The following is a 123,144-nucleotide window of genomic DNA, read 5'->3' as shown; positions in this document are numbered from 1 at the left end:
GTACCTGAGGCACAGAAAAGTTAAGTGACTTGCCCACAGTCACACAGCTGACAAGTGGCAGAGCTGGGATTCGAACCCATGACCTTTGACTCCCAAGCCCGGGCTCTTTCCACTGAGCCATGCTGCTTCTCTTCACTTATCAGCTGTGTGACTTTGGGCAAGTCACTTAACTTCTCTGTGCCTCAGTTACCTCATTTGTAAAATGGGGATTAAGACTGTGAGCCCCACGTGGGACAACCTGATTACCTTGTAGCTATCCCAGCGCTTAGAACAGTGCTTGGCATATAGTAAGCACTTCACATGTACCATAATAATAATAATAATTATTTCCTATTCATTTTCCTCAACTTGGGTAGGTGGACTACAGAAGGGTCTTTGGTTTTTTAGTTGGTTTTTGTTTTTAGTTTGGAATTTCTTGACAAAGGTATTCATGATTCGTCACTTATATGGCAACATTTTTATGTTAATCCTGTCTATACTGTCTTTCACATGCAGGGCCACACCCCTGCCTGGAGTCTGATCCCAGTTTTTCCTTCAGGATTTATAATCTGGAAGTACTTTATTTCCATGTACCCTAAATCTCAGTGATGCCTTTCCTTATGGATCAGTGTGGCCCTGGTCAGAGACCCCCAGACCAGTTAATTTAGTAGTCCAGGATGGGAGAAGTTAACTCTAGGCAGCAACCTTCCTTCTAATTCATAAAACACTCACCCCAACTGAGTCTGGGGATTCTTTATACCCCACTAGGCAGAGAAGCAGCAAAGATAGAGCACAGGCCTGGGAGTCAGAAGGACCTGGGTTCTTGTCTGCTGTGGGACCTTGGGCAAGTCACTTCACTGCTCTGTGCCTCAGTTATTTCATCTATAAAATGGGGAGTAAGACTGTGAGCCCCATGTGGGATATGGACTGTGTCCAGTAGCTACCCCATCTTGTATCTTGTAGCTATCCCAGTGCTTAATACAGTTCCTGGTAATGTTGGTATTTGTATTTGTTTGTATTTGTTAAGCGCTTACTATGTGCAGAGCACTGTTCTAAGCGCTGGGGTAGATACAGGTAATCAGGTTGTCCCACGTGAGGCTCACAGTCTTCATCCCCATTTTACAGGTGAGCTAACTGAGACACAGAGAAGTGAAGTGACTTGCCCACAGTCACACAGCTGACAAGTGGCAGAGCCGGGATTCAAACCCATGACCTCTGACTCCCCAGCCCATGCTCTTTCCACTGAGCCACACTGCTTCCCTAAGCACTACTTATTAAGTGCTTTGCAATTACCATTAAAAAAAGAAATAGGCACTTGGATACTCACCCCACCTCCACAGCACTTATGTACATAACCTTATACTTTGTTGTTTCCCTTACCTGTAATTTATTTTGATATCTATCTCCCTTACTAGATTGTAAACTCCTTGAGGGCAGGGATCTTGTCTACCAACTCTATTGTATTGTCCCCCCCCAAGTACTTAGCACACAGTAAGCACTCATTAAATACCACTGATTGACTGATCTCCACATTACAATGTGGCCACTTCTGAGATGTAGTCAAACTGATGGCTTAATGGGGAGGGGAAGGTTTTGCTTTGGTTTGGTGCTCTGAAGGATTCCGGGAAGAATGAGATTTCCCAGCCTGGCAGGCACAAGGGCAAGGATCTCAAGAGAGGGACCAAGGCAAGTCATTTCTCTGTTCCTGCTTCCTTATCTGTAAAATGGAGATTCATTCATTCATTCAATCGTATTTATTAAAAGCTTACTGTGTGAAGAGCACTGTACTAAGCGCCTGGGAAAGTACAGTACAACAATAAACAGTGACATTCTCTGCCCACAACCAGCTCACAATCTAGAGGCAGGGAGACAGACATCAGTACAAATAAATAAAATTGCAGATATGTACGTAAGTGCTGTGGGGTTGTGGCAGGGCATGGGGGTGTGGGGAGAGCAAAGGGAGCAAGTTGGGGAGATGCAGAAGAGAGTAGGAGATGAGGAAAAGTGGGACTTAGTTTCGGAAGGCCTCTTGGAGGAGACGTGTCTTCAATAAGGCTTCGAAGAGGGGGAGAGTAACTGTCTGGAGGATTTGAGGAGGGAGGGTATTCCAGGCCAGAGGCAGGATGTGGGCCAGGGATCAGGGCCAAGGATCAGCGGTGAGACAGTCGGGATGGAGGCACAGCGAGAAGGCTAGCGCCAGAGGAGTGAAGTATGCAGCCTGGATTGTAAAAGGAGAAAAGCGAGGGGACAAGGTGATGGAGTGCTTTAAAGCCAATGGTGGGGAGTTTTTGTTTGATGCGGAGGTGGAGCGGCAACCACTGGAGAGTTTTGAGGAGTGGGGTGACATGCCCTGAACGTTTCTGTAGAAAGATGATCCGGGCAGCAGAGTGAAGTATGTACCAGAGTGGAGAGAGCCAGGATGCTGGGAGGTCGGCAAGGAGACTGATGCAGTAATACTGGCGGGATAAGATGACTGATTGTATTAACGTGGTAGCGGTTTGGATAGAGAAGAAAGGGTAGATTTTAGTGATGCTGTGAAGGTGGGACCAACAGGATTTGGTGACGGATTGAATGTGTGGCTTGAATGAGAGAGAGAGAGAGAGAGAGAGAGAGAGAGAGAGAGAGAGGAGTCAAGGAAAAGCCCCAAGATTACGGGCTTGTGAGACGGGAAGGAAGGTGGTGCCGTCTACAGTGAGGGGAAAATCAGGGAGAGGACAGGGTTTGGGTGGGAAGGAGCTCTGTTTCAACACCTGTTCTCCCTCCTACTTAGACTGTGAGCCCGGTTTGGGACAGGAACTGTGTCCGACCTGATTATTTTGTGTCTGCCCCAACACTTAGTACAGTCCTTGGAACCTAGTAAGTGTTTAACAGATATTCATTCATTCATTCATTCAATAGTATTTATTGAGCTCTTACTATGTGCAGAACACTGTACTGAGCGCTTGGAATGTTCAATTCGGCAACAGAGACAATCCCTGCCCAATGATGGGCCCGGATACTATCGTTACCGTTCAGGGTTTTCACTTCTGACTTTTTAGAGCTGAAGGCATCTGTCCAGTGTCCTGGCCTTAGCTGCCTGGCCTGGCCAAGTTGGAGGACGTGGCACTACAGGGGAGAGGGCCTGGGCAATCCTTTTAAACCGACAGAGGAGGTGAAGGCAAAAGCCAACTCCATCGGACTGTCCCAAGCGCTTAGTGCAGTGCTCTGCACACAGTAAGTGCTCAGTAGATACCGCCGATTAATTGATAGGTGAGGTGAGGCGGGAGGATTCCAAGATCCTATCTGTGCTTCTTCTCCCTACCTCTCCCCCTCATCCCATCCCTTCCCCGTCTTCGTTTGTATTTTTTTAATGGTATCTGTGAAGTACTTACTCCTTGCCGGGCCCCGTACTAAGCGCTGAGGTAGATTCAGGCCAACGAGGTTGGACTGGACATGTCCCACGTGGAGCTCGCAGTCTCCATCCCCATTTTACAGATGAGGACACCAAGGCCCAGAGGAGTGAAGTGACTGGTCCGAGGTCACCTGGCAGACCGGTGGCGGAGCCGGGATCGGAACCCAGGTCTTCCAACCGCTGGGCCCGCGCTCTCTCTTTCATTCAATAGTATTTATTGAGCGCTTACTATGTGCAGAGCACTGTACTAAGCGCTTGAAATGTACAAATCGGCAACAGATAGAGACGGTCCCTGCCCATTGACGGGCTTACAGTCTAATCTTTCGGGCAGGCCATGCCGCTTCCCGCTCCCCCCTTCTCCATGGCCCCTTCCCGCCCTCTCTAGCGCGGGCCTGGGAGTCAGAAGGACCTGGGTTCCGATCCCGGCCCCGCCACCCTCCTGCTGCGAGACCTCGGGCTAGTCCCTTCGCTTCTCTGGGCCTCGGCTACCTCGTCCGTCAAAGGGGGATTGAGATTGTGAGCCCCACTTGGGGACGGGGACCGGTGTCCAAGCTGATGAACTCGTCTCTCCCCCAGCGCTTAGTACAGTGCTCGACACGTAGTAACGGATCCCATCATCGTGATTCTCATTATCTGCCACTTGGCAGCCATGTGACCCTGGGCAAGTCACTTCACTTCTCTGTGCCTCAGTCACCTCAACTGGAAAATGGGGATGAAGACTGTGAGCCTCGTGTGGGACGACCTGATGACCCTGTGTCTACCCCGGCGCTTAGAACAGTGCTCTGCACATAGTAAGCGCCTAACAGATACCAACATTATTATTATCTCTGGCGGCCCCCGCGCCAACCACCAGCACGGTGTTCGACCGTGGCCCGAGGCCGGCCCGTCGTGAGCCGCCGGCCGACCTCCGTCCCCCTCTCTCCCTCCTCCCTGGGCGGTCCCGGGCGGAGGAAGTGAGCGCACGGGGGAGGAATGCGGGCGGGGCCGGGCCGGGCCGGGCCGAGCCGAGCCGAGCCGAGCCGAGCGGGGTTGGCTAGGGGCAACCGGGGCCGGGCCGGGCCGGGTCAGGAGCGGGGTGGCCGCTATGCCGCACTTCACGGTGGTGCCGGTGGAGGCTCCGCGCCGGGGGGACTATGACAACTTGGAGGGGCTGAGCTGGGTGGATTACCGGGACCCCAGCCACGGCGGCGACGAAGACCCCTACGACTCGCTGGGCTCGGACGGTGAGGGCGCGACCCCGGGCCCCGCGGGGCCCTCCCGAGAGGCTCCAGTTCTGCCGCCGCCGCTGCCGAGTCTTCCTCCTCCTCTCCCCAAACTTTCGCCAACTCTCCGGCGGGCGGGCGGGCGGGCGGGCACGGGGATGAGGCGGATCGCTCGGCCCTCTTCCCTCTTTCTCCTCCTCCTCCTCCCCCGGACCGGGGCTCCGGCAGGGTGGGGACAGCGATGAGAACAGGCTGGGGCTGCAGACGTGGCCTGGGTGGGGCGGGGCGGGCCGCTGCCCCCCGCCTCTCTCGCCCAGCGGCGCGGAAACTCCGCGGTGGAAGTTCGATGTCTGTGGTCCCCGGCCGGGAGGCGGGAGCTCGTGGAGCGGCTCCCTCGCCGGCCAGCCAGGGGTTGATCTCCTCGCTCCCTCACCCACCCCCTCCTTCCTCCTCCTCCTCCTCCCTCCGCGGAATAGATCGGCCCCGGGGCTCGTTCCTGCGGGGAGCCTGGTTCCCCCTTTCGCCCCCTCCCCGTCCCCCTCAACCACCTCTCTCCTCTCGTCTCCGGCCGCGCCGTACGGCTGGAGCCCTAAAGGGTGGGAACGCGCAGGGTCGTTAACCTAAATCTCCCGGGCCTCCCCGCTAACGGGGCACACGTCTCGCCGGCAGCTACAGTTCTCGCCCGGGAGAGGACCGACCCGCTGCTTGGCCGGGAAGGGCAGATCAGCTCGATGATTCATGTAGCCGCACGCCTCGATACCTCTAGGGAAACCCAGGGATGGAGAGTAAGCCGTCAGTCGGCCCTGAGAGCCAGGAGCTGAGGAGAACCCATCTGGGTAGGTCCTGCCCGCAGAGCGACTGAGTTCCACGCGATCGCCCGACTCCAATTAGTAAGCCAGAGTCAAGTCTATGATCAGAGCAGAGAAGGCCAAGGAGGAGAAACGTGAATCGGAACAGGAGCCTCACCCCCGTGGCTCCACTGGGCTTTGGCTCCTCAGATCCACCAATGGCGTTTCTGGAGCCTTGACTGGGTGCAGGGCCCTGGAATGAAACAAGCGCTGGAGAGAGTGCCCTAGATTTGGTTAGCGCAATCCCTGCCCTCAGGGAGCTTACAATCATCTGCCCATCATTTGAGGCGAAAGATCAAGCAGCTATTCTTGTTGATCTGCAGCAGAGAGTTGTTCACCCTAGTTGGGAGCCAAGAATTCAGAAGAGGGACACACGCCTTGTAATCTCTCTGTCCACAGCTCCGCTGAGACCCTTTCCATCATGCGGACAGGGTACGGCCACTTGTCAGGGGGTCTACACCTGAATATATTGTTCAGGCCAAGGTGTATGTGTTTGTGTGTGTGTGTTGGGGTGGAGGGGGAGTGGTTCTGGGAATCTGGGGCTGGCTGTATCCAAGTAAGTGGAAGAAAATACAGAGAGATGGAAATGAGGCTCTGAGCTCACCTGGAGGAGGAAGACTAATAGTATTAAGTGCTTACTATGTGCAGAGCACTGTGCTGAGCGCTGGGAAAGAACACAAGTGAGAATTAGACACCATCCCTATCCACGGAGTGTGTGTGGGGGGTAGGTGGGGGAGACTCACAATCAGAAAAAAAGCTCAACTGGCCCTCTGGTCCTTGATGCTGAGCTTCCAGGAAGCACGTTTGGGTGGCCAGGGGCAGGAGGCATCTTAAGGGTACCATAATAATATTAATAATGTTGGTATTTGTTAAGTGCTTACTATGTGCAGAGCACTGTTCTAAGTGCTGGGGTAGATATAGGGTAATCAGGTTGTCCCACGTGAGGCTCACAGTCTTCATCCCCATTTTACAGATGAGGTAATTGAGGCACAGAGAAGTGAAGTGACTTGCCCACAGTCACACAGCTGACCAGTGGCAGATCCGGGATTTGAACCCATGACCTCTGACTCCCCAGCCCGGGCTCTTTCCACTGAGCCACGCTGCTTCCGCAGCTACCATTCGACATCTATGTATCTCTTGGGGGCAGGTGAGCAGCCTCTGGGCATAGGGCAAATCCTTCACCTCCTGTCCCTTCCAGCTGCCACGTTATACACCCCCACTAGGAAGATCCTGTTGTGACAGGACTGTCTGCTAGTGAAATGTCCCCCCTGCTTAGATGTCTCCCCCGATTAGACTGTGAGCCCGTCAGTGGGCAGAGATTGTCTCTATCTGTTGCTGAATTGTACATCCCAAGCACTTAGGACAGTGCTCTGCACATAGTAAGCACTCAATAAATACTATTGAATGAATGAATGAAATAGAGTGGTGATAGTGTACTGCTTCCCCAGGGTTGGTGGGAGAGATGAAGGGAGAAGGGGGAGAGTAGGAGATCAGTGTGGCCAGGGATTGTCTCTCTTTATTGCTGAATTGTACTTTCCAAGCGCTTAGTACAGTGCTCTGCACCCAGTAAGCACTCAATACATATGATTGAATGAATGAGAAAGCAGTCTTGGACTTGGGTCTTTTTGTCAATTAGCTCAGACTGCACTCCCTGGCTTCTTGTCCCTGTGGCAAGAAGTCTGTCATCTTCCTCTTCTCCCCAGGTGAAATTCTCTCCCTCCCTCTCCCCCCATTATGGAGGGAGGGACGTTTATTCTGATCACGTGCAGTTTTATGCACAACTGGGTGGTTGGCTGGCCGCTGGGCAGAGAACTCTTCATGGCTTCCACTACCGCCCTTATACCTGCAAGGAGAGAGGCTAAGACTTCCAGGGGTTAGAGCAGTGATCTGGAAGGCAGGAGGCTTGATCCTGTCCTTGGGTAACCAAAGTTAGGCCCTATGCATGTCCATTTCTTTGTGTGTTGTCTGAGGAGGGGATTATTAGTTTCTGTTGCCTACAGGTTGCAGATCATAGCCACAGGGAAGAGAACCAGGAAGGGGAGCTGAGGTGCCTCAATTGCAGATTGGAGAAAGTTGTTGATTCTCTTGTCTTATGCCGTCGAGTCGAGTCATAAGACCTGTAGCGGCACCATGGACACATCTCTCCCAGAATGCCCCACTCTCCACCTGTAATCATTCTGGTGGTGGATCCATAGAGTTTTCTTGGTAAAAATACAGAAGTGGTTTACCATTGCCACCTTCCGTGCAGTAAACTCGAGTCTCCGCCCTCGACTCTCTCCCGTGTCGCTGCTGCCCAGCACGGGTGAGTTTTGACTTGTAGCAGATTGCCTTGCACTCGCTAGCCACTGCCCAAGCTAGGAGTGGAATGGGTAGGCCTCTGCTTGACTCTCCCTCCCGTAGCCAAGACTGGTAGAGTACTGGAAACTCTCCAGGTGTGACCCTGAGAGGGGTGTTGATTCTCTAGGTACAGAAAAAAGGAAACTATCAATTCTTGGAGCACAGCAACTTGCTCCTGCATTTTGGAGCAACAAGTGTCCTGAGGTAGACAATCCTAGATCCTGAGTCTTAATATCATCATCCTGGCTGTACTTCCACCATTTAAAACAGGCCCCATATGAACCAAACCACATTGCTCAAACCAAGTCACAATGTTGAATGGGAAGAGTGGAAGGAGCACGAGCCTGGGAGTAGGAGGAACTGCTTTCTAAACCAGCTCTGCCACTTGCCTGCCGTGAGACCTAGGGCAAGTCCCTTAACTTCTCTGTGCCTCAATTTCCTCATCTGTAAAATGGGAATGCAATACCTGTTCTCTCTCTTATTTAGACTGTGAGCTCCCTGCGAGACAGGGACTGTGTCCAGCCTGATAATTTTGTATCTACCACAGTGCTTGGCACTTAATAAGTGTTTAACAGATGCCACAATTTTTATTGGCACATCTCCATTCCTCCATGGGAGAAGATAAACTCAAGAAGGCGAGCGCCATCCATGTCTGATTTCTTTTTTTTTCAGTTGTCTATTTTGTGAAGTTGCACTTTAAAAGTTAAATCTGAGCAAGCCTGGATATGCTGTGTTGTGGACAGAGATGTCTGGCCATGGGAATTGTATGGAACATTTTCAACAGCACTTATTGATCAATTACTGTGTGCAGACCACTGCATTAAGCTCTTGGAATGGTACAATATAATAGGGTAGGTAGGCACAGTCCCTGCAAACAAGGGACAAAAAGACTAGAGGGGGAGACAGACATTAAAATAAATTACAGATGGGTATGCGGTGGGATGAAAGTCGAAGTGCTTTCAATTTTGACCTTTTGCTTTCTGCCATGACTTCTCTGTCCTGTTTTTATTCCTTCCTGCATCACTAGCAATTGGTAGAGTGCTCTACACAGAGTAAGTGCTCAGTAAATACCATTGATTGATTGATAAAGGGACAAGACTAATTGCCAGGTTACTTACAGCTTCCCTCTGTTTTTGAGTCACATCTGGGGAAGGTTGCGGGCGTGAGGTCCACATCAGCCCTCGTCTCTTCTCTGTTCTCTTTCCCTCACATTCACCTTCAGCCCCCCCCCCCCCCCCAGTCTCTCAGCTTCTCCTTCCTCTGCTCCACCCTCTTCCTGCTTCCAAAGGAGACTTCATTCAGAGTTTTCTTCTCCTTTGTTGCTTTCCCCGCCTCATTCTCTTTCCACAGCATTCCAGAGAGCTACTACAACTTCTCTTCAAGGTCTCTTCTCCGACCCATCTGAAACCAAACCTCAGCCTCAGCCTGGGAGTCTGACTGCCTTGCTGCCAATCCAGACCTGGCCTATTCTTTCTTTCCTGTAAGGGTCCTCATGTCAAAGGGGAGCCCTTCTTTTCCAGGTTCTGGTGCCCACAATCAAGGAAGCTGTATGATTATTACTCCATGATCCGCTTAAATTCAGCACTCAGAAAAGCCTCATGCTAAGTAGAGATTAAAACACTTCACAGCCTGATTGGCCAGGAACGAGCAATCGGGCATTAAAACCATCCACCCAAGGCAGAAGTCAAAGTTGTTCTTAATTTATTTTTAAACACTTCTGCGAGCAGGATGGGGGACGCACAGGGTGCTGGCGATCTGAAGAGTCTTGTTGGTGAGTGGCTTTTCATCTGCTTTTCTTTCTTTAGAACAGCTGCTCCTAAATCACTGAGGAAGACAAAGTTGTAACGATCTAGCATAGGTCTTTAAGGAAGATAAAGTGACAGCTTAACTTGTCCCCTGCTGAACACACTTTGTACTTTCTCGGTTTGTTGAAGAGGGCCAGGCCTTATCTCATGACATCCCTGAAATGTATTCTTAGCTAGAAAGCTATTGGTTCCAAGATTATTTCTTATGTCAGACTGGTTTCCTTTCACATTTTCCTTCTGAAACTGAAAGGAGATTCTGCCTTCAGGATTTCTTTGGGATTGGTGCCTGTCCTCAGGAGCAAGGCCGTTTAAATAGACAGTCACTGTTTCCAGATAGTGAGCACAGGGCACATTTTCCTTCAACTGGCGGTGTGAACAGAGGGATGGGGCAGGGGAGGTTGGGGACAAGTTTGTCTCCCACATGGGCTGTGGCTCTTGAGTAGCTTTTCATTCTTGGCATTGATGACAGTGGTAGTTGCCACCATGGCTGACTCCTATCTATGTTCAGGGCAGACACGTGGTCAATTAATCATAAAGCTACTTATTTTCAGTAGGCCAGGGTGTAACCAACCTCCTAACTAAATTTGCCCTCCATTTTATTTACATCTGTAGAGACTTTCTAAATATGAATCAAAGTCTTGTAGTCGGGTGAAAGTTGAAAGTGATGATTGTTTGTGGAGTGAGCTGGGGTTTACCGAGAGTTTGTTGTTTGACCAGTATGGTTATGCTGAAGTTTATGTCCTTGGACTAACTACTGGGGGTCACTTCAGGAAGCCAATGACCTTTTGCTCAGTTAATTTGAAATCCCGTTCTCCTTTGCAGTCGCTTTCTGAGTTAAAATGTTCTAAACACGGTGTTCCCATGACTGAGCTGGACCTGAAAGTGCTGCCTAGCTGACCTGCCCGGCCACTCTTAGCAGGGCTGGGAATGGGATGTTGTTACTGTGTGCAGGTGCAATTGTAGGTATTACAGATGGATTCATTACTTGGGAATGTCAATTTGGAAGGATATGGGATTTGACAGTAACCTTTTTCCCACTTGCCTCCTGAGACCTTTATTAGGTTTATGATTGTCCAAGCAATGCTGCCCTGAATTGATGTGTCTTTCTAGAGCTGGAGGAAAATATTCTCATTTCTTCTTCTTTTTGGCTTCCTTTTAGTGCTCAGGAAAGGGCTCAGTTTAAGGGCCAGGGGTTTGAGGGTGAGGGCAACTTAGTGGGTTCTGTAGTCACCTCCAGAATTCATGCAAAGCAAAATGTATTGTCCGGCCAGCCAGGGGAGACATCAAACTGCACCTGGAGTTGTCCGGAATTTGATTATTATGTTTCATTGGCTTTCCAGGCAGTTCAAGCACGTAATCCCGGTTGTTATGGTAATACGTTACAGAGGAAAAACAGCAGGACAAACAAAAGCGGCAGTGATTTAAAGGTGGCAAACTCAGACTCTGGAGCCTGCGCTGCCCTTTGGTTCCATGATTCCCTGTTGCAAATATTCTGTCTCCGCCGGAAGCCCATTGGGCAGTGACGGAATGGTGGTAAACCTAGCAATTAGGTAGCCGGTGGGAACATAGGCCCTTCCAAAGAAGGGGGCAGGAGTTTTACAGGAGACTCTGGAGGGGCAGGGCACAGTGAGGTGAGTGGGATTTGGGGTGCGCTGAAAAGACAGACATTCCCACCCACACATTCTGACTCTCCTTTCAGGTGCAGTCTGAGAACTGCATTTTCAGTGGAAAAGTTCAAGACTCTAGGAAGGGTTGCTGGGGCTCAGATAGCATGTGTCTTCAGAAAACACAGTGTTCAGGAGTTCGAACTTGTTGGGGACCTGCTCACCCCTCCTGTAGCTGAATGACTGGTCTAGGATGGGGAGGGGTGAAGCATGCTCACTTTGGAAAGTGCCCGATATGCTGAGCCTGCTTGGCCTTGTAATCAGTCAATCAGTCAATCCATCGATGATGTTTATCGAGTGCTTATGGTGTGCAGAGCACTGTACTAAACTCTTGGGAGAGTGCAACAAAGTCGGGTAGACACGTGCCCTGCACACAAGGAGCTTACAGTCTAGAGCGGGAGACAGACGTTAATATGAATACATTATGGATATGTACGTAAGTGCTGTGGGGCTGAAGATGGGGCGAATATCAAGTAGTTTTTAAAGGGTACAGAGCCAAGTAAATCAGCAAAATTTCATTCTGCTTTCAGGCCTCAAAGAGCCATGTCGGTGAGCCCAGCCCCTGGACCTGAAACGAATGAAGCAGGGTTTACAAGATATCAGGCTAGGGGCAAATAAGAAAAGATCCCTGGCACTAAATCTGTCCTCCTAGAAGCTGTAGATGCTTCTGTTCCAGGTGGACTTGACTGCCCAGACACAACACACAGGAGCTTCCTCTGGAGGACCCTGCCTTTGGCCCCGGCTAATGGTGGCCATTTTCTTCCTTCTTTGAACCTGTCTGCATACGTATCCATACCCTGCACCCATCCACCCATTCCCTTTGTGCTGTGTCTCTCAGTGATATAGGAGGTGCAGACTAGTAGCTGAGGCACCAGATTTGGAGTCAAAGATCCTGGGTTCTATTCCTGTGCCTGTGCATGGCTCCCTGTGGGACCTGAGACAAGCCAAATCTCTCTGAGCCTCACTCTCCCCAACTATACAATGGGCAAAACTCTGTATGTAGGTGGCGTGGGGCAGTGAAGCCGAGATTGAGTTCACTGACCAGCCAGCTGAACCCCAGAATTGTCAGTTACTGCCTGTTCACCCCATTTCATTTCCACAACACAAGTGGGTTGGGGGGTGGCGGGGGAGGCCGGGCATCTAAGCCCTGTTATACGCACTTTGTTTCATGCTGCTCAGGAAGAGTGCTGGGAAGTATGGGACATGTTGGGACATGCTGGAACATTTTTCAAATTGTTGGTGACTGTGGATCGAGCCAGGATCTGCGTTCTGGGACAGAAAATTCAGTGGGAGCCAGGGCCTGGAGCGAGGAGAGGGGAGCTTCATAAGCTATCACTCAATCAGTCAAAGAGCCAGGGTTTGGCTTCAATTTTCTGGATTTTTCAAGGGAATTGACAGGTGGAGGGCGGGGCTGCTGAAAAAGAGGGAGGTAATTGAGGCCAAAGTGTATCTTTAGGCTTCAGTGATATGGATCGTTCTTGTGTGTAGACCCAGGCGGTGGCACTAGCCACTTGCACACCTATACTGAGAGCAGGCAGTGTACCCAGCTGCCCACCCTTTCTTGTTTTGGATCCTCCTCTGTAACAGCCTCACCGCATCACTGATTTCTATAAAAAGGATCATAATGTCAGCCTTGGGTAAGGTGTCCAGGAGGGAAAATCTGATCCCAAGAACAGCTGATCTGGCCGCTCTGATCTCAATCTCCCCTCCAAATCGATCCTGAGAGGAGTCTAAAGGTCGCCTCTGATCCGAACCTCTGACCAGAAGAGAAGGGAACTGGAGGGAGTGAGCAGGGACTTTGGGAGGAACTTAAAGGGGCTTTCAGGAACTGGCCCTGTGGGTGAGAGGAAGGAAGCCCATGGCTCCATACACAACTTCTGAGTTGCTCATGGTGGAGAGGTACTGTATGCTGTCCTGATCCTCCTGTTCTTTTCCCAATGGAGTCAAGTAAATTGATCTCCAGACCCTTTTCCTCCTCCCTCCTTGGGCATCCTGTCCTTCATTTCCTCCTCCCCTGAGAGTCTTCCCCTCCCTCCCCCACACCCCCTCCCTCTGAGGCAGCTGCTTGGGTGACAGAGTCAGTCCCCTGCAAGTGCAGCTCTTGGTCGTGGGATGTTCAATGTCTCATCCAGAAGTGTGTGGTCTGTTTTGTCCATTGAGCAAGGAGAATGATGGGAAACCAAGTCCTGGACCCAGGGAAAGCAGTCGAGAGGAGAGGTGAGCCAGAACAGAGGGGCCAGAACAAAGACCCAAGGGCTTCCGGAGGGTGAGCAAGGGAGAGAGACACTTGTCGAGTTCTCCGGCAGAGGATGTGTTCATATCGTGTGCTGCTGTGTTTGACAATCGCTCTTTGATTTTAATGGACCTAATGGGATATGTGTGTAGGGCTTCAGAGCTTGATCTAGAAGGTGGCACACAGGTTGACAGCCTAAATGATCTCCAAATAGGAAATGTATTTTGAAATCTCAGAATGCACTGTAGCACTCTGGAAGCAGTCCTGGGAGCTCTGGTGCAACGGTTAACCGGGTGCTGATTCTGAAATATGATTGATTGAACAGCACGGCCAAACTTTGCCCCGTTTTGGTTTAAGGTCTCAATTATTCAAAATTTCTGATTAGCGGGTTTAATCCATGAAGCACAAACATCTGGTACCTCAGCAGAATCAAGGTTTGGCCTTGAAAAGGGTGGTGATTGAAACGGGGGCTAAATGCCCCTCTCCCCGCAGTTAAAATGAATTTTTCTGTGCTAAGCAGCAGATTGCTAAATTACATGCTGTATGTGTGCTAAACTATAGTGGCTGGGATCTAGTAGTGAGACTGGACAATAGGCAAGAATTGGGGTCCTCGGGGTCTTGTTACCATGAAAATCCAGAGTTTCGATCTCTCTCTTCTGCCTATTTTGGGGGTGATAATTTAGTCCTCTTCATAGATTCCTGGCTGCAAGATTTTAAAAACTGAATTGCAGAAACAAATTAGAGAAACCTCACAGACTTCATCTGGTGATCTGTCATGTTTAAATGCTTACTGTTGAATTGTGATAGTATTAGAAAAAGTTGAATCAGCACCCATGTAAAACTGTGGCATACAGTTTGAGGAGTCTCTTGCACACAGAGAGGTTGGAGAAAGTACAGTAGGGTCAATTTTGAGTTGACGTGCTCTGTGCTTATTTTTGAAAATAAAATGCCTTGACACTAATTTAATTATTGATTAAAATTGGTTTTAAGCCCCACTCCCCTTACATTTCTTTCATCCTGCCCTGGCTTATGAAGTAAAATACCTATATAGTCCAGCTGTTTACAACACCCAGACTTTCCTGTCTCTCAAACCAGATGGTTATATTTATAGAAGCTGCTCTGTAATAAAGTTCTCTGGGAAATCATTGTAACAAAGGTTTTATCACTTTTAGAACTTTAGATAATTGAATTATATCTATTTATTCTCCTTTTATAAGCAGCTTAAATGTAGTAAAGGAGAAACGAAAAAATTGGCAGTTGGTTTGAAGTCTTGCGGTCAGGAAAATTGGGAATCTCTGAAAAAAACCTCTATGCTCCGACGAAGCATTAGTGGTTTGACATAGTACATGAGCAGATTCTATTGCGATTTGAAAGCGGAGGCATTTAAATTCAGCCTTTTACATGACAAATCTTTCCTGTGAGCCCCTCCAGGGATACAGCCTGTGTCTAATTCCCAGCTGTTGTACTTTTTCCCCGGTGCTAATTCTCACCTGTTGTACTCTTTCCCGATGCTTAATACAGTGCTGTGCACACAGTAAGTGCTTAGTAAATATTATTACTACTACATCATTATATAACCAAGATAGTAATAATAATAATTCGTAATGATTAGGGCATTTTTAAGCACTTGGGTAATAATAATGATGGTATTTGTTAAGGCCTTATTATGTGCAAAGCTCTGCTCTAAGCGCTGGGGGGGGATACAAGGTGATCAGGTTGTCCCACGTAGGGCTCACAGTCTTAATCCCCATTTTACAGGTGAGGTAACTGAGGCACAGAGAAGTTAAGTGACTTGCCCAAAGTGACACAGCCGACAAGAGGAGGAGCCGGAATTAGAACCCATGACCTCTGATTCCCAAGCCCGTGCTCATTCCACTGAGCCATGCTGCTCCATCCCACCAGGTCTCACAATTTGTCTCATTCCTATTTTGGAGAAGCAGCGTGGCTCAGTGTATCTACCTGTATCTACCCCAGCGCTTAGAACAGTGCTCTGCACATAGTAGGCGCTTAACAAATACCAACATTATTATTACTGATGAGGAAACTGAGTCCCAGAGAGGTCAAGTGGCTCACCCAAGGTCACACAGCAGGCCAGTGGTGTAGCTGGGACTCAAACGTGGGTCTCCTGACTCCCGGTCTAGTGCTCTTTCAGTTATACCGTGATAGTTACCAAGAAAACTAATAAGGGAGCAGAGCAGAGAGCCTGGCGTCGATCAGTCAGAGGTATTTACTGAACACTTACTGTGTGCAGAGCACTGTATTAAGTGCTTGGGAGAGTGCACTACAACAGAGTTGGTATCAATCAAGCAATCAATCAACCATTGGTATTTACTGAGCACTTACCGCGTGCAGAGTACTATACTAAGTGCTTGGGAATGTACAGGGCAACAGAGTTGGTAGACGCATTCTCTGTGCTCCATGAACTTACAGCCTCTGGGGGTAGGGGGACGATCATTAAAATAAAATAGAGGTGGGGAACAGTAGAGTATAAGGATATGAATATAAGTGGTGTGGGGCTGGGGTGGGGTGAATAACAAAGTGTTTAAGGGGTACAGATCCAAGTGCATAGATGATGCAGAAGGGAGGGTGACTAGGGTGGGGAAATGGGGATAGTCAGGGAAGGCCTCTTGGAGGAGATGTGATTTTAATAAGGTTTCTAAGTGGGAGAGCGGTGGTCCGTCAGATATGAGGGAGAAGGGAGGCAGGCAGGCAGGAGGGACGAAGGGCGTGATCGAGGGCTTAGCAGCGGGAGACCTGAGAATGAAGCAGAGTAAGTAGGTTGGCTTTAGAGGAGTGAAGTGTCCAGACTGGGTTGGAGTGGGAGAGCTGATTGAGGGCCTCCATATTATGATTATGGTTGAGTACATAAGCAGAGGTGTTGCAAGAGGTGGATGACGTGAGTGATCCCTCTGAAAGTAAAAAAAAAACAAAAAACCAGAAAGGTTCCAGGTTCCTGTGGTTTTGCAGAATGCAGGGCCTGGGGTTCTCTGGCCTGTCACCAGAATGGGTGGGGCAGCAACATTTGTCTTTGAGTCCTGCAGAGGTAGAATGTTAACTCGGGTGGATGGGACTGACTGATGCCAAAGGTTACTCCTGTCCAGACTGAGGATCAGGAGGGTGACAGATTGAGCCTGATTCTGGTGTCTTTAGATGAAGGTGAATCTGATCAAATGGGAGTTGCATTCTGGGCTGGTTCCTACCACTTGGTCAATCACAGGTTGAGTAGGCACACCAGGGAAGCAGCGTGATCTAGTGGAAAGAGCACAGGCCTAGGAGTCAGAGGACCTGGGTTCTAATTCTGGTTCTGCCACTTGTCTGCTGTGGGACCTTGGGCAAGTCTTTTGACATCTCTGGGCCTCAGATGCCTCATCTGCAAAAAGGGGATTAAATCCTACTTCATCCTACTTGGACTGTGAGCCCCACGTGGACAGGGACTGTTTACAACCTGTTTATCTTGTATCTACCTCAGCGCTTAATACTGTGCCTGGCACCAAGAAAGCTCTTAACAAGTACTACAAAAAAATTATAAGAATAAGATATGGTCCCTGGCCTTGAGGAATTTGCAATCTAATGGTAGAGATGGGAAAGACAGGATACAGTTTTACTTAAAATTAAAATATTCAATTAGATAAAAATCCATCGATCATATTTATTGAGCACTTACTGTGTACAGAGCACTGTACTAAGTGCTTGGGAGAATACAATTATAAGAGAGTTGATAGACACGATCTCTGCCCACAGGAAGTGTACAGTCTAGAGGGGGGAGACAGACATGAATGTAAATAAATAACTAATATGTCCATAAGTGCTGCGGGGTTGAGGGAGGATGAATAAAGGGTACAAATCCAAGTACAGGTGCCTTAAAAAGTGCAAGTGTCTGGGCATAAAAAAACTTTATTTAAAAAAATTAAAAGAAAAATTTAAAAAAAACTTTAACTCTATTTTAATATCCGTCTCCCCCTGTAGACAGAAAGCTCCTTTTGGGCAGGGATCACATCTACTAACTCTGTACTGGACTTTCCCAGGCGCTAAGTATAGCTCTCTGTGCACAGTAGGTGCTCAATAAATACCATTGCTTGATTGCTTGATTAAGAAATATACCTAGGAAAAATATTCATAAGGACTGGGGTAGCTATGGCCACTTACTCAATTTTACTTTCCCAAGTGCTTAGTAGAGTGCTGACAATAAATATCATTGATAGATGACCAGGCTCAAGATGGGGTTAATTTCCAAAGGCTTCTTAGAGGACATTTAATTGACCTTTAATAGAAGTTGGGAATGTGAATTGGCCTAGAGGCAGAGGGAAGGCATCCTACGTGGGGGGAATGGCCTGTGCAATATATTTTTTTTTATGTTCTTTGTTAGGTCCTTACTACATGCCAGACACTATATTAAGCGCTGTAGTAGAATCTAGATCACTGGGTTGGATACTGTCCCTTTCCCATTTAGGACTCAATCTTAATCCCCATTTTGGATGAGGTAACTGAGGCATCGAGAAGTGAAGTGACTTGCCCAAAGTCACACAGCAGACAAGTGGCGGAGCAAGGATTAGAACCCAGGTCCTCTGACTTCCGGGACCACGCGTGGTTTTCGCTTGGGCAATTTAGAGGTGAGCAAGTTTGCTTGGGCAAAAATTAAAGAATGAACTGGGCTAGAGCAGGAGAAAAAGGCAGCTAGGAAGGTGGAAACCATTTGCTGGAGAGCCTTGAAGCCAATGAGAAGAGATTCTTCTGGCGATGATGGGAAATTTAGGAAGACATGAGGGTGCAGGAGGGATGATGAGGAACTCAGCAATCCTCACAGAGTATAGGGGATGGATCAGTCAATCAATCAAAGGTGTTTCTTGAGCATTTACTGTGTGCAGAGTTCTGTACTAAGCACTTGGGAGAGTCCTATACAATAGAGTTGGTAGATGTGATCTCCGCCCTCAAGGGCTTTACAGTTTCACCTGGAGTCTTGGCAGCAGACTAATCCAAGCATTGATGGGGGCTGAGGTGGGCAGCCTTACAATGAAACACAGAAGTTCAAGCTTAAATTTTTAAAAAACAGTCTCCAGAATCTAGGAAAAAGGGCAGAGCAGCAGTATGGGGGATGGGAAGAGATTGGACCAAACTATTCATCAATTTTACTTAAATAGGGTACGGATGGAAGGTCTCTCTTTCGTAGACAGAGGCAAGACCAAGAGAAGTGTGCAGGTCATCTTTCGGATTTCAGAGGAGTAACTGAAAGTTTCCTGTGATGATAAATCACCTAGGAAAGTCATTTTATTTCCCTGCCCTCTGCCTGCCAGAAGTCTTTTTCATCCTTTCAACCACCCGTAGGCTACCTTTTTATAAAAATTTCCAGAGAGGGAGGCTCCAAAGCCTTCCCTACCGTTATGAACCTTTCTTTTCAAGAAGACCTTTAAAATTCTCACCTAAATCCTTCTTTCTGCCATTTAAGCCTTGTTAATTCCCTGTTGTGCCCTGTTCTGGAAACAGAAAAACAGCTACTCACTCCCTCCCATTTAATGGCACTTCATATATTAAATCCCGCCTCAGTCTTCTCTTCTTTGAGCTAAATGAACCACAATTCCTTAGGCCCACTTTGCAATCCATTAATGAATTTCTTTGGCCTTGGAGCCTCTTATTCTCCACACCCCTCTTCAATTGTGTGTTCCAAAGTGGACATAGTACTGTAACAAAGGCCCAACACTCAGAACAGTGGCAGGATAAGGAAAGGATAATTTATTTATTCGATTTGTGTTGTAAAGAAGGTAATGAGAAAGGCGAAGGCACCTGCTTCCTAAAGAGCTCTGGTCAATTTACTGAAAACTGCGTATTTAGCACAACGAACGCCGAAGGCCATTGAAGCTGGGAAGAGAGGCAAATAGTAACAATAAAAATAATAACTGGTATTTGTTTGGCACTTACTATATATCAAGAACTGTACTAAGCTCAGGGGTAGGTAGAAAATAATCAGGTCAGACACAGTCTCTGTCCCACACGGGGCTCACAGTCTATGGGAAAACATGACTATGTTAATTTTTAATTGTTGAATATTAAAACTTGGGCTAGCTCTGCCCCAGGCCTCATGCTAATTAGATCCTCGAAGGCCTTCGATTGGTCGCCACTTTGCTTGTTCTATGATGCGTAGTTGGATTATGAGAGACTGTTGCCTAGGAACCAGCCCCAGGTCTGAACTGGTCTTTAGGGGCCTCGTGCCCCCAAGGGGTCACCACTCACTGGCCATGGCTAGCAACCCTCTTCATGAAGATTTGCCCCTGAGCAATATGGATCTACCTGGAAACAGAAAAGTTATTTCGAAAAGTGATCTTGAACTCCAGATGGCCCAGATTATGGGTAGGTTACATAGATACTTTTATCTCGACTAATGCACAACCCTCCTTGCTGACTTCTCTCCTTCCTTAGATCTCTCCTCTCTCCAGTCCATAACTCTCTCTGCTTCCTGGATCATTTCCCTAAAATATTCTGCATTTGTTTTTCCACTCCAAAAACCTCCAATGATTGCTCATTCTGCTCCACATCAAGTAGACACTCTTGACTTGTGACTTTAAGGCTCTTTCCCTCCTACATCACCCAGTCCGCACACTCCATTCCACTAATGCCCAACTACTCTCGGTACTTCAATCTCAATCGTGCTTTTTCCCCTCTCTCCACCCCAGCTCTCACTTTTCGCTTTTCTCATCCTAATCTACTCACCCTGCCTCGTTCTCATCTCTCCCACAGGTGACCTCTTACTCCCAACCTCCTTCCTGCCTGGAGCTCTCTCCTCCTTCGTTCAATTCGTTCAATCATATTTATTGAACACTTACTGTGTGTTCTCCCTTTCTTCAAAGCCCTTCTGAAATCATGTCACCTCAGAAGGTCTTCCCCAATTAATCTCTCATCTCCCCCCAACTGCTATTTCACAACTTCCATGTCCCCCTTCCTCCCCAGCAGCATTTAAGTACATACCTTACTTGCTCTCTTCTTTCTGAAAATTATTTTATCGTTTGTCTCCCTCACTTGATTGTAATCTCCTTTAAGGTAGTACGGACCATGTCTACTAATTTTATTGTACTCCCCCAAGGACTTTGTACAGGGCTCTGCACCCCATAGGTGCTCAGTAAATACTGTTGATTGATGAGTAGATCAAGTTCAGCATGTGGCTTCTCATCACCTCAGGTTAACCTCTGGGGCAGAATGCCTGGAGCTTTATTGGCAATGTCTATCACATTGTCAAGTTTTGTAGCACTTAACTTCTCTATGCCTCAGTTTCCTCATCTGTCAAATGGGGATTAAATTCTATTCCCTCTTACTTAGAGTGGGAGCCCTGTGTGGGACAGAGATTGACTCTGAACCTGATTGATTATCTTGTATCTACCCCAGTGCTTAGACTAGTGCTAGACACATAGTAAACACTTAATGAGCACCAATGTGATTAGTGATTATTCCTAACAGAGTTTGAGAGTACTAGAGCTCTGCAGGATGAGCTGCATTCAGTGACAGTGAAAATAGTTCATTCCTTCCCTCCAGACCTCAGAATGTGGATGGTTAGAGGACTCGAATAGAACAGCGTCCTCTTTCTAGGCCAGAACGGGACGAAGAAGGGGAACAAGGTAGAAACGCACAGGAAATGTCAAGTAAATGTTAGACTGTAAGCTTGTTTTGGGCAGGGAACATGTCTACCAACTTGGTTATGTTGTACTCTCCCAAGCACTTGGTACAGTGCTCTGAACACAGTAAGCACTCAATCAGTACAATCGATTTTTATTATTAATAGGCAGGAGCGATCAATAGAATGTCCAGATTCCCGCCTGGGGCCCATGGGTAAATACCTTGGACTCAGTGCCTGAAAGAGAGCCAGGAACGTCAAGAAGCAGAGCAAAGTGAAAAGAGACAACAGATGGGGGTGGAAGCGACCTGGCCCGGGATTGAGTCGGCCATCTCAGCAAAACCTCTGAGTCATCTTAGTCCTGAAAGGCCTCTGCTTCCACCAGCTGCCTCCCTGGAGCTTTCAGAACCACTGTATTAGTACCACCTTCTACCCTGGCCCCACCCTCCCTTTGCCTCGTGATCATCTCTCCCTCTAATAGTACTAATAATGGAATTTGTTAAGAGCCTACTATGTGCCAGGAGCTGTTTTAAGCGCTGGTTGCTTATCAACCTCCGCACGAAACAAAAGCTTCTCACTGTGGGCTTCAAGGCTCTCCATCACCTTGCCCCCTCCTACCTCTCCTCCCTTCTCTCTTTCTACTGCCCACCCTGCACGCTCCACTCCTCTGCCGCTCACCTCCTCACCGTCCCCCGTTCACACCTATCCCGCCGTCGACCTCTGGCCCACGTCCTACCGCTGTCCTAGAATGCCCTCCCTCCTCACGTCCGCCAAACTAACCCTCTTCCCCTCTTCAAAGCCCTACTGAGAGCTCACCTCCTCCAGGAGGCCTTCCCAGATTGAGCTTCCCCTTTTCCCTCTGCTCCCTCTCTGCTCCTCCCCCCCCGCCCTCTGCTCGCTCCCCCTTCCCCCCTTCCCCCCCGTCAGCTAAGCCCCCTTTCCCTCTGCTCCTCCCCTTCTCCCTTCCCCTCCCCTCAGCACTGTGCTCATTTGTATATATTTTTATTACCCTATTTATTTTGTTAATGAGGTGTACATCCCCTTGATTCTATTTATTGTGATTATGTTGTCTTGTTTTTGTCCGTCTCTCTCCCCTGATTAGAATGTAAGCCCGTCATTGGGCAAGGATTGTCTCTATCTGTTGCCGAATTGTATATTCCAAGCGCTTAGTACAGTGCTCTGCACATAGTAAGTGCTCAATAAATACTATTGAATGAGTGAATGAATGACTGTAAGATAATCAGGCTAGATAGGGTCCCCGTCCCACATGGGGCCCCCGGTCTCTGCTCCACAAGAAAGGGCTCTTGCCTAACTCCACTCTGATTTTCTAAACCATAGGCAATTCCTGGCATTTTGTAAACAGCTTTCTCACAACCGATTCTGAGCCAAGTTTTCTTTCTGGACCTGACAGATCAGGAAGTCCTCACTTCCTCAGTTCTGTGTTTCCACTTGATCGGATCAGCATGGCTCAATGGAAAGAGCACGGGCTTGGGAGTCCAAAGTCATGGGTTCTACTCCCGGCTCTGCCACTGTCAGCTGGTGTGACTTTGAGCAAGTCACATGACTTCTGTGCCTCAGTTCCCTTATCTGTAAAATGGGGATGAAGACTGTGAGCCCCACGTGGGACAACCTGATTACCTTGTTACCACCCCACCCAGTGCTTGGAACAGTGCTTGGCACATAGTAAGCACTTAACAAATACCACCACCATCCCAATCTTGGTTAAAATCTTAGATACATTAAGTAGTTCTAGTTCGACAGGGTGAGACAGGGCAGGACAGGGGGCTTTTGGGCTGTCGTCTTGAAGCTTTAAAGATCGAATTGTACTTCCCAAGTGCTTAGTATAGTGCTCTGCACACAGTAAGCACTCAATAAATACGACTGAATGAATGAATGACACATCAACAGGTTGCCCCCAGAGGTGAACACAGGAAAAAAGCGATTTTGTCAATGAGTCAATCAAACATCAGTTTTCATTGCTTACCGTGGGCAGAGCATGGTACTAAGTGCCTGGAAAAGTATAATATAATAGAGTTGGTAGACGTGAGCCCTGCCCACAAGGAGTTTACAGTCTCCGGGGGGCAGACATTAAAATAAATGGCAGATAGGAGAAATAGTAGAGTGTAAATCCACAAGTGCTGTGGGGCTGGGGTGGGTATTGCAGTGCTTAAGGGTTTCCAAACAAGTGCATTGTCAACAAAGGGGACCACTGGCAAGGGAAATAAGGGCTTAGTTGGGCAAGGCCTCTTGGAGGAGATGTGATTTTAGGAAGGTTTTGAAGGTGGGGAGAGTGGTGGACTGCAATTCGGCTCGAATCCTTTCCTCTGGAGAGGGTGATTTTCTCCCCAGTCATCCTAAAAGTCGTTTTAGGAGGTCTGTGTGTAGTCTCTACCTAGTTGATTTCTTCCTTTCTTTCTAGCCAGAGTTCAATCTAGGGCTACACCCAACCATTTAGTGCAGCGCTCGATGCACCGGTGGTGCTCAATAAATATGATTGATTGATTGACTGAAGGAAATCTGGCCTGAGTCTGCCCTGTCCCCAGAAGACCTAGTCCAGATTGACAGGGCTCAAATATTGGCAGATGGGTTTCCATTTTGTAAAAAACCCAGGCTCTGGGTGAGAGAGGAAGCTTCTGAGAAAATGTTTTATTTCTTTGGCTCGCTCTTCCTTGGTTTAGTATTCATCCACTCCAACTAGCGTGTGAACAATACCCAGCTTTTTTCACTCGGGGTACTCTGGTTATAATCGTATGAAATTGCTACTCAAAATCTAAAGCCAGCCAGATTGAACCCTAAAGTGACTACCGACTGGGCCACTTCTTTGGGTTGAAATGAACCTCCCCCAACAGGCAGGCAGTTGGCTTTGTTTCAGTCATTTTGCACTCCCAATAGACACGGCCTGCACACACAAAGCCATCTATTTAGGGAGACCCTTTAGCCACAGTTGTGCTCAGGAGTTTAGTTTGCTGCTCTTCAGTGTGCTCTCAGAATTGCTGAACTAACAGATCTCTTCTATATAGTTCCTGAAATCACCCAGATCTGAAATGGTGTGAAATTCATGCTGGTCAAAGAGGGAAATTCAGAAGCTAACCAGCTCTCTTCCTGGGGTTTTCTTCCGTGTGAAAATGACTCTAACCCCAAGCACATCATAAACATTATTTCTCTTCTCAAATCATCTCTGTGAGGCCCATATTGGGTAGCGTGGCTAAGTCCTGTTTTTACAAAATGGGGAAACTGTTCTACAGAAAGCTGTGACAATTTACCTAGAATTGCTAAACCACTGGGATTAGTACCCAGGTTCACTGCCTTCCAGCTCACATTCTGTTCCAAGGGCTTGCTTCTCAGCCAGATCACTCAATCAGCGATGTTTATTAGCAGTGTTTACTGAGCGCTTACTGTGTGCCGTGCACTCTATTAAGTGCCTGGGAGAGTACAATACAAAAGAGTTGGTAGACACATTCCCTGCCCACAGTGAGCTTATGGTCAGAGGGGAAGACAGACAATATAAATATAACCAGTGAAGACGATCAGAAGGTCTTTGCAAAAATAGAATGCTATGTAATTGCTTAATAAGGTGATGATTATCTCTTACGCTGTATAACCGGATGGATATCTGCCTGCATAATCAACTTTCTCATTTAGTTAATTGTCACTAATCGCTTGAGACGGTACCCTGGCACAGAAAGTGCCCGTTCTTTTGGATTTGTTTTTCAGTTTTGCTCCATGCCAGTCAGACTCGATCCAGGCTCCGGGCTGACAATTCAGCATCCTTTCCAACACCCTTTCCCTAGTAATCATTGACTCCTGCCCTTCTGCACTTAGGAAGGGAAGGACCTTATGTGCATTACATATACATGGAGAAATAGGAGAATATTTTACCACCGACTGTTTCTGTTACTCCCCTTACTTAAATCATTCAAGTAGGAATTAAGTCATTTAAATAAGATGCAGCTTGGCCTAGTAGAACGGGCAGGACGGGGAATCATGAGACCTGGTTTCTAATCATGGCTCCCCCACTTGCCTGCTGTGTGACCTTGGGCAAGGCTTTATACCTCAGTTCCCTCATCTGTAGAAGAGGATCCAATACCTATTGTCTCTCCCTCTTGGACTGCGAGCCCCATGTGGAAGTAAAGACTGTGTCTAATTGAATCTATTCTACTCTAGTGCTCATACGGTGCTTTGCACATAGTAAACACTTTACGAATACCATTGTTATTTAAAGAAATGGACTCTGAGTTCATTAATAGACATTTTCTGAGAACTCTTAACTGTTTTTGTTAAATCATTTACATACTGTTGAAACCAAAAGTGCCCAAATGGAGCTTTCTTCCCTCCCTCTTCCTCTAGTTCCTCCATTGCCTATATAGCTTTTCTTTTAATAACCAATGTAGAGGTAAATTATCTTGCATATATACTTGAACTCAGTCCTGGACATATCTTATGTGGCTTCTTTTTATTTCTGCAGGTCATTGTAATCACAAAGAAAGCAGTCCCTTCCTCAGCCTCTCTGAAGCAGCCAAAGGAAGTGATCACCATGATAGAAACTTGGCTTTATTTGAGGTAAAAATGCAGATTTTGTTTGGGGATTATGACTTGAGTCTCTTAGGAATCAATTGGGTTTGAGTGTGGCCTAGGGGAAAACACCTGGAGCTGGGAGTCAGGGGACCGTGGTTAATAATAATAATAATAATGGTAACAATTATGGTATTTGTTAAGCACTTACTATGTGCTAAGCACTGTTCTAAGCCCTGGGGTAGATACAGGGTAATCAGGTTGTCCCAAGTGGGGCTCACACTTTTAATCCCCATCTTACAGATGAAGTAACTGAGGCACAGAGAAGTTATGACTTGCCCAAGGTCACCCAGCAGACAAATGGCGGAGGCAGGATTAGAACCCACGTCCTCTGACTCCCAAGGCTGTGCTCTTTCCACTAAGCCAGAGGTTCTCTGGTTCTAGTCCCTTGGTTCCTTGGTTCTAGTCCCAACTCTGCCATTGGCCTGCTCAGTGACCTTGGGAAAATCACGTAACCTCTCTGGGCCTCAGTTTCCTGAATAACAACAACAACAACAACAATAATAGTAATTAAGTGCTTATTATGTGCCAGGCACTGTGTTAAGCACTGGGGTAGATACAGGATAATCATGTCCCATATGGGGCTCACCATGTAAGTAGGAGGGGGAACAGTTATTGAATTCCCATTTTGCAGATGAGGGAACTGAGGCACAGAAAAGTCAAATGACTTGCCTGTGGTCACACAGCAGGTAAGTGGCAGATCAGAATCAGAACCCAGGCCCTCTGACTCCAACGTTTGTGCTCTTTCCACTAGATCACACTGCCTCTCTAAAATGAGGATGCTAATATCTGCCTCTTCCTACCTCAGAGGAATGTTGGGAGGATAAAATGAGATCATTCAAGTGAAAGCACTTTGGAGAGAAACTGGCATTATACAATTCCAAGGTATTATTACTAGAGAAGCAGTGTGGCCTAATGGAAAAAGCCTGGGCGTCAGAGGACTTGGGTTCTAATCCTGGTTCTGCCACTTGTCTGCTCTGTGACCTAGAGTAAGTCACTTAACTTCTTTGTGCCTCAGTTACCTCCTCTGTACAATGGGGATGAAGACTGTGAGCCCCATGTGGGACCTGGACTGTGTCCAACCTGATTATCTCCTTTCTACCCATTTCCTAGTACAGTGCCTGGCACACAGTAAGCCCTTAGCAAATACCATTTAAAAAAAAATGCGGGGGGTGGGGGAAAGAACCATTCTTAACGAGAGTCAATTTCAGTGGGAAGCAAGGTGATATTACTGTCAGTGCCTCTGTCTAAGGTGCTTAAAGAGATCCCATGATACCCATGTTTGGGGCAGTCCTGGTATTAGAAAGCACTTCTGACCTGTAGCCTACTATTCATTTTGTACTCTTGTGGTTAATGGAATGAGTTTCAGGGTGGGTTTTTTTTCCCCCATTTTGACAACATTCCTTCAGTTCATCCAAAGGACTGGTTCTGGCATTAGAAAAGTCGAGGAACTGTAGATCCCGTCTAACCCGATTCAGTGGGATTAAAACAGCTGGGGATGAGGCAGCTTTAAACTGCCCTGGCAGCCACTCAGCAGCGTGTGCCAACAAGGAAGTGTGCAGCCTCGCTTTTTGTCTCAACTGCCTGAGGGGCTATGGGGGTTGTGGTTCATCAGATCTAAATTATAATAATTTATTTGTAAGAATTACGATGGACTAGTCATGGGGATAGTCCCAGCCTGCAGGCATGAAAGGAAGGGAACCTCCCCCTAATTTTGTGTGGGCCTTAGGTCCTGTACCTCGTGGATTCTCTAATTGCTGTGATGCTGGGGTGCCCAGATAACTCCGCTGCAGTGCAAGGAATCAATCAGTGGCATTTTTGAGCCATTACTGTGTGTAGAGAACTGTCCTAGACGCTTGGGAGATCACGGTGGAGTTGGTAATAATGTTGGTATTTGTTAAGCGCTTACTATGTGCAGAGCACTGTTCTAAGTGCTGGGGTGGAATCAGGGTGATCAGGTTGTCCCACGTGGGGCTCACAGTTTTAATCCCCATTTTCCAGATGAGGTACCTGAGGCACAGAGAAGTTAAGTGACTTGCCCACAGTCACACAGCTGACAAGTGGCAGAGCTGGGATTCAAACCCATGACCTCTGACTCCCAAGCCCATGCTCTTTTCCACTGAGCCACGCTGCTTCTCGAGCCACGCTAGGTATGAGGCCTACCCTCAAAGGGCTTACAAGAAAAGGGAGTGGGAAATGAACATTTGAACCCTTGAGAAAGCATTTTTCCAACCAGACCTTGGCAGGGGAGGTCTCAGATGGACTCTGGTGCTTTCATGGATGGTCAGGTCTCGCTTCATAAATTGATTTTAACAATAAAATAAGGAGTCTTTCAAAATTGTCTCAGACTACTTCATCCCAGGGTCTTCCCAGTTGAATTTTAACATGAGTGTGAGATTGGCTCAGATCCTTGGGTAACCTTAAGGTAGCCATTAGTCAGGTTTCATACCAGACCGTCCAGTTTTCATCTGGTCTGTCCCCTGTCCGAGACAGCTATGTCCCTGGCCAGCCTTTATGTCTGGGATTTTTATTTTCAGCACCCAGCCTCCCTCCAACTCAGCTGCCAACCAAATTCTATGGTTCAGAAGCGACATCCGAATTCACAGGAACATGGGAAGGGAACACAAAGATTCTGGGGCAAGTTGGGGGGCATTACGGTTAAACACCTCCCCGTCCGTCCCCCCAAGAGAAACACTCTGGGTTCGAATGGTCTCAGTCAGGCTTCCACAAATTACATTCTGCTGCCTGCTTGGCATAATGCATCAATCAGTGGTATTTATTGAGTGTTTACTGTGGGAAAAGCACTGTACTAAGTGCTTGGGAGAATACACCGGAGTTGGTAGATACACATTTATCTGTGTGACATCTTGTGCCTCTGCAGGGTCCAGTAATTTTGAGAGTCAGCAGCGACCACCGTAGCTAACCAATGTCCATAGATTCTTATGATATTCCCGGGTAGCCTGGCCCCTTCCTATCAGAAAACAATCCAATTTCACAGTTTTGTTCTGTTGCAGGAGGAGTTGGATACTCGACCAAAGGTGTCATCACTCCTTGGAAAGCTCGTCAGTTACACAAACCTCACCCAAGGAGCAAAGGAGCATGAAGAAGCAGATATCATGGAAGGTTCAAAGAGGAAAGTACCAAAAGTAAGTGGGGCCACTGTCAAGAACCAGCTTGCTACTGACATTTGTAATTGATTGCCACACCTTTGGATAACTAATCATCCCCCAAAATTAGTCTGTCTTTCTAATGAGGAGTGTTTTCAGACATGATCTCATACTGGTTTGGAGGACAGAGCACTAGCCAAGGAACCTGAGTCCTGCTACCAGTCCTGTCACCAAATTAGTCATTTGTGAGCTTCTTAATCTCTCCTGGCTCAGTGAGCTTTGAAGACGTGACCTTGGCACAGTACCGTGAACTCCATGGAGTGGGGTTTGGACCAAATCACTATGATCTCCAGGGCAGGAGCATAACAGAACCCAAAAACCTCTTAAGCTCTTTCAGAGGAAAGGGAAGAAGAAGTGCAGAATAGTGTTGCTGAAGGGTACAAGATCACTCTAATGGCAAGGAGGGATTCTTCAAAACGGATCCCAGATTTACAGGGGAAAGCCAGGAGGAAAGAGTTCCACTGAGGGAGTATGATCACTCTAATGGCAAGGAGGGATTCTTCAAAAGGGATCCCAGATTTACAGGGGAAAGCCAGGAGGAAAGAGTTCCAATGAGGGAGTATGATCACTCTAATGGCAAGGAGGGATTCTTCAAAAGGGATCCCAGATTTACAGGGGAAAGCCAGGAGGAAAGAGTTCCACTGAGGGAGTAAGGGGAGTCCCGAGCCTCAAGATAGGCTGCTTTCTCTCCCTCTCACCAACCCCAGAGGTCTGCTGCCTGTTCTCGGGAGCCCGGGGATAGGCAGACTCCTGTCCAAACCAGGAAAATTGGACTCACTTAGATGTGAAGAGTAAACACGCTGGTTTGAGGTCTAGGACACACCCGATTCCCCAAACAATAGCTAGAGATAAGTGAAAACAGAGAAAAGGGCTGTCTGGTAATTTATCTGCCTCAGACCCCAAGGCTGTCTGGAGGACAGAGCATAAGGACATTCATGTACAGAAGCTGATTTACTCCGGGTCCTTGGATAGGTCTGGCACATTTGGTGATTTGGAGGGATTGTGCCTTTTACAGTATTTATTCCTTAATTGGTTGTATCCCTTCAGTTATGTGGAGCTGTCCATTACCTTTTCCAAGTGTCAGTCAGGGATGTCACAGCCTTCCCATGTATTATTATTATTATCATTACTATTACTGCTACCAACTGTGGTATTTGTTAAGCACTAACTATGTGCCAGGCACTTTACTAAGCACAGGGGTGGATACAAGAAGCAGCGTGGCGCAGTGGAAAGAGCCCGGGCTTCGGAGTCAGAGACCATGGGTTTGAATCCCGGCTCTGCCACTGTCAGCTGTGTGACCTTGGGCAAGCCACTTAACTTCTCTGTGCCTCAGTTCCCTCATCTGTAAAATGGGGATGAAGACTGTGAACCCCATGTGGGACAACCTGATGACCCTGTATCTACCCCAGCGCTTAGAACAGTGCTCTGCACATAGTAAGCCCTTAACAAATACCAACATTATTATTATTATTACAAGCAAATCAGGTTGGGCACAGTCCCTGTCCCATATGGGGCTCACAGTCTTAATCCCCATTTTACAGATAAGGTAACTGAGTCCCAGAGAAATGAAGTGACTTGCCCAAGGACACACAGCAGACAAGTGGCAGAGCCGGGATTAGAACCCAGGTCCTTCTGACTCCCAGGCCCTGGGCACCATCCACTAGCCTATGCTCCTTCCCCCAGATGTTTAATCCAGGCCAGGTGAGTGAGCAGTGACTTTCCATGACCTGGGGGTCTGAGCCCAACAGGCACTGGTTCCTAGAGCACCATAGCTTTGCTCAGGAGGGGAAGGGCATGGGTCAGAGGTGAAGCACTTTCTGTGCCCTGTCCACAGTAAGTACTCAATAAATATGATTGAATGAATGAATGAAATGAAAATGTCAGGAGCCACTTAGGTGGCTTGCCCTGTTAAGGATTGGCCTGGGCATCAGGGTGTGCAGCTGAGCGGGCGGTAGGCAGTAGTTAGAGTTAGCAGTTAGAGGCATCAGAAAGAGGCCTCTATTGGTAACTCCAAAGTCTCTCGGCCTTGCCAGAAAGTGCCCCAATACAGTCTTGCAGGCCAGCCTGGTCTATGCTGAGTTCTCTGTTTAGATTTTAGAGTTCTGAGATGAGCAGCATTGCCTGGCTATGGGACCTGGACTGGCTGCTGATCTCTGTGCTCTGTTCCCTCCTCTGTAAAGTGTAATGGGAGTTGGGTAAGGTATTGATTTGATTGGTCAGAAACATATATATAATATGGCTAAAAAGTGAGGATATTTGATTTTGTCCTATCCTGAGTACCCCAAATTTTGCAGCCTCTGGGGTTGAGGCCAGGGAGTGCAGACACTCTCTGGACTGTCTGGAGATCTCTTTCTAGCTTTCCTCTTCTCTTTTCTCCAGCTCACTCTCCCTTCTGCATCTGCATTGTCCATAGACTCCAGTCTGTGACCTTTGAACATTTGATATTCACCCCACCCTCAACTCCACAGCACTTATGTACATATCTTTAAATTATATATTATAAATTACTCATTTATTCATATTGTTGGTCTCCCCCTCTAGACTGTAAATTCATCATGGGCAGGGAATGTGACTGCTAACTCTGTTGTATTCCACTCTCCCAAGTGCTTAGTACAGTGCTCTACACATAGTAAACTCTCAATAAATATGATTGATTGATTCATTGATTTTGAAACCAGTGGAAGGGGAGGGGAGAGGAGATGAAAAATTGCTCTTGATCTCTCTAGAAGAGAGAAGCAGCGTGGCTTAGTGGAAAGAGCATGGGCTTGGGAGTCAGAGGTTGCGGGTTCTAATCCCGGTTCTACCACTTCTCAGCTGTGTGACTTTGGGCAAGTCACTTAACTTCTCTGTGCCTCAGTTCCCTCATCTGTAAAATGGGGATTAAGACTGTGAGCCCCACGTGGGACAATCTGATAACCTTGTATCTCTCCCGGCACTTAGAACAGTGCTTGGCACATAGTAAGTGCTTAACAAATACCATCATCATCATTATTATTATTAGAAGCTGGTCTGCGCTCGCCATAGTCAATCTTGGAGCTCTTCATCATTCATCCATTCAATTGGTTCATTCAGTTGTATTTACCGAGCACTTACTGTGTGCAGAACATTGTACTGAGCGCTTGGGAGAGTACAATATAACAATAAACAGATACATTCCCTTCCCACAACGAGCTTACAGTCTAGCTCGTGGGGCTAGCTCGTGGGGCTGGGAGTGGGGGATGAATAAAGGGAGCAAGTCAGGGCGATGCAGAGGAAGGGAGGTCGTAGTCAGGGAAGACCTCTTGGAGGAGATGTGCCTTCAATAAGGCTCTGAAGGGTGGGAGAGTACAGGACTGGGTTGCAGGGAAAGGTGCCTTTTAGAACAAGGGTAATACAGTAGTAGTAGTAGTAGTAGTAATAGTATATATTAAATGCTTACTTTATGCAGAGCCCTGCACTAAGCACTGGGAAAGACATGGGTGGGAATTTGAAAATGAACCCTGTGACTATTCTGTGATTATATGTTGGGGGAGAGGGCTGGAGGCAGACACATTGGGAGCAGTTAAACAATAAAAAATTAAAACAGTATGAAAGACGAGGACAAATACATAATACACAAAATAAAAACAAAAGTCATTAGGGAGCCACGGTTGGAAGAACAGAATTTCAGGCTCCTCGTGGTTCTGAGTCCAAGGCACACCTGTAGCCACAGAAACGGTTATCGTGGCCACCAGCCTTCCCGAGGTTTCACAGAGGTCGGGGAGGGAGAGTACACGGGAAGGCTGCGACTTTCCTGACCTGACACTCTGGGAAAGGTAATGGACAGCTCCATGTAACTGGAGGGATACGACCAATAAGGAAACAAATGCTGCAGGTGCTGTTTTCTTTCCTGCTAGGTGGACTGCAGGACGGGGTGGGGCCTCCTCGATGGTGCGGCGGGAGCCGGAGCTGGTTCCCAGGGAGGTAGCAAGAGCGGCACACAGAGCATGTCGGGCTCTGAATGAGGGAGAGGGAAGACCATTCGCCCAGTCACGGTAGAGAGGCACGACACTGCAATAATCACATATTTTGCTCAGCCGCAATGGATGAACTGGACTGAAGCTACCCAGGGAGGGTTTTGTCTAGGCAAACAACCCCTGGAGGCTAATGTCATCTACTCCCAAACACATTCTATTAGCAAACGAGCTGGAAATCCCGATGCTCGTAATTCTTCCATCCATTTGTTCTCTGAGGTCTCGGTTTGTAGCATTCCACCCCGGGAGATGAAGGATACTATTAATTTCTTAGTTTCCTGCAAACAGTCAGCCTCTCATCTCTCCTAAAATAAGAAGAACAGTATTTATTAAGTCCCTGTATGATTTTATTGTTTGTCCTGGTCATTGTACAGATAAATTTAAAAGATACAGTCCCTGTCTTCGAGGAGCTCCTAAGACGATACCAACCTGAACATCCACAAAGAAAGGCCAACAAAAATTAAAATATATTAGAAACAAAACAACAAACCAAGCGGGCACAGAAACATAGGGACAAGCCCAAGAATAAATTCAGGTTAATCATGTGAATCTAGAAAAGATCAGTACCAAGCCCTTTCACAATTAACATATTTTTCTGGACATGTGGAATTTACTTCTAGAGTGACTTGGGTAACCAAGCCCCTTTCCCAGTCTGCCTGTGCTGGCCTCTCAGGCGAGTCAGGGTCAGGATGCACTCCTCCTGGCCCATGATACGACTGCTCTGGAGGGGCAGGTGGTGGCCACCATTTTCTGCTGGATAGAAGGGTTACTTCTGGATATTCTGGATTAATTTGTATTTATATTTTGTTCAGAGTTGAGTGTTTGTGGATTTTTCTGCCAGGGAGGGTGACTAAGATAAAGGGGTGAAAATTACCACTTCACATTTCCTCATTCTGGTAAGACTATATATATGCACATCTATTCATTCTGGATGGAGGAAGTGAGAGGAAGGAGAAAGAGAGGGCTTGATGAAGCTCAAGGAGGAGTGAATTCTAAGCGTTGGAAGCCTCACTGTCATTAGTATTTGGGGACCTGCTGTGTGCAGAGTACTGTGCTAGGTGCTTAGGAGCAGACAACAGAAGTGACAAGGTCTTACTCTGGGGGGCTTACAGGAAGTGAGAGGAGTTTACAGTGGGGGCATTTACAGGCAGTAAGAGGGTCCGGGAGTTTGCATTTGGGTAAAGGAGCAGTACGGAGATTAGCGTGTTTAGAGTAAAGGGAGCGAGCGGGCAGAGCCAGCCGGAGGGGTGAGAGATGCTAGGTTGTGTGCAGCGAACTTGCAGCAGAGGGTCAAGAACTCCATCTCCCCCTGGAGCAGGGTAGTAGCCATGGCATGACTCCGAGGAGAAGGGAGACATGAACGCAGTTGCTGCAGCAAGCAGACTGATGGCAGTGCAGCAGTATGGATGGCAAGGAGGCCAGTGAGGAGTTTACAGTAGACTGAACTGGAGAGGATCAGGGTGTCAATTACAAATCTGATTATGGTAGTGGGGGATGGGGAGTAGGTGATGTGGAAGTGGCAGGGTTTGTCCACAAACTGGGTATGTTTGGGGAGGGAAGTGGAAGAGGCAGGATCATTCCATGGGTTCTTGCTTGGGTATTTGCTAAGCGCTTACTATGTGCCAAGCATTGTACTAAGCACTGGGGTAGATACAAGATAATCAGGTTGGATACAGCCTGTCCCTGTCCCATGTAGGGCTCACAATCTAAATCAGGGGAAGTAGGATTTAATCTCTATTTTGCAGATGAGGGAACTGAGGCCTAGAGAAGTCAAGGGACTTGCCCAGGGTCACACAGCAGACACAAGTCAGGATTAAAACCCAGGTTCTCTGACTCCCAGGCCTTTGCTCTTCCCCTTAAGCTATGCTGCCTCCCCTAACTTGAGAGTTGGGTTAGAGAATGGCATCACCCCCCAACTGCGAGGTTGGGCCACAGCAGAGTTTCAGAAGGAATCGAAGGACCTCTGACAGACTATAAAATGTCATTATCCCTTCCCTTTGATCTGTAAATCATGCTTAAATTCTAGGCACACTGGGGCCTCTGACTCATCCAGTGGGGGGAGTCCGGTGGCTGTGTAAGTGTGAAAATCCAAAAGCTGGTTTGTTTTTTAATCTATTCTCCTTTCTGTAAATGAGCCAGGAATTTGCAGACAGCTGCCTTTGAATTTGGCTACTTTATGAAGGGAGCTTTCAGTAACACCCTCCTCCCTCCCAGTTTAGAAAAGGAGGACTCAGAGCCTTAGTGTCTACTTCTCCAGGCCTCTCAGTGGGCAGACCTCGGAAAACCCTCCCCAAGTCCATCCGGTTTCAGCCATCATTACAGCTCCCTTATGATAGTACTGTTCTTGTTCCCATTTTCCTGATGGGAGGAGCCAAGGTTCAGAAGGGTGATGAGCCATCCTCAGACACCCAGCGAATTGGGAGTGGGGCAGGACTTGGTATTTTCAGTATGAATTTAGCACCCAAGTATAGTTGTGACTATATACAATCATCAACCTTGTGAGAAAGAAGTGGGTCACAGCCTCTTCCACAAGTAGTTTATAATCCAATGGGGAAAGAAATCAAACACAAAAGTTTGAAAAGACAAATGACACAAGCATTACATAACCAACTACTGAAAGTAATAAAGACCCTGCTGTCATGGAGCTCAAACCTTGCCCCAAGGGCAGGGCAAGCATCTGATGTGAGTCTGGTCTGGTATAGTGCATTTCAAGGGCAGAAGAGAGATTTTGTTTTAATTAAGCTGGGATGGAGAAAATGGGAACTTGGGCCTTGGATGCCAGCTGGGACAGGTGGTCTTCAAAATCACTTCCTCTTACAGATTTCCTGCTCTTGGGGACCAGGACACCACAGAAGCCTCTGTTCTGCACAGTGTGTCCTCATGAGGACCATTGCTGGCTCACCAGAGAGGCAATTGGGGGGTGGCTATTTTTAACTCTGTCTGCTATCACAGTCCCCTTGAAGTTTCAGGTTCCCATATGCAGCTATCAGGAAAGAGTCAATGTACAGTAATGTAAACAGGCAGTGAGGGATTAAGATGAATGAAATGTAACAATCCAGGATTGTACAATTTTAACCCAACTGACCAAAATACCCTGATCTCCCCAAAATGTGAAAATTTCTGCCCAACTATCAAATCCTTAAGCCACTTAAATTCATGAGACTAAATGTACTACTAGTGGAACTAGTTAAATAGAATTTGAGCAGGTCTCATTTTAAGCTAAACTTGTTTAAAGACTGCTCTTTTAAGTGGGAAAAGGAAGCTGGCTAAAATAGCCTGAGTGGAAGGGAGGGGCTGTCTCTTCCATGACATTGATGGGTAATTAAGTCCCTTCCTTTCTTAAAGAAAAAGCCATCCCAGTCTTCAGAAGGCACTCTCATCATGTTGACTGATGCTTCACCCAACGCTCCCTCTATAAAAAGGTCTCCCTGTCCCAGAAGACGATCTCTACTGATGTCTTTATTTCAGGTTTTTTCCCCAGTAATAGTAGCAGTCTCCCTGTCTAGATTGTAACCTCATCGTGGGTAGGGAATATGTCTGTTACATTGTTATATTTTACTCTCCCAAGCACTTAGCATAGTGCTCTGTACACAGTAAATGCTCAAATACGATCGACTAATAGTAGTATTTATTAAGCACTTACTGATACAGAACACTTATACAAAATGCTGGAAAAGAATACATAGCTGGGAATTACACGCAGTCCTTGTCCCTTAAGGGGACTCATAATAATAACAATAATAATGATAATGTTGGGGTTTAAGCGCTTACTATGTGCACAGCACTGTTCTAAGCACTGAGGGGGAATACAAGGTGATCAGGTTGTCCCATGTGGGGCTCACAGTCATAATCCCCATTTTACAGATGAGGTAACTGAGGCACAGAGAAGTGAGTGACTTGCCCCAGGTCACACAGCCGACAAGCGGCTGAGCTTGGATTAGAACCCATGACCTCTGACTCCCAAGCCCGGGCTCTTTCCACTGAGCCACGAGAGTAGTAAGAGCAGCAGCATTTATTGAGTGCCTATTTGGTGTGGTACACTGTACTAGGATCTTGGGAAGTTCAGAATAATGAAGTGTGATGCATTCCCTACTGACAAGAATCGTGCTTCTCAAATGGAGAAGACAAACATAAGAATATTTACAACTAGACTGGTCAAAATAAAATGAATTGAGCACTCATACATACCTGAGTGTTTAGAAGGGTGTAAATAAGTTCATAGGTTTAAGTAGGTTCATAAGTGCTAGAGATGACTGAATGGATGATATTGTCTTGTCTTATGCTGTCAACTCGTCTCTGACCCGTAGCGACTCCAAGGACATATCTCTTCCAGAACACCCCACCTCCACCTGCAATCATTCTGGTAGTGTATCCATAGAGTTTTCTTGGTAAAAATATGGAAGCAGTTTACCATTGCCTCTTTCCGTGAAGTAAACTTGAGTTTCTGCCCTCGATTCTTTCCCATGCCGCTGCTGCCCAGCACAGGTGAGTTTTGACTTGTAGCAGATTGCCTTCCACTCGCTAGTCACTGCCCAAGCTAGGAATGGAATGGGCATGCCTCTGCTTGATTCTCCCTTCCGTAGTCGAGACTGGGAGAATACTGGAAACTCTACAGGTATGACCCTGAGGAGGGGAAAGGCATGATATAGTGCTGGGAAATTAATCAGGGAAAGCTTGTTTGGAGGAGGTGGGAAAGCCTGAGCGAGTGCATGAAGACTATTATACTAAATTGGAATCTGGGAATAGTGTTTAGTATGATGAAAACAAACATCTGTGCTCAACTTAATCTCTAGTAACTCCAAAAACAAACCCTGATAGCTAAACCAATAATATTGAGATGTTTTGGTTTAGAGAAATTTTTGAGAACCAAGGTTTTGTGTCACAAGCCCAAGAATGTGATTTAAAAGCATCCGAGACCAGGTCTGGCCAGGACCTGGTGACCTTACAGTGCTTTGGAAAGTTATTTTAGTATCCAAAAGTCATTTCCTGCATTTCTGTTTCCCACATACTCCCTTCTCCAGAGTGACTCATACAGGAGACAAGTTTCAAAGCTGACCCATCTACATCACATAGCTAGGTAGGGACATTCCAGCCAGAGAAATACTAATTGCCAGTTATCTGATGAATTCAGAATAATCTATACAATCAGCCTGAATCAGACAAAGAATATTATATTTGTTTCAGTGATCCAGACTGGTTTCACTGACTGCTTCCCCTTAGTTTATGGGTCCCAGAAACACATTGTTCTGGCACAGAGGACTCTTAAAGGGAGTAGATTGTTTAAAGTGGTGCTCAGTCAACTCAGGAAATAACTTCCTTCCTCCTAACCCAGCATTAATAGAAGAGAATGGGATTTTGTTCATTTTACTGCCTATAGGTGAGATAGCCCCAGGAACAGTGTGTGAATTAGTTGATTTTTTTTATATGATATGCATCTGTTAGTAGAGTTTACACATCTACAACCTATCACCCCAGGACTAAGTTAGTAAAATTCACCACTTTTAGAAGGCTAGTAATTACCTGTTTGAGATAAGTGGTCTCCTCCAGCCAATCTTTAAGGGTTCTTTTCTTCCAAAAGGCAGTTTCCTTCTAAGAAGGAAGTGAATGGTTCAGGAATTGGTTATTTCCCTCATTCCCTCAATAAAACAAATCCTTTACTCACTTGCAAGGACCATAATTTAGTCCCCTCATTTACTTCACAAGGGGGGTCCAAATTTCCCGACTTCCATTCCCTGGCTTGGGCAACAGGGAATGGGCTTTGCTAGTGACATCTGCTCTGCATCAGCTTTTCCAGCAAGCTGGGTGACTGGTGTCATTTCGTTCAGCATGGGCCTAGTGGCATTTTTGTGCCTTGTTCTGACTCCATTTACCTGGGACTTCAAAAATCACTCAGGGGCTCAACCTCTGATTCTGTTCTATGGAAGAGGAAGACTAGTAGGTTAGGTCAGCTACAGAGAAGAAAGTGGTTTTCTTTTCTGGTAGGCTCATTTACTAATATTCATATTACTCTCGCATTCTTGTTCCTGGAGTGTGGGCATGGGATGAAGCAGGGAAATGAGCCAGTCCCTGGGGTTTCCCTGCTTTTGTCTTGACCCAAGCTGTTTCCTACAGTGGGCAATCTGGATGTTCCGTAGTTTGGCTTGGATTCCTTCAGGCTTTGAGTCTGGACAAAACATAATTTTATTTTTCAGTCACCCAGCATGGGCACCTTGATGGGTGTGTACCTGCCCTGCATGCAGAACATCTTTGGAGTTATCCTTTTCCTTCGCTTGACCTGGATAGTGGGAACGGCTGGGGTCCTACAGTCCTTCCTGATTGTCTTAATCTGCTGCTGCTGCGTAAGTAAGCTATTATAAATGAATACAGTAAACTCTCCATAAATATGATTAAGTGAATGAAAGTGAAATTCTCCCTCAGTGATTACTTTTGACCTTTTCGAGTTGAAGTCACTGTGGAGCCCAGGTTGTGGTGGGCATACTGCGTCGGTGAAGCCCCACCTGCAAAAGGGCTGACGTTTTTCATTAGTAGGAAATCAATCGTATTTACTGAGCAGTTAGGAATCATAGGTGCGCTGCTATACCTGGATGCTTTCACTCTTTTCAGGTCACTAATGGACCCAGTGCTCAGAGGTGCTGTCATTTGGATACTGTAACTCAAGACTGTAAACTTCTAGACTGTAAGCCCAGTGTGGGCAGGGATTGTCTCTATTGCTCAATTGTATTTTCCAAGCGCTTACAGTGCTCTGCACCCAGTAAGTGCTCAATAAATACGACTGAATGAATAAAACGTTAAATTCACAAGGCAAACTTTACTGCCTAAAAATTCCTCTCTTCTCTCTCTGCAACTGGCCCTGTATGCTGGTGGGCCCCCTAACAGTAGAAGCCCTTTTGATGGGTATTTATGCCCCAATGCTGTGTCTTTTTCCCTGCAGACCCTGTTGACCACCATTTCCATGAGTGCCATCGCAACAAATGGTGTTGTCCCAGGTATTTGCCTGTCACTCTGAATGTCTGTCCATCCATCTTTACTTTGTCTGATCTTTTGCTCTTAGGTTCGGGGCTAAAAATTTAACTAAAGAACAGTCAGCAACCGGTATGATATAATGTTAGGCAGTCTCAGGTTCTGAGTGCAGTCATCTGATTTTGGGAAATTTTGAGAATACAATCTAACCTCATGAGGAATAAGACAGTTCTTCAGAAGACCCTACTAAGCAGCTAGACTGCTGAGTTCTTTTAACAACCACACACGGTCCATGTCACTGTGTTTCAAAGCTTCAGACGCCATTAGTTCTGGGTCTGATATGCAGCAGCCTTGAGGAAGAGGCTTTGCTTGAACAACGAAGCGTGATAGCTGTGTGTAAACTGGTATGCTGGGAACTAATTCACAAAAAGAAATTCACTCTCCAAGAGATGGACATTTCATTTTTTTGTTGGGAGTAGTGAAATCAAATGCAATATGATTTAGTCCATTTGTTTGCAATGCTTGTAGCCCTTGATTTGGGTTCCCAGTGACCATTTTTCTTATCATGCATAGGGGAAAATGAACAGTTGCTCTTCCACAAAGAGGCTACTCCCTCTTTTCTGGTTGTCTTTTCTAATAAACAACTGCTTTAGCATGTTGGTTATCGTGCTGATAGACGTAGACAAATGTCAAGTGAGTTTCTGAAGAGGTAAATTAGCCTTGGCAAAATGGAATAAAATTAGAATAAAACAATAAAATGATTACATCAAAACATGGGGCTCCTATTAGGATAAACAGAACAATGAAGAACTCTTGAATGAGAGCAATGTTTTTCAATAATTAGTTCCTGGAGTGTTTTTATCATGAGGATCTCCTGGAGATGTCTTATTAGGGCAGGAAATATGCTAGGGAAAAACCTCAGATTGATTGGGGCAAAGATCTCATTCTTAGGAACAGTGGAGCACAGGACTAGGAGCCAAGACACCTGGGTTCTAATCCAGCTCTACCACCTGCCAGCTGTGTGACCTTAGATAAGCCACTTAATTTCTCTCTACCATTTTCTCAATTTTAAAATGGGGATTCAATACTTGTTCTCTTCCCCTTTAGACTGTGAGCCCATATGGGACATGAACTGGGTCCAATCCAATTAGCACAGTGCTTAACACACTATTAAGTGCTTAAATATTATTATTATTAGCCATCCAGAACCTAATGCATGAACTAATCAAATTTGCCATTTGTGGAGAAATCCTGTTTGAAAAGTGTTAATATGATATGTGCCAGCATATAAAGAATAGCAACTTTATGAATAACAACAGCAGCAATAATAATAATGATAGTTGCCACATTTGTTACATGCTTACTATGTGCCAAGCACTGTACCAAGCCCTGGGGTAGATATAGCCGTGAGTGCCCCTGTTCATACCAACCAGGACCTTCCTGGACAGGGGGAGCCCCAGTGACACATAGTAGAGCATCAGACCACGCCTCTGACCAGCAAGGTTAGTGTGGAAAGTTTTTTTTACTTAGTTTTACCACCATGCAAGAGAATGGCACATGCACACTCTCTCTCACTCACTCCACGGGTCCCATACCAGTCTGCTGCTCAAAGGAGCCCATTCTGCCAATGCTCCTGCTTTCTACTTCGAGATGCTGCTGCTTCTACTTTCCTCTTCATGCCTCTAGGTTACTTCTTGCATACCTCAGCATGCCTCCTCACCATTCAAAGCAACCTCCCTTTATCTGCCTTGGGCATCGCAGCTGTGGCTCTATATGGCAGTCATTGATTGGTCCAGGCCCATTACTGGGTAGAGCAGGGAGAGAAGGCCACGCCTCCCTCCATGTTCCGCTCCCACCAAGGGCCAGCAATCACCTGTCTCAAGTAAAGCCCATCAGTGCCTTTGCGAGTTTCTTCCTTCTTGTTGTTCATGGGATTACAAACAGTCACTAATAAGGCAGCTTGTTGTGGACTCATCACAAATACAAGATAATCAGGCCTATAACAGTCCCATCCTTCAAGGCCTCACAGTCTAAAGGGGAGGGAGAACAGGTATTGAAACCCCATTTTGCAGATGCGGAAACTGAGGCACCAAGAAGTTAAGTGACTTGTCCAGGGTCACAGAGCAGGCAAGGGAGAAGGCAGAATTAGAACCCAGGTCCTCTGACTCCCAGGCCCACGGCTCTATCCTCTAGGCCATGCTGATGATCACGTAGAGGCCCCTCACCTATATGCTTATGCAGCCATTTGCCAATAAAGACCCTTCATAACAAGAGACACCTGATGTACATTTCTCTAAAGTCCTGAAAAAATTAAGTTTTGTTTTTTCTGATGTAAATAACAAGAAGTGGTCTGGATATTTGGAAGCAACACTAGCTTATTATACAGAATACTGAGCCTTGAACGAATGTTTTCTCTATCATGTTCTAGCCGGGGGCTCCTATTTCATGATTTCCCGGTCTCTTGGGCCAGAGTTTGGAGGAGCAGTAGGCCTGTGCTTTTACTTGGGGACAACGTTTGCTGCAGCTATGTACATACTCGGGGCCATTGAGATTTTACTGGTAAGTAGGTTAATGTGTTATGGTGACAACAGGGGCATAGAAGCCAGCTTCAAAGACAGAGCTTTCCGTCAGATAAAGTCCAATCCCGTAGCTAGGCAGTTCACTTCATTCCACCTGGAGCCATGATGCCATGAGGTTTCACTGAGGTGTTCTTGATAATGGAGTTCACGGGCCTTCCTGTCGTGCATGGGCACGAAGGCCAGTTCAACACTTACTCTTGAGGCCTTGCCGAAGCTTGTCTTCTAGGGCCACGATAGTTCATGTGGACCAGGCTCGGTCTAAAATTAGGAGGCCTCTTTTGCAAATCCTGGGAAAACTATTTTCCTACTACTTCTGGCTCCTTCAGTTTATTGCGGTCAAGAAGAATTCTTTTTAGGTTCTTGGCACCAATGCTCAGACTCATGCAATGTATACTGGGCAGAGATTTTTCCTTTAACCATCACAAGCAAAGGCACAGTCACAGGTGTTATAGTAGGAAGTTTTGCCTGATGGTATTGTTTCCCTTGTTACTTTGGGACCATTCCTCAAAATTAATTGCCTAGAAGGAGATTAGTGATTTAAACATGTGCTGGTGCTGGACTTCGTGCTCATTTATAAATTGATGAAAGGTAGAAATTACTGGGTCTTGCTTGGGTAACCAAGGAGGAAAAGGAGGTGTTTTCTGACCCAGACACATCTTCTACAAGTAGAAGACCAACTATGAACAAAATGAGATGAACCCTCAACTCGATGCTTTGTTTTTACACAAGAAAAATTGGAATAAAGTTTTGTTTCAAAGTAATTAATGCTGTACCTTCACTCTTCATTTTGTTATCATTTCAGACATACATTGTCCCACCAGCAGCCATTTTTCACCCAACAGGTGTTCATGACGCAACCAGCGCGACCCTGAACAACATGAGGGTCTATGGGACCATTTTTCTTACCTTCATGACCTTGGTGGTTTTCGTTGGGGTCAAATATGTGAACAAATTTGCCTCTCTCTTCTTGGCTTGTGTGATCATCTCCATCCTGTCCATCTACGCTGGGGGTATCAAGTCCATTTTTGATCCTCCGATATTCCCGTAAGTAACCTGAAATGGTATTCAGAACCCCCTGGGATAAAGTGAAACATTAGAATGCGAGAGGTTTCCTTCTGGTTCATTTGTTCATTCCCAATGGTGTCTCATTTCTAAGGGTCAAACGATGCTTTTCAGAACATCTCCAATCTTGTCTCTCCATACAACAATGAAAGAAGAAGCATGAGGATTATTCTCATGTTATAAAGGGAGAAACCAAGGTGGAGGCATGTCCAACACTATCAGGGACAGAGGAAGATCAGGCAGATTAATAATGATCATCTTATTGTTAAGCACTTACTAGGAGGCAAGCACTGTATTAAGTGCTGGGGTTGATACAAGATTGGTATCAGGTTGGACCCAGTCGCTTTCGCACATGGGTCTCATAGTTGAAGTAGGAGGGAGAACAGGTATTGTACCCCTAGTTGACGGTTAAGAAAACTGAAAGCACAGAGAAGTTGAGGGACTAGACCAAGGTCACATAGCAGGCAAGTGGTGTAGCTGGGATTAGAAGCGCAGTTCTTTGAGTCCTAGGCCCGGGCTCTTTCAACTAGACCACACTGCTTTTCTGAGGCACCCTCACTGGAAGAGTCCCTGCTGCCCTAGTGTCTGTGTGCTGGACTTTCAGAGAGGAGTTGCATTTGAAACCTCAGAATGAGTCACTAAGGGAACAAGGGTACTATTATTATTATTATTTGTTATTAGAGAAGCAGCATGGCCTAGTGAATTCAGCATGCGACTGGGAGCCAGAAGGATCTGGGTTTTAATCCTGGCTCCACCACTTGTCTGCTGTGTGACCTTGGGCAAGTCACTTCACTTTTCTGTGCCTCAGTTATGTCATCTGTCAAATAGGGATTAAGACTGTGAACCCTATGTGGGACAGGGACTGTGTCCAACCCAATTTGCTTGTATCTTTCCCAGAGCTTAGTACAGTGCCTGGCACATAGTAAGCATTTAACAAATACCACCATCATCATCATTATTATTATTATTGTGGCATTTGTTAAGCGCTTAATGTGTGTCAAGCACTATTTTAAGCACTGGGGCAGATACAGGTAAATCAGGTTGGACACAGTCCCTGACCAACATGAGGCTCACAGTCTTCATAGGAGGGGGAACAGGTATTCACTGAATTCCTCATTCTACAATTGAACAGTAAACAAATATCGTACCAACTACATTTATAAAGCATCTACTCTGTGCAGAGCATTGTACTATAGGTATTTGAGAAACATACAAAAGACATAAAAGACACTATTCCTGCCCTGGAGGAACTATCAATCTTTTGTCCCAAAAACCGCTCCACGACCCATTTGCCCATGAGGCACCCAGGATGAAGACGGGAAATTCATCCGTGGAATGAGCTATTCTCTGGCTGATCTCACTCTCGGTCCATGGCTCAGCACACAGCATTCGGTATCAAACGCTTATTACTCAGGCAGTTCTGAGGAATACATGTTAGAGGCATGCAGCATGAAAGTGTGAGTCTTCCCCCTGCCCCTATGTGCCCATCTTGACCCCGTCATGTCTCCTGGACATCATCCCAGCTCCTCCTCTTCCATCCCTTCTCTGGTTTGTAAGTTGGGCCAAGTTCTGTGTCTAGGTGAGGTGGCCTCTTGAGGGAGGAGGTATGGGTGACCTTTGTCCTTTTTTCTCTACTGTGTTTGCTCTAGGTCTTATAACTACCCCCTAGTACTCACATACTAGCTCTATGTTTCTACTTAATCCTGTCCACACAGTTTCTCTTCCTAGACTAGCTGCCTTATCTTGTTTTGCCGTAGCCGTTCTCATAAACTCATCACTCCCCCCTTCTCCATGGTCTCTACCTCTCCCACATTGCAGCACAGTCTAATGGAGGAGTGAGAGACATAGACGTAAACAGTGTCACAAGTGAATAAATAATAATAATTCTGGTGTTCGTTAAGTTCTTACTATGTATCACGCCCTGGGGTAGATACAGAACTGGGGTAGATACAAAATAATCAGATCAGATACAGACCCAGTCCAAGGGGGAGAGAGAACAGGCATAGAGAAGTTAAGTGACTTGCCCAAGGTCACATAGCAGGCAAGTGACAGAGCTGAGGTTAGAACCGAGCCCTGTGCTCTTTCCAGTAGGCCAAGCTGCTTCTCAAAAGAGATGATTTTGTAAGGGCTGAGGTGGTTGATGAGTGACATGTCCAGGAAGGTGGGGAGATTGAATGGCTTGCCTCCTGGAGAAGGTGACTTTTTAGAAAGGCTTTGGAGAAGGGGAGGGGCAGCGGTTGGGGAAGCTGGGAAGGGATGGAGGGCATTCCAGGGAGGGGATAAGGCATGAACAATCTATCGAATGAGGTGATACAAACCAAGTAAAGTTAGGAGGTTTGCTTGGAAGCAGTGAATAGTGCAAGTTGGACAGTAGTGAGAGAAGAGAGCAGATAGATAAGAAGGAGGCAGCTGATGGAGAACCTTGCAGCTAGGGGTAAGGAATTTTGTTTTATGTGAAAGGCAGTGGGGAGCCGTTAAGGTTATTTGAGCGGGGCAATAATATGCTCTGATTGGTGTTTTAGAAAAATCTATAGTGGTGCTGTATGTATGTCTGGAGAGAAGAGAAGCTGGGCTCAGGAAGACCCGAAAAGAGGCTGTTAGGGTAGTCATTCATTCATTCAATGGAATTTATTGAGCGCTTACTAAGTGCAGAGCACTGTACTAAGCGCTTGGAATGTACAATTTGGCAACAAGTCCAGCTGAGAAGGGATGACTCAGGGTAGTCGTTGTAAGGGTGAAGAGCAAGACATGAATCCAAAAAAGTTTACAATACTCAGAATGAATGTAGGAGGTAAATGGGAGACTGGTGTCAAAGATGACTCCAGGGTTACGAGCCTTTACTTAGCAAACTTTGACATTTCTCCCTCCTTGCGCCTTAGGGTTTGCATGCTGGGCAATAGGACCCTGTCAAGAGACCAATTTGACATCTGTGCCAAAACCACCATCGTGGACAATGAAACTGTAGCCACGAAGCTCTGGAAGCTCTTCTGCCATACATCAAATCTAACCACCGAGACCTGTGATGAGTATTTTCTGTTCAATAACATCACTGAAATTTCAGGAATTCCTGGAGCTGCAAGTGGGATTTTAAAAGGTACGATCAGGAGAGTGCTGCATGTAGGAACTCTGATTAAACCCACTTTTCCTCAGCTCACTCTCCCTTCTGCATCGTCTGTGCACTTGTATCTGTGACCTGTGGATGTTTGATATTTGCCCCACCCCTAACCCCACAGCACTTATGTGCATATCTTTAAATTATATATTATAAATAACTTATTCGTATTAATGTTTGTCTCTCCCTCTAGAGTGTGAGCTCGTTGTGGGCAGGGAACATGTCTGGTAATTCTGTGGTATTGTACTCTCCCAAACGCTTAGTACCAGTGCTCTGCACATAGTGAGCGCTCAGTAAATACGATTGAGTGAAATTACATCCATTTCTGACAAACTCATGGCAGTGCTCTTAAAGTCCATATGAAAACCTGGGCCGAGGGAATAGCTTTGGGAAAGAATAGGGATTATTGTTCCAGACTGTTTGGGGCGTTTGAGGGTCTCACTTCCTCAGAAGAAAAGGAGGAGGACAAAAAGCACTCTAATCCTCTAGTCTGTAAGCTCCTTGTGGGAAGGGAATGTGTCTACCAACTCTGTTGTATTGCACTCTCCCAAGGGCTTAGTACAGTCTCCTGTACACAGTAAGCACTCCATAAATACCTTGATTGATTGATTGGATGCTTTCAGGTGGTGTTAATGCCAGGTATACAATCTAGTCAATCAATCGTCGTAATAAATGTTCCACTACCAAAGAGGAACCTTATTCCTAGTGTTTATCAGGGCCTTGTTAACTCTGATGGGAGATGGGGGAGCCATAGTAATTGTCCACTTTGGTTTTCAGCATATACAGCAGTGTGAAGCCTCCTGAATTTATTACTCTAGCAGGAAAAACTTGTTTTAATCCTGATGTTAGGATGAGGCCCCTGTTTAGCAACCTTTCAGTGGAAAAGGAGCCCCTGTGGAGTTATTGGTTGCTGTTTTTCCTTTTAGGGCAATGAACTGGTTTGTTGCTGCCATGAGGAGTTCCCACTAATAGCATAATCGCTCTCTTGTTTGCAAAGCTGGCAAAAGCTGCAAGCTGTCAAACTAAACCCAGGCATTTTCTTGTCCCATTGGCAACTCCATTGCCAACTTTATGGATGGAACCATGGACCCATGCAGTGAATTAGCATTTGAGCTGTGGGCACTTTTTCAGAAAGAGGGGAAAATGGTGTTATGGTGGTGGTTTTCTTTTTTTAAAAAATCATATTCACCCAGAGTTGAGGCCCTGGAACTAAAGTTCCTATGTGGGCACTGCCATTATGGTTAGCTACTGTTGATTTTCTCTCTGGGAGCTCATGTTCTGAGGCACGCAGAATGAACCGAGACCAATGAATCTCCAGATACAAATACAGTAGGGACAAGATTTATTGGGCAAAAAGCCAGCATTACTGCTATGTGTTTCCAGGCATGGTGCATGGACAGTCATTGCTGAAGGGGGCTAAAGTTTTCTTCTAGCAATTTACATGTTCTCTGGCTTCTATGGAGTATATCTGTGATGGTGATGTTTCCCCTCCCTCCCCGCTTCTCCCAAGATAACCTGTGGAGCAATTACATTGAGAAAGGAACGATCCTGGAGAGGCCTGGACTCCCCTCAGTTGATGACTATGGACAGAAGAGCAGCCTTCCCTTATATGTGTTTGCAGACATTACCACTTCCTTTACTGTGCTGGTTGGCATCTTTTTCCCCTCTGTGACAGGTGAGAATTCCCAGCAGAGAATTTTGCTCCCTCCTCCTGCTTGTTTCCCTTAATCAATTCCCTTATTTTGCTTAAAGGCATTATGGCTGGTTCAAATCGTTCTGGAGATCTCAAGGATGCTCAGAAATCCATCCCAGTGGGAACCATTCTGGCCATTGTTACAACTTCATTGGTCTGTATCCTTTAAACTACCACAGACAGTTTCCCCCGGAAACCTGGCGAGGTACTCAATTTTGTTGTGAGTACAGGAATGTCAGGGGACTCAGAATGCACCAGCAGAAACCTTGGACCCAGTCTGAAAGATCATCCCAGGTGGATTGATCAGAAGGAATTTTCCCTGTCCTCTCTTGCCAAATGCCTTGTGGAAGCGGCTGGAGGTTTCCCTAACGCAAGGAATGGGTTTTAACCCCATCTGCTGGTGGATGGAAGAATATCTCTAAGTGCCTTGTTTCCTGGGCTAAAGGAAAATTATTACGCTAAAAGGCCAGGACTCAAATCAAATGGCTGGATCTCACAGGCTTTCCATTCCAATACCTTTTTTCTTGGGCTCTGGGAAAGAGGTGCTGGGTTCCTGCAACGTGAGGAAGACCTGCTGTTTCAATTTAGGTGATTCAGCCAGTCAGACAACGGTAATTAGCGTCCACCCTGGGCAAAGCCCTGCGGGGAATTATAAAGGAAGAATAAAGCATAATCCCCAATCGGGAGGAATGTCCAGCCAGCCGAAAAAAGAAACATAAAACCTGAGTGGTAGAATCATACAGATATATAAAGATGCACGAGAACGCGAAGTACAAGAACCCAGAAACCTAAAACGTGCATAGTTAAATGGGGTGGGGTTAATCTTGGAAGCCTTCACGGAGGAGGCAGGCTGCATTAACTTTTGAAAGGAGGGAGCTGGGGAAAGGGCACACCAAAGGAAGGAAATGTTTTGTGCGATGGCACGGAGGCAGGGAAATCGAGTGAAGGGGCCAGTAAGCAAGTTTGTTGGCTGGAGCAGAGTATAAACAAAGGTGCAGCGGGGTAGCGGACCAATTTATAAAGATCGGGTTGACTTTGAAGCCCATGGAAAAGTGTTTAAATTAGATCCAAGCGTCAAAGGCATGCCACCAGAAGCTTCTTAAAAAGGAAGACACGTGTTTTCATTCAGTCAACATACACTGAGTCCCTACTGTGTGCAAAGCACTGTACAGCACCCTGGGAAAAACTACACGGACAATAATTAGACGTGATCTCCTAACCTCAAAGAATAAGGGAAGGAGATGGAGGTGGTGACAGACACATCAGGAAAGAAGAAACAATAAAGACACAAAAACAACACAAAGGACAAGGACGATTGTAAATACAATAAGCAATAGGGCACTGTGGTTAGAGGAGCAAAGTTTCTCCTCGTGTTTCGGGATCCAGCAGTCACATCCACAGTGGTGCCCGTGATCTTCACAGCATTCTAAAGGTCAAGAAGGGCTCATACTATCACTGTGTTTTCACCCTGCCCAACCGGCAATGGAGCTGATGGGAGACCCGTCGGTGTGAAGGCTGGACAGACTCTCTTCCAGGCCACCGGCCTCGATGGTCCGCTGTTACAGGGGCCCAGGCTGCTGCCATTTCCTCATCCACTGCGGCAGAAAGTGTCAGATTAATGTTCAACAGTTCTACCCAGTTTCTATCTCTAAGTAGCCCAAAGTGTCTCATGGACACTTGCCTCATCGAGCATTATATGTTTAACATGGAACTTTCTCCTGAAAACTTCAGTTAGGGAAAAATACAGCTTCCTAGTGTGATACAAACTCTCTCTAATCTATTTCTTACTCTTGCAAGTGCCTTGGTTTAGCTCCAGAGTTCTCCTAACATTCTCTCAGTTCTTGGTCCTTCGTCTCCCCCGCTCCCAGTTTTTCCTCCTTTCCTTTCTCCCCCCGACCCACCCAGTCTTCTAGTTCTTCTCTTCTGCCTCTCTCTTTTGAAAATCCCATTCCAGTGTTCATTTAAATGTAAAGCTTTGGGGGAAGTATTTAATTACAGCCCTTGAAGCGAGACAATTTTTGTTTCCTCCCCAAGATGAGTCTTCAGAGTAGGGCTGCAGCCAAGGAGCAGAAGCTAATGATGTTTTTCTTGTTAGTTCCTGTCATGTAGCACTGGTGTTTCCCAGTGCTTAGTCCCTCATTAGCCAACTGCTCTTGCATGGACGTGCCATGCGAGCACACTGGTTTCCTTGACTCAGACCTTCAGACTTCAGCAGCGTGGTGTTGTTCGGAGCCTGCATTGAGGGCGTGGTTCTCCGAGACAAGTGAGTAACCTCCCGTGGTCGCACCTTTTTTATAGGGTGGATGGGCATCTCCGTGGCGGTGTGTTTTGGCTACCTGCTCTCATCCTGGGAACTTACTTTCGTTTTTGCCAACACCACCACTGCCATTCAAAATTAGTGAAAGTCCAACACCTAAGGGACAGTCACTGACAAATTAATTGTCTAATGTTGAGTCCTTAACAGGCTGTTCATCAAATTATAAATCATTCACAACACCCACACCTAATCCATGCCCTAGTCCTAGGCCAATTAGGGTTTTTATCATTGGGCTAGTTGATGGATTGAGTCCCATTTATGGATATGGCCTTAATGGGAATTTGGCAACATTTGGACTAGTCATTTTTGGCAGTTTAATGTTTGCCTGCTGGGAGCACATGATAGAGGACTCTCTTCTCCTGGCCCCCTCCTCTGATTGGAAGATACTCGGGTAGATTAACTACAAAATCCAGTTGAGGGGGGGCCTTTCAGAAAGAAAAAGGATAACAGCCAAGAGGGGAGTCCCGGAGGCAAAGTTAGAGGCTACCAAAGTGTCAGGGGAGGGGGTGAGAAAAGAAAAATTAGCTCTCTCCCTTCTCAGGGGCAAGCAGCAATACAGAGTCTGAGTTCCTTGGTTCCCATAGGTGCCAGCTTTTCATTTTGAGTATAGCAGGGATGGGAAAGGAAAGAAATGGAGTAGTTAAGGTGGGGCTCTTGGGGCAGGGGGGGATGTCATTTAGAGATCATAGCTTCTTGGGGCAGAAGCTCCCCCCCCAACCTCTGTAGGGCTCTAAAAGGTCTCCAGCTGGGCCCAGAGCCTGATACAACCACAAAATACCCTCACCTGGTCCCAGAGCCCATTGGGGACAAGAGAAGCTCCCTGCTCACTCCCAGAGCCCTCACCTAGGCTTCAGAAGAACTCCTGGTCTAGTCCCAAAGCAGAACAGGGACAAAAATAGCCTCTAACTGGCCCCAGTTTCATCCCCACTGTCCAGATTCTGTGCCAGGTGCAGGGAGAAGCAAGGGCCCACAAGTTGATGCCTATGTTGCGTCCCTTACCACACCCAGTTCTAGCCTCTCACACTGCAGAGCAGAGCCTGAAGACTTTTGTTCTTCACTCTGCCTGGCATTTCTGAGATCCCCAGTGAGACCAGGTGCTTTCATCTCTCAAACTCTTATTACATCTGAAATTAGGGTTCTTACAGGCCCTTGCATTTCAGAGCCCGTTGCTTGGGCATTGCCAGCTTTCTGGAAAGTTCCAATTCTCTCCCATGTGTATCTCTTTTGCCCAAGTTTCAGGGTGAGAGCAGGCTTACCATCGGCTAGTGTTGTCACTGGACAACTCAAACTGGAAATGCATCCAGATATCTGGCCCGCCTACCAAATGGGCCTCAGGTTCCAGGCCACGCAGTTGAGCCTGGACCAATCCCTGTCTTCTGCAGGTACGGTGATGGGGTGAGCAAGAACCTGGTGGTGGGCACGCTGTCCTGGCCCTCCCCCTGGGTCATAGTGATCGGCTCCTTCTTCTCGACGTGTGGAGCTGGCTTACAGAGCCTCACTGGAGCTCCCCGGCTGCTGCAAGCCATTGCCAAGGACAACATTATCCCCTTCCTGCGGGTTTGTACTTCTTCACTAGTGCCACTGTGTTGGTTACCGCTCCCTTACCCCCTACCCCCAGGCTTTACACTTGGCTGGAAGGGCCGCATGCACCGAAAGAGGGGGAGAAGAGACCTGGCTGAATGGTGCAAAGCCAAGCTGGTCTGAAGCCTGGCTCAGCCATCCCTTCAGCTCTCCCTTTTACAGTCATTTCTGACTGCATAAGGGTAAAGAGAAACTGGGGATGAGTCAGGAAGGGTGCTACAATGCAAACGCAACTGTTCGCTCATGCTCGGTCATTCTGGTGGACCCCTGGAGCTACACATAAGCTCCCTGTGGGCAGGGAACTCGTTGCTTTGTTATTCTGTACTTCTCAAGCAGCCAGTTCAGTGCTCTGCATCAAGCGGCGGATGCTCAGTAAACGCTGCTGCTGCTACTATCTCTACCACCTCACATCCCTGCCATCACCTGGGATGACCGTCCGCTCCAGAAAACATCATGCATGTATGGAAGTGGACCCTGGAGGCCCTTCCATTTTGGCCCAGTACAAGCTGAAGCCCCCACTTGAGCAGGTCTGGCTGGGGCTGGGATCGCGGTGAGCCAGCCCTATGGGAATTTAAGGAGAAGTCCCGTTCTGTAGATGAGCGCTAGGCCCACTGCTTTAAGGTCACCTAAAACTGAGTGAGGTAGAAAAAGGGGTAGTGAGATGCAGTGGGACACAGGGATCATGAGAACAGAAGGATGGCGTGGATCCAGCCGGGGATCAATGGATGTTATTAACCTAGTCTGGTTAGTGAGGTTTAAGTTTGATTTGGTATATTTTTCTCCTGCCTAGAGACCAAAAGAACCTAGCTCCCCCTACAGAAAATCCCCAGGTCCGTGTGCACACAGAAATGAGAGGTAACAATGAAATGTCACATAAATGGCCCAGGCAGCTGCCCAGAGCCATTCGATGGGGTCAGCACAGCTCACCCCAGCAGGATTCTTGGGCGGAGATTATAGCTGGTGACCAAGTGGACCAAGTGGAAAGACCAAGCAGCCAAAGCTGACTTGGGGCCTATTAGCACAAATCTGTAAAGTATGAAGCTTTCCATTCATTTCAAGAAGAGAGTCCCCAGATTCAACTGCCGAGCCCCCAAAGAAATCAACTGCCATTGTTACTGATTGACATTGTGCCTCACATCCTGATTGTGTTTCCAACTCATCAAAGCCATCTCTCCGGATTCAGGTCTTTGGTCACGGGAAAACAAATGGCGAACCAACGTGGGCACTTCTACTGACGGCCTTGATTGCGGAGCTTGGGATCCTCATCGCTTCCCTCGACATGGTGGCACCTATTCTGTCCATGTAAGCAGCAGGAACAGCTTGGGGGAGGGGTGGGGACTCTGACATCTCCTCGCCTCAACCCATTCAGCCATGATGTCAGAAACCAGGCCACTTGAAAGTTCTAACTTGTTGAAAAAACCCACAGACTCCTAAGTGTGAAATTACTTTGCCCAAGCCTGTCAGCACTATTCTTTGGAATTACACATCTTTGGCTAAATGAACTGGCTTTAGATCAGACTGAACAATCTGATACCAGAAATGATGTGCACCCTTACTGCATAGCAGTTTCCTCCCCGTACACGCACTTATGCCTTTCCAACAGACAGCAGCCCAAGCTGAATTTAAAATGTGCAGTTAAAGTTCAGCCAAAACCTGCCTGATCAACTTCTGACTGCGACCGGTATTTCCTGTGGCCCAAGTGAAACCGTTGTCATGTGCGATATTTGAGGCCAAAAGTGGTGCTTTTCCGATTACTGGAAGAGGGTTCATCTTCCAGCTGGAACTAAGCTTCCCGATGTTAGATAGTACTCAATGACAGTGATCGGAAAGGGGAATTTGTTGATAATTTTGTGCCTGAAACTTATGGATGAGAAATTCCCCCGCCTGTAGTGTCGAACTCCATCTTGCCTTATCGGCATGATACCATCTCTGGTGATGGAAGTCTCAACAGAAACATTTCCTGGTGGAGCTGAGCGGAGACTAAGATTGGTGTGGTGGCTGTGTGGGTGGTGGGTGTTCTGTGTGCTAAGCTCCATTCTGCTTTTTCAGGTTTTTCCTAATGTGTTATCTGTTTGTAAACCTGGCCTGTGCAGTACAGACGCTTCTGAGGACTCCCAACTGGCGCCCCCGGTTTAAATACTATCACTGGTAAGCAGATGATGGGCTGCACAATCAACTGTACGAAGAACGGCTGCTATTTCCAGCCTGCACAAGTTCCGGTGGTGGTGGCTTACTTAGGCTTCCCACCTGCTCTGGGAAGCAGCGTTTCCTATTTTGTATTTTGAACCTCCCAACCTACTTGCTTTATTGGGTGCTCCCTCGCCTTGCTGTGGTGGCGTCTGATGAACATTCGAGGTTCACCCTTTCCACACTCATCATGAGTTTGTAAACTTCAGGCGTATCTCGTCTCGGGCGCTTTTTCCAGATAGAAAAATCGAAGCGGAACCCCTTTGTCTGTAGAGGATCACTGGGGCCAGCGGGCAGGGGGCTGGGCTCCTCGGGCTCCTCCACTCATTTGGCATTTAGGTACACATTCCATGGACCCCATTTCCTAAGGGCTAACTCCTGTAACTGTCCTCTTTTCCTTGAGAACCAGCGTGGCCTAGAGGCTATATAAAGCACAGGCCTGGGAATCAGAGGGTGTTGGTTCCAATCCCAGCTCCTCCACTTTTCCGCTGGGTGACTTTGGGAAAGTCATTTCACTTCTCTGTGCCTCAGTTACCTCATCCGTAAAATGGGGATTAGGACTGTGAGCCCCATGTGGGACGGGGACTGTGTCCAATGTGATTAACTTGTGATTAGTACAGTGCCTGGCACATAGTAAGCGCTTAACAAATACCATTAAAAAGAACCCCCCCCCAAAACAAGTGGTTAATGAGAAGCAGCATGGCCCAGTGGATAGAGTATGGGCCTGAAGTCAGAAGGACCTGGGTCTAATCCCAGCTCCGCTACTTGTCTGTTGCATGACCTTGGGCAAGTCATTTCACTTCTCTGTACCGCAGTCAGTTACCTCATCTGTAAAATGGGGATTCATTCATTCATTCAATCGTATTTATTGAGCGCTTACTGTGTGCAGAGCACTGTACTAAACACTTGGAAAGTACAGTTCAGCAACAAAGAGAGACAATCCCTGCCCACAGCGGGCTCACGGTCTAGAAGAGGGGAGACAGACATCAAAACAAGTAAACAGGCATCAGTAGCATCAGTAAATAGAATTAGAGATGTATAGACACATCAGAACAAGTAAAACAGGTATTACTATAAATAAATAGAATTATAGATATGTACATATATACACAAGTGCTGTGGGGTGGGGAGAGGGGGTAGAGCAAAGGGAGTGAGTTGGGACGAGGAGGCGGGGAGCTGAGAAAAAGGGGGGCTTAGTCTGGGAAGGCCTAGTCTGGGATTACGACTCTGAGCCCCAGGTAAGATATGGACTGCGTCCAACCTGACTAGTTGTATCTACCCCAGTGCTTGGTATGGTACCTGGCACATAGTAAGCATTTAAGAAATACCATAAAAATACCATTATTATTAGTATTAGTATTAATAACAATTACCATTATTATTATTATTGGCAATCTCTTCCGTCTGTCCTCAGAGAAGCTTCTGCCTAGCGTATTCCTGCTGCCTGTTTCCAACTCTCGCACCGCTCACTCAGCTGATCTCAGTGAGCTTCTACACACCTACTGCAGCCTTCTACACCCCTGCCCCTTCATTGAGCTCCGAGGTGGGAATAACATTGATGTGTAAAGCAGTAGCAATGCCCTAGATTCGTTAATAATAAGTATAATATTAACTGTGGCATTTTTAATGTGCTTACTATATGCCAAGTACTGTACCAAGTGCTGGGCTAAATTTGCCTAACCCCTGCCTTTGTAAGATCTCAAAGTACTTTCATACGTAGTATCGTGCTTATCCTCACAACATCCAGGTGGTATACAGAGAAGGAAGTATTATTTTTCAATCAATCAATGGTGGGTTTTTTATGGTATCCGTTAAGCGCTTACTATGTGTCAAGCACTGTTCTAAGCGCTGGGGTAGATACAAGTTAGTCAGGCCAGATATAGTCTCTGTCCCATATGGGGCTCACAGTCTAAGGAGGAGGTATTGAATCCCCATTTTGCAGTGGAGGAAACAGAGGCACAGAGAAGTTAAGTGACTTGTCCAAGGTCACACAGCAGACAAGCGACAGAACCGGGATTAGACCCATGATCTTCTGACTCCCAGGCCCACGCTCTATCCACTACGCCATGCTGCTCCTTTAGTAAAAGGTGAAGGATTTATTTGCTTTGAAAAAAAGCGGGAGATGTGAGAAATGTGAAATGTGAAAGAGAAATGTGCCTCATTTTCTCCAGCAAACAATAATAATAATAATGTTGGTATTTGTTAAGCGCTTACTATGTGCAGAGCACTGTTCTAAGCGCTGGGGGAGATACAGGGTCATCAGGTTGTCCCACGTGAGGCTCACAGTTAAGCCCCATTTTACAGATGAGGTAACTGAGGCACAGAGAAGTGAAGTGACTTGCCCACAGTCACACAGCTGACAAGTGGCAGAGCCGGGATTCAAACCCATGACCTCTGCCTCCCAAGCCCGAGCTCTTTCCACTGAACCACACTGCTTCTCAGCCAGCAAATCACTGGCAGAGCTCTGCCTGGACTAAAGTTGCTTTTCACTAGATCAGTCTACCACTAGAGATGAAATTCAGAGTGCAAACTCCCTCCAAAATGACAACGACTATGTGAGGAGCACTTACAACCCTTTAAACCTTCTCCTGGGAGAGCTATTAACTGCCCCCCCCCCATTTTCATTTCTTTCCTGCTTTTGTTCTAGGACTTTATCTTTCTTGGGGATGAGTATTTGTCTGGCCCTGATGTTTATCTCCTCCTGGTATTATGCTCTGGTGGCCATGGTTATTGCCGGCATGATCTACAAGTATATTGAATACCAAGGGTGAGTTTTGTTTGGGTGGAGGCGGTGTCGGGAGGGTGGATGTAACTTAGCTGTGGACTTAGATTTCTGGCCACATTCACTGGACCAGAAAATGAGAGAGTCAGTCCATAGTAACCCATGCTAATGCTTAGATTCTCTTCCTTGTGAAAAGACTTGGGCTACAGCCTGACCCCAAGGGAATATGGCCAGGCTTCCTAAGGGATGTGCTGCTTTCCTAACTACATTTCCAGTCTTAGCAAGCAGGCTGAAAGTTGCTGCTCCCACTGGTGACCGCATAAGAGTAGCTTCGTGTTCAGTGCCTTTTAGGCACACCTAGATCAAGGCTAGATATCTGTGCCCTCTCTGCACTGTGAACATCCCCAGACTCAGAAGGTTGCCCAGGCCCTAGCGACTGCAGCACTTAGAATGGCATTTGGCACATAGTAAGTGCTTAACAAATACCATCAATATTATTATTATTAGTAGTAGTAACTGCAGGACCTCCTGGGGAGCCAGAGGGCAAGGCCCAGATCCTGAGTAGTCAGGTGGGAGAATTTGTCTGGATCTCTCAGGAGGAGAATCTTCTCCCCGTCTCATTCCTACCATCTTTCCACTCTATTCTCCTCCCCATTCAACCCCAAAGTCACCCAGAAGTCATTTTAGCCACAGAAAAGTAATTGGCCATAGAGTCTAAGCCCTTATTGGCCAGTGTTAGCAAACTGGCTAAAGGAGGATTGCTGACCAATAGTCACTTGGCCTCAGTAGTCCAACTAGAGAGGTACTGTGCTGAGATTTATGGGGTGACAGGTACATGGACCTAGCCCACCACCTGGAACCCACAACCCCAAAACACTGCGTATGACTCTGAGACCCCGCTCATGGGATCCCAGAAAACTCACTGCTGCTGATGCGCAAACCCCACTTTGAAAGGTAGTTCAGGGGAAAGGCCCCACATGATCAGATCCAACTATCAATGGCAGTTCCAATTTCCCTGGCAGAGACCCGTGGATCGACTCTTCTCTCTCGGAAGTCAATCCCTCTCACTGGACTTACCTATTCCTCCATGCAGGGCAGAGAAAGAATGGGGGGATGGCATCCGGGGCCTCTCCTTAAGTGCTGCCAGGTACGCATTGCTGAGGCTGGAGGAGGGACCCCCGCACACCAAGAACTGGAGGTGAGTTCTCTGGAGAGGTACAGTGTGAGCCGTAGGGACTCTCTAGTCCCTCTGACACCAAAAAAGTTGGCCAATAGAGCCCAGACCAACAAAAGAAACCAGTTTGTGTTGGCGAGGGGCGTGAATGTGTTGCATGGATTTGTGGTGGAGAATTTCTGGGGGTCCTTTGTAACCTCTTATGTTCCCTTGATTCCCATGTTCCATATCAGGTCTCCGTGTCCCTCCTTTGGTTCTGGACACTCAGTGTGGTATGCACCTACACACTTTGAGTGAGCCCGAGCAGTCGGCCCACCCAGGCTGATGCTAATGAATTGAGCCCTTTATGCTCAGGAAAACCTTCCGGTCACTGCTCAGCACTGGGCAAAACGAATCCCAGGAGAAAGATTAAAAAGCCAATGTCACAAATGGCCCCCGCCCCCTTCCCATTGATTTGGGAGGGGGAAAAGCCTGGCTCTACTGGGCTCTGAACCACTTGAATGCCTCAAAATGGGCACCGTTTTGTTGCTTATAAAGGAGCAAGAGCTCCATTTGCTAGCCTCTTCCCATCTCTCATTTCTCTTTTCTTCCTGTCTCTGTGCCGTTCTCCCTTTTCCTGGGAATCTCTCATTTCCATCTTCATGCTCCCCCTCCCCACCTTTCTTCCTCTCCTCTCAATTTTTCTCACAGGCCACAGCTGTTAGTGCTTCTGAAGCTGGATGAAGATTTGCACGTGAAGTACCCACGAATGCTCACCTTTGCTTCCCAGCTCAAGGCTGGCAAAGGTCTGACCATCATTGGTTCAGTGATCCAAGGAAACTTCCTAGAGAGCTATGGGGAAGCTCAAGCAGCTGAGCAGGTGATTCTCTCCTTCAGTTGGCTGGGGTAGGGGTGGCGATGGTGTTGGCTACCGCTCCAGAGATACTGGATGGTGAGAGGCCACGGAATACCGTATCCATCCTTTCTTGTGCCAGCTGGCCTCATAGCATATAAGTTCATTTCAAGAGAGAGATCTTTTGGCTGGTGGCTGAAGGCTTGGAACATATCATGAACTGCAATTCAAACAAATTGTTTCACCTGAAATTGACCTAATTCCCACTCTCCTTAAATACCTGCTGTTTGCCCACTCACTCACTTCATGTGGCAAATGAACACCACTCACTTGGTCACGGCAACTTAGTCAATGATGCTGGCCATGGCTAACCCTGGTCCAATGTGCGAAACTCCCTTCCCCTTGAAATCCCAGCTCTTTTCTCCCCAGTACAGTTTGCCAGGGAAAGAAGGGGTTTATGAATGGCAAATGAATATGATTAGCCAGAGGAGGACGTGTTTTTCCCCTCAAATTTAGTTAACGTTAGGGGGAAGGACTGCATCTTTTCCACTTGAGAAAGAGCATTGATTTTTTTTATTTTGGGGAAAGTTTTCAGAATTAAGTGGTGATGTGGACCCCAACAAAACATTATTATTTATTATTATTGTTGTTATTACTATACTTATTAAGCATTTATTATGTGCCAAGCACAGTTCTAAGTGCTGGAGTAGATTCAATAATCAGATTGGATTATTATCCCTGTCCCTCATGGAGCTCACAGTCTTAATCCCTATTTTACAGATGAGGTAACTGAGACCCAGAGAAGTGAAGTCACTGGCCCAAGGTCACATGGCAGCCATGTGGCAGAGCCAGGATTAGAACCCAGGCAGGTCCTTCCGACTCCCAGGCCCGTTCTCTATCCACTAAACCACCCTGCTTCTCACTAGGCCAGCCCTCAGGGTCTTGTGTAGGAGCATACTGACAGTCCAGGTGCTGCAGGATAGAAGAGGGAAAGGCTTGGGTTGGTTGTTCTTAAAGTCTTCTGTGAGGGACTCCCATTGGACTGATTTTTCTAAGACAAGTCCAAAAGAGCTTTAGCAGAGAAGTCCTGGATGCTGTTCCAGGCCAGGAGCATTGTAGGAAAAGAAACAGGGATCGGACTGGAAGACATGGCAACAAGGCAAGGGAGAGGTACTGGAAAGGAAGTCAGAGATGAAGCAGGAGGGAGTGAGCTCATTTGTTCATCAGAGGCTGAATGAACTATTTCTGAGTTGGTTTCCAAGCCTCTTGACTGGGTAAACTGAATGACTGGATAGAACCTGGGCCTGGGAATCAGAAGGACCTGGATTCTACTCCCTCCACTTGTCTGCTGGGTGGCCTTGGGCAAGTTACTTCACTTATCTGTGCCTCAGTTACCTCATCTGTAAAGTGGGGATTAAGGCTGTGAGCCCTACAGGGACAGGGACTGTGTCCCACCTAATTTGCTCGTATCCACCCCAGAGCTCAGTACGGTGCCTGGCATATAATAAGCTCTTTACAGATACCACAATTATTATTACTATTTTTCACCAACAAATTAAGAGAGAATAAATTTGTCTGTGCTCCTGACTAGCCCCAGGAAGAAGTAAGTGGCCTCTTGAAAGAGGCACTAAACTCTGCACCTCACTGAAGGGATGGCTGTGGTTTTCTGTTTTCTTCAGACTGAAAACTGCATCATGGCAGTTTCTGGAGTATTGAAATAAATTGAATTTTAGATGGACTTTGTAGTAGGATACTTTAAATGGCTGGGATTGTGTGCTATTCATTCAATAGTATTTACTGAGCGCTTACTTTGTGCAGAGCACTGTACTAAGTACTTGGAATGTACAATTCGGCAAAAGATAGAGACAATCCCTGCCCATTGACGGGCTTACAGTCTAATCGGGGGAGACAGACAGACAAAAACAATAGCAATAAATAGAATCAAGGGGATGTACATCTCATTAACAAAATAAACAGGGTAGTAAAAATATATACAAATGAGTGGACGAGCACAGTGCTGAGGGGGGAGGAGCAGAGGGGGAGGGGGGAGGAGCCAAGGGAAAGTGGGGGAAATGGGGCCTTAGCTGAAGGGAGGTGAAAGGGGGGGCAGAGAGGAAGTAGAGGGAAAAGGGGAAGCTCAGTCTGGGAAGGCCTCTTGGAGGAGGTGAGCTCTCAGTAGGGCTTTGAAGAGGGGAAGACAGTTAGTTTGGCGGAGGTGAGGAGGGAGGGCTTTCCAGGACAGCGGGAAGATGTGGGCCAGGGGTCAGCAGCGGGATAGGCGAGAACAGGGGACAGTGAGGAGGTGGGCGGCAGAAAAGCGGAGCCTATGGGGTGGGCAATAGAAAGAGAGAAGGGAGGAGAGGTAGGAGGGGGCAAGGTGATGGAGAGCCTTGAAGCCTAGAGTGAGAAGTTTTTCTTTTGTGCAGAGGTTGATAGGCAAACACTGGAGGTTTTTAAGAAGGGGAGTGACATGTCCAAAGCGTTTCTGCAGGAAGATGAGCCGGGCAGTGGAATGAAGAATAAATTGGAGAGGGTAGAGACAGGAGGAAGGGAGATCAGAGAGAAGGCTGACACAGTAATCCAGCCGGGATATTATCAGAGCCTGTGCCAGTAAGATAGCCGTTTGGGTGGAGAGGAAAGGGTGGATCTTGGCGATATTATAAAGGTGAGACCGGCAGGTCTTGGTGACAGATTGGATGTGTGAGGTGAATGAGAGAGCCGAGTCAAGGATGACACCAAGGTTGCGGGCTTGAGAGACGGGAAGGATGGTCGTACCATCCACAGTGATAGGGAAGTCAGGAAGAGGACAGGGCTTGGGAGGGAAGATAAGGAGCTCAGTTTTGGACATGTTGAGTTTTAGGTGGCAGGCAGACATACATCCAGGTAGAGACATCCTGGAGGCAGGAGATACGAGCCTGAAGGGATGGGGAGAGGACAGGGAAGAAGCTGTAGATTTGTGTGTCATCTGCATAGAGATGGTAGTTGAAGCCGTGAGAGCGAATGAGTTCACCAAGGGAGTGAGTGTAGATGGAGAACAGAGAGGGCCAAGAACTGACCCTTGAGGAACTCCTACAGTTAGAGGATGGGAGGGGGAGGAGGAGCCCGCGAAGGAGACCGAGAATGAACGGGCAGAAAGATAAGAGGAGAATCAGGAGAGGACGGAGTCCCTGAAGCCAAGGTGAGATAAGGTGTGGAGGAGAAGGGGATGGTCTACAGTGTCAAAGGCAGCTGAGAGGTCAAGGAGGATTAGGATAGAGTAGGAACCATTGGATTTGGCAAGAAGGAGGTCATGGGTGACCTTTGAGAGAGCAGTCTCGGTAGAGTGGAGGGGACGGAAACCAGATTGGAGGGGGTCCAGGAGAGAATTGGAGTTAAGGAATTCTAGGCAGTGAGTGTAGATGACTCATTCTAGGAGCTTGGAAAGGAAGGGTAGAAGGGAGATAGGGCGATAACTGGAAGGGGAAATGGGGTCGAGAGAGGGTTTTTTTAGGATGGGGGAGACATGGGCATGTTTGAAGGCAGAGGGGAAGAAGCCATTAAAGAGTAAGCGGTTAAAGATAGAAATTAAGGAGGGGAGGAGGGAAAGGGCGATGGTTTTTATAAGGTGAGCGGGAATAGAGTCCAAAGCCCGAAGTGTCTTACAGCTCTAGACCAAGCCTCTGCTGATGTCTTCAACCCTGAAATCCCATTCATAGGGAATTCCTGGAATTGCACTTGCATTCTCACTGTCCACCCTTACAGAGAAGTCTTTGTTTGCTCTTGTTTTTCAGACGATTAAGAACATGATTGAAATCGAGAAGGTGAAGGGGTTTTGCCAAGTGGTAGTGGCCAGTAAAGTCCGGGAAGGCATCATCCACTTGATCCAGTCCTGTGGCCTGGGTGGCATGAAACACAACTCGGTGGTCCTAGGCTGGCCATATGGGTGGAGGCAGAGTGAAGATCCCCGGGCTTGGAAGACCTTCATCGGTGCGTTTTCCAAAGCTCAGTTGCATTGTTCATGTGAGCCACAGGGTGGTGGGGAATTCTGCGAGTGTCATGCCAGGGAAAACTGGAATGGCCTCAGGATTCACGTGCCAGATAGCAAGGTCTTTTTTTGGTTACCTGACTCAAAGATACCACCACCACCACCTAACATTATCAATATTATTATTAGTAGGGGTATCTGTTTAGGGCCTACTACGTGCCAAGCCCTGGAATGGATACAAAACCATCAGGCCAGACACAGTCCCCGTCCCATGTGAGGTTCAGTCTAGTAGGAAGGGGAAGAGATATTGAAACCCCATCTTATAGAGAAGGAAACTGAAGCATAGGGAAGTTTTAACGCAACCAAGCTGAGGTCATACAGCAGGCAAGTGGTGATGCCAGAATTAGAACCCAGGTCCTCTTGCTCTTAGACAGGTAGTCTTTCCACAAGCCATCCTGCTTCTCTCCCAGAGAAGGAGGACTCAGTGCTGAATTTTAGCTGTTCATTCTGGAGCATGTTCTAACTGCCCAGATGGATCCAGTCATTGGAATTGAATCTCCTCACTGCATTCCTCCTTTTCTGATGGGGAACAAGAGGGTGACCCAGTGTGAGCCAAGACGTTCACACCGCCCAGAGGATGACAGGACTCTTTCCAGTGGCCAGAGCCCAGCTCTTCTTGGGCCAGTAGCCACATTTGCTTTAATCAGCTCTGAGTGGGCTGGCCGGAGGTCAAGCGGAGCTTTTTGTCTTGCAGACACCGTGCGCTGTTCGACAGCTGCCCACCTGGCATTATTGGTGCCCAAGAACGTCTCATTCTACCCTAGCAACCATGAGCGCTACAATGAGGGCAACATTGATGTGTGGTGGATTGTGCATGATGGAGGCATGCTGATGTTGCTCCCTTTCCTTCTTAAACAGCACAAGGTACGTATGTCCCTCGAAGCCGCAGGGCCACATCAAGCTTGATCCTTTGAAGCTTGAGTTTCTTTCTCTTCCCCCACGCCTCCCTCCCTTCACCCTTTCATTCTCCCAGGTTTGGAGAAAGTGCCGGCTGCGGATCTTCACCGTAGCCCAGATGGACGACAACAGCATCCAAATGAAGAAGGACCTGGCCACGTTCTTGTACCACCTGAGGATCGAGGCCGAGGTCGAAGTTGTGGAGATGGTAAGAGGCTCATTCCATCCTCTGTTAGCCCTGAAGCCAGATCCTGGCTCGTGGGTGGCTATGGACGGACTGTTTCCCCTTCTTCACAGCACAACAGTGACATCTCAGCATACACCTACGAACGGACGTTGATGATGGAGCAGAGGTCTCAGATGCTGAGACAGATGAGATTGACCAAAACAGAGAGGGAAAGAGAGGTGAGTCGATATTCTCAAGTCCTTCCAGCATCCTGTGGAACTCAAGACAGACAGAGCTAAACTGATGTTTCTCCAGTACCAGGTGCAGCAGTTCTCAGGCCCCCTAATGGAAACCCCACTCAATGCCAGGGTGGGAGAGCAGGGTGGGGAAGGAATAGGAGAAGGGAGGGAGAATCGCTTCCTCCTTATCTACCCAGCTGCCCTGGGCCCAAGGCCCACAAATGCTAGGAGGGTCTGCTTGACAAGAGGTCAAAGAATGCAGATAATTAGCTCTTGCTGTCCCCCCCTGAGCAACCCGCCGCCCTGGCTTAACTGGAGTTCTGGAGGCAGGGAGCTCCCCAGGTTGGGGCTTTCACTCCAGCTCTGAGTGGAGTATAAGTTTGTGGATTGTGGTTTGGTCATGCACAGTCCAGCCAGAAGTCCATGCTTTGAAGATCCAGGCCCAGGCTGTGACATAAGGGTCAGAGCCTTTAGTAGATTTGTGTTTGAGCTGGCGCTTCCTTCTGCTGGAGCCTGCCGGTAAGAGTGCTGTCATCTTCTGGGTTTCTCCCCATCCCAAAGAGGAAGTCACTTGGCTACCACATCACCAAGGGGGATTTCTGAGGCTGTTTCTGCTTCTGAGAATCCCACAGGAGGTCCGGCCCAAAGGCTTTGGACCACCCCCAACCCTTCCCAAACTTACACACATGCACCCGCAGGTCCCATTCCCCTTCCCTTTTTTTCAGGCCTGTGGGTCTGTGCTGCTGAGAATGACCTTCCATTGACTCTCCCCAGGCCCAGCTGATAAAGGACAGGCACTCGATAATCCGGCTGGAAAGCCTGTACTCGGATGAAGAGGAAGATATAGATCCAGGGCCAGAGAATATCCATATGACCTGGACCAGGGATAAATATGATGCTGAAAAGCTGAACCGCAGCAATACTATGGAGACCTTCCGTGAACTGATCAGCATCAAACCGTGAGTGTTTCTTCTCTAACCTCAGGCCCTCCACTGGGTGTGCTTCCTGGCCAGTCTGATCCTCCAACACTGAGAACACAGGAACTTGGGTTCCCAATGCGGGAGAGGTGCAGGCACCTCCTGAAAATCACTTAATCTGCTCTTTGCCCACACACCCCTCCACAGACACCTCACGCCCGCCACAGACCCCAGAGATTGTGGTTTGGTCTGGAGCAGTCTAAGCAGGAATTTTTTTTAATTGGTATTTGTTAAGCACTTATTAAGTGTCAAGCACCGTTCTAAGTGCTGGGCTAGATACTACTACTATTATTACTAATAAAAACAATAATGGTATTTGTTAAGCGCTTATTATGTGGCAGGCACTGTACTAACCACTGGGGTGGATACAAGCAAATCAGGTTGGCTAGAGTCCCTGTCCCACGTGGGGCTCAGGCTTTTAATCCCAATTTTACATATGAGGTGACTAAGGCACAGAGAAGTTAAGTAACTTGCCCACAGTCACACAGCAGACAAGTGGCGGGGTCAGGATTAGAACAAGTTAATGAGGTCAGACACAGTCCCTGTCCTACGTGGGGTTCACGATCTAAGTAGGAGGGAGAACAGACATTTGAATCTCCATTTTACAGTTGAGGAAATTGAGGGTCAGAGAAGGTAAGTCATTTGCCCAAGGTCACACAACAGGCAAGTGGCAGAGCTGGGACTAGAACCCAGGTTCCCAGATTCCCAAGTCTGTGCTCTTTCCAATAGGCCATGCTGCTTAGAGAACCATCAGTGATCTCACCTGTGACTACCACAGCCATAGGTGTAGAACCCATCCAGTATGGTCCAGGCGTAACAAAGGCTAAAAAACCAATTGGGATGTCTTCTTTGGCAGAGAATCACTTCCCTTGTGCATCACCGTGGAATCTATCCTGTCAGGTTCGGCTTGGAGGCAGACTGATTCCCCTCCCTCCTTTTGGGCTGACACCTGTCAACCACGAGAGACCCTTGGAGTTCGTCTCATTTGCATGTTCTCAATCCTATGTGAACTTTAACCTTAAACCGTCCCTCAATGAATGGGACAAGCAGGAGGAAATTGCCCCTGCTAGAGTTAGGGGAATCTGAAAAGAAGCGTTTAGACAGGGATGCTTGGGAGGACAGAACCAACAGTCTTTAGTCCTGTCAGTGGGTTTGTGCGGAGACAATAAGCTTGTCTCGGCAACGGAGTAGTGCAGCTCGGAGCTACCTGAGGGGACCCAAGAGGAAAAGTGAAAGAGTCAGGGTAGTTCAGGTTAAAGAAAAAGAAAGATGCGGAGCAACTTGATAACTGTTTCCAGGAATTGACGGAATTACGAGGGGATCACATTGATTGATAGCTGATCACCATCTCTTCCGAGGAGCGAATGGGAGGCAATGGGTTTTAATTGCAGCAAGAGATATTTAGGCTAAACATAAGAAAAGACTTCCTTCAAGAAGGCAATTAAAGGGCCTTACAGGGGATGCAAAATCCCCATCCCTGGAGATCTTTAATATGAGAGACAGTAAATAATCTGTCTACTGGGAAATTTTCGACCTGCTTGGGAGCAGGGGGTTCATCCAGATGGCCTCATAAGGGATCTCCCAGGTGTAGAATTAAATATAAATAACAATGGGTTGTTTTTTTTTTTAATGTGCGGCAGCATGGTGTAGGGGAAAGAGCTTGGGTCTGGGAGTCAGGAGACTGAAGTTCTAGTTCGGGCTCCACCACATGTCTGCTGTATGACCTTGGATGAAGTTTTGGGTTTTGCTTTGCTTTGCTTTGTTTTTTAATAATGACATTTGTAAAGTCCCTTAACTTCTCTGTCCTTCAGTTTCCTCATCGGTAAAATGACAATAAAATACCTGTTCCATCTCCCTCTTAGGCTGTGAGCTATATGTGAAACAGGGCTGTGTCCCATTTGATTATCTTGTACCTACCCTATGGTTTAGCACATAGTGCTGGGTATGTAGTAAATGCTTTATAAATCCCATCATTATTATTACTATTCCCACACATCTCTTTCTCCTACTCACCCTCCTTTCCTGTTGCATGGATGTGAACTGGTTTTGTTATTTTCATTGCTTTAGACCCCTTACAGTCCTAGAGTATAAGCTCCCATCATGTCTACCAACTCTATTGTCCTCTCCCAAGCACTTAGTACAGTGCTTGGCACAGAGTAAGTACTCAAGAAATACTATTGATCAATTGATTGAATGACTGTGCACAGCCCCCTACCCTCTTCTCACCATCTTGGACTGGGGTGGCCCAGGGGTCCAAGGGAAGCACCTCCATGTACAAAAAAGACTAGAAACGGCCACTGATTTCTGCAGTGGCATGGTAGTCAGAGCACTCTCCAGCCCAGGCAGTAAACCCTTAGCTCAAGGGTCATCAGCTGAGTGCAGTCTGAGAGCCACTGGTAAGCTAAGGAAGGGGAAGAAAGAAATAAAAGGGCAAAAAGGAGTGGAAAAAGAGAAGGGGAGCATGTCCCTGCAATGACACTATTCTCTCCTGGGCTCTTTGCCTCTTGGGTACCTGGGGGAGAGGCCAGGTATGCACCACCTGCTAGCTCAAGATGAAGGTTGGAGGAGCCAGAACTGAGGCTCCAGCTTTGAGGGAATTCATCAATCAATCAATGGTATTGATTGAGAGCTTACTGTGTGCAGATCACTGTACTAAGGGCTTAGGAGAGTACACGACAACAGGATTGGTAGATATGTTTCCTGCCCATAAGGCGCATGAGACAGGGGCCTATCTGGACCCTCATCTCCCTCTCCCTCCTGCTCCTCAGCACCCCACTCTGAAAATGGGCATTTCCCTCCTACTGAGCTTCTTCCACCTGTGAATTTTGCAAAGTGACAAATGAAATTTCGATCCACCTCCTGAGGGCTCACCAAAGCAACCCCCCCAGCAGCTGCAGGAGGGAACAAAGGAACTGCACAGCCAAGGCTGTCCCTAATAATATTAATAAAGTATTTATTAAGCATTTACTGTGTGCCAAGCACAGTACTAAGCACTGAGGGAGATTCAAGATCATCAGATCCCTGGGATTAAAGCCTTGTCTGGCTCACATGGATAAGAGCTGGATCTCTGGCTCTTGCTGTCAAGGGTGACATCTTACATTGAATTTCCAAGGTCACCTCCAGTGAGAAAGTTCTGAGCCTACTCGACACAAACCCAACCCAACAAGTTCAGTGATATGGATTGCAGACCAGGCCACGGGAATTTGGACCAGACTTGGGTGAGATGGCCCACATCCTCATTCTCCCCATCCCTGTCGTGGGCCTCCAGACCAAGGGCAGGAAGATCACTGCCCACAGAAAGCATGGGCCTGGTGGGTCTCACCCTCGGTGCTTCACTCAAAAATGCCCCCTCACTCCACCACCAGAAGTCAGATTGGGCCCTGCTGGGTGTTAGGCAGAGTTCCAGCTCAGGCTGATCCTCAGTGGAGGGCCCTTCCAGAATGGATTCTGCCTTTTGTTATTCACCAGGCAGGATGACAGAAACCATAAGCAGGTGGTGTCAGACCAGAGAGGAAACAATAAGCAGTGGTATTTCCCAGGACCGCGGTTCCTGGAACAGGGAGTTAGGAAGGAAGCACTGGCAGGAGAGGACTGCAAAGACAAGAAAGTTTAGGTTGACCAGCCCTAACTTAGGAAAAAGATGAATCCATACCAATGTACAAGGTTTCTGATCCAGAAGAGAGATCCCTGACTTGGTCTGAACCCAGGCCTTCAGCCTGGCCTATGGGAAAATATAGGTTGAACTCAAGATGGGGTGAGTTGACCCAAGTCCCCACGCTCCCGCTCTTCCCCAACATTATCTAACATATAATAATTAACAAAAGGAATGCAGAACATGGTCCATCCAATAAAGGATGCTTGGAGGAATGTGTTCTTGCCCTCCTTGACATTCTTCCTCAGGATTTTGGATGTGCCATGTATATCTCTAATATTTCCCACTTTTAGTGGACCTGTTTTCTATGACTCTATCAAAACCCTTCGTGAACTTCCTAACCTCCCTAACTTTTCCTTCTAACAACCCATCACGGACCAATCGTCCGTGAACTTATGTAAACCATCAAGCACTAAAAGCACACCCATTTGTCTTACTAAATCTGGGCAGAGAAGCAGAGCATTCTCATCTGGCGTGATTCCTGTGTGGCTGATGGGTGTGTGCGGGGAGGAGGGGGTTGAGAAAGCCAGTGGTCTTGTCACTCGCGACTCTCAGTACACACAGGCCTGAGAACCCCAGGGCAGAGCACCGTGGTCCAGCTTGGGCCTCTAAATAACCAAGCCTATTGCACTGACTCTTTGGCAGGAACCAGTCAAATGTTCGGAGAATGCACACGGCCGTGAAGCTGAATGAAGTCATCGTCAATCGCTCCCATGATGCCCGGCTGGTCCTTCTGAATATGCCTGGCCCTCCCAAGAACACAAATGGAGATGAGAACTGTATCCTTTCTTAGGAGCTTGGAGGCCGTAGGACGCAGGGGGAGCTCATGAACCGGGCTCAGAGTAGGCCACCCAATGGGCACAGGGACATAACGATAGGTAGTTCCACCCTCCTGTTTGCAGTGAGGCCTCGCTGTGATCCAGACTCCAGCCTGAGTTGAGTTTCTCATTGGTGAGGACCTGAGGACCTCTGATAGGGTCAGGGCCCCTTGCTCTGTCCCCACAGGCTTGGCCAAGTAGGCCTGGGAATTAGCAGAGTAGCTATCTGCTGGTCAACACTAATAGGTGTGTCCCCTCTTGTCCCCAGCTGCTTCTCTGTACCCCTCAGGGGCTTTCATTCATTCATTCATTCAATCGTATTTATTGAGCGCTTACTGTGTGCAGAGCACTGTACTAAGAGCTTGGGAAGTACAATTCAGCAACAAATAGTAACAATCCCTGCCCCACAATGTCCTCACAGTCTAGAAGGGGGAAGACAGGCATCAAAACAAGTAAACAGGCATCAGTAGCATCATTATAAAAGAAATAGAATTTTGATATATACACATTCCCGGCCCAGTTCATTTTTCATTGTCCTGTCCACTTTCTAATCCCATAGGGTTGAGCTCAGAGGCTCTGGCTATAACTGGAGTGGAATTCTTTCCTAGGACAGGCCTGCTTTAACATTGGCCTGATAATTCTGACATCGTGCCCCCCCGCCGAGCGCTTAGTACAGTACTCTGCACAGAGTAAGTGCTCAATAAATGCAATTGACTGATTGATCAGACAGGGAAAAGACACCCACCCAGCTAACCCAATGCAGACCTTGTTTCCCAATTTGTTCTTGCTTTGCCCTGCAGTTGAGAGGTGACCCGGAGGGAGACGTAGTTAGGGGTTGCTATCGATGCTCCTCGGGAGTCCAGTCCACGGGGGCGCTCCAGTCACCTCCCCACTCAAAGGGCTAAGGGCTCAAGCTCAGGGCAGTCCTCACTGCAGTTCAGAGGTAGGCAGTCAAGTCAAGCAGGTATCTTTTGCATCTGAGGACATTCAGCACTTTGTACAGCTGCCGGGTCTGTCTAGCCTGAGGCTGGCCTGCTGGTGAATGTGGGATGGCCCCAGGCTGAGGGGGATCACTCTGAGGGGGATGTGGGTAATTGTCACCCAGCCAGCAGAGCCGACTTCAGGCAATAAGCAAGCGAAGCAGCTACCTCAGGACGCGGGGTCAGCCTTGAGGTGGCCACAACTGAAAATCTGAAATTGGCCCAGCCTCCCCCTGCCTGAGGCAGAAGCAAATGACTGAGAGGAGAGGGACCTGGGCAAGAAAACAATGGCTCTAGAGCGAGGGGTGGGTGGCTGCCATCAGCAATCCTTTAGAGAAATGCTCTTAAGTTTGGGGGTGCAGGGCACTAAGGCAGACTTCCATATAAAGTCATTGTGATCCGTTGGGTGCCCGGCTGACACGCGTAGTGACACGCATATTGGGGTGGAATTTTTCCCCTCTCAGGGTGGCCAGACCGGTCTCTGGGATATAGCAGCTGAGTAGTAGTGGACGGCCAAAGCAGTCGATCAGCTATTGGACTGAAAAAGGGCCAGAGTCGAATTGTCTTCCCAGCAGAAGCTGCGGAAGAAGATGGCTTGGCTGTTTGGCTCCTGGGCTCTCAGCTTAGAGAGCTCAGCCCTTGCAGATTGATTCCTGAGGCTTTTGTTTAGTGGGACTTCGTGGGTGTGTTTTCTCTGAGGAGCTGGGGACTGGGCTCCGGGGCCAAAGGTGGGCAGGCCCCGGGATCGTGGCAGACGAGAGAACCAAATCACCCAGGCCATCCGCACGTCCCTCCTCCTTGACTCCCACCTCAGATATGGAGTTCCTGGAAGTGCTGACTGAGGGGTTGGAGCGGGTGCTGCTGGTGCGGGGTGGGGGCCGTGAAGTCATCACCATCTACTCCTGAGCAGGAGGGTCGGGGGTGCGAGGGGAGGGTCTTCGCCACCCTCACAGGCCTTTGGTTAGGAAGATAACTGACATTCCAGCCTGAAACAGATAAGAAACAGCTTCTGCCTTCCTTCCCTGCTGGCTGCCTCCTTCCCCGCCCCCCCATCCCCAGGGACCCAGAACATACTCCTTGCCTTGACCCAGCGGATTTCTGTCAAGTGGCACACCCATCTCTGTGGCCAGCTCCAAGATTTTTCGGGCTGATGGACCACAGTGTTGGCCTCACCGAACCATCACAGCACCTCCTGTGCTGCTCAGCTTCTGCTTCGCGGCTACACCAGCAGGGCATTTAGTATTAACACTAAACTTATAGCCAAGATCGCTACAGTGCAGTATTGTTAGTAAGATTAGAATTGGGAGGTCAGTTACTGGGAAAAGACTCTCGAGCTTTTTTGCATTACTTTGGGAGCTGGGACTGGTTTGGTACAGCAGTGAATCCAAGAACACTGGTAGGGGAGGCCAAGAGGGGTTTTTGGGGGTAGATTTTGGTGGTCTTTGGGTGTTTTTTTTTTTGTGGGGCGTTTTTGGTTTTTTTGGTTTTTTTTTTAATTTAATTTTCATTTGTTTTTTTAAAAAAACAACAAAAAACTAAATGGTGAGAGTGACCAAAGCCATTCTCTGTGCCACCACTTCCAGAACTGGAGTTTCAGCATTGGGAATGACTGATTACTTGCAGTGCACTGGAAACAGACATTGCAGCCAATGATGTTGAGATGGTTGAGGATTCTTCTAGTTTGCTGCCAAGCCAGTTCTGTACTGGGTGACAAAGCCCTATTTATTTTTTATATTTATTTGTTAGGAATGTTGCAGACTAACAGAGAGAGCAAGAGCCAGGGCAGCCACTGCTTAGAGAAATTTCTGAAACATATTCCACCCTTACTCCTTCATTCAGTCATTTATTGAGCGCTTACTGTTACTCCTGGGGCCGAGGCCAAGCCCCACCTGCTGGGCAACCCCCCCGCCTCTTGTCCTTCCTGTTCAACTACAGTCTCCTGGGCTCTGCAGCGTGGGCCTCTCAAAGATTCAGCCAGGAAATACAAGCAGAGTCAGCCCAGGAGCCTCTCTCTCTCTCAAGCCCCTCGACCTTTTGTGACTGATACATTTCTGGAATTTCATGTCCCTTCATTAAACTGAACTGACCGGAAAACACCCCCAGTTTTTTTTGTACAATGTTGCAGGCTGTGTTTTGCGTGTGTGACTGTCCCCTCCACAGCAGTACTATGCAAGGCAGAGAACCAGCACCCACTTCCTTTCAGCTGGAGAAACTAAATTTGGCTAGGCCCTGATCTGGTGATGGAGCCAGCATCAGCGGTAAGGCTTTTCTGACTCTCACCACTCTGATGCTTCTCTCCCACAGGGAAATCCAATGAAACCTCACATTACTAATAATAATAGTAACTGGGGTATTTTTAAAGTGCTTTATTATGTGCTAAGCACAGGGATGGATGCAGGCTCATCAGATCGGACACAGTCCCTGTTCCATATGAGGTTAAGGGGAGGAAACCTGTTTTTTTAATGAGCTGTGCAAAACTGTACAGGTATGGTCTGACTCCCTCTCAAAGCCTCCTCCCGGCCCAAGTTCGTTGTCGTTCCCCTGAGAAGCAACCTCAATAAATCACAATGTGTCAGCATCTGACCCTATGCAAGCTGGGTAGCCACCACCGGTCACATGAGTAGGCATTGGACATGGCCAAATGTTCTTTCTGTTCTGCTCTGGGAACTTTTCTCAGCCAAAAGGAGGGGAAGAGAGGGGGAAGGAAAAGAAGCCATTCTCACTGATCTCAGATTTGTCCCAGGGAGAAACCCGGGTTGGGGGTGCCTACATCTCAGTGATTCAGGTTCTGGCCGCCACAGGGACAGGGAGTTGGGGCCCAATTCCTGGGTTGGGTTTTCAAGGCTGCCAGCTATTTGGGGCTGTGGATGAAAGGGAATCCTTCTCCACCTCCCCCCCAACCCACTCTGAACCTGCCTTCCCCATCCTGCCATCTCTCCCCTGGAAGCTACAGTCAATTTGGAGTTACAGTCAACTGGGAGCTACAAGCTACAGTCGACTCAGGATACTCTCGGGGGAAGATCAAGAACAATAGAGTGAATTCCGTCTATCCTGTCCTTCTGCCTTCCCTTGAACTTTCCCGGCACCAGATTTACCATGCTCCTGCAACCAGCCAATCCTCTCTTCCTCCCCTTCCATCCCTCACCCCCCTGGGCCCAGTGTCCCCATAACCCATTGGATTCCCTCTTTCCCTTCTGGAGGGCATGGCGAAGTTGAGGTGGAGGGTATTGGGCATTTCCAGTGATTGAGAGGGTAGGTGCAGGGTTTGGAATCCTCAGGGTCTGACTGCTGCACCGCCACCCAGACACACCATCTCTGGTTTCCTCAATACCTCCTCCCTGTTAAACGCCCCCAGACACTGTGAGGAACAGATGTTCTGGATGGATTCCTCCTCCAGTTACCTCAGGCAGAAGCCTCACCCTGGCAGATTTGTGATGCTGCCTCATGGTCTCCGTCCCCATAGCCAATAGCCCTTCTAGTTCTCACATGAGCCACGCACAGAACCGTAAATGGAAAGCGGGGTCTACACGTGTGCACCCGCACTTGCATGTGCACCAACACACAAACATATCAAGGGGTCGGGCATTGAGACTGCAGAGCTAGCACCGAGGCATTCTGACTCCCAGGAAACTCAGCCAGCCCTTGGTGCTCTCATCCTTTCTTTCATCCCCTGGCCCTGGAGGAGGCTCTGGAATCTTAAGGAGCCATTCCCAAGCCTCTGCCCCAGTGACTTCTTCTGGTCTCCAGCCCCCTCTGCAGGTCCCCGCCCCTTGCTCCCCTGCTCCTTGCTGTCCCCTCCCACTGCTTCCCCCACCCCCCCCTTCCTGCTCTGATAAGAGCTTGTTTGCTCTGGCCAGCTTGGAAGCATCTGACAGGCAGCAATGAGGACGACCAGCCTGGCTCTGCGCTGCTCTCTCCTCAGCTTTCTGCTCCTGTTCCCGCCGGCTGCACCCTTCTGGCTCCTCAATGTGCTCTTCCCCCCCAGCACCACCCCTAAAGCTGCCCTCAAAAACCACACCCGGCCCGTCATACTTGGTAAGCCCACACCCGCCCCACAGCCCAGCCCCCTGGTCCGGGTCCAAGACCCCGGCCAGCCCTCTACCCCTGGACATCCATCTCCAGGGAGTACCTGCCACTCTCGACCCCAGGCTTGGGCTTCCAGTGACAGCCCCGGGCATCCAGTGCACCAGTGACAGTCCCATGTCCCAAGGACTTGTACTGATGTCTGTCTCCTTCCATCTAGACTGTGAGCCCATTGTGGGCAGGGCTTGTCTCTCTTTACTGCTGTATTGTACTTTCCAAGTGCTTAGTACAGTGCTCTGTACACAGTAAGCGCACAATAAATACGACTGAATGAACTGGAGCCTTCAGCTACCCTGAGGAGAGCCCAGTGGCAAAGGAGGAGCTTAAGCCTAGGAAGCAAGCCCTGAGCTGACCCCTGGGAATGTCCCATTTAATCCTCCAAGCCCTAGGGAAGGAGTCTGGATTGGGAGGAGAGAGGAGGGGTAGAAACTGAAGGCTATCCTGCCTCCCCCGTGTCCTGGTCCAATCCTCCCCCTGCAAGGTCCCCTCTTGTCCTGCCTGTCCCAGCCCAACTGCAGTGTTTTTATCTGAACCATGTTCAGGGTCAAAGGGCCTGTGTGGTTAACCAGTGCCCAAATGTTCACAGGGACCCTCAACCCACCAGCGGCCTCAGATTTAGGGCTGGGCCGTGGAGGAGCCATCTATTCTAGATATCCCCCATGGACCGGGAGAGCCTTCGGGCGGACCTGGAGCTGAGGCGATCTGAGGAAGGCGTCGGAGCCGCACAGGGCCTCTAGGAACCCCAACCGCCCTGGACCCCTCAGGGAAGCACCTCTCCTTCCTGATAATCGTGGTGTCTCGCCTGGGGCCTTGGAGCTGGACCCGGCAGCTGCCCCCATCCCCAGCACCATCTGGGCTATTTGCTCTCAGCCTGGACTTTGGTCCCAGCCAGGGGGGAGGGGCTACACCCCCGGCTCTGACCCCGGGATCACGGTAGCACAGGTACCCAGCCAGCCCCAGGACTAGGCTGTCACCGAAAGGTTGGAGCCACAGGAGCAGAGCGGGCCCTGGACCGCTCCCTGGAGCCAGGTGGGGAGTGGGAGGCAGAGACTACATGTTGTCCATCAGGGCCTACTGCAGGCTGGGTCAGACCTTGTTCTGGGGCTGCCTGAGAGTTGGCACCCCAAGGGAGCCCCTGCCCCTTAGCTCCTTTGGCTGATGCACTTTGAACTGGGTCCCCACCCCATAAGCCAGGCATGGTATTGAGCGGCCTTCCTCATGCCCCCAGTACCTGGCTGTCTGGGGAACCAGCTGGAGGCCAAACTGGACAAGCCAGATGTGGTGAACTGGATGTGCTATCGCAAGACTGAAGACTTCTTCACCGTTTGGCTCAATCTCAACATGTTCCTGCCACTTGGGGTCGACTGCTGGATTGACAACACCAGGTGTCCTGGGCCCCTCAACCCCCACGTCGCTTCTGAAGGCCCCAGCCTCCCCTTCTTAGACAGACACCTTAACAGACTCCTCTGCCCTGCCCTCCCCCCCCCCCCCAGTCCTCTTCCCTGGTCCCCTCCTCGCATTCCTTGTCCTGATCCTCCCCACATCCCCTTAACCCCTTCTTTCACTTCCCCTTGCCCAGAACCCCTCATGGCCCCTTCTCACACGCCCCCTACCCTGGGTTACGCAACCCCAAATGCATCATCCCTGTCCCAGCTGGTCTCCCACCCCAGCCTGGTCATGCCTGACCCAACATGGTCCCTGCAGGGTGGTCTACAACCGGACCACAGGGCTCATGTCCAATGCCCCCGGGGTGCAGATCCGTGTGCCTGGATTTGGCAAGACCTACTCTGTGGAGTACCTGGACACCAGCAAGCTGGCAGGTGGGATCCCAACCCAGCACTGAGTAGGGCTGGGGGTCGGGGGGGAGGGGGAAGGCATGCCAGGATTCCAATGGGAGCTGACTCTTGTGGTGGTGCCAGGCCTAGGCCCGGGCTGGCTCTCTGTCCTCCCAGGTGGGACAATCTGGGGAAAGCCTCGGGGATGGTGGTAGGAGAGGGGAGGTTCAGAGCAGTCCCAGGTCCTGGCCCTAGAGTAAGGAAGGCACTCAGTCCCCTGTGCTTCCTGTGGCTCCATGCAGGCTACATGCACACCCTGGTGCAGAACCTGGTGAACAATGGGTATGTGCGGGATGAAACGGTGCGGGCTGCCCCCTATGACTGGAGGACTGAGCCAAGTAAGTGCAAGGAGGGAGACACTGGGGGATAAGGGGGTCTCGGGCAGATTTCTGTGTGAGAAGGAATGGGGGCCAGGGCCCTGGGGGTTGGGGGATGAGGAGGACGATGGGCTGGGCAAACCAGTGAGCTGGGGAGTCTGTAATACGGGTCTCTAACTCTGACCTTCTAGCTAGGCTGGGGACTCTGTTCTTCTCCTGCCGGGGGTGGGCAGGGGTTGGGGGGAGAGGGGTGGAATGCCTCCAGGAGACAGGCTCTCCTCCCTTCGCCCCCAGCCCAGCAGCAGGAGTACTTTGAGAAACTGGCCGCCCTGGTGGAGGAGATGCACGCTGCCTACGGGAAGCCCATCTTTCTCATCGGCCATAGCCTGGGCAACCTGCATCTGCTTTACTTCCTGCTGAAGCAGCCCCAGGCCTGGAAGGATCACTTCATCGATGGCTTCATCTCTCTGGGTGCACCCTGGGGGGGCTCTGTCAAACCCATGAGAGTCCTGGCCTCTGGTGAGACCCTCGCCCCCACACAATGCGTCCTTCCATCTGGACCTCTGGTTGTCCAATGACCCCTGCTTTCCTCAGCACCACCCATGCCCTTCTCTCCTTGGGCCCTCTCCACCTGAACCTACTCTCTCCTCCCCTCAGCCCCTCCTTCCGTGCTGCCAAGTGCCTCTTCCCTCCCCAGCCCGGCCAGCCGTCCACCTGGGCCCCAGGGATGAGAGGGAAGGGGAGGGGAGGGTCCTGCAGGACTGAGCGGTGGGTCTCCACTCAGGCGACAACCAGGGGATCCCCATCATGTCTAACATCAAGCTGCGAGAGGATCAGCGCATGACGACCACCAGCCCCTGGATGTTCCCGTCACCCCTAGCCTGGCCCGAGAACCACGTGTTCATCTCCACCCCCAACTTCAACTACACCTATCGGGATTACCACCGCTTCTTCACTGATGTGCGCTTCGAGGATGGCTGGTTCATGTGGAACAACTCGCGGGACCTACTGGCTGGGCTGCCCCCACCTGGGGTAGAGGTGTACTGCCTGTATGGGGTGGGGCTGCCAACTCCCCACACTTATATCTACGACCACGGCTTCCCTTACGAGGACCCGATAGAGATGCTGTATGAGGATGGTGACGACACGGTGAGCACCCGCAGCATGAAGCTGTGCAAAGGCTGGGCCAGTCGCCAACACCACCCTGTGCACGTGCTTGAGCTTCCTGGCATTCAGCACTTCAACATGGTCTTCAGCAATGAGACCCTTGACCATATCAATGCCATCTTAATGGGCACTTATCGCGGTGTCAATGCTACCACCCCTTAAGGCCCACCCCTTCCCCCGTGCCCCCACCTCCCCAACATGCACACACACAAACACATACATACAACCCCATCTGGGACTGCTGGGGATCTGCCCTCACTCCAGACTCCCGGGATCCAGGATGTGACTCAGGAGGACCCCCTGTCAAGGGCCATGGGAGGTGGGGGAGAATGGGAGTCAGGAGTCAGCTCTGGCTCCCGGGAGAGGAGAGGGAGAGGGGAGGGAGAGCTTCAAGAATGGGATCAAGTGTCTTCAAGTGTCCAGGACGATCCCCTGTGACGCTATGGGCCTAGGGAGGGTGGAGTAGGAGGCCAGAGCAGTGGTGAGGGACCCAGGTCCCAGAGACCCTGCTCCTGTGATGCCCTCTACTCGGTGCCCTCCAACTCATGGGGTCCCATGGGGCAGGGATTGGTGTGGATTATTAAATGTTGGGGCATTTTGGCTTAATAAAAATCTGAAATCTTCCTCTCTGTGGCCTGGATTTTCTGGAGACTGTGAAACCCAAGGTAGTGGGGCAGCAACTTGCAGGGCTTGAAAGGAGCAGGGGAGGGTGGTTGAGGATATAGCCAATGCTGGGCCTAGGGGTCAACAGGCGGGGCTGAGGGCATGAAGTAGGGAAGGAAGAATGGGTTGGGGGTGGGGGAGAGGCCCAAGGGAATTAAGGGAGGGTGCATGTGACCTCAAATCTCTCATACCCAATATCTTGCTCTGGAGACAAGTCCCCTTGGTAGGCTGACCTGTCGTCCAGTTTCATAACGGGTAGTCTAGTTTGCAGTCTGGTTTGTCCCTGTCCTGTGGCGATACGGCACTGGATGGCTACATTTCCGAGATTTTCATTTTCCAAGTCCTGCAGCTCAGAAGTAGCATCCATGTGAAGAGGGACCTAGGAGGAGAATGAAAACTCTCTGGGGCAAGTGGAGGGATCAGGGTCCCCTGGGGAGATGCTCTGGATTTGGGTGGTCTTGGACATATTCCCGCAAGATGACATTTACAACGTCCTCACGTTACACTGCCGTCCCCAGCGTAACACCTCTGATGACACATCTATGTCCTGGTTCTGGATTCCCGAGGGTCACGAGTGGCCCCCCTACCTGAGATGTCAGTGGGTGCTACTGGCATCAGAGAGTCATGGATTCCTAAGATATTGGGATTTCAGCAGAAAGTGACTCCCCATTGGCCACTGGGTGTGAAGAAGTTCCAGGGGGCAGGTTCTGCTGGCTCTCCCAGTGTATCTGTGTTGTTTACTGTTCCATCACTCATTCATTCAATAGTATTTATTGAGCGCTTACTATGTGCAGAGCACTGTACTAAGCGCTTGGAATGAACAAGTCGGCAACAGATAGAGACAGTCCCTGCCCTTTGACGGGCTTACAGTCTAATCGGGGGAGACGGACAGACAAGAACAATGGCAATAAATAGAGTCAAGGGGAAGAACATCTCGTAAAAACAATGGCAGCTAAATAGAATCAAGGCGATGTACATTTCATTAACAAAATAAATAGGGTAATGAAAATATATACAGTTGAGCAGACGAGTACAGTGCTGAGGGGATGGGAAGGGAGGGGGGAGGAGCAGAGGGAGATGGGGGGAAAGAGGGTTAAGCTGCAGAGAGGTGAAGGGGGGGCGATAGAGGGAGTAGAGAGAGAAGGAGAGCTCAGTTTGGGAAGGCCTCTTGGAGGAGGTGAGTAGGGTTTTGAAGAGGGGAAGAGAATTAGCCTGGCGGAGGTGAGGAGGGAGGGCATTCCAGGACCGTGGGAGGATGTTGCCCAGGGGTCGACGGCGGGATAGGCGAGACCGAGGGACGGTGAGGAGGTGGGCGGCAGAGGAGCGGAGCGTGCGGGGTGGGCGGTAGAAAGAGAGAAGGGAGGAGAGGTAGGAAGGGGCAAGGTGATGTAGAGCCTTGAAGCCTAGAGTGAGGAATTTTTGTTTGGAGTGGAGGTTGATAGGCAACCACTGGAGGTGTTTAAGAAGGGGAGTGACATGCCCAGAGCGTTTCTGCAGGAAGATGAGCCAGGCAGCAGAGTGAAGAATAGACTGGAGCGGGGCGAGAGAGGAGGAAGGGCGATCAGAGAGAAGGCTGACACAGTAGTCTAGCCGGGATATAACAAGAGCCTGTAGCAGTAAGGTAGCCGTTTGGGTGGAGAGGAAAGGGCGGATCTTGGCGATATTGTAAAGGTGAAACCGGCAGGACTCGGTAACGGATAGGATGTGTGGGGTGAACGAGAGAGACGAGTCAAAGATGACACCGAGATTGGGGGCCTGGGAGACGGGAAGGATGGTCGTGCCATCCACGGTGATAGGGAAGTCTGGGAGAGGACCAGGCTTGGGAGGGAAGATGAGGAGCTCAGTCTTGCTCATGTTGAGTTTTAGGTGGCGGACCGACATCCAGGTGGAGACATCCTGGAGGCAGGAGGAGATGCGAGCCTGAAGGGAGAAGCAGCTCCCTTCGCTGGAGAAGCAGCGTGGCTCCGTGGAAAGAGCACGGGCTTTGGAGTCAGGGCTCATGAGTTCAAATCCCAGCTCTGCCACTTGTCGGCTGTGTGACTGTGGGCAAGTCACTTAACTTCTCTGTGCCTCAGTTCCCTCATCTGTAAAATGGGGATTAAGACTGTGAGCCCCACGTGGGACAACCTGATTCCCCTATGTCTACCCCAGCGCTTAGAACAGTGCTTGGCACATAGTAAGCGCTTAACAAATACCAACATTATTATTAAGGGAGGGGAAGAGGACAGGGGCAGAGATGTAGATATCTTGATGTGTCTGTCTCCAATCCCTTCTCCCCACTTAAAATCTTAGATTGTAAGTCTCCTAAGGGACAGGGACCATGTCTCATTCCCACCTGTGTATTCTCTCCCAGAATTCAGTACAGTGCTCTGCACCCAGTAAGGGCTCAATACATTTGATTATTATTACTACATCCATTACTAATGCTGTTCCTGCTTTCACTGCTGCTACGTCCCAGAGCATATTGGAGAGTCACTTTCTGCAGCCAGGGACCCGGAGCTGGATCTCACCAAGGATCACTGTTTTGGATCCTGGCCTCCCCTGTTGGCCAACAATGTGCAGGTTCTGTCCCGGCAGGCTACAGTTCCTGTCCTCCTGCTCCCTCCCCTTCTTCCCCCTACCGCTTCCCATGTGACCGAAGGTGAAAGCGAAAGCTGAGCACAAGCCAGAGCCCAGCTCGGGAGTCCACAACTGTGCTCGTTATCCAGAAGCCAGGAGCGTCGCCACACTACTCGGCCTCTCCAGCCTCTGCCTCGGCCCCACGCTCCCACAGGAGTAACTCTTCCCCTCGGCCTCTGCCTTGATCATTGGAGCGGGCCCTTCCTGCGCCATGTCACACCCCACTCTGTCGACCCAGGGGGGCTTCAGCTTCGACCAATGCCAAAGGTGGGGATTGTAGGTTGGGGATAAGGGGGAGGAGAGGCCCTCCAAGATTGGGAGTGGCTGGTCCTATCCCGATCCCCTTTCCCTGGGGGATTCCTGCAAGCTATGGGGCAAAGCTAAGGGGAAGGGAAAGTGAAAGCGAAAGGCAGAGAGAAGAGACAGGTCAGAGAGGGAGGCTGGTTAAAGTAGAGACCCCAGTACTTTCTCCCTCCCATCTCCCCCTTCAAAGGACATGAGGCAGGAAGGCAGGGGAGCAAGGGAGTTGGCTGGAGGAGAGAGCAATTTTGCCAGGGTCCCCTCTCTTCCATAATGTCCCTTTCCTGTCCCCAACAGGAATGCGGCTCTGGAGAGCTCCTTATCTGGGCTCAAGGCCCCTCCAGCCCGCAAAACAGGCACCACCATTGCCGGGCTTGTCTTTCAGGTAAGGGGACGGTGGGAGTAAAAGCAAGGGCGGTGGGGAAGGGGAAGGGGGAAATGGAGGCCAGGCCAGAGCACTAAAATGGAGACCGTGACATTCCAGGACGGGGTCGTCCTCGGGGCCGACACTCGGGCCACAGACGACATGGTCGTGGCTGACAAGAACTGTGACAAGATCCATTTCATCGCCCCCAATATCTAGTGAGTAATCCCCGTGCCCTTCCTCCTTCCCGAATCCCTCAAACCCACCCGTCCCCAAACAGCGCCATGTTTCCAATCCTCTCCACCCCCACATTCGTCTCCAGATTTACCCCTCTTCCCTCAGCCCTTCCTCCATAATCCTTCACACAACACAGCCTAGTCTCAACCCCCGTTGTGATTCTCGGCCCCTTGGCCGAAGCCAGGACCCAAACGAATCCCTGCCCTTCCCCTCTTCACCCAACCCAGCTGCTGTGGGGCCGGGGTGGCCGCTGATGCCGAGATGACCACCCAGATGCTGTCATCCAACATAGAGCTGCATTCCCTGTCCACAGGCCGGAAGCCCCGCCTGGCCACAGTCACCCGCATGCTTCGCCAGATGCTTTTCCGGTGCCGTGGAGGGCTGGGAGGCGGGAAGCAATGGGGAGGGAGGCCTGACTTCAGAAAAAAAAGCCCACAGGGAAGAGACTCTGTGGGACTTGAGGGGAGCCTTGAGGCCTCCCAGGGAGAGGAGGGAGGAAAAAGGTGGTCCCAGGTTGTGGTGAAGAAGTTCCTGAGGTGGGGGAGGGCAGAGGGCTCCCCTTGGGAACAATGGTCTCCACCTCCCCACCATAGATACCAGGGTCACATTGGGACATCCCTGATTGTGGGTGGTGTGGACATCACCGGACCCCACCTTTACTCTGTCTCTCCCTATGGTTCATCCCAGCAACTGTTCTTCACTGCCATGGGTAAGCTCCAAACCCACCCCCATCGGGTAAGCACAAACCCACCTGCTGGGCAGACAGGGTCAGAAAGACAACAAAAGCAGGGGCCTACTGATGGTGAGAGGGTAACAGGGTGGGGAGGGGATGAGCAAGGAGGTGCTGAAGGCTCCATGTGGTTGGGAGAGGTGGACAGGTGGAGAGAGGCTCTGGCGCAAACCAGTGGAGCTGGGCCCTGGTATTTGACCCCTCTCTTCCAATCTCACAGGTTCGGGACAGGATGCTGCCATTGCTATACTGGAGGATCGTTTCAAACCAAATATGACGGTGCGCAGGGCCCCCCAAACCCAAGATCTCTCTCCCAACACCAGAGCCCCTAGACTTCGGCATTGTCCTCAATTCAGCTCTCTTCTTCAACCTACACATTCAGTCTCTAGACCGTAAGCTTATTATGGGCAGGGAACATGTCTTCCAAATCTGTTGTACTGTACTCTCCCAAGCTCTTAGTACAGTGTTCTGCACAGAGTAAGTACTCAAATGCCATTGATAGATTGTTTCATTGATAGTCCTGGATTGCTCCTTCTCCAGGACCCCCTACTTCATTCCTCTAGAGAGAGAGTCCCAAGGCCTAGTTATCCAAGGGAAAGGGAGGATACAGATAGCTGTGATCGGGGCCCTCAGGAACAATTAGCGATAGACACCTGTGCTCAATGGTGCCGGTGAGCCTTGTAGGTAAGATGGGGGTGAGTACTGCCCTAGGATGCAGAGAGGGGATTCTATAATGAGGAGCAGAGAGAGAAAGGATCCTCTGAGGGCTCCCGCACTAGCTCCCCTCCACTCTTTTCATACCCAAACTCCTGGCACTAGTTGGAGGAGGCGCAGCAGCTGGTGGCAGAAGCAGTGACCGCTGGGATCATGAATGACCTTGGCTCTGGGAGTAACGTGGACCTGTGCGTCATCACTCAAGAAGGAATTCGATCTCACCGACCCTATGGCATCCATGGTCGCAAGGGAGAGAGGTAAGAAGACCAGCAAGAGAGTAGGTCAGAGGTGATCTTGACCAGATCAGTTAAAGAGGGGTAGAGGGAGGGAGTGGGTTGGAGATAGGGGAAAGGGGCAGGGGCAGGAAGGCACACACCAGAGGAGACAGGCCTGGCAGGAGATCAAGCAGGAGATGCGGGGAGAGAGACAAAAGTTGAAGAGCTGAGGAGACCTGAGGAGGAAAAGAGCCAGAAAAGGGAGAGTGCTTGGTAGTGAAAGAACCATGAGGGTTTGGGTGGGGATGGGTGGGGAACACAGGCCAGCAGAAGGGAGGGTGTGAGGTTGAGCAAGCAGATTGAGAGCACTGATTGAGGGACTATTTGGCACCAGAAATGAGACTGAGGAGGGCCTGTGGAGAGAATGGGAGATGGGTGGAGGCACAGCAGGGTTGGGTAGTGAGAAAGAGAAGAGGCAAAGAGAGTCCAGTCAATGATACAAGGCAGACTTGGAAATCCGGTCTTCATCCAGGGAGGCTCAGACAAGAGTGCGATAACAGAGGCGACAGCTGGGAGAATCAAGTCCAGACCGTAAGGCCAGGAGAAACTCTTGGGGTAGAGGGAGCAAAAGTGGGGAGGTGAGAGCAGAATTAAAAGGAATCGAAATAGTCCTAGGAGGCTACTGGTGCAGGAAAAGTGCCGAGCAGCAGTATTCCCCCTACTGTCCCCACAGGCAGAGCAGCTGCAGCTACAAGCCTGGAACCACAGCAGTGCTGAGTGAAACAGTGAAGCTGCTGCCCCTGGAGCTGGTGGAAGAAACAGTGCAGACGATGGAGGTGGAGTGAGAACCCCACTCCAAGGGCAGCTGGAGGTGGGGAATGACCATTCACCTCTTCCCAAAGATGACGTCTCTCACTACTCAATAAAGAAGTTTTCTGGGAGCTGGCTGTTTCTGATTTTTCTTTTCAAGGGAACCACCCTCACCAGGGCCTTCTTTCCCGCCCAGTGACTCTCCTCCCCCGACAGAGTAGGGATGGACAATTATTTTGGCTTAAGGGCCACTGAACGATTGGGTGACAGTGCCAAGGGCCGCTTCTCATAGTAAAGAGTGAGGGGATGGGGGCGATTAAGAAGATGGAAGCAGCTGTGCTTCTCCCGTGGCAACTCCTAACTGCCTCCAAACCTGCCATGGATGGGTACACTCCCAGGGGCCTCTGCATGGTACAGCTCTTGAGGCTGTTTGCCTCTGCAGCTGGCTCAGAGGCAGTCAAAAGATGCCAATAGGCGGAAGCAATCAATCAATCAATCATATATTTACTGAGCACTTACTGCGCTCACTAAGCACATGGAAGAGTACAATAATAACTGAATTGGTACAACTGCTCCTCGATTCACTCTGCAGGCTGGAGCGAATCACTTGACAGACAGGGTTTGGTCTGCGGACAGGATTTTGCCTACCCCTGTTCTGCTCTGTTGCCCCAGCACCAGGCCCCCTGACTCAGCCCTTTCACAACCTGGAGCCATCCAAGCCTGGCATTCTCTAGGGAGCAGAAAGGGAGCAGTTCTACCAATCTCTGGGCGCAAATGGATGAAGGCCCAAGGGAGAAGTCTCCTGCTGCAGACATTGCTCCATAACTCACAATGTCTATGTATCCACAGCTCGGCTTTCAGTTCCTTAAGAATGATTTAGTGACGCGTTGTTGGGAAGACCACATTTCTGCTCTGCTGGTGATTTTACCAATCACTAAAATTGAAAAATAATCATCTCCAATTATGAGATATGAACATTGAAGGGGCATGCAAGAAATAATATCCAGTATCACGGGCCTTGCTTAAAAGCTGGCATTTAGGTGGCAACTACCCACACCATCAGGGTTCCCCAAAATGCCTTAGGGGATCTAGTAGGGGAAGTGGAATATCACTACAGCTTTCCCCTGGGGATCCATAGCTTAATGCATCTGTCTGGAAGTCCCAGGATGAGGGAAGGCGCCAAACCTGTGATCTTTCCACTATGCTAGTTAAAATATTACTTGGCTAGGTAATCAATCAAATGTATTTATTGAGCACTTACTGTGTGCAGAGCACTGTAACTAATGCTTGAGAGAATATGATATTAACAGAGTTGGTAGGCACATTCCCTGCCCTCAACAGGCTTACAGTCTAAAGGGGGACACAGACCCTAAGATAAATGAATTAATTACAGATATGTACATAAGTGCCATGAGAATATTTATGTAGAAAAGGAAGGCGGACATAATACGGATATAATCCGAATTTAAATTCCAGTTTAAAGCAGAATGTAATAAAGATGAGGAGAGAAAGCTTATGAAAGGTTTTTTGTAGACCCAGCTCTTCTTTCTCCTGATCCCTTTGTAAGGTGTGGGCATTGTCCCATCTACAGGGTCAAAGTGCTTCAGGAAGGCTCAGTAAGAACTCCTGGGTTTCAATTACTGTTAAGATTCTGTCAGATATGAAACTTGAATGAATGCATGATTGCATTAATCTGTAGTCCTTAAGGCAGCAGTTCTTTTTGTAGTCTGGGTTCTTATCATGCCTTAGATATAGCTTAACAATTTAATTGATTTTTTGATTACCTTTCAGAGCAAGTTGGAGGTAATTACCTTTCATGTGATCATGAGCAGGCCCATAAAAATGACATCAAGCTTTAGTCAAAACAAGTTACGTTTTTTGTTTATTTTTTGCTTTTGACCTGATTTTCTGCAAGAAAATGGAATGAACCCTCTTAACTCCTATAATGCCAGCCTGAGTATCCTCCTCAAGAATGACTTACCGAACAGGTGAGAGCACAGTGTTGTTTTTGAGGGCTGAGAGGTATTCAGTTCTGTGATTAGTCTTTTTTTTTTCCCTGCCAGCTGCCTGGGCAGAAGGGGACAGGCTGAGGGAGTACATATAGCTCAGGGTAATCCATCACCACTACTGCAAAAAATAACTTGGTAAAATTGAGCGTGTCAAAACCGTTTGAGGACTTGGAGCATATTTATGCGTCACATTTCTTAGAGCCCCGGGTGGAAGGGGTGCTCACAAAATGAGTTTCTCATTGAGGTGTATGGCACTGCGCCTGGACATTAGCACGGGGCAGGAAGGTGAACCGTGGTTCATTCATTCAATCGCATTTATTGAGTGCTTACTGTTTGCAGAGCACTGTACTAAGTGCTTAAATATAATAACGATGGCATTTGTTAAGCGCTTAGTATGTGCCAAGCACTGATCTAAACACTGGGGGGGGGGGGGATACAAGGTAGTCAGGTTGTCCCACAGGGGGCTCAGTCTTCATCAGCGTAGTTCAGTGGAAAGAGCACGGGCTTGGGAGTCAGAGAAAATCTCAGTTCAGCCGCTCGTCAGCTGTGTGACTTTGGGCAAGTCACTTCACTTCTCTGTGCCTCGTTCCCTCATCTGTAAAATGGGGATGAACACTGTGAGCCCCACGTGGGACAACCTGATAACCTTGTATCCTCCCCAGCACTTAGAACAGTCCTTTGCACGCAGTAAGCACTTAACAAATGCCATTGCTTTTTTAAAAATCCCCATTGTTTTTACAGATGAGGTCACTGAGGCCCAGAGAAGTTAAGTGATTTGCCCACAGTCAGCTGACAAGCGGCGGGGCCGGGATTCGAACCCACGACCTCAGACTCCCAAGCCCTGGCTCTTAGTGCTTCTCTTCAACCTCGATGGAAAGAGCCCGGGCTTGGGAGTCCGAGGTCGTGGGTTCGAATCCCGCCTCTGCCACGGGTCAGCTGTGTGACTGTGGGCAAGTCACTTAACTTCTCTGTGCCTCAGTTACCTCATCTGGAAAACGGGGATGAAGAGTGTGAGTCTCACGTGGGACAACCTGATGACCCTGTATCCACCCCAGCGCTTAGAACAATGCTCTGCACATAGTAAGCGCTTAACAAATACCAACATTATTATTATTATAACCCTCCCAAGTCCTCCCTCCCACGAGCCCTGAGGGAAGAGACGCTCGAGCTACCCCCTCCCCCCGCCGGAAACGAAGAGCGGGAAAAGCGTGGACGAGCGCGAGCCCGCGCGCGCGCGCCCCGGGCGCCATTTCCTCAGCGGCGCCTGCGCAGACCATCTTCGCTTGTGGGGCCGCTGAGGGAAGTGGCTGAGAAAATGTCTCCACGCGATCGGGGTGGCATGTCCGTGGTGCCCCGTTCTGCCGCTTTCCAGCCCGCCGGACTCAATAATAAGAAGAATGTTGGTATTTGTTAGGCGCTTACTCTGTGCCGAGCACTGTTCTAAGCGCTGGAGTGGGTGCAAGATAATCAGGTTGTCCCATGTCGGGCTCACAGTTTCATCATTCATTCATTCAATAGTATTTATTGAGCGCTTACTATGTGCAGAGCACTGTACTAAGCGCTTGGCATGTACAAATCATCAGTGACCTCATCTGTAAAATGGGGATTAAAAGTGTGCGCCCCACATGGGACAACCTGATTACCCTGTATAATAATGTTGGCATTTGTTAAGCGCTTACTATGTGCAGAGCACTGTTCTAAGCGCTGGGGGAGATACAGGGTAATCAGGTTGTCCCACGTGAGGCTCACAGTTAATCCCCATTTTACAGATGCGGGAACTGAGGCACAGAGAAGTTAAGTGACTTGCCCACAGTCACACAGCGGACAAGTGGCAGTACCCTGTATCTACCCCAGCGCTTAGAACAGTGCTCAGCACATAGTAAGCGCTTAACAAATACCAACGTTATTATTATTATCCATCCCGCCACTGCCACTTGTCAGCTATGCCTGTGGGCAAGTCACTTCACTTCTCTGTGCCTCAGTTACCTCATCTGTAAAACGGGGATTAACTGTGGGCCTCATGTGGGGCAACCTGATTACCCTGTATCTCCCCCAGCGCTTAGAACAGTGCTCTGCACATAGTAAGCGCTTAAATACCAACATTATTATGAGGGAACTGAGGCACGGAGAAGCGAAGTAACTTGCCCAGAGTCACCTGACAAGCGGCGTAGGCGGGATTGGAACGCATGACCTCTGACTCGAGCTCTGGCCCCGCAACGGCATTGCAATAAAAAAAAAAATTCCTCTGTGTGTCAAAATGCGTCGGGCAGATGCTAAGCAGTTCCAGGAAACCCCCTCCTGCCCCTCCCCGCCCACCACCCACACATTTTCCTCCCTGCCAAAATGTACGACCTTCTAAAATCAGGTGGTTTGTCGCTTTTTCAGTTCGAGTTTTCCTGCTGGCCAGCCTCATACAGCACAAACCAACCATTCTTCCAGTACTGTGAACAGGGAGTTGCTGGGAAAAGTTAATGGTTTTCAGATGAAGGTGTGGTTGGGAGAAATACTAATCTAGCAATTGTATTTAATTACTAACTCTGGAGCACTGTAATGAGCACTTGAGGGAGTACAATATAACAGAATTGGTAGGTACACTCCCTGACCACAGTGAGCTTATATATTTATTGAAAGATTGCCATGTGCCCAATACAAGTGCTAGGGTGCATACATAATAAATCTACAAGGGCAAGGTGAAAATGACATTTTTCTTACCTGCATGTCCAGGCACTAGAATGGTCACTGAAGGAGATACCCATGTTGCCGAGGTATACCAAGTGTGCACTGATGTATATACAATGTACTGATGTTACAGCTTGGACTGGCTCAGCAGTGGGGGTGGTGGGGGAATCGAAATGGGGGAAGGAGTGCTGCTGGCATACCAACAAGGGTTGCGGGGGAGAGGCCAGGTGCCCCAGAACCTCCCATGCCTCCCACCTGGGGAAACTAGTGATAGAAACCTTCTAGAACGGGTCTCTAGTCCTCTCCACCTTTCTCCCTGCACCCTGCTGGACTGTAAGCCTGTTGTGGGCAGGGATTGTCTCTCTTTAATAATGTTGGTATTTGTTAAGTGCTTACTACGTGCAAAGCACTGTTCTAAGCGCTGGGGTAGATACAGGGGAATGAGGTTGTCCCACGTGAGGCTCACAGTCTTCACCCCCATTTTACAGATGAGGGAACTGAGGCACAGAGAAGTGAAGTGACTTGCCCACAGTCACACAGCTGACAAGGGGCAGAGTCAGGATTCGAACCCATGCTGCATTGTACTTTCCAAGCGTTTAGTACAGTGTTCTGCACATAGTAAGCACTCAATAAATACGATTGAATGAATGAACCCAGAACAGCACTGGGGACAGCCCAATATAAGCAACATGGGCATGCATGTAAACACCTTTATTTGGGTGTGTGCATGATGTGTCTACATATAACAAGCAGCAGGAGGGGCTGCTCAGACTGGGGAGGGACTGGACCAAAGGGAGCTGGAGAGGAGGAGGTGGTGATGTGGAAAGCAATTCCCAAGGCTACTGCTGCCACAGTCACAGCGGCTTCCAATGGAGGTGGAACAACATGCTGAGTCTTAGTAGGACCCAATCAATCAATTGTATTTATTGAGTGCTTACTATGTGCAGAGCACAGAACTAAGCACTTGGGAGAGTGCGTTATAACTAAACTGGCAGATACATTCCCTGCCGATAACGAGCTTACAGTCTAGAGGACCCCAGGTCTGGGAGGGCTCCAGGTGACTGACATAGGGGTGCTAGGCACTAGTCTGGACGGCCTTGGGGGAGCTCCCTCCTTCCCCTCCCCCTTCCCTCCCCTCCTCCTTCTTCCTTGCTTTCTCCCTCCCCTCCTCTTTCCTTCCTCACTCCCCTCCTCCCCTGTCCCCTCCTCCTTCCTCCCTCTCTCCCCTCCTGTCTGGCCTAGGCTAAGTAGAATGGGAGGAAGGATAACCTCAAGGTTCCTATATTCTATTCTCTATTCACCCCACCATTGTTCTGGCAGTGCTCCATTGCTGCCAAACCTGCACTCACAGACCTTTCCCATCTTGCCTTTTGCAGCATGCTTTTCTTCTCCAGGCATACTACTCCATCCTTCTCTTGACTAAAGTTCATTCTGTTAGCATCTGACCACTTTCAGTTTTTCAAGAGCACTCTCAATTCTAGCCTCATTGTGCCGACTGCTAGCCACCCTCTTCTCACTAAGTTTAGCATGGGAATCAAACTGCACTAGATTGATTTTTCCCTCTTGTCCCCAGGAGAACTCACTCTCCCTCCTGCAGGGAGAAGCCCACTGTTTGTGGGTCTTGGCAGTCATGCACCTTGCATTGTAATTACCATGGAAAGAAAGTCTGAATACCCTTTTCCAAAACAGGCAAAAGTATTATTATCAAACCCATCACAAGGCCCAAATTGAATCTCTATAGTACATGCTCACACCAGTGTTCCCTCCTTGAACTGGACAGAGCGGCAGCCAATTTTTGGTCATGCTTCTTATTAAAAGCTAGTATTGGACCAAATCCAATATCATTTCATTCATTTGTATGGAATAGTGGTGGCCCTTGACTTGGGGTTCAAATGACCATGGAAGATCGACTGTTCATTTTCTCCCATTCATGATAAGAAAAATGAAGAGGCTACTCTCTCTTTTCTGGTTTTCTTTTCTCATTAATAATTGCTTTAGCATCTTGGATACTGTGCTGATAGGAAAGAAATGCTGAGCTAGTGTCTGGAAAGGTAAAATTAGGCTTGGCAAAATAGAATAAAATTTGAATAAAACTATGAGACAATTCCATCAGAATGGAGGCTTCTGCTAGGATAAGCACGATAATGAGGAAATCTTAAATGAGAGCAGTGTTATTTAGTAGTCGGCCACTTACTGGGTTGTTCTTATCATGGGAATCTCCTGGAGATGTCTTATTAGGTCAGGAATTATGCTAGGGAAACCTCATATTTGGATTGGTTTGGGGGAAGATTTCATTTTTAGGAACAGTGGAGCACAGAACGGGGAACCAGGAGACCTGGATTCTACTCCTGACTCTGCCTTTTGCCCGCTGTGTGACCTTGGACAAGTCACTTAAATTTTCTATGCCTCAGTTCCCTCATTTGTAAAATGGAGATTCAATACCCGTTCTCCCTCTCTGCACTGACTGTGATCCTTTTCGGGACAAGGGTTGTTGTGTCCATTCTGATCATTCTGCAATCATCCTGTATCTACCCCAGCTCTTAGCACAGTGCTTGGCATATAGTAAATAATAATAATAATTTTTGTTGTTAAGCGCTTACTATGTGCTAAGCATTGTCCTAAGCGCTGGGTAGATACAAGGTAATTAGGTTGTCCCACGTGGGGCTCACAGTCTTAATCCCCATTTTCCAGATGACATAACTGAGGCACAGAGAAGTTAAGTGACTTGCCCGAAGTCACACAGCTGATAAGTGGCAGAGTCAGGATTAGAACCCATGACCTCTGACTCCCAAGCCCGGGCTCTTTCCACTGAGCCACACTGCTTTGCTTTACACGTTCCACAGTTGTTATTATTATTGGACCAAATATAAATTCTCAGCCTTTAATGGGTTCTTTCAGTCCAAAAGCGAGGTAAATCAAATCAGCAAATACTGGTGTGATTCCCACAGAGTGTATTGTGCTGTTTTAAACCAGCACAACTTGATCAGCATTCAGAAAAAGACATTAAACATTTTAGCACCTGGGGAAAAGTCCAAGTATTTTTCTAAGTATCTGTGAAGAAACCTCCACTTGACTCTCCAAACAATCAAAAGATCCCCAAACCACAGGCCACTACGAGGTGACTGCGCTATGAAACACACTAGAGCACTTCCACAGTCTCCAAAAGTGTTTCACAGAGAGACACACAGGCCTAGACTTGCAGAGTGGGACTGTGATTACTAAGACTTCACCTAAACAACTGGTCCCTGCAGCGCAGCAGTTTCGGGTGTGAACTCGCACCTGGCTGAGAGAGAGACCTCCATCCCCTTGCTCAAACCGTTCCCCCGGCTTGGAACTCTCTTCCTTCTCACATCAGGCAGACCCCAGCTCTCCCTACATTCAAAGCCCTCCGGAAATCCCACCTCCTCCAACAACCTGTCCCCCCCATTAATTTCCCAGCACCCTGAGCCATATCATCCCTGAGTCCAGAACGTAGGAACTCATTTAGCAGCGTGGCTCAGTGGAAAGAGCATGGGCTTTGGAGTCAGAGGTCATGGGTTCGAATCCCGGCTCTGCCATTTGTCAACTGTGTGACTGTGGGCAAGTCACAACTTCTCCATGCCTCAGTTACCTCATCTGTAAAATGGGGATTAAGACTGTGAGCCCCACGCGGGACAACCTGATTCCCCTGTGTCTACCCCAGCGCTTAGAACAGTGCTCTGCACATAGTAAGCGCTTAACAAATACCAACATTATTATTATTATTATTTACTCCTTCCTTAGCACACATTGTGCTCAATTATTTATTTTGACCAGTCTTATAAATATTTTAGTGTTTGTCTCCCCCATTAGACCATAAGATCCTTTGTGGGCAGGAAATGTATCACATGGCTATCTGTACCCCCCAAGCTCCTAGCAAAGTGCGCAGCAACAAGTGGGCAGTCAATAAGTGCTGCTGCATAAGGGGATGAGAGGAGTTTTTATGAGATTACTGATGGATTTGAGAGCACTGGGAAGGTTATTTTACTTTATTAAATGATTGAGAGAGGAAAGGAGATTATTCAAAGCGGACACAAGTACTGCGCTCAGCCTGAAATGATATTGCCGAGGCATTCTGTACCAACAGGAAAAAGCCTAATTTTCCTTCTCATAGCTGCAGGCGGGTCAAAATCAGCAAAGGTGATTTTGAATTTGGATGAATTTTGTTTCATTTCCTCCCACGGAGAAGCTTGTCTCAACCTGTCGGATGATGAGATGGAAATTCCCCATCTGGAGTTGGGAAGACTGGGTGGATCCTTTGAGTGACGTAAAGGAAAAGAAGCTGTTTAGTGGTTCTCCTGTTGCAGAAGAACATCTATCAGACACACTCCCACTTAACTGGCAAGCCATCTGCGCAGGAGAAGGCTCTTTCCTCGGAGGCTTTGCCTAATGGAGGTCAGAGTGCTCTCAGGTCTGGGGAGCTCAGGGAGTTCTTGGCTCTGGAGAGCTCTTCCCAGCTCAATGAGCCTGGGAGCTCTCAGCTTCTCTCTGGCCCAGGCCTTTCAGATGCTTCCTCGGGTGAGGGCAGGAAACAGCCGTGCAGACAGTCGGTGGGTTACAGGATGGAGTTGCCAGGTACCCCGCTGGGCTATGACAACGGGACCGTAGCTGACCGTCTTTGGGCCGAGCACATTCTGGTGCCCTCGCTGTTTGCGGGTGCCTGCTTCCTGTTGGGGATCCCTGGGAACGGCTTGGTCATCTGGACCATCTTGACCCAGATCCAGGAGCGCTCGGTAACTCTAGTCCTCATCCTGAACCTGGCCATGGCTGACTTCTTGGCCCTGCTCACGCTGCCCGTCCTCATCCACTCGATTGTTGGCAGTTGGATCTATGGGGTGATCTTTTGCAAGTTCATCGTCTACCTCGTCTACCTCTGCATGTATGCCAGCATCAACTTCATCACCCTGATGAGCCTCCATCGCTTTGTAGCCATTGTCTACCCATTTGCCTCTCATAGGTGGCAGCGGAAGAGGGTGGTCTATATGGTGGTAGGGGCTGTGTGGATTCTGGCTGCAGTGTTTGCAACTCCACTTCTCCAGTTTACGTCAACCGTGCAGGCAGATGGACGTATCCAATGTCCAGATGTTGTATATGATTTTAATAAGCAACCTATTGCCCCCAATGTTGTGGAGACGTTGTTTGGATTTGTCATTCCTCTCTGTGTCTTAGTTGTGTGCTACGCCTGTGTGGCTCAGAGGATCCAGCACATGCAAAGTCTGAAGAAAAACAAGACTGGAAAATTGATTGCAGCCATTGTCATCGTTTTCTGTGCTTGCTGGCTTCCTTTCCACACCCTCAACATCCTGACTGTTGCTGCTTTGTTATTAAAATCCTCCAATCCAGAGAGATCCCAGGCTTTGCTCCACGTCGTACAGTCGGGCAGACTTCTCTCCATTGCACTGATATTCCTCAGCAGCTGTCTGAATCCGATTCTCTATGCCTTCGCTGCCCGTAGTTTCCGTGGCGGGATGAAAGGGAGCAATTTTGCTAAGCTCTTTGGGCAAATGAATGATGGAATGAAAGAGAAGCCCGAGAAAGGGTCTCCGGCTGCAGAAAGTCAGAATGCCCTCCAGATCACATAATCCTCATATGCTTTTCTGCCTCAGGCCTAGTCCTAGCTTTTGGAGGGAGTTCCCTCTCCTGGGGGCTGCTTCAGGGGACTGTATTTTGCCCAAGGACTTGGAAAAAGTAATGAATGCCCACTCTTAGTATTAAGGGAAAAAGAACACTGAGTCGTCACTGGCAGAGGAGAAGGTGAATGCTCTCATACTGATGCCTTTGCTTAAAATGCCCGGCAGCTCTGGCTATATCATAGAACTGATAATAAATGATAGGCAATCAGTTCTTTATTCTCCTTTCATCAGTGCATTAATAAATAGCAAATCATTGGTCACTCTTATCCCAGGACACTGAGTAGAGATAAGCTTTTCAGGTATGTTGCTTGTAAATCACTGTATTTGGTTTTTAACACCAAAATGGACAGTGGCCATGCACTAATAGTGAAATGAATGTTTGCTGGATGTGCTTAAGATGTCCTGGAAGCCAATGAATAATTTCTATTTTTATGTTTTCTATACTGAATGCATGATATTAAATGTCAATTGCTTAAAATCAAAGCAGTATAATCTGTGGTTGTAATTTTTTTCTGGAATACTGTTTCATTTGTGCCTAGGGTGAGCCTAGCTGAGAAATAGCTACTGCTACTTCTCTCTCTCTGTCTGTCTCTCTGTCTCTCTCCTTCTCTCTCTCCCCCTCGTCCACTGCTCTTGTTTCTCTGGTTTGGAGAATAGATGTTGAGAAAGTGCAAGGAAACCAAGTTTGTAGACATCAGTGGGTTCGAAGGAGAAAAGTAGCAGCCCCATCTCTACAGGGGGAGTTGGGTGTGTGGGGAAAAAAGGGGAATCAGCAGGCTATCCGAGTACTTCTCTTAAGAGACAATTACTCTTTAAATGCACCAAGAGAAAGGGAGTATGGGCTCCAAGTATGTCCTTAAGTAGGGAACTCACATCCCCCACCCAAGCAAGGAGCCAGTTGGGCCTTATAAGGGGCCAAACCCAAATTCATCTGGTCAGTAGAAAATAATAATAACATTGATGGTATTTGTTAAGCGCTTACTATGTGCAAAGCACTGTTCTAAGCACAGGGAGGATACAAGGTGATCAAGTTGTCGCACATGGGGCTCACAGTCTTAATCCCCATTTTACAGATGAGGTAACTGAGGCACAGAGAAGTGAAGCGACTTGCCCAAAGTCACACAGCTGACAAGTGGCGGAGCCGAGATTAGAACCCACGACCTCTGACTCTCAAGCCCGTGCTCTTTCCACTGAGCCACGCTGCTTCTCAAAGAATGAGAAGCAGCGTGGCCTAGTGGAAAGAGCACAGGTCTGGGAGCCAGAGGATATGGGTTTTAAACCCAGCTCCACCACTTGGCTGCTGTGTGGACTTGGGGAAGTCAATTAGCTTCTCTGTGCCTCAGTTACGATAAAAAAAATAAGGATTTGCTTAGTTTGAGAGATACTCAGAAGAATTGCCAGCTTCTCAAGGTTAGGGATTTTGCCTTCAGCTACTTTTTCATCTGCTCCCCAAGTGACTAGTTCAGTGGTCTGCACATCCATTCCCTAAATACACACAGAGCTCCTGCCTCATATTAGTACCAGCTCCACCAAGACACATCTGAAAACAACAAACATCTCCTGTAGCTGCTTGAATCCCAGAGTGCCTTGGGGCAAGGATTCCACTGAGTCAGACATGGGGAATTGTGGCAGGGCCAGGTGATTCAGGCTAAGCCTTGAAGACAGGAGACTTTTGTTTTCATCTCAGTCTTGCTCCTTTCTCTTCCCCCTCGTGTTACTCACCGGGTACTCTTGAGCAAGTCAAATCTCTCTGGCCCCTATGACTGACCTTTTCCTAGTTGAGGAAGGTGGTGAGATTGAGGTAGAACCTTAGGAGAATGCTGCCAAGTTTCTGACTCCATATATGAGAGAAAAACTGTTTAGAAAGTTCTCTGACTCAGTTCCTCGGCCCATGCTGTCCTGGAAAGAGAACAGAGACATCCAAAGTGTGGCCCAATAAGAGAGTGGAGAGGACAGACTGACAAGCAGTGGGCTAGGAACAGGAGGCTAGGAAGGGAAATAAACAAGGCTTTGCAAAGAAGTATCAATGCTAACTGCCCCTCCTTCAGAAATTTCTCTCCCTGTGGATTCCAAAGATGGAGAAGAGAGGATGGGAAGATGGAAAGAGGAGAGAGCTTTGAATGAGGGAAAATGCTGGGCAAAGTAAATATGTGCAAGACTCCTATCTTTTCTTTCTCCCCTCACCCTGTTGCTTTTATCATTTTTTAAGTCTCAACCACCACTGCACTAATCGAGAAGCAGCATGGCTCAATGGAAAGAGCCTGGGCTTGGGAGTCAGAGGTCATGGGTTCTATTCCCAGCTCTGCCACTTGTCAGCTGTGTGACTTTGGGCAAGTCACTTAACTTCTCTGTGTCTCAGTTACCTCATCTCTAAAATGGGAATTAAGACTGTGAGCCCCATGTGGGACAACCTGATTACCTTGTACCACCCCCCCCCCCAGTGCTTGGAACAGTTCTTGGCACATAGTAAGCGCTTAACAAATGCCATCATTAATCCAGGCCCTGGTCATTGCTCACCTGTACTGTCACCTCTGCTCCTTGCTGCCCTCCATTTTAAGATTGGTTTCTCCCCAGTGATCTTTCTTGAGCGCTGCCTCTACCCGATCCCTCTCTCCTTGGAGTCCTGTAATGGTTTCCAGTTGCCCCCAATCTCTTAGCTCATAAGCCCCCATATGGGAGAGAGACCGAGTCTGATTCCCACCTGTGAATTCTCTCCCATCACTTCTGTAGAGTGTTCTCCCACAGTTAGTGCTTAATAATTCCTATTACTAGTCAAGATCCAGGCCTTCAAGAATCCTCTGTTGACTGTGGACTCATGGCCTTATGGTACTCTCATCTGCCTGGACAACTGAGGCAATGGGAGCGCAGAGTACAGGGCAGTCTCTTCCAGTTGTGAGATTGGTAAATACAAAGCAGGGCAGAGGAGGGCTTCTGCCCCCTGGTCTCCAGGGAAATGGTACTCTTTAAGGTCACCAATGACTTCCTGCTTGCCAAACCAGTGGCCACTGCTCCATCCTAATCCTCTGCCACCTTCTGGCATTTTTACATTGTGGACCACCCTCTTCACCTGGAAACATCTAAATGTGGCTTCACTGACCTCTCCCGGGACTCCTCCTAGTACTGTGGCCTACCAGGGGTCAGTGACCACCTGCCCCCATCCAGAAGAGAGCCCCAGTCCTGCTGTTTCTGACTCCTCGTCAACCCTGGCACTGATAGGCTGAATGGGTGGAGGCAGCGGGAGCTGAGGATAGCTGCTTCTAGTTGTTTGGATGGTAAACGAGACATGGGGGAACGCAGGAGAAAGACAGGTGAGGCAAATGTTACGAGAAGTCTTGAGCTTGTTCTTCAATTCTGTCACTGGTCACTCCCTCCTTTGAGACAAGAGGCCAGAAACACGTCTTCCTGCCTCCAAAGAGATGTTGACCCCTCAGAAGCCTCCAGGGTGGACGAGAAGGGGTTAGGGGGAGCTCAGCTCCTTGGATGGCTCTCACACTGAAAGGTAGATGGTGGTGGGAGTTGGAGACATCCCTCGCTCTTCAGCAGAGCCCCCTGCATAGCATAGGGTGAGCAGGCCCAGTGGCGAGGATCTGGTTCCCAGTGGGGCCACCTCCCAGGCCTCAGAGTCCCCTGGGCCTCCAGAAAAGGGATGGTACTAATATATCAAGTTAGGATGGCATAGAAATTCATTCAATAGTATTTATTGAGCGCTTACTATGTGCAGAGCACTGTACTAAGTGCTTGGAATGTATAATTGGGCAACAGAGAGACAATCTCTGCCCATTGACAGGCTTACAGTCTAATCGGGGGAGACAGATGGACAAAAACAAGACGACTTAATCACGATAAATAGAATCAAGGGGATGTACACCGCATTAACAAAATAAATAGGGGGTAATAAAAATAGATACACATGAGCACAGTGCTGAGGGGAGGGGAAGGGAGAGGGGGAGGAGCAGAGGGAAAGGGGGAAAGGGGGCTTAGCTGAGGGGAGATGAAGGGGGGGCAGAGAGGCAGCAGAGGGAGCAGAGGGAAAAGGGGAAGCTCAGTCTGAGAAGGCCTCTTGGAGGAGGTGAGCTCTCAGTAGGGGTTTGAAGAGGGGAAGAGAGTTAATTTTGCGGAGGTGAGGAGGGAGGACATTCCAGGACAGCGGGTCGACGGCGAGATAGGCGTGAACTGGGGACGGTGAGGAGGTGAGCAGCAGAGGAGCGGAGCGTGTGGGGTGGGCAGTAGAAAGAGAGAAGGGAGGAGAGGTAGGCGGGGGCAAGGTGATGGAGAGCCTTGAAGCCCAGAGTAAGAAGTTTTTGTTTCTTGCAGAGGTTGATAGGCAACCACTGGAGGATTTTAAGGAGGGGAGTGACATGCGCAGAGCGTTTCTGCAGGAAGACGAGCCAGGCAGCGGAATGAAGAATAGACTGGAGTGGGGAGAGACGGGAGGAAGGGAGATCAGAGAGAAGGCTGACACAATAATCCAGCTGGGATATTATGAGAGCTTGTACCAGTGAGATAGCCGTTTGGATGGAGAGGAGATATTGTAAAGGTGAGACTGGCAGCCATTGGTGACGGATTGGATGTGTGGGGTGAATGAGAGAGCTGAGTCAAGGATGACACCAAGGTTGCGGGTTTGAGAGACAGGAAGGATGGTCGAACCATCCACAGTGAAGGGAAGTCAGGAAGAGGAGAAGGCTTGGGAGGGAAAATAAGGAGCTCAGTTTGGGACATGTTGAATTTTAAGTGGTGGGCAGACATCCAGGTGGAGACATCCTGGAGGCAGGAGGAGATAAAAGCCTGAAGGGAGGGGGAGAGAACAGGGAAGAAGCTGTAGATTTGTGTGTCATCTGCAAAGAGATGATAGTTGAAGCCGTGGGAGCGAATGAGTTCACCAAGGGAGTGAGTGTAGATGGAGAACAGAAGAGGGCCAAGAACTGACCGTTGAGGAACCCCTACAGTTAGAGGATGGGAGGGGGAGGAAGAGCCCGTGAAGGAGACTGAGAATGAACAGCCAGAAAGATAAGAGGAGAACCAGGAGAGGACGGAGTCTGTGAAGCCAAGGTGAGATAGGTGTGGAGGAGAAGGGGATGGTTAACTAGTGTCAAAGGCAGCTGAGAGGTCAAGGAGGATTAGGATAAAGTAGGAGCCATTGGATTTGGCAAGAAGGAGGTCATGGGTGACCTTTGAGAGAGCAGTCTCGGTAGAGTGGAGGGGATGGAAGCCAGATTGGAGGGGGTCCAGGAGAGAATTGGAGTTAAGGAATTCTAGGCAGTGAGTGTAGATGACTCTTTCTAGGATATTGGAAAGGAAGGGGAGGAGGAAGATAGGGCGATAACTGGAAGGGGAAGTGGGGTCGAGAGAGGGTTTCTTTAGGATGGGGGAGACATGGGCATGTTTGAAGGCAGAGGGGAAGAAGCCATTGGAGAGTGAGCGGTTAAAGATAGAAGTTAAGGAGGGGAGGAGGGAAGGGGCGATGGTTTTTATAAGGTGAGCGGGAATGGGGTCCGAAGTACAGTTGGAGAGGGTGGCACTTGCGAGGAGGGAGATCCCCTCTGAGGATACTGCAGGGAAGGATGGGAAAGTAGGGGAGAGGGTTGGGGGGGGGGCGGGGGAGGCAGAATCCCTGGAGCTGTCCGTGATTTTCCTTGTGAGAAGTTAAAACTGAGAGACAGACGGGCCGACAGGGAGAGATAGCAGACGCTTGGGCAGCAGTGGCCGCCCCGAGGCTGCCCTTTGTACAAAGTTTATATATATTTATATACACAGACACAGGGGTAGAAAATCCAGTGAACCACAGGGGCTGGGGGCGGGGGGGGGGGCGGTGTTGGCCTCCAAGGGGGCCAAGAAATGTGTGGATAGCTTCCCTCTCTGAAAGGGGGAGGGGGAATTGTGAATATAAGAGCCACTGTTGAGCTCAGACCTCCTCTGGCATAAGGCTTATAGGGCAAACAGCGTTCCCAGGGAGGGAGTGATGAAGAGCGGGAACCCTCCAGACCCTGGAAAAACTACAAGTTTCATGATGGCTATGTTCAGCCTCTGCTCATTTCCAACTTCCTCAGTACACCTTCTTTCAACAATGTTACCATGAGCAGAAAAGGAGAGGAGGAAACAAAGTTGCACTACTGCTGAGAAAGCAGCCTGGCTCAGTGGAAAGAGCATGGGCATGAGAGTCAGATGTCGTGGGTTTTAATCTCGGCTCTGCCACTTGTCAGCTGTGTGACTTTGGGCAAGTCACCTAATTTCTCTGTGCCTCAGTTTCCTCATCTGTAAAATGGGAATTGACTGTGAGCCCCACATGGGACAACCTGATAACCTTGTATCTACTCCTGTGCTTAGAACAGTGCTTGGCACATAATAAGTACTTAAAAAATACCATCATTATTATTATTATTACTGCTTTATTAATTATTCCTAATAATTATTATTAGGAATTTGTGCATTTCTTCCCTCTCTGAAAGAAAGAGGGGAATATGAGAAATAAAAGGGCCACCATTGCGTTGGCACCTCCCCGGTACACTCCTTCATTCAACCTCCTTGTCGGGCCACCAGCTCTCTTATGGAGGGATTAGGGATGAGCAGCAAACACCCCGCACTCTCAAACCCCCAACCCTAGCACAGTTTCCAAACACAAGACACCTCTTTTCAAGTCTACTCATTTCCTTTGGCGTAATTTCCTTAATTACGCCTTCCTTCCTACAATGTTGCTGTGGGCAGAAATGGAGAAGCAGGTGCAACGATGGGCCATTAGAAGCGGTCCTCCTTCATCAAACAGAGATAAAGTAGGAAGGCTGGAAATTTTTCCCCTGCCAAATGGAGAAGGGGGAATTGAGGATAAGGGACTCACCTTTGAGTTAGAAACTCCTATTATATCTGCCCAGTGCAACCGTCTTAGAGGGCCACTAGTGTACCCAAGTATGGGTTGGAGAAAAGGGGAAACCCCTCCACCTTAAAAAAATCCCAAAGTCACACCAGCAAATTTAGATGGCTAGCCGTTTCCTTTACCTCCCTGATCTAGCAAGGGGAAAATAATAGTGATGGCATTTGTTAAGCACTTACTATGTGCAAAGCACTGTTGTAAGCGCTGGGGAGGGATATAAGGTGATCAGGTTGTCCCACGTGGGGCTCACAGTCTTAATCTCCATTTTACAGATGAGGTAACTGAGGCACAGAGAAGTTAAGTGGCTTGCCCAAAGTCACGCAGCTGACAAGCGGCGGAGCTGGGATTAGAACCCATGACCTCTAACTCCCAAGTCCGTGCTCTTTCCAATGGTTTTAATGGTTTTATGGGCAGATATGGGGAAGCAGATGCAAGGTTGCCCTGACATGAATTGTACTATTATATGAAGGCCACATAGAGTAGGAATTTGTGCATTTTATCTGTCTCTTAAAGACAGAGGGGGATATGAGAAATAAAAGGGGTACCACTGCACTGAAAACTCTGCTGGTACACTCCTTCTTTCAACCTCCATGTAGGACCAACAGGGATCCCAGGAGGGGTTAGGGATGAGCAGCAACCCTCCAATCCGGGAATAACTCCCAAACGCATGACACTACTTTTTAGAGTCTGTACATTTCATCCTACCTCAATTACATGTTCCTTCCAACAATGTCACTGTGGGCAGAAATGGAGAAACAGGTGCAACGTTGCCCCGTTAGGAGCAGTCCTCCCTCGTCAAATACAGATAAAGTGGGAATGCATGGAAATCTTCCCTTGACAAAGTGCGGAGGAGGAAATGGAGGATAAGGGAGTTACCATTGAGGTAGCAACTCTTCTGAGATCTGCTCAATGCCACCACCTTAGAGGGGCACCAGTGTAACCAACGATGGGCTGGGCAAGAGCAGGAACCACTCCCCCTAAAAATACCCCAAAGTCATCCCGGGGTTTGCCGTGCCAGGCAGGGGGGAATAAGGAGCAAGGTTACACCTCTATAACCTTCCTTACAACAATGTTATTATGGGCAGAAATGGAGAAGCAGGTGCATCATTGCTCCATTAGAGCTGTCCTCCTCGTCAAATACTGACAAAGTGGAAATGCGTGAAAGTCTTCCCATGACAAAGTGCGGAGGGGGAAATGGAGGGTAAGGGAATTTCCCTTGAGTTGGCAACTCCTCTGATATCTGCCCAATACAGCCATCTAAGAGGGCCACCTGCATAGCCAAGGACAGATCGCAGAAGAGTGGGAGCCGCTCCGCCCTTTAAAATACCTCAAAGTCAACCCAGGGTTTGCACTGCCAGGCAATGGAGAATGAGAAGCAAGGTTGCACCTCAATCACACCTTCCATCCTTCAGTGTTACTGTGGGCAGAAATGGAAAAGCAGCTCCAAGGTTGCCCTATTTGAAGCGGTCCACCTTCATCAATTACAGACGAAGGAGGATGCCTGGAAATGTTAACCAAGCCATGTGGGGAAGGGAAAATGGAGGATCATAGAGTCACCTCTGAGTTGGCAACTCCTCAGATATCTGCCCAATGCCACCACTATGGAAGGTAACCAGGGCAACCAAGGATGGGTTGGGTAAGAAGATCAGGAACCCCTCCTCCCTAAAAATACTGCAAAGTCATTTCTTGGTTTACCCTGAGAGTCAGCGGAGAATCAGGAGAAAGGTTGCACCTCAATTACCCCTTCCATCCTTCAGTGTTACTCTGGGCACAAATGGACAAGCAAGTGCAACGTTGCCCAGTGCTTAACCCCTTCATCAACTGTGGATGAAGGAGGAATGTGTGGAAATCTTCCCCCGGCCAAGTGGGGAAAAGGTAAATGGAGGACTAGGGAGTAACCCTTGACTTTGCAAATCCACTGATACCTGTCCAGTGCAACTAGCTTTAGGGGCACCAGCATACCAAAACATGGGTTGGGGAAACCCGGGAACATCTCCTCCCTAATGAAATCCCAAGTCACCCTGGCTACTTTCCATTGCTAGACATTTACTTTTCCTCCCTGCTCGTGCAAGGGGATGAACCATCCTTCAGTTACTCTCCAGCTATTGCTTGGGTTTTTTCATAATCCCAAAGCCGGACGCCACCTGGGCAAAACTGCCGAATCCTTCCAATGCTTTTGTGGGCAGAAATGGGGTACCAGATGCATGGCTCCCTTTGAAAGAACTGCATCACTCCATGAAGGGTACATGCATCCCTTCCTCTGAGACAGGAGAAGGAAGAGATGAGAAATTAAAGGGCCACCACTGGTTTGGCACCTACGCTGTTACGCTCCTCCATTCAATCTCCTTGTCGGGCCTCCAGCGTTCCCACCGAGGACTGGGGGATGAGAGGTAACCACCCCTCCCTCCTGGGCCCCGAACACAGGAACCAATCCCAAACGCATAACAACTCTTTTCAGAGTCTGCTCGTTTCCTCCTTCCTCAGTTACACCTTCCTTCCTACAATGTGACTGGGGGCAGAAATGGAATGGCAAGTGCAATGTTTTCCCGTCTGGAGCGATCTGCTGGCATCAACTATGGATGAAGGAGGAATGTTTGGACATATTTTCCTGGCCAAGTGGGGAAGGGGAAATGGAAAATCAAGGAGTCACCCTTGAGTGGGCAACTCCTCTGCTATCTGCCCAAAGCCCCCACCCTAGAAGGCCACCAGCACAACAAAGGAAGGGTTGAGTAAGAAGACCAGGAAACCCTCCTCCCTAAAATACCCCAAGGTTACCCCGGGCAGAGCTGGATGCCACCTGGGCAAAACGGCCGTGACCTTTTCATGGTTGTCATAGAATGCTGGAGGCCTGACAAGGAGGTTCAGATGAAGGAGTGTAACACTGTCGGGGCCAAAGCAGTGATTGCCTTTCAATTTCACCCATCCAATCTCTCCTGACGCAGAGAAAAAGATGCCCAAATCCTACTGCATGTAGCTTTCATGGAGTGCTATTGGTCTCTGAAAGGGGAACCATGCTTCTGGTATACCATTTCGGCCCTGACAGTCAATGGAGAAGCAGGAGCAAGATTGCACATCAATCACTCCTTCCATTCTACAATGTTACTATGGGCAGAAATGGAGGAGTCAGGTGTAACATTGCCCCGTCTGGAGCCATCGGCCTCCATCAACATCAGATGGAGCTGGGAAGAGCGGGACCCTCTCCTCCCTAAAAATCCCCCAAAGTCACTCCGGGGATCACCCTACCAAACAATGAAGGCAAGTGTGGACCTCAATCACACCTTCCTTCTTACAATATTACTGTGGGCAGAAATGGAGAAGCAGGTGCAACGATGCCCCGTTGGGAGGGATCCGCCTCCATCGACCACGGCTGAAGGAGGAATGTGGGGAAATCTGCCGTCGGCTAAGTGGGGAAGCGGAAATGAAGAATAAGGGAGTTCCCACTGAGGGGGAACTACTCAGAGCTCTGCCCAATTCCATCACCACAGAAGGTCACCAGGGTAACCAAGGATGGGTTGGTTAATAGCGGGAACCTCTCCTCCCTAAAAATACCCCAAAGTCACCCCGGGCTTTGCCGTGCCAAACAATGGAGTATCAGGAGCAAGGTTGCACCTCAATCACCCCTTCCATCCTAAAGTGTTTCTGTGAGCAGGAATGAAGAAGCAAGTGCAACGGTGCCCCATATGGAGGGGGCCACCTTCATAAACTATGGATGAAGGAGGAATGAGTAGAAATCTTCCCCAAGCCAAGTGGGGAAGGGGAAATGGAGGATTAGGGAGTCACCCTTGACTTCCAAACTCCCCCGATACCTGCCCAATGCAACTCGCTTTAGGGGCACCAGCATACCCAAAATGGGTAGGGGAAGCCAGGGAACACCTCTGCCCCAATGAAACCCCAGGTCAGGTCACACTTGCTACTTTCCATCGCTAACCATTCCTTTTCCTCCCTGCTCGTGCAAGGGGACGATCGATACTTTGGTTACTCTCAGGCTCTTGCTTGGGTTTTTTCATAACCCCAAAGGCGGACGCCACCTGGGCAAAATTGCAATATCGTTCCAGTGCTTTTGTGGGCAGAAATGGGGTACCAGATACATGGTTCCCTTTGAAAGAACTGCATCACTCCATGAAGGGTACATGCATCCCTTCCTCTGAGACAGGAGACGGAGGAGATGAGAAATTAAAGGACCACCACCGGTTTGGCACCTACGCTGCTACGCTCCTTCATTCAATCTCCTTGTCGGGCCTCCAGCCTTTCCACCCAGGACTGGGGGATGAGAGGCAACCTCACCACCCTCCTGGGCCCCGAACACAGGAACCAATCCCAAATGCATAACAACTCTTTTCAGAGTCTGCTCGTTTCCTCCTTCCTCAGTTACACCTTCCTTCCTACAATGAAGCAGCACAAATGGAGTGGCAGTGACAGTGGCAGTGACAAATGTTTTCCTGTCTGGAACGATCCGCCTGCATCAACTATGGATGAAGGAGGAATGTTTGGACATCTTTTCCTAGCCAAGTGGGGAAGGGGAAGTGGAGGATAAGAGATTTTGGCAGATTTTGGCAGTTCGCAACTCCTCTAAAACCTGCCCAATGCTACCACCTTCGAGTCGAACCACAGTAACCAAGGAAGGGTTGGGTAAGAGAGGGAACCTCTCCTCCCCAAAAATACCCCAATGTCAACCCATGGCTTCCCTTGCCAGGCAAAGAAGTATCAGGAGTAAGGTTGCACTTCAATCACCTCTTCCATCCTACAGTGTTTCTGTAGGATGCTGTAGGCCTGACAAGGAGGTTCAGATGAAGGAGTGTAGCAATGTAGGGGCCAAAGCAGTGATGGCCCTTTAATTTCTCCCATCCAACTTCTCCTGACTCAGAGAAAAAGATGCCCAATTCCTACTGCATGTAGCTTTCATGGAGTGATATTGGTCTCTGAAAGGGGAACCATGCATCTGGTATGCCATTTCGGCCCTGACAGTCAATGGAGAAGCAGGAGCAAGATTGCACATCAATCACACCTTCCATTCTACAATGTTACTGTGGGCAGAAATGGAGAAGCAGGTGTAACATTGCCCCGTCTGGAGCCATCGGCCTCCATCAACATCGGATGGAGCTGGGAAGAGCGGGACCCTCTCCTCCCTAAAATCCCCCAAAGTCACCCCGGGGATCGCCCTACTAAACAATGGAAGCAAGTGCGGACCTCAATCACACCTTCCTTCCTGCAATATGACTGTGGGCAGAAATGGAGAAGCAGGTGCAACATTGCCCCATTGGGAGCGATCCGCCTCCATCACCCACGGCTGAAGGCGGAATGCGGGGAAATCATCCGTCGGCTAAGTGGGGAAGGAGAAATGGAGGATAAGGGAGTTGCCATTGAGGTGGAACTCCTCTGAGGTCTGCCCAATTCCCAATTCCATCACCACGGAAGGCCACCAGCGTAACCAAGGATGGATTGGATAAGAGCGAGAACCTCTGCTCCCTAAAAATACCCCAAAACCACCCAGCGGTTTGCCGTGCCAAACAATGGAGAATCAGCAGCAAGGTTGCACCTCAATCACCCCTTCCATCCTCCAGGGTTTCTGTGGGCAGAAATGAAGAAGCATTTGCAAAGTTGCCCAGTTTGGAGCGATCGGCCTTCATCAACTTCGGATAAAGGCGCAATGAGTAGAAATCTTCCCCAGGCAAAGTGGCGAAGAGGAAATGGAGGATTAGGGAGTCACCCTTGACTTCCTAACTCCCCCGATACCTGCCCAATGCAACTCGCTTTAGGGGCACCAGCATACCCAAACATGGGTAGGGCAAGCCCGGGAACACCTCTGCCCCAATGAAACCCCAAGTCAGGTCACGCTTGCTACTTTCCATCGCTAGCCATTCCTTTTCCTCCCTGCTCGTGCAAGGGGACGAACGACCATTTCCTTACTCTCCGGCTATTACTTGGGTTTCTTCATAACCCCAAAGCCGGATGCCACCTGGGCAAAACTGCAATATCGTTCCAGTGCTTTTGTGGGCAGAAATGGGGTACCAGATGCATGGTTCCCTTTGAAAGAACTGCATCACTCCATGAAGTGTACATGCATCCCTTCCTCTGAGACAGGAGACGGAGGAGATGAGAAATTAAAGGGCCAACACTGGTTTGGCACCTACGCTGCTACGCTCCTTCATTCAATCTCCTTGCCGGGCCTCCAGCATTCCCACCCAGGACTGGGGGATGAGAGGCAACCTCCCCACCCTCCTGGGCCCTGAACACAGGAACCAATCCCAAACGCATAACAACTCTTTTCAGAGTCTGCTCGTTTCCTCCTTCCTCAGTTACACCTTCCTTCCTACAATGTGACTGGCGGCACAAATGGAGTGGCAGGTTCAATGTTTTCCTGTCTGGAACGATCCGCCTGCATCAACTACGGATCAAGGAGGAAAGTTTGGACATCTTTTCCTGGCTAAGTGGGGAAGGGGAAGTGGAGGATAAGAGATTTTCCCTTGAGTTGGCAATTCCTCTAAAACCTGCCCAATGCTACCACCTTCGAGGCGAACCACAGTAACCAAGGAAGGGTTGGGTAAGAGAGGGAACCTCTCCTCCCCAAAAATACCCCAATGTCAACCCATGGCTTGCCTTGCCAGGCAAAGAAGTATCAGGAGTAAGGTTGCACTTCAATCACCTCTTCCATCCTACAGTGTTTCTGTGGCCAGAAATGAAGAAGCATTTACAGCGTTCCCCAGTTTGGAGCGATCGGCCTTCATCAACTTGGGATGAAGGCACGATGTATGGAAATCTTCCCCCGGCCGAGTGGGGAAGGGGAAATGGAGGATCAAGGAGTCACCCTTGAGTGGGCAACTCCTCTGATATCTGCCCAAAGCCACCACCCTACAAGGCCACCAGCACAACAAAGGAAGGGTTGAGTAAGAAGACCAGGAACCCCTCCTCCCTAAAATACCCCAAAGTAACCGCGGGCAGAGCTGGATGCCACCTGGGCAAAATGGCCATGACCTTTTCATGCTTTTCACAGAATGCTGTAGGCCTGACAAGGAGGTTCAGATGAAGGAGTGTAGCAATGTAGGGGCCAAAGCAGTGATGGCCCTTTAATTTCTCCCATCCAACTTCTCCTGACTCAGAGAAAAAGATGCCCAATTCCTACTGCATGTAGCTTTCATGGAGTGATATTGGTCTCTGAAAGGGGAACCATGCATCTGGTATGCCATTTCGGCCCTGACAGTCAATGGAGAAGCAGGAGCAAGATTGCACATCAATCACACCTTTCATTCTACAATGTTACTGTGGGCAGAAATGGAGAAGCAGGTGTAACATTGCCCCGTCTGGAGCCATCGGCCTCCATCAACATCGGAGGAACTGGGAAGAGCGGGACCCTCTCCTCCCTAAAAATCCCCTAAATTCACCCCGGGATCACCCAACAAAACAATGGAAACAAGTGTGGACCTCTATCACACCTTCCTTCCTACAATATGACTGTGGGCAGAAATGGAGAAGCAGGTGCAACATTGCCCTGTTGGGAGCGATCCGCCTCCACCGACCACGGCTGAAGGCGGAATGCGGGGAAATCTTCCGCCGGCTAAGTGTGGAAGGGGAAATGGAGGATAAGGGAGTTGCCATTGAGGTGGAACTCCTCTGAGCTCTGCCCAATTCCATCACCACGGAAGGCCACCAGCGTAACCAAGGATGGGTTGGACAAGAGCGAGAACCTCTCCTCCCTAAAAATACCCCCAAGTCACCCCGGGGTTTGCCGTGCCAAACAATGGAGAATCAGCAGCAAGGTTGCGCCTCAATCACCCCTTTCATCCTCCAGGGTTTCTGTGGGCAGAAATGAAGAAGCATTTGCAAAGTTGCCCAGTTTGGAGCCATCGGCCTTCATCAACTTCGGATGAAGGCGCAATGCGTGGAAATATTCCCCCCGGCCAAGTGCCGAAGGGGAAATGGAGGACAAGGGAGTCACTCTTGACTTCTTAACTCCCCCCATACCTTCCCAATGCAACTCAGCAGCGTGGCTCACTGGAAAGAGCACGGGCTTTGGAGTGAGAGGTCATGGGTTCGAACCCCGGCTCTGCCACTTGCCAGCTGTGTGACTTTGGGCAAGTCACTTCACTTCTCGGTGCCTCAGTTCCCTCATCTGTAAAATGGGGATTAAGACTGTGAGCCCCACGTGGGACAACCTGATTCCCCTGTGTCTACCCCAGCGCTTAGAACAGTGCTCGGCACATAGTAAGCGCTTAACAAATACCAACATTATTATTATTATTATTATTAACTCGCTTTAGGGACGCCAGCATACCCAAACATGGGTAGGAGAAGCCCGGGAACACCTCTGCCCCAATGAAACCCCAGGTCAGGTCACGCTTGCTACTTTCCATCGCTAGACATTCCTTTTCCTCCCTGCTCGTGCAAGGGGACGAACGATCCTTTGCTTACTCTCCGGCTATTGCTTGGGTTTTTTCATAACCCTAAAGCCGGACGCCACCTGGGCAAAACTGCAATATCGTTCCAGTGCTTTTGTGGGCAGAAATGGGGTACCAGATACATGGTTCCCTTTGAAAGAACTGCATCATTCCATGAAGGGTACATGCATCCCTTCCTCTGAGACAGGAGACGGAGGAGATGAGAAATTAAAGGACCACCACTGGTTCGGCACCTACGCTGCTACGCTCCTTCATTCAATCTCCTTGTCGGGCCTCCAGCCTTCCCACCCAGGACTGGGGGATGAAAGGCAACCTCCCCACCCTCCTGGGCCCCGAACACAGGAACCAATCCCAAACGCATAACAACTCTTTTCAGAGTCTGCTCGTTTCCTCCTTCCTGAGTTACACCTTCCTTCCTACAATATGACTGGCGGCACAAATGGAGTGGCAGGTGCAATGTTGTCCTGTCTGGAACGATCCGCCTGCATCAACTATGGATGAAGGAGGAATGTTTGGACATCTTTTCCTGGCCAAGTGGGGAAGGGGAAGTGGAGGATAGGTTAGTCACCCTTGAGCTGGCCACTCTGCTGACACCTGCCCAACTCAGACATCTTCCAAGGCCACAAGGCATACTCAGGGACGGGTTGCAGAAGAGCAGGGGCCATTCCGCCCTTCAGTAAATACCACTCTTTGATTGGTTTGGCTGTCTTCCTCAGTATGCCATCCATATGGGCCCCTTGGGCAGCCGTGCATAGAAAGCATAGCATTAGTCAAAAATAGGTGAAGGAGAAATTGCAAGTATTTTGGAATCTCTGTTCCGCATATCCACTTACAGTACATAGGTGTGTAACATCCGCTTTAATTTGTAGGAAAATATACCTAATCTCTCAGCAATGCCGAAGCTACCAAAGTTTTGGGAAACTGCTGGGAACATACACTTATCCATGTCCCCACTGAAAACTATGTTCCATTATAATCAGCTGAATAAAAAAGGAAGGTCATAGAAGAGGTGGTAGCAGACAGGGCAGCAGCAAGTTTCTTCAAAATGCTCCTAGACCAAGGTTTCTGTGCTCAGCCTAATATCTAAAATGAAAAATATTTCTGTGGGTTATCACGACACTAGAAATGCAGCTAATTCCTTGAACATGTTAGTTGGAAGAGATCAACTCTTCTGTGGCCTGAAGTTCTCACAACTGTCTTTATAGCCATAACATTAAAGCAGAGTTATAAATTCAGAATCATTTAGATGTTGATTTTCTGATTTCTGATTTCTGATTTTCTGATTACCTGCCCAGTGCAACTCGCTTTAGGGGCACCAGCATACCCAAACATGGGTAGGGGAAGCCCGGGAACACCTCTGCCCCAACGAAACCCCAGGTCAGGTCACGCTGGCTACTTTCCATCGCTAGCCATTTCCTTTTCCTCCCTGCTCGCATAAGTGGACGAACCATCCTTGGGTTACTCTCCGGCTATTGCTCGGGGTTTTTCATACCCCGAAAGCCGGACGCCACCTGGGCAAAACTGCCGTATCCTTCTAATGCCTCTGTGGGCAGAAATGGGGTATCAGATGCACGGTTCCCTTTGAAAGAACTGCATCACTCCATGAAGGGTACATGCATCACTTCCTCTGGGACAGGAGTAGGAGGAGATGAGAAATTAAAGGGCCAACACTGGTTTGGCACCTACGCTGCGACACTCCTTCATTCAATCCCCTGGTCGGGCCACCAGCGTGCCCACCGAGGACTGGGGGATGAGAGTCAACCTCCCCATGCTCCTGGGCCCCGAACACAGGAACCAATCCCAAACTCATAACGACTCTTTTCAGAATCTGCTCGTTTCCTCCTTCCTCAATTACACCTCGCTTCCTACAATGTGACCTGCGGAAGAAATGGAGAAGCAGGTGCAACGTTGCCCTGTCTGGAGCGATCCGCCTTCATCAACAACGGATGAAGGAGGAATGTGTGGACATCTTTCCCCGGCCAAGTGGGGAAAGGGAAGTGGCAGATAAGGGATTGTCCCTTGAGTTGGCAACTCCTCTGAGATCTGCCCAATGCCACCACGTTCGAACCGAACCAGAGCCACCAACGAAGGGTTGGGTAAGAGAGGGAAGCTCTCCTCACAAAAAATACCCCAATGGCAACCCAGGGCCTGCCCTGCCAAGCAAAGGAGAATGAGGAGCAAGGTTGCACTTCAATCACCTCTTCCATCCTACAGTGTTTCTGTGGGCAAAAATGAAGAACCATTTGCAGCATTCCCCAGTTTGGAGCGATGGGCCTTCATCAACTTTGGATGAAGGCGCGATGTATGGAAATCTTCCCCCGGCCAAGTGGGGAAGGGGAAATGGAGGATCAAGGAGTCACCCTTGAGTGGGCAACTCCTCTGATATCTGCCCAAAGCCACCACCCTACAAGGCCACCAGCACAACAAAGGAAGGGTTGAATAAGAAGACCAGGAACCCATCCTCCCTAAAATACCCCAAAGTAACCGTGGGCAGAGCTGGATGCCACCAGGGCAAAATGGCCATGACCTTTTCATGGTTTGCATAGAATGCTGTAGGCCTGACAAGGAGGTTCAGATGAAGGAGTGTAACAATGTAGGGGCCAAAGCAGTGATGGCCCTTTAATTTCTCCCATCCAACCTTTCCTGACGCAGAGAAAAAGATGCCCAATTCCTACTGCATGTAGCTTTCATGGAGTGATATTGGTCTCTGAAAGGGGAACCATGCATCTGGTATGCCATTTCGGCCCTGACAGTCAATGGAGAAGCAGGAGCAAGATTGCACATCAATCACACCTTCCATTCTACAATGTTACTGTGGGCAGAAATGGATAAGCAGCTGTAACATTGCCCCGTCTGGAGCCATCGGCCTCCATCAACATCAGATGGAGCTGGGAAGAGCAGGACGCTCTCCTCCCTAAAATCCCCTCAAATCACCCCGGGGATCGCCCTACCAAGCAATGGAAGCAAGTGTGGACCTCAATCACACCTTCCTTCCTCCAATATGACTGTGGGCAGAAATGGAGAAGCAGGTGCAACATTGCCCCGTTGGAAGGGATCCGCCTCCATCGACCACGGCTGAAGGCGGAATGTGGGGAAATCTTCCGCCGGCTAAGTGGGGAAGGGGAAATGGAGGATAAGGGAGTTGCCATTGAGGTGGAACTCCTTTGAGCTCTACCCAATTCCCAATTCCATCACCACGGAAGGCCACCAGCGTAACCAAGGATGGGTTGGATAAGAGCGAGAACCTCTGCTCCCTAAAAATACCCCAAAACCACCCAGGGGTTTGCCATGCCAAACAATGGAGTATCAGCAGCAAGGTTGCACCTCAATCACCCCTTCCATCCTCCAGTGTTTCTGTGGGCAGAAATGAAGAAGCATTTGCAAAGTTGCCCAGTTTGGAGCAATCGGCCTTCATCAACATCGGATAAAGGCGCAATAAGTAGAAATCTTCCCCAGGCCAAGTGGGGAAGGGGAAATGGAGGATTAGGGAGTCACCCTTGACTTCCTAACTCCCCCGATACCTGCCCAATGCAACTCGCTTTAGGGGCACCAGCATACCCAAACATGGGTAGGGGAAGCCCGGGAACACCTCTGCCCCAGTGAAACCCCAGGTCAGGTCACGCTTGCTACTTTCCATCGCTAGCCATTCCTTTTCCTCCCTGCTCGTGCAAGGGGACGAACGATCCTTTGCTTACTCTCCGGCTATTGCTTTGGTTTTTTCATAACCCCAAAGCCGGACGCCACCTGGGCAATACTGCAATATCGTTCCAGTGCTTTTGTGGGCAGAAATGGGGTACCAGATGCATGGTTCCCTTTGAAAGAACTGCATCACTCCATGAAGGGTACATGCATCCCTTCCTCTGAGACAGGAGGAGATGAGAAATTAAAGGGCCACCACTTGTTTGGCACCTACGCTGCTACGCTCCTTCATTCAATCTCCTTGTCGGGCCTCCAGCGTTGCCACCCAGGACAGGGGGATGAGAGGCAAACTCCCCGCCCTCCTGGGCCCCGAACACAGGAACCAATCCCAAACGCATAACAACTCTTTTCAGAGTCTGCTCGTTTCCTCCTTCCTCAGTTACACCTTCCTTCCTACAGTGTGACTGGCGGCACAAATGGAGTGGCAGGTGCAATGTTTTCCTGGCTGAAACGATCTTCCTGCATCAACTATGGATGGAGGAGGAATGTTTGGACATATTTTCCTGGCCAAGTGGGGAAGGGGAAGTGGAGGATAAGAGATTTTGGCAGATTGTGGGAGTTGGCAACTCCTCTAAGATCTGCCCACAAGTATCAGGAGTAAGGTTGCACTTCAATCACCTCTTCCATCCTACAGTGTTTCCGTGGGCAGAAATGAAGAAGCATTTGCAGTGTTCCCCAGCGTAACCAAGGATGGGTTGGATAAGAGCGAGAACCTCTCCTCCCTAAAAATACCCCAAAGTCTTCCCGGGGTTTGCCGTGCCAAACAATGGAGAATCAGCAGCAAGGTTGCACCTCAATCACCCCTTGCATCCTCCAGTGTTTCTGTGGGCAGAAATGAAGAAGCATTTGCAAAGTTGCCCAGTTTGGAGCGATCGGCCTTCATCAACTTCGGATAAAGGCGCAATGAGTAGAAATCTTCCCCAGGCCAAGTGGCGAAGAGGAAATGGAGGATGAGGGAGTCACCCTTGACTTCCTAACTCCCCCAATACCTGCCCAATGCCACTCGCTATAGGGGCACCAGCACACCCAAACATGGGTAGGGCAAGCCCAGGAACACCTCTGCCCCAATGAAACCCCAGGTCAGGTCACGCTTGCTACTTTCCATCGCTAGCCATTCCTTTTCCTCCCTGCTCGTGAAAGGGGATGAACGACCATTTCCTTACTCTCCGGCTATTGCTTGGGTTTTTTCATAACCCTAAAGCCGGATGCCACCTGGGCAAAACTGCAATATCGTTCCAGTGCTTTTGTGGGCAGAAATGGGGTACCAGATGCATGGTTCCCTTTGAAAGAACTGCATCACTCCATGAAGGGTACATGCATCCCTTCCTCTGAGACAGGAGACAGAGGAGATGAGAAATTAAAGGACCACCACTGGTTTGGCACCTACGCTGCTACGCTCCTTCATTCAATCTCCTTGTCGGGCCTCCAGGCTTCCCACCCAGGACTGGGGGATGAGAGGCAACCTCCACACCCTCCTGGGGCCCGAACACAGGAACCAATCCCAAATGCATAACAACTCTTTTCAGAGTCTGCTCGTTTCCTCCTTCCTCAGTTACACCTTCCTTCCTACAATGTGACTGGCGGCACAAATGGAGTGGCAGGTGCAATGTTTTCCTGTCTGGAACGATCCGCCTGCATCAACTATGGATTAAGGAGGAATGTTTGGACATCTTCTCCTGGCCAAGTGGGGAAGGGGAAGTGGAGGATAAGAGATTTTGGCAGATTTTGGCAGTTCGCAACTCCTCTAAAACTTGCCCAATGCTACCACCTTTGAGGCGAACCACAGTAACCAAGGAAGGGTTGGGTAAGAGAGGGAACCTCTCCTCCCCAAAAATACCCCAATGTCAACCCATGGCTTCCCTTGCCAGGCAAAGAGGTATGAGGAGTAAGGTTGCACTTCAATCACCTCTTCCATCCTACAGTGTTTCTGTGGCCAGAAATGAAGAAGCATTTGCAGCGTTCCCCAGTTTGGAGCGATCGGCCTTCATCAACTTGGGATGAAAGCACGATGTATGGAAATCTTCCCCCGGCCGATTGGGGAAGGGGAAATGGAGGATCAAAGAGTCAAGCTTGAGTGGGCAACTCCTCTGCTATCTGCCCAAAGCCACCACCCTAGAAGGCCACCAGCACAACAAAGGAAGGGTTGAGTAAGAAGACCAGGAACCCCTCCTCCCTAAAATACCTCAAAGTAACCACGGGCAGAGCTGGATGCCACCTGGGCAAAATGGCCATGACCTTTTCATGGTTTTCATAGAATGCTGTAGGCCTGACAAGGAGGTTCAGATGAAGGAGTGTAGCAATGTAGGGGCCAAAGCAGCGATGGCCCTTTAATTTCTCCCATCCAACTTCTCCTGACTCAGAGAAAAAGATGCCCAATTCCTACTGCATGTAGCATTCATGGAGTGATATTGGTCTCTGAAAGGGGAACCATGCATCTGGTATGCCATTTCGGCCCTGAACAGTCAATGGATTAGCAGGAGCAAGATTGCACATCAATCACACCTTCCATTCTACAATGTTACTGTGGGCTGAAATGGAGAAGCAGGTGTAACATTGCCCCGTCTGGAGCCATCGGCCTCCATCAACATCGGATGGAGCTGGGAAGAGCGGATCCCTCTCCTCCCTAAAAATTCCCCAAAGTCACCCCAGGGATTGCCCTACCAAACAATGAAGGCAAGTGTGGACCTCAATCACACCTTCCTTCTTACAATATTACTGCGGGCAGAAATGGAGAAGCAGGGGCAATATTGCCCCGTTGGGAGCGATCCGCCTCCATCGACCACGGCTGAAGGCGGAATGCGAGGAAATCTGCCGTCGGCTAAGTGGGGAAGGGGAAATGACGGTTAAGGGAGTTACCACTGAGGGGGAACTCCTCTGAGCTCTTCCCAATTCCATCACCACAGAAGGTCACCAGGGTAAACAAGGATGGGTTGGTTAATAGCGGGAACCTCTCCTCCCTAAAAATACCCCAAAGTCACCCCGGGCTTTGCCGTGCCAAACAATGGAGTATCAGCAGCAAGGTTGCACCTCAATCACCCCTTCCATCCTACAGTGTTTCTGTGAGCAGGAATGAAGAAGCAAGTGCGACGGTGCCCCATATGGAGCTATCGGCCTTCATCAACTATGGATGAAGGAGGAATGAGTAGAAATCTTCCCCAAGCCAAGTAGGGAAGGGGAAATGGAGGATTAGGGAGTCACCCTTGACTTCCTAACTCCCCCGATACCTGCCCAATGCAACTCGCTTTAGGGGCGCCAGCGTACCCAAACATGGGTAGGGGAAGCCCGGGAACACCTCTGCCCCAATGAAACCCCAGGTCAGGTCACGCTTGCTACTTTCCATCGCTAGCCATTCCTTTTCCTCCCTGCTCGTGCAAGGGGACGAACGATCCTTTGCTTACTCTCCGGTTATTGCTTGGGTTTTTTCATAACCCCAAAGCCGGATGCCACCTGGGCAAAACTGCAATATCGTTCCAGTGCTTTTGTGGGCAGAAATGGGTTACCAGATGCATGGTTCCCTTTGAAAGAACTGCATCACTCCATGAAGGGTACATGCATCCCTTCCTCTGAGACAGGAGACGGAGGAGATGAGAAATTAAAGGGCCACCACTGGTTTGGCACCTACGCTGCTACGCTCCTTCATTCAATCTCCTTGTCGGGCCTCCAGCGTTCCCACCTAGGACTGGGGGATGAGAGGCAACCTCCCCATTCTCCTGGGCCCCGAACACAGGAACCAATCCCAAACGCATAACAACTCTTTTCAGAGTCTGCTCGTTTCCTCCTTCCTCAGTTACACCTTCCTTCCTTCAATGTGACTGGCGGCACAAATGGAGTGGCAGGTGCAATGTTTTCCTGTCCGGAACGATCCGCCTGCATCAACTATGGATGAAGGAGGAACGTTTGGACATCTTTTCCTGACCAAGTGGGGACAGGGAAGTGGAGGATAAGAGATTTTCCCTTGAGTTGGCAACTCCTCTAAGATCTGCCCAATGCTACCACCTTCGAGGCGAACCACAGTAACCAAGGAAGGGTTGGGTAAGAGAGGGAACCTCTCCTCCCCAAAAATACCCCAATGTCAACCCATGGCTTGCCTTGCCTGGCAAAGAAGTATCAGGAGTAAGGTTGCACTTCAATCACCTCTTCCATCCTACAGTGTTTCTGTGGCCAGAAATGAAGAAGCATTTGCAGCGTTCCCCAGTTTGGAGCCATCGGCCTTAATCAACTTGGGATGAAGGCACGATGTATGCAAATCTTCCCCCAGCCGAGTGGGGAAGGGGAAATGGAGGATCAAGGAGTCACCCTTGAGTGGGCAACTCCTCTGATATCTGCCCAAAGCCACCACCCTAAAAGGCCACCAGCACAGCAAAGGAACGGTTGAGTAAGAGGACCAGGAACCCCTCCTCCCTAAAATACCCCAAAGTAACCGCGGGCACAGCTGGATGCCACGTGGGCAAAATGGCCATGACCTTTTCATGGTTTGCATAGAATGCTGTAGGCCTGACAAGGAGGTTCAGATGAAGGAGTGTAGCAATGTAGGGGCCAAAGCAGTGATGGCCCTTTAATTTCTCCCATCCAACTTCTCCTGACTCATAGAAAAAGATGCCCAATTCCTACTGCATGTAGCTTTCATGGAGTGATATTGGTCTCTGAAAGGGGAACCATGCATCTGGTGTGCCATTTCGGCCCTGAACAGTCAATGGAGAAGCAGGAGCAAGATTGCACATCAATCACACCTTCCATTCTACAATGTTACTGGGGGCAGAAATGGAGAAGCAGGTGTAACATTGGCCCGTCTGGAGCCATCGGCCTCCATCAACATCGGATGGAGCTGGGAAGAGCGGGACCCTCTCCTCCCTAAAAATCCCCCAAAGTCACCCCGGGGATCGCCCTACCAAACAATGGAAGCAAGTGTGGACCTCAATCACACCTTCCTTCCTACAATATGACTGTGGGCAGAAATGGAGAAGCAGGTGCAACATTGAAAAAGATGCCCAATTCCTACTGCATGTAGCATTCATGGAGTGATATTGGTCTCTGAAAGGGGAACCATGCATCTGGTATGCCATTTCGGCCCTGACAGTCAATGGAGAAGCAGGAGCAAGATTGCACATCAATCACACCTTCCATTCTACAATGTTACTGTGGGCAGAAATGGAGAAGCAGGTGTAACATTGCCCCGTCTGGAGCCATCGGCCTCCATCAACATCGGATGGAGCTGGGAAGAGCGGGACCCTCTCCTCCCTAAAAATCCCCTAAATTCACCCCGGGATCACCCAACCAAACAATGGAAGCAAGTGTGGACCTCAATCACACCTTCCTTCCTACAATATTACTGTAGGCAGAAATGGAGAAGCAGGTGCAACATTACCCCGTTGGGAGCGATCCGCCTCCATCGACCACGGCTGAAGGCGGAATGCGGGGAAATCCTCCGCCGGCTAAGTGGGGAAGGGGAAATGGAGGATAAGGGAGTTGCCATTGAGGTGGAACTCCTCTGAGCTCTGCCCAATTCCCAATTCCATCACCACGGAAGGCCACCAGCGTAACCAAGATGGGTTGGATAAGAGCGAGAACCTCTCCTCCCTAAAAATACCCCAAAGTCACCCCGGGTTTTGCCGTGCCAAACAATGGAGTATCAGCAGCAAGGTTGCACCTCAATCACCCCCTCCATCCTCCAGTGTTTCTGTGGGCAGAAATGAAGAAGCATTTGCAAAGTTGCCCAGTTTGGAGCCATTGGCCTTCATCAAATTCGGATGAAAGCGCAATAAGTAGAAATCTTCCCCCCGGCTAAGTGCCGAAGGGGAAATGGAGGACAAGGGAGTCACCCTTGACTTCCTAACTCCCCGGATACCTGCCCAATGCAACTCGCTTTAGGGGCGCCAGCGTACCCAAACATGGGTAGGGGAAGCCTGGGAACACCTCTGCCCCAGTGAAACCCCAGGTCAGGTCACGCTTGCTACTTTCCATCGCTAGACATTCCTTTTCCTCCCTGCTCGTGCAAGGGGACGAACGATCCTTTGCTTCCTCTCTGGCTATTGCTTGGGTTTTTTCATAACCCCAAAGCCGGACGCCACCTGGGCAAAACTGCAATATCGTTCCAGTGCTTTTGTGGGCAGAAATGGGGTACCAGATGCATGGTTCCCTTTGAAAGAACTGCATCACTCCATGAAGGGTACATGCATCCCTTCCTCTGAGACAGGAGAAGGAGGAGATGAGAAATTAAAGGGCCACCACTGGTTCGGCACCTACGCTGCTACGCTCCTTCATTCAATCTCCTTGTCGGGCCTCCAGCGTTCCCACCCAGGACTGGGGGATGAGAGGCAACGTCCCCGCCCTCCTGGGCCCCGAACACAGGAACCAATCCCAAACGCATAACAACTCTTTTCAGAGTCTGCTCGTTTCCTCCTTCCTCAGTTACACCTTCCTTCCTACAATGTGACTGGCGGCACAAATGGAGTGGCAGGTGCAATGTTTTCCTGTCTGGAACGATCCGCCTGCATCAACTATGGATGAAGGAGGAATGTTTGGACATCTTTTCCTGGCCAAGTGGGGAAGGGGAAGTGGAGGATAGGTTAGTCACCCTTGAGCTGGCCACTCTGCTGACACCTGCCCAACTCAGACATCTTCCAAGGCCACAAGGCATACTCAGGGACGGGTTGCAGAAGAGCAGGGGCCATTCCGCCCTTCAGTAAATACCACTCTTTGATTGGTTTGGCTGTCTTCCTCAGTATGCCATCCATACGGGCCCCTTGGGCAGCCGTGCATAGAAAGCATAGCATTAGTCAAAAATAGGTGAAGGAGAAATTGCAAGTATTTTGGAATCTCTGTTCCGCATATCCACTTACAGTACATACGTGTGTAACATCCGCTTTAATTTGTAGGAAAATATACCTAATCTCTCAGCAATGCCGAAGCTACCAAAGTTTTGGGAAACTGCTGGGAACATACACTTATCCATGTCCCCACTGAAAACTATGTTCCATTATAATCAGCTGAATAAAAAAGGAAGGTCATAGAAGAGGTGGTAGCAGACAGGGCAGCGGCAAGTTTCTTCAAAATGCTCCTAGACCAAGGTTTCTGTGCTCAGCCTAATATCCAAAATGAAAAATATTTCTGTGGGTTATCACGACACTAGAAATGCAGCTAATTCCTTGAACATGTTAGTTGGAAGAGATCAACTCTTCTGTGGCCTGAAGTCCTCACAACTGTCTTTATAGCCATAACATTAAAGCAGAGTTATAAATTCAGAATCATTTAGATGTTGATTTTCTGATTTTTACTGATAAACTTGCTTTCCAGGAGCTTCCCTTTCCTGCTCTCCATGACCTCAACTGCTTCTGATGTGGGAATGCCTACACTTGTGCTGCTACTTTTTAATCTGCCAAAGTGCACGGGAATCTTATCAGAGAGCAGATGGGTAAGGCGATAACATACTACTACCTTGACCTTGGAAGTGTAAATTTGGAAGCAGGTGTTGCCACTTTGATTCAAAAAAATTCACTCAGGACCAAAGCCCTGGACCTTGGCAAACTGTGCAGTTCATCACGAGATCCTGAAGTTGATTTTCTGGACCTTTGGAAATCCTGTGGATTCTTGCTGACTCTTAAAACTTTTTACCTTAAAACTTAAAACTGGAAGGCGAAGGATGCTGGGCCCAAAGGACAACGAGAAGAGCTCCGGGCCAGGCCCGCAAGGCAAACGCCGGGAGGTCCATATAGGAAGGAGAAGGGTTCGGGCCAGAACTGCAAAGCCAAGGTTGGGGAGGGGGCAAACTGGAACGCCAAAAGTGTTCGGGGCCTGGCCCTCAATGCCAAGCCAAGAGGTGAAAACGGCAAGTCTTTTTTTGGGGTGGGGGGGGGGGCGCGCAGCATTTGTTAAGCACTTACTATGCGTGGTAGGCATCGGACTAAGTGCTGGGTTGGGCGCGGTGCCTGTCCCACGTGGGACTTCACAGTCTCAATCCTCATTTTACAAATGAGGTAACTTAGGCACAGAGAAGTAAAGTGACTTGCCCAAGGTCACACAGCAGACAAGTGGCAGTGCTGGGATTAGAACTCGTGACCCTCTGACTCCCAGGCCTGTGCTCTATCCACTATGCCATGCTGCTTCTCTACCACTCATGATGACATTTGTTAAGCACTTACTATGTGCCAGGCACTGCCCCAAGTGCTGGAGTGGATACAGGCAAATGGAGTTGGACACAGTCCCTATCCTATGTGGGGCTTGCAGTCTCAATCCCCCTTTTACAGATGGGGTAACTGAGGCACAGAGAAATGACTTGCCCAAGGTCACACAGCAGACAAGTGGCAAACCTGGGATGAGAACCCATGACCTTCTGACTCCCAGGCCCATGCTCTATCTACCTCACCATGCTGCTTAAGTTGGACACAGTCCCTGCCCCACGTGGGGCAAACAGTCTTAAACTGCATTTTACAGATGGGGTAACTGAGGCACAGAGAAGTTAAGTGACTTGCTGAAGGTCACACAGCAGACAAGTGACAGAGCCCGGATTAAGCCACGCTGCTTCCCTCTGATCTAAGGCAACCAGTCGGGGAAGGGAAAACAAGTTTGGCTTGTACGAGCACATCTGAAACCCACTTTGGGGGATGTTGATGAATTCTAAAGCTGACACTCAATTTGTAGACAAATCCTAGCAGGGACTGCATAGGGTGGCTACCGATGGCCTCGAGGATACTGGACCCCCATGTGCAAGTGATGTCCTTTGTGTTACACAGTAATGTAATGCAATCCTGCACACCAATAGTAATAATAAGAACATTATTATTATTGTGGTACTTATATAGACAAGCTGAAAAAGGGAAGACGGGCCACCTGGGCCCAAAGCGGTCACTGGCAGGCATCAATTTGGGTCTCGTATGTTACTTGTGGTTTAGTATCAGTTACTCAGCTAGCTTCTGGAATGACCTGCATTTTCACCAGTTGGCCTCTTTCTCTTTTTACCCTATTATTCAGTCTAGTTGGAGGATTGTTCTAAAAGCTAGCTCTGCAGGGATTTTAAATAAAGCAGGCATTATGCTATC

At 48.9% G+C, this 123,144-nt stretch overlaps 4 protein-coding genes and 1 non-coding gene across 9 annotated transcripts; 4 read left to right on the top strand and 1 right to left on the bottom strand.

Annotated features, from left to right (window-relative positions):
* The first annotated feature begins 4,403 nt into the window (after window positions 1-4,403).
* On the top strand, window positions 4,404-72,853 carry SLC12A4 (solute carrier family 12 member 4). Of its 5 annotated transcripts, none has more exons than XM_001505187.4 (24): window positions 4,404-4,593; window positions 25,522-25,616; window positions 28,643-28,774; window positions 38,979-39,125; window positions 39,719-39,773; window positions 42,176-42,306; window positions 43,129-43,370; window positions 46,268-46,482; window positions 48,011-48,175; window positions 48,253-48,351; window positions 50,399-50,456; window positions 51,893-52,067; window positions 53,275-53,393; window positions 54,141-54,239; window positions 56,926-57,045; window positions 58,094-58,198; window positions 58,865-59,033; window positions 62,777-62,972; window positions 63,725-63,894; window positions 64,004-64,135; window positions 64,225-64,332; window positions 65,107-65,291; window positions 69,607-69,740; window positions 71,574-72,853. In XM_001505187.4, the coding sequence occupies exons 1-24, from the start codon at window positions 4,455-4,457 to the stop codon at window positions 71,663-71,665; spliced, it is 3,282 nt and encodes a 1,093-aa protein (XP_001505237.1). In that variant the 5' UTR covers window positions 4,404-4,454; the 3' UTR covers window positions 71,666-72,853. The 5 variants fall into 5 exon arrangements, with proteins under 5 accessions (XP_001505237.1, XP_028906064.1, XP_028906066.1 ...); XM_029050231.2 differs by lacking the exon at window positions 4,404-4,593 and adding an exon at window positions 5,330-5,408; XM_029050233.2 differs by lacking the exon at window positions 4,404-4,593 and adding an exon at window positions 9,471-9,528.
* On the bottom strand, window positions 7,733-7,870 carry LOC114806797. Its single transcript, XR_003754859.1, has one exon. It is a non-coding gene; the product is annotated as a small nucleolar RNA SNORA7 (small nucleolar RNA).
* Window positions 72,854-72,945: 92 nt separating the features above from the next.
* LCAT (lecithin-cholesterol acyltransferase) lies at window positions 72,946-78,785 on the top strand. The gene is made up of 6 exons (XM_029050234.1): window positions 72,946-74,794; window positions 76,071-76,227; window positions 76,547-76,662; window positions 76,920-77,015; window positions 77,289-77,513; window positions 77,779-78,785. Exons 1-6 carry the CDS (start codon window positions 74,641-74,643, stop codon window positions 78,321-78,323), a joined length of 1,293 nt encoding a protein of 430 aa, XP_028906067.1. The 5' UTR covers window positions 72,946-74,640; the 3' UTR covers window positions 78,324-78,785.
* Window positions 78,786-81,454: 2,669 nt separating this feature from the next.
* Window positions 81,455-84,944, top strand: PSMB10 (proteasome 20S subunit beta 10). The gene is made up of 8 exons (XM_029049681.2): window positions 81,455-81,710; window positions 82,041-82,128; window positions 82,228-82,325; window positions 82,572-82,712; window positions 82,938-83,053; window positions 83,295-83,353; window positions 83,894-84,045; window positions 84,737-84,944. Exons 1-8 carry the CDS (start codon window positions 81,655-81,657, stop codon window positions 84,846-84,848), a joined length of 822 nt encoding a protein of 273 aa, XP_028905514.1. The 5' UTR covers window positions 81,455-81,654; the 3' UTR covers window positions 84,849-84,944.
* An 8,964-nt stretch (window positions 84,945-93,908) lies between these two features.
* LOC100073598 (C3a anaphylatoxin chemotactic receptor-like) lies at window positions 93,909-95,629 on the top strand. Its single transcript, XM_001505315.5, has one exon. It carries the CDS (start codon window positions 94,082-94,084, stop codon window positions 95,099-95,101), a length of 1,020 nt encoding a protein of 339 aa, XP_001505365.2. The 5' UTR covers window positions 93,909-94,081; the 3' UTR covers window positions 95,102-95,629.
* Window positions 95,630-123,144: the final 27,515 nt, after the last annotated feature.

This window comes from Ornithorhynchus anatinus, chromosome X1, assembly GCF_004115215.2.
Source record: "Ornithorhynchus anatinus isolate Pmale09 chromosome X1, mOrnAna1.pri.v4, whole genome shotgun sequence".
Classification (NCBI taxonomy): domain Eukaryota; kingdom Metazoa; phylum Chordata; class Mammalia; order Monotremata; family Ornithorhynchidae; genus Ornithorhynchus; species Ornithorhynchus anatinus.
This window is presented reverse-complemented; position numbering and strand designations above follow the sequence as displayed.

What these genes read in the sequence shown, in the direction of transcription:
- LOC100073598 (XM_001505315.5), top strand. Translation starts at nt 94,082, where the DNA reads ATGGAGTTGCCAGGTACCCCGCTGGGCTATGACAACGGGACCGTAGCT.
- SLC12A4 (XM_001505187.4), top strand. Translation starts at nt 4,455, where the DNA reads ATGCCGCACTTCACGGTGGTGCCGGTGGAGGCTCCGCGCCGGGGGGAC. An exon ending in GAAACTTGGCTTTATTTGAG is followed by an intron (nt 25,617 to 28,642) that starts GTAAAAATGCAG and finishes GTTCTGTTGCAG; the next exon opens with GAGGAGTTGGATACTCGACC. An exon ending in CCGCACACCAAGAACTGGAG is followed by an intron (nt 58,199 to 58,864) that starts GTGAGTTCTCTG and finishes TTTTTCTCACAG; the next exon opens with GCCACAGCTGTTAGTGCTTC.
- LCAT (XM_029050234.1), top strand. Translation starts at nt 74,641, where the DNA reads ATGAGGACGACCAGCCTGGCTCTGCGCTGCTCTCTCCTCAGCTTTCTG. An exon ending in CACCCGGCCCGTCATACTTG is followed by an intron (nt 74,795 to 76,070) that starts GTAAGCCCACAC and finishes TCATGCCCCCAG; the next exon opens with TACCTGGCTGTCTGGGGAAC. An exon ending in TGACTGGAGGACTGAGCCAA is followed by an intron (nt 77,016 to 77,288) that starts GTAAGTGCAAGG and finishes CTTCGCCCCCAG; the next exon opens with CCCAGCAGCAGGAGTACTTT.
- PSMB10 (XM_029049681.2), top strand. Translation starts at nt 81,655, where the DNA reads ATGTCACACCCCACTCTGTCGACCCAGGGGGGCTTCAGCTTCGACCAA. An exon ending in TTGCCGGGCTTGTCTTTCAG is followed by an intron (nt 82,129 to 82,227) that starts GTAAGGGGACGG and finishes GTGACATTCCAG; the next exon opens with GACGGGGTCGTCCTCGGGGC. An exon ending in TTCATCGCCCCCAATATCTA is followed by an intron (nt 82,326 to 82,571) that starts GTGAGTAATCCC and finishes CACCCAACCCAG; the next exon opens with CTGCTGTGGGGCCGGGGTGG.